The sequence below is a fragment of the Pelecanus crispus genome, chromosome 17 (assembly GCF_030463565.1).
Source record: "Pelecanus crispus isolate bPelCri1 chromosome 17, bPelCri1.pri, whole genome shotgun sequence".
NCBI lineage: Eukaryota > Metazoa > Chordata > Aves > Pelecaniformes > Pelecanidae > Pelecanus > Pelecanus crispus.
Window position 1 is genome coordinate 6,518,497 of NC_134659.1, and position 136,785 is coordinate 6,655,281.

At 53.0% G+C, this 136,785-nt stretch overlaps 8 protein-coding genes across 12 annotated transcripts; 3 read left to right on the forward strand and 5 right to left on the reverse strand.

The window, feature by feature from the left end:
• Nucleotides 1-2,199: 2,199 nt before the first annotated feature.
• Nucleotides 2,200-7,198, reverse strand: MED20 (mediator complex subunit 20). Of its 3 annotated transcripts, none has more exons than XM_075722283.1 (4): nucleotides 7,185-7,198; nucleotides 6,917-7,071; nucleotides 5,054-5,307; nucleotides 2,200-2,858 (listed from the first exon to the last, which is right to left on the reverse strand). In XM_075722283.1, the coding sequence occupies exons 1-4, from the start codon at nucleotides 7,196-7,198 to the stop codon at nucleotides 2,643-2,645; spliced, it is 639 nt and encodes a 212-aa protein (XP_075578398.1). In that variant the 3' UTR covers nucleotides 2,200-2,642. The 3 variants fall into 3 exon arrangements, with proteins under 3 accessions (XP_075578398.1, XP_075578397.1, XP_075578399.1); XM_075722282.1 differs by having other exon boundaries at nucleotides 2,200-2,885; XM_075722284.1 differs by lacking the exons at nucleotides 6,917-7,071; nucleotides 7,185-7,198 and adding an exon at nucleotides 6,104-6,151.
• Nucleotides 7,199-7,389: 191 nt separating this feature from the next.
• On the forward strand, nucleotides 7,390-9,981 carry BYSL (bystin like). The gene is made up of 7 exons (XM_075722427.1): nucleotides 7,390-7,663; nucleotides 7,761-7,932; nucleotides 8,029-8,167; nucleotides 8,537-8,670; nucleotides 8,805-8,965; nucleotides 9,301-9,403; nucleotides 9,608-9,981. Exons 1-7 carry the CDS (start codon nucleotides 7,390-7,392, stop codon nucleotides 9,954-9,956), a joined length of 1,332 nt encoding a protein of 443 aa, XP_075578542.1. The 3' UTR covers nucleotides 9,957-9,981.
• Nucleotides 9,982-13,479: 3,498 nt separating this feature from the next.
• Nucleotides 13,480-59,031, reverse strand: CCND3 (cyclin D3). 2 transcript variants are annotated; one of them, XM_075722374.1, is made up of 5 exons: nucleotides 59,010-59,031; nucleotides 25,720-25,935; nucleotides 17,451-17,610; nucleotides 16,684-16,826; nucleotides 13,480-13,668 (listed from the first exon to the last, which is right to left on the reverse strand). In XM_075722374.1, exons 2-5 carry the CDS (start codon nucleotides 25,888-25,890, stop codon nucleotides 13,507-13,509), a joined length of 636 nt encoding a protein of 211 aa, XP_075578489.1. In that variant the 5' UTR covers nucleotides 25,891-25,935; nucleotides 59,010-59,031; the 3' UTR covers nucleotides 13,480-13,506. The 2 variants fall into 2 exon arrangements, with proteins under 2 accessions (XP_075578489.1, XP_075578488.1); XM_075722373.1 differs by lacking the exon at nucleotides 59,010-59,031 and adding an exon at nucleotides 27,783-27,980.
• A 979-nt stretch (nucleotides 59,032-60,010) lies between these two features.
• Nucleotides 60,011-64,924, forward strand: TAF8 (TATA-box binding protein associated factor 8). Of its 2 annotated transcripts, XM_075722387.1 has the most exons (8): nucleotides 60,011-60,070; nucleotides 60,985-61,141; nucleotides 61,870-61,968; nucleotides 62,271-62,333; nucleotides 62,789-62,913; nucleotides 63,234-63,381; nucleotides 64,158-64,300; nucleotides 64,760-64,924. In XM_075722387.1, exons 1-8 carry the CDS (start codon nucleotides 60,011-60,013, stop codon nucleotides 64,901-64,903), a joined length of 939 nt encoding a protein of 312 aa, XP_075578502.1. In that variant the 3' UTR covers nucleotides 64,904-64,924. The 2 variants fall into 2 exon arrangements, with proteins under 2 accessions (XP_075578502.1, XP_075578503.1); XM_075722388.1 differs by lacking the exons at nucleotides 63,234-63,381; nucleotides 64,158-64,300 and having other exon boundaries at nucleotides 60,038-60,070.
• A 3,436-nt stretch (nucleotides 64,925-68,360) lies between these two features.
• On the reverse strand, nucleotides 68,361-70,906 carry CIMAP3 (ciliary microtubule associated protein 3). The gene is made up of 6 exons (XM_009493201.1): nucleotides 70,882-70,906; nucleotides 70,384-70,526; nucleotides 69,951-70,049; nucleotides 69,246-69,379; nucleotides 68,846-68,972; nucleotides 68,361-68,429 (listed from the first exon to the last, which is right to left on the reverse strand). The coding sequence occupies exons 1-6, from the start codon at nucleotides 70,904-70,906 to the stop codon at nucleotides 68,361-68,363; spliced, it is 597 nt and encodes a 198-aa protein (XP_009491476.1).
• Nucleotides 70,907-71,473: 567 nt separating this feature from the next.
• LOC104038737 (chitinase acidic) lies at nucleotides 71,474-76,158 on the reverse strand. The gene is made up of 11 exons (XM_075722557.1): nucleotides 76,134-76,158; nucleotides 75,529-75,558; nucleotides 74,520-74,721; nucleotides 74,007-74,063; nucleotides 73,736-73,901; nucleotides 73,502-73,626; nucleotides 72,915-73,038; nucleotides 72,604-72,789; nucleotides 72,333-72,452; nucleotides 72,092-72,233; nucleotides 71,474-71,733 (listed from the first exon to the last, which is right to left on the reverse strand). Exons 1-11 carry the CDS (start codon nucleotides 76,156-76,158, stop codon nucleotides 71,474-71,476), a joined length of 1,437 nt encoding a protein of 478 aa, XP_075578672.1.
• A 26,729-nt stretch (nucleotides 76,159-102,887) lies between these two features.
• BTG2 (BTG anti-proliferation factor 2) lies at nucleotides 102,888-107,327 on the forward strand. Its single transcript, XM_075722243.1, has 2 exons — nucleotides 102,888-103,050; nucleotides 104,078-107,327. The coding sequence occupies exons 1-2, from the start codon at nucleotides 102,888-102,890 to the stop codon at nucleotides 104,416-104,418; spliced, it is 504 nt and encodes a 167-aa protein (XP_075578358.1). The 3' UTR covers nucleotides 104,419-107,327.
• A 13,142-nt stretch (nucleotides 107,328-120,469) lies between these two features.
• On the reverse strand, nucleotides 120,470-123,732 carry FMOD (fibromodulin). Its single transcript, XM_075722477.1, has 2 exons — nucleotides 122,742-123,732; nucleotides 120,470-120,621 (listed from the first exon to the last, which is right to left on the reverse strand). The coding sequence occupies exons 1-2, from the start codon at nucleotides 123,730-123,732 to the stop codon at nucleotides 120,470-120,472; spliced, it is 1,143 nt and encodes a 380-aa protein (XP_075578592.1).
• Nucleotides 123,733-136,785: the final 13,053 nt, after the last annotated feature.

Below are 136,785 nucleotides of genomic sequence, written 5' to 3' on the forward strand. Positions count from 1 at the left end.
ACATCATTGCCAGTGATTTTTGTGAGGTGCAGAAGCAGAAAAAAGGATCCACAGTGGTACAGGACTGCAGCTTGGCAGCCTCTCCCTCTAGATCTTGCATTCTCTGAGAAAACACTGGGGAGCAACAGGAAAACCACCTTCCAGACCATGCCTTGACAGGCAAAATTAGGGTGGTTTTCAATTACACTGGCTCAATCCATTAATGTAACACAACTGAAAGCCCCCTGAAGACTTGTTAAGATGCAGACTAGCATGTTCGAAGCCAAGTTAACCTGCCATATTGATGCTGGGCGGGGGGGGCAGAACGAGGAGGATTACTGCAGCTAATGAGACTGAAAAACATTTTGTCCCTCAAGAAAGTAAAAAGCCTGAGAGTAAAAGCAGCCTCTCGTGTGAGGCAGCTGATCTCCTTATTCACAGAATGCAGTTACACCAACAGGCATTTTTGCTAAGACATAAAGGGCTAAATCCTCCCCATCCTTACACACGTGGAAACCTACTGACGTCAATGGCTGTAATGGTGTAATTGAAGGCAGAATGTAGCTCAAGGGGTCCCATTTTATTACTCTAGGAACAGTACAATGTATTAATAAGAGTACAGATGTCCCCAGACACATTTTATGTTTTTAAGACATGTGACCAGAGTTTTGACATCTCTGGTTACAGAACGCATCTTTCGGGAATTAATAAAGCATTAGCAAGTTTCAGCATGACTATCTGATCATTAAAAGGGTTTGTTTTTTTTTTTTTAACCTTAAGACTTAAAATGGGAAACAGGACAGAAATAACTATGCCTACAAAGACTACAGTTTGCTTTCGTAAGTTTTCCCAGCCACACTTAACTACGTGGAATGACAGTAGGTCAGATTCTCACTGAATTTTCATCACTGAAAACTAATAGTCCCACTGAAGTCAGCCCACATGTCATGAACTTGAGCTAAGAGTTGCAAAAATTCAGTATATTCAGCATGTTGGAATTTCTAACATACTTATGGTACATTATGCCATTTATTATGGCTCATTAACCAGATCTTTCTGGACCCAGTGCTGATTAAATGTATTAATGCCTACACTAAAAGCTCTAGGCACTCTAACAGTTAATTAGGCTTCCAGGTATAAGTGATAATCACAAAGAAGTCATATCTAAATACCTAGTTCTCCACCAGCCAGCAAAGCAAGTAATAAACCAGTTCCTTCCCCTTCCCCGCCCCCCCCGCCCCCTCCCCCCACTTCAGAAGGAAAAAATCTATTTAGGAAAAATCTATTTCTGTTTTACTTGCTCTTCAGACTCTTGAAGACCCACATACTAGCCAGGAACCAACAATATTTTCTGAGAGCAAGAGGCACACTGCATCTTCACGAGGAACCCACTGGCCTTGCAAATCTCCCTTCCTAAACCCATCCTTTAGACCTTCTCTACACCTGCCCTTTACGTCCAGGACATGGGCTGCAGAGGTGGAACCCTGCTACACACAGCCTTCCCAGGAACCATAAAGGAAGCTCAGCGCAAAGGTTGGTGGCTCAATGAGGCTGTTTCTGCTTATTCTAAGACCGAGCAGGGAGGAGAAGAAAAAAATGACAGCTACGAGCCAGACAGCTACTGAACATGTAAAACCAAGGGGACAGATAGCTCAAAAGGGATCTAATTTCTCTGGTTTACTTGCTGTAAAAATAAATCACCACAAAAAAAAAAGAGAAGTACTCAAGCGATATCATATAGTTAAGTCTTATAATAAATTTTTGGCTCTTATTCTCCGAATCCTTCCTTACTGCATTAAATCTACTGAAGTCACCAGGATTTCTCAAATGAGAAATGGTGTGCAGGGATAGGACGTTTATTACCTACCTCTCAAACAATGAGATAAAGTGGTTGGTATCCTCTTTCAATGCATGAGAGGGCTCCTACCAGGCTTATTTATTTATTTATCATGAGGCTTCATCGGTATCATCTGAGAGGTAGGAGATTTTAATACTCCCATCAGATAGAAAAGATGAAGGCAAGCTAAGAACATACCCATAATAGGAATGCAAAAATTCCTGTAGATTTTGCCACAGGGAAATTAGTTTGCTTCAGGGGTATAAAGCACTTGAACCAAATCAAAGATAAAACTCTGCTGAAGAATTGTCTCCATGCAACAGAAAATTTCAAAAGCTGTAAATAAACAATACAAAACAGCACAACACTTGCTGTGCAGAAAGACTGCATCTCCTCACAAAATACAGCTTTTTATTTCGATGAAAAATAACAAGACACTTTCACGTGGATGTCAAAAAAAAAAAAAAAAAGAAATCTCTCATGTAGCTGTTTGCAGTCAAGGAAACTCTGCCCTTGCACGCATTTGGCTGGAATTTCTCCTTTTCCCTCCTTCTGCTGACGAACAGTAATCCCCTGCACGAAGCACTGTACTAAGAATCATCAGAACCACAGGCCTGATCCCAGACACGCTCAAAAACATGAAGGAGGACAATAAGAAATACACACAACATTCAAGAACTTTGCTTTGAAACGGGGGGAAGAGATTGAGAAAAAAATAAAAAACCTTGGGCTGCCTCCAGTGCCGCTTTTTGGAGGGACTCCTGATCCAGATGGGGAGGCAGAAACAAGGACGCAGTCGCTCTAAATGGGGCTCCAGGGAGTCCTTTCATCTGATCCCCGCTACAGGCACCTGCTGCTGCTTGCGGATCTTGTTGAACAGCTCCATGTACTGAACCATCGTGTCCGCTGGGCTGTAGATGCTGTCGTGCTTGGTGCCAAACACGGACGGGATACCGGGAGTGTGGTTCCCCATGAAGCTCTGCATGAACTCCATGAGCAGGTTCCAGCAGTCGTTGGCTATCACGCAGGGGCAGTACTCCACCTGGCAACAGAAACCACAGCCCTGAAGCTCGTGGCAGGGGCAATAACCATGCAGGAGGCAACCCGCTTTCATAGAATCACAGAATCATTTAGGTTGAAAAAGACCTTTAAGATCATCCAGTCCAACCATTAACCTAACACTACCAAGTCCACCACTAAACCAATTAAGGGTAGAGTAGCAACCCCATGCCTCCTGGCTTGGTGGCTGGATCATTTATAATGAAAGTAAAAACTAGGAATCATTAAGGTTGGAAAGGACCTCTAAGATCATCAGTCCAACCATCAACCCAACCCCACCATGCCCACTAAACCATATCCCAAAGTGCCACGTCTGCCCGTTTTTTGAACGCTTCCAGGAATGGGGACTCCACCACCTCTCTGTGGATATTTTTCCTAATATCCAATCTAGACCTCCCCTGACGCAACTTGAGCCCATTTCCTCTCGTCCTATTGTTATCTACTTGGGAGAAGAGACCACCACCCACCTCGCTACAACCTCCTTTCAGGTAGTTGTAGAGAGTTTCCTCTCTCTGCCTCACTAGAGAGAGAATGCTTTTTATAAAAATGTCTGAGAATATTTAGCGTATAACGAGGATGGACAAATAGAAATCAACAGGACATGCTGGGAACATGCAAGCAATCCCTTCAAAAGGGAAGGGGAGGTAAAACGTACCCTGTAAGGGCATTGCTTTTAGTAAATCCCCAACAGTGGAGATCTTGGGACTTTGGTTCAAACGTCACATTGACTTTACCCCACCCAAAACCAAACTTCATTCCCACATGCTGGTAGGTCGATGACTCGTGTGGCCGAGATGTCTTTCATGAGCATACTGGAAAAAGCCTTGGGACTTAAGAACTTGAAGCGTTTTACTAAATATGAGTCTGGTCCCAAATCAGGAGTAGGTCCTAATGCAAACCCTAAAAAAAACCCCTACTAAACTAAAACAGAAGCAGCCAGACCACCTGGCAAATCTGGTCCTGAACTCAAGTTTAGGGTAAAACAAGCTTCTGTTTAACCCCAGGTCAGTAGCAACGCTGACGCTACAACACCTGTGTTTACTGCAGTGAAGAAACAAGCTGTTTCTCAATCCTCGGTCCCTGCTGGCTAGGAACACCTGCCCGAGTAGACGCAGCGTGACTATTAGTTGTGTATCAGATAATAGGATTTGTCTGTTTAGAAAAGCATAAACTTGGATTTTGAAGGACTTTTAAGCACCTAATTCTCAGCTATCTTGAAGACTGTTAGGCACCAATATATCTAGGTGTCTGGAGTCTGACCTACTCTGCTTTGCCCTTCCCATACCAGCGTAGCCCAGCTCTTTGTCTTTTTCCGAGATGTTTTTCAGCCCGGCTGAGGCTTGCCTGTGGCTTGTGAGCCTTTGACTCACGCTTGCACTCAGCCAACTGTCTCCCCAAATGCCTTCCTAGATCCTCCCATGCCCCTTCGTGTACGCTGAAGGATCTCCCTTTAGAGTTTGCTTCAGCCCAGCTTCCACCCTGTGAAATGCCCGTCGGCAGCTGGCAACCGATGCTCTTGAGCCTCATCAGCAGTCACGGCACCGAGCGGAGAGCGCGGAAGCAGTTTGATGGCAGGCTTCAAGCCCGCGGTGCACCCCACGGTGCGGCAATCCAGGTCGGCACGCCACGGGGTAGGACTGATGCCGGCCAAAAGCTCCCTGGTGAGGACAAGACCATCTCTACACCATGTGAGCAGAACGTGAGGCAGGAGGGCCCTGCTCTCCCTGGGCTGCCTCAGCCCTGACACTGTCTGCTTGAGATGGGGAAAGAAAGCAAAACCCAACTCAGCATCGAATTAGCAGCTGAAGAAGCTGTTCTGTCCCCCTTGGTATGCTTATTAACCTGAAGCGCGCTGCTAGTGTTGTGCGTCAGGACTTTAAGCAGCTTTTTAGTTTGATGGCATCCCTTCAGGGTTTTGTTTATTGACGCTTCAATGACAGGCTTTTCCATAGCTGCAGCTGAGCCCCAAAGTACCTGCCTGAATTAAACCTTGTTGTGAAAAGGGGATAAATACCCTGCCTGCTGCATACATGAACATATCTAGTACAAACTACCAAACTCCCAGCAACGAGCAATACAATCGAGACACAGAAGAGACGGGGGATTTCTCATCTAGCCTCCAACATGGGATTTCCCTCTCTGTAGTTGTATTTCACACCATTCAAAAACGATTCTTACCTCCACAGATATCCCACGTGCACTGGGCCCCATTGTAACCGTGCCCACCTTCACCAAGAAGTCACAGTACTGGTAGCGGGTGCCCCGGCTCTCTATCTTGTTCGCCTTGGCATTCTGGAAGAAGCCTTTCAACTTCACCATAAGGATATCAAAGTTGGCATCTGCTATGAGGCAGGGACCATTTTCAAAGAGAGCAAAGCAGCTGAGGGGATATTCGGAGTTGTGCATCACATACATCAGCTTGCCCGTCTGCCCTGAAATAAGAGCAATGGGATTTGGGCTGTAAACCCAACAGTCCTGCACTCGGATGTGCTTTAAAGCAGCACCTGGTTTTTCCTTTGTCCTCCTCGTTGCTTTAATTCCAGGGTCCTTGTACCACTCGCACACACTTGTTCTCTGGCTGCTCAGTGAATAGATTGTATTTCCTTCTCAAGATTTAAAGGGGAATAAAATTCTTCTGCAGCCCAAGGATAATAGGCCAGCACAACTCGGAGACCAGAGGCCAAGCTGGAGGCCAGATCCCTAGTGGACTGTGGGGGGTGGTCAGCAAAGAGCACCCACCTCCCATCCCCAAATGTGGGGCTGGGCATCCGCTGACTGCCCTCCGGCCCACAGTCACCAGAGGAAGGTCAGGCTTTGCCTCTCCCTCCCACGCACCCACTGGTCCTGCTGGGAGAGGACGTGCTGGGACACGCTCTGGAAAACAGCGTGTCCAGAGAGGACGCGCCTGGCTTGCGCCATGCTTTAAAAGCTGGAAAAAATTCTCATTTATCCACCTAGGTCAAAAAAGCTTTTCCACACATGGGGCCGTGCAAGTTCCAGCTGCGGAAAAAGCAGCAAAAAGCTGCTCTGGAAGCTTCAGATGGATCTGTCCGGGCACATCGGCTGAGCAGAGCCCTGAGGCTGCGTGGGCTCAGCGCTGACCTCTGCAGCCACAGGGCCACCACGGTGATGTTCACATCGGCATTTTTAAATGATGTGAAAATCCAGGCATTTTGGAGAAAGAAAGAGGCCGAAGCAGCCCCTCAAGGCGAGCAGGCCACGCCATACCTTTGAGCTACCGGTTTAGGCTGTGCCACATCAAGAGGGGATTTGGAGTCCTCCAAGCACATTCCCTGGCAACGGCTGGGTCGTCCCATGCCTCAGCCTCCCCAGAGCTGCTCCCACCGCCCTGGGAGCCGGCACTCCTCCGCTCCCACCTCCGGCTTGCAGGGTGGCTGCACCGCCTGCCCTCGGGCGCTCGCCCTCCCGGAGGCAGGGCAGGCAGCAGCCGGCAAGATGCTGCCAGGAGACTTGTACCCATCCTCTCCCCGAGCAAAACGCAGCCTCCAAATCGACTCGGACAGAACCAGCATTTTAAAAAGCTTCACGGAAAAAGTCACTCTGACAGCAAAGATACCTGACACGGCCGCTCAGGAATCCTCGAGGCATGGCTCGCCCCGCGACACGGACATCGGCAACCAGGAAAACCGTGCTGGCGAGCGGGCGGGAGAGCTCAGGCTGGCATTTGCTGGCGGGCAGCCCCAGCACGCAGCACCGTGCCCGACACCGACCTTCCCTGTCTCCCCCGGGAGCACGTAACGGGGACGCTCCTTCTCCCGGAGCGGAGCCAACGGGAAGGGCAGCGCGCACCTTCCGTGGCAGAGAAGGCGTTCGGCAGGCAGCGAGATGGCTGTTCGCTCCCCACGGTGACAAATAAACCCGCGGGGAAAGCCTCCGCTCTGCCGGGTCTGGACAAATCCCCCCGCGGCCTCACCCGCGGCAGACGCCGCTTCCACGGGCCACCGCGCTGCCACCCCGGGGGCCGGGGGAAGGGGCTGGGGGAGGCGGCGGCTCCGGGCCCGGGGTGGGCCCGGCGCTGACCTTGGCTGCCGATGGTGGAGGCGGCGGTGTGGTAGGTCTCGCAGTCCACGCAGAACGTCCCCTGCTTCTCGGCCCCCAGCAGCTCCAGCTTCCGCGTCAGGATCTCCACCGTCTGCTGCACGCTCTTCCCCTCCGCCACGGGCACCTGCGCCACGCTGCAACCGGCAACAGTCAGGGACCGGGCCGGGAGCAGGCAGAGACCCGGGCACCGGGCCCGGGCCCCGGCTCCCCGCGGCGGGAGCCCCGAGCCCCGAGCCCCGGCCCGTACCAGGTGACCCCCATGCCGCCCGCCACCACGGAACCGCCGCCGGAAGGGGCGTGGCCCCGCTGTGCCGCCGGAAGGGGCGTGGCCCCGCTGTGCCGCCGGAAGGGGCGTGGCCCCGCTGTGCCGCCGGAAGGGGCGTGGCGGAGGCGGAAGGGGCGGAGCCAGGGCGCACGCGCGGCCGGTGGCGGCTGCTGTCAGGCCCGTCGCCATGCCCAAGGCCCGGCGGGCGCGGGGCCCCGGCCCCTCGGTGCCGCTGGCCGAGCAGATCCTGCAGGACGCGGCCCCGCGGCCCACGGCGCGGGAGAAGCGGCGGGGCGGCCGGGCCGGGGAGGAGGAGGGCGGCGGCGGCGGCGGCGAGGGCTATGTGGACGCGCGGCTCTCCCGCCGCATCCTGGAGCAGGCGCGGCGGCAGCAGGAGGAGCTGGAGGCCGAGCACGGCCCCGGAGCGCCCGCCGACCCCAAGCAGCGCAGCACGGCGCTGGGTGAGCCCCCGGTTCCCCCCCTCGGTTCCCCCCCCGGCTCCCCCCCGGGCGTCGAAGGTGCGAGGCCCGGGGCTGAGCCAGCGCCGCTCCCCCGCAGGCCCGGCGGTGCGCGGCCCCGGCTCGGACTCGGAGGATGACGAGGAGTGGCCTTCGCTGGAGAAGGCGGCGGCGGCGGCGGGACGGAGCGGGGAGTTCTGCGGGGAGGTGGTGGTGGACCCCGAGGACGAGAAGGCCATCGAGATGTTTATGAACAAGAACCCGCCGCTGAGGTGAGGAGGAGGAGGCGGCGGCGGGAGAAGGGGCCGGGCCGGGGCAGCGGCCGACGCTTTGGCCCCTGACTCGAGCCCCTCCTGCGTCGGCCCCAGGCGCACGCTGGCCGACATCATCATGGAGAAGATCACGGAGAAGCAGACGGAGGTGGAGACGGCGTTGTCGGAGATATCGGGCTGCCCCATGCCCCAGCTCGATCCCCGCGTCCTGGAGGTCTACCGGGGCGTCAGAGAGGTAACGACAAAGCAGCTCTGCCCCGGGGCCCGGCGAGCGCCGCGCTGAGCCCCACGGCCTTCGCCTCGGCGCCCACTCCCCCTCAGTGACACTGGCTCCGTCCATACCCTGTGCAGGCAGTTCCGCCTGTCAACTGCGGTTTGCGTAGTGTTGGTCGCTGAAGTTGCTCGGAGAGTTTCTGAGTGACGATCTCCTGAGCACCGTGCTCGGGATGGTCCTGGGACGGCCCTTTCTTAAGACCAGGGATGGTCCTTTCTTACCAGAGGTGCTAAGGGAGGGGAAAACTTTCTCCTGGTCGTGAGACAAGTCCCGCAGCCCTGCTGTCAGCACCTATATGTCATGGCCTGGCCTGTGTCTGTGTCTTTTCAGGTGCTGTCCAAATACAGGAGCGGGAAACTCCCCAAGGCATTTAAGATCATTCCTGCCTTGTCCAACTGGGAGCAGATTCTCTACATCACAGAGCCAGAGACGTGGACAGCAGCTGCCATGTACCAAGCCACCAGGTAAGATCTCTGGGAGGTGCTGACGTGGGATTTTTTAGCTTTTTCTGTAACTGGAACCAGGTTTTCAGAACACAAGGCTGTCCCCTGCTCGGCCTCCTTTCTCCACACCTCGCTTTGCGCTTTGCTTTTCCCAGGATATTTTCATCCAACCTGAAAGAGAGGATGGCCCAGCGGTTCTACAACCTGGTGCTGCTGCCGCGGGTCAGGGATGACATCGCCGAGTACAAGCGCCTCAACTTTCACCTCTACATGGCTTTGAAGAAGGCTCTGTTCAAGCCGGCAGCCTGGTTCAAAGGTGGGGACTTGCTGCAGCACTGCTGTTCCTACCTGGGAGCCTCTCGCTATCCGGGAAGCTCAGCAGGAGCACATGTTTGGGTTCTTTTGGAGGTTTGATGGCAGGTTACGAGCTGTCTTGAGTCTCCTCTTGGTCTTGTCCGGCAACCTGAGGGTGTTCAGGGCTACTTGGGTGGCAGGGAGATGCTGCGACCCCTGTAACAGCAGCTGGTGGTGGAGCTGTTATTTCCTGGGGTCACATGCGTCCTGGGATAGGAGAAGGGGCTGAGCCCCGCGTCCCACGGCTCTGCCTGCTGCGATTGAGACAGGCGGCGCCTGACTCTTCTGCTTCCGCAGGGATCCTCATCCCCCTGTGCGAGTCGGGGACCTGCACGCTGCGGGAGGCCATCATCATCGGCAGCATCCTCACCAAGTGCTCCATCCCCGTCCTCCACTCCAGGTAACACGCTGGGAGGCCGGAGCGGGGAGAGGTTCTCCTTTAGGAACACGGGTGCAACGCCTGGGGCCTGTCCCTCAGCCTCTCCGGCATCTCGGAGGCAGGGGGGATTCGCTCGGCTCCCTTCAGGGTCGAGATTCAAGGCCTGCCTGCCCCGTGGCTCCTGCCTGCCCTGCCCTCACCTCGGTGCTCTCTCCGTCCCCGCAGCGCGGCCATGCTGAAGATTGCTGAGATGCAGTACAGCGGCGCCAACAGCATCTTCCTCCGGCTGCTCATCGACAAGAAATACGCCCTGCCCTTCCGTGTGGTGGATGCCCTCGTCTTCCACTTCCTGGCCTTCCGCACGGACCAGCGGGTCCTGCCCGTGCTGTGGCACCAGAGCTTCCTGGCTTTGGCCCAGCGCTACAAGGAGGACCTCTCCTCGGAGCAGAAGGAGGCTTTGCTCGAGCTGCTCAAATTCCACAGCCATCCGCAGATCTCGCCGGAGATCCGGCGGGAGCTGATGAACTCCAAGACGCGGGATGTGGAGGGGCAGCAGCCCGTGGCCATGGAATGAGCAGGGCGAGGCCGGGAAAAGCCGCAGCCCGCCCCGCTCCCGGGACACTGCTGGATGCAGCTGGGAGGCCGGCGCGGGAGCGAAGCTGTTGGGGAGCGTCTGTCTCAGGATCCTGCTGCTCTGAGCGGGCGCTGGGGGCTGGCTGTGCCCGTAGAGCTGGACCGCGCTCCCCGCACTGCTCGTCACGGGGCAGGACAGCCCCTGTCCCACCTGGGAACAACCCGGTGCCACCGGCGTCCCGGGAGGGTTTGCCCCGTTCCTGTATTGGAAAATAAAACGCGAGCCGTGTCCGTCAGCCAGGGCTGGTTCTGCCCCGCAGCTGCACCCCTCTGCGGCCGCATCCCCATGCCCTCCTGCCCCATCCCTCCCTGTCCTGTCCCCAGCAGGTGGCAGAGCAAAGCCACGGGCCCTGGGGCTCGCAGAGCCGCAGACTGCATCTGCGCTGCCGGCACTGGTCCCTCTGACCGCAAAGGGACCCCTGTGCACCCCCTCTTCCCACTCTGCAAAGGGACCCCTGTGCACCCCCTCTTCCCGCCCTGCGCTGTTGGGCAAAGGGAGGGCGGGCAGGGGGACAGCGCAGGGACCCCCACGCTGGTCCCAGAGCCCAAAACTGCTCGGGGGGGGGGGGGGGGGGTGGGGTGTGGTGCGGAATGCTCCTGTTGGTGCTTGAGGGTTTCCCCAAGGGCTCGGGTGTCACCAGGCAGGAGCGGGCTGCGGAGCTGCCGCATCACGGCTGCTGCTGGCCGCAGGGCCTGAGCCGGGACGCCGCAGGGAGCGCGTGTGTGGCCGTGGGCAGAGACGAGGGCAGCACCGGGAGCCTGGCACCATCCCCACCGCCCCGCTGCCAACCCCCTTCCCCAGGGATTTTCCTGAAACGCTGCTCGGTGAGGCTGGTGAAGGCCCAGGGCTGCTGTCCTCGGCTGGCCCTCGAGGCCACGTGCCTGGCCTGCCCATGGCAGCCTGCCCACACGCCACCTCTGCTGGAAAACCCACTGGGGCTTTTCCTGCCCTGTCCCGCGAGGCGCTGCGCTTACCCTGGGGAATCGCCGCCACTGCGATGCCGCAAGGTTTGCGCCTTGCAAGTACCCGGCCTCGCCCCTGAATCCAGCGCAAAGCCCCTGCGGCTTCCTACGGCAGCAGGCTGCGCCGGGGACAGCGCTCGAGAGCGGGCACCTTCTCCCGTGACAGTGGCGGCGGCGGGAGCAGAAGCCACGTGAAGCAAAGCAGCACGCCAAGCCCGGCCACCCAGGCTGGTTGCGCACCGCAGCGCCTTTTCCTTGGCTTCCTGATTTTTATCTCTTTTCTTTAAGCCAAAAGCTGATGAGTGCGAGAGATAGCCCGGGCTCGCACGGCGCATCAGCACGCTCTCACCACCCTGCAGCACCGCCCCAGCGCCCATCGGCGAGGGAGGCTTCAAAGCTGCCGGGGGCGTGAAGTCGCTGCCTCCTCTGCCACGGCCGCTCTGCAGGCAGGCTCCTTGCCCGCAGGGACGCGTTTCGGTTCCACGTTCATCCACTGCCGTCCACGAGCTGCCCCAGGGCCTCGGCGAGCACAACGCGCGGCCCTCGCCCGCCGCAGCATCTCCTCTCGGCGGGGTTGGAGCCACCTGCCTGCCCGCTTCCCTGCTTCATCCTGCTCTTGCGGCCCCGGGAAATGCAGGGCTAGAGCCTCTGGGACCTTCCAGCCGCTGGGGCCCCACCGCAGAACGATTCGGGGCCGAGGCAGGGGCTCTGCGAGGGAAGAGGAGGCCGAGGTCTTCCCCGAGCGGTCCAAGGCCCAGCGCGGAGCAGCTCGCAAAGGGAAACCCTTGAGGCGTTCATACTTCTTCAAAATACTTTATTGTAACATCATACGTTCCTCTGAGTCTCCCAGCAGCGTGACTCTTGCATATGAATACCAAACCAGTTTACTCTTAAATTAAAACTCATTTATATATATAAAAATTTTTTTTTCTTTGCATACAGACAGGCTCTGTGCACACCCCCCCCCCAGCCCTCCTGCTAGCAGGAGGCAGCGGCAGATGGCTCTTCTTGACAAGTCAGGCGAGTGGAAGAACAGCAGCCCCATCTTTTTTTTCAACCTGATAAGACTTTCGGTTCTAGTGGCATCCAAAAAGGAAGCTCTCAACCTCCTTTTCCACATCCCCTGCGGGAGGACAACAGCCACAGATCCACGTGTCCAGAGGTCAGCGAGCAGCAAGAGCCTGCCTCCCATCCCTGCAGAGTCTCTCTGGCTTCTGGTTAATACCATTCTACTGTTTAATACTCTTCTCCTAAGAAAGCAGCATTATTTTTTTTTTTTTAACACTTTTTATAGAAAAAAAACCTAACAGACAGGATCAACGATACAAAAATGCAATAATCGCTTTTCAACTCAAGTTCGCAGCAAATTTTTCCACCCGATGAGGATACAACTCGAACCCACGTGGATATGTACACAACACAGCCCCCTCCTGAACGCGACCCGAGATCCCTGCCTTGGAGGAGTGAAGATGCATTTCAGACTATAGCAGCACATTCAAATATATTTCTTAAAACCTAGTCTGATGTCTAATGTCTAAGCTACCTGAAAAAAAAAAAAAAAACAAAACCAAACAGCTTCCAAGTGAGAGTCTCCCATTGCCCAGGGAGCTAGGGAAGGGGACGAAGGGTGAAGGCACTCTTTGGGAAGGAGAGGAGACCAGCGTCCAGGCCCCACACCACGGAACTGCAAAGTCTTCCTCCCTCCCCATTTCCCAGCAGTTAACAATAAATTAAGCAGCCTCAGTGGGGCAGCGGAAAGCCAAGGGGATTGCGCCCAAACCTCACCCAGGAGGCTGCTCCCCGAGGCGAGGATTTCTCTGTCTGTGCAGACGGGGAGCACGTCCCCCAAGCAAGCCGAAAACCCGCGAATCCCAAATCTTAACGGCAACAAGAAACAAGCCACACATTTCCCCTCCAAGCAGAAGCAGCCACGCCAACCCCCCCAGGAGCCACAGCGATCTGGCATGAAGCAAATGAGACCGAGGGGCCCGCAAGGACCTGCTCCCCGCTCCCGGATGCTCGGTTCTCTCCGGTGAGCCGCGCGGGCCCGTAGCACCCCAGCCCAGGGAGGAAGGCTGGGGGCCTTACAAGGATTTTGGTCACGCAGGCCAGGGTAAGAGGCTCGCTGTCCACGATGGACGGCCCACGCGGGGCTGGAAGTCACCCCCGAGGAGATGGCGAACAGCGGCCAGGTGGGCTACGAGGAACACGAACCAAGAAACATTTTGCAACTTCATTTTGGGTCCTGCTCCCCTTCCTCCTCCCCAGCTATTGTTGTGCCCTGCCACCACGAAAATGGTCGCTTCACCCCGGCCACCTGCAGAAGCCGATGAGCAGCGTCGAGCTCCGCCAGCCCAGCCGCCCGCTCCGACAGACGAGCACGGATCCTGCTCTGCGCTCCCAGCTCCTCAGCGGGCGTCAGATGGAGGGGGCTGACGGATGGGGAGGTGGGATGCAGCGACCTTTCGGAGTCCAGGGCGAGGTCCTGCGGCGGCGGGGCCAGGCGGCTCTCGGGAAGGGGAGGCTGGTCACAGGTTGATGTCCGTGACGTCTGTGGGCGTGCTGGTGGGCTGGCTGGCCGGGTAAGCAGCAGTCTTGGCAGCGCTGTATTCCTGTTGGGTTTGGGACGCCTGTTTCAGGCTCTCGGTTAAGGCTGCCTCAATCTGCTCCTGACAGGCTTTCAGGCAGTCCTGCGGGAGAGGGAGCGAGACAAGAGGCCTCAGTTCTCTGCTGCTCAGAGGTGGGAGCCTTATAAATAGCTCCGAGCAGCTGCCGGGCTACGTCTCCGGCCCCTGGAGCATCTAAACACTCAAGACAAAGAAGCCTTTCTCCGACAAGGGGCATCTCCAGCTTGTCTGTGCTTTAGGCCCCTCCCCAGGAGAAGCCCCACGCTCTGGTTGTCTTCTCCCCACCTCCCTGCCTGACCACGTTCTCGAGGAACGGACATTGTGCCCGTCAGAGCTTCCCAAAGCCCTCAGGCTCGTGCCTGGACGTGGCGTGTGATTTCAGCATCACGGCAGTCAGCTGCCGCTAACGACCGAGAGGCCAAAGCAGAGCAACTCTGCGCCAGCTGGTATCGCCCTTTGCAACCACGACTTCCCGGATCCAGGAGCGATGGCCGGCGTGCGGCACCACAGGTGCACAGAGGGACCTTGGAGCCTCCCTGCCTCCTCCGGACCCTACATCCCAGGAGCTCGGCGTGGTCCTGCCTCTCCGCCGTCGCCCATCTGCTGCAGAGAAGCTGCGCACAGCTCTGCCTCCTCCCGTCCCTGCCCGCGTCCGAGCCAGGAGAAGGCGAATCCCAGCTGGCTGACGCACACCGCGTTGCGCTGGGGATCTCGAAGGCAGCCGGACCCAACCCCCCCAGACCCGACAGCCGCCCCAGCCACGTGTTGCCTACGCCACGCGCCACCGACACCGAGTCGTCACCAGAACGATGCTGCGGCCACGCAGCTTCTCACACGGCTTTTACCCTCCTGCTCTCCCCGCCCCGGGGAGCCCCGCGTGATTCACCCGCACCTCCCCGGGGCCCAGGGAACCCAGTGCTGGGGGACACACCAGCCCCACAAACGGGAAGGCGCAGGGGACTGCGAGCAGCACCGTATCACTTGTAATAAAGGCAAACCCCCGCCCCGCTCTGCTTTCTCCCCACACAAGCTGTAACCAGCGGAGGAAACTCCTCCACTTCGACACCAGAGCACCATGACGCACCGAGAGCTGCGGGAGGCATCGCCAACGGGCGAGCCCCAGCCCGGCTCCTACGCTGCGTCTCAGCTCTCACCGAGGGGTAAGAGGTGGCATTTTGCACCTCGCGGCCGGAGCCGAGCTGGACGCCGCGAGGCCACACGCGCTCGCTGGATATTGTCACACACCGAAATCTCTTACCAGGAATCCGCCGCTTGTTCTTAGAAACTGACAGAGGATGTGGCGAGCGAAAATAGCAACGCCCACCTCCCCTTCCCCACGCCGCTTCCCGTCAGCGCGGCCTCCAGCCCGCCCGCCCGCAGCCCCGGGGCGAGCTCGCTGCAGGCCTCGCGCCACGGCCAGCCCGTCCCCGGGCTCCCCATCAGCAATTTCGGCAGAGACGCTAAAAGCTGGCTCGGCCGCAGGCGGCCAGGCTCCTTCGCCGACTGGCAAAGCCTTGGGAGGTGCCAGAGAGGCAGCTCGGCTTGCCCCAGCCTCCGTGCCCCCTGCTCCGCAGAGCGGCCATGCCGCGGGGCTCTGGCTCAGACACGCGCTGGGGGCCAGTCCTGTGCCGCAAGGGACGAGTACTGATCCAGAGTGGCTCCGAGTTGCAGCTGAAGCGCTGGCACAGCCAGCGACGAGCCAGCCTCAGCGCAGCACTGCAGCTCCCGTCAGGCACGGAGCCGGCACAGCCCGGCACCATCGTCCCCCTCCAGCACTGCCCGGCTGAGCCTTGGCAGCTGCAGGAAGGGGATCGCTCCCCCTGAGCCAAAGGGGAAACTGAGTCACAGCCCAGGTTCAGGAAGAAGCACTAATGCCACAAACACGGGAGGCCGAGGCCGGACGCTTCCCCCCGGGAGCCCTGCAATGCTGCGGACACGGCCCCAGGGCTTCCTTCTGCTACAGGAGCTGCCGCGGTCCTGCCTGGGCAGGGGCTGTTTGTGCAGCACCTCGCACCCGGGCGGGCTGCGGGGCAGAGCAGATGCCCTCTCTGGGCTGGGGAGGAAGAGGAGCGGGCTGGGGGCAGCGGAGGTGTGCTGGGCTCCATTTCAGCTCCCCCCCTCGGCAGTGCCCTCCCTGCTTCCCACCTGTTCCCTCCACCAGCCCCGACCCAGAGCAGGTTTCAGCCCCTGCCCCATTCACCGCAGCAGCTTGAGAGCAGCTGGCTGCACTGATTCACTGTTTAAAAAGGCTCTGGCTAACAAAAAAAAAAAAAAAAAAAAAAAATTAAAGCTGCACAAATAGATCGGGACGCCCTCCTGCCCCATCCCCTCCCTGCCTGGACAAAGCCTGGTCGCAGCCTCCCGCCCGCTGCAGCACGGGCACCTCTTCCAAATCCCGGCGCTGCTGTCAGGGGACTGTAACTAACCCCGTGCCCGGCTGCCGGCATTAGCGCTCGGGCAGAAGAAAAGATCAAAAGGGGCCCCTGGCAGAAGAAAGGCTCCCGACTGCTTCACTGCAGTGGGAGCGACCTGGAAACAGGGAGCCCGACAAGGTCCCCCCTTCCCTGTTCAAAGGGCAGTGGAGGGGCAGGCAGATGCCTTCCACCATCCCGATGTCCCCAGCAAAGCCGCTGTGCCAGCATCCCGAAACGCTTTGTGCCCCCGACCCCCTTCCCACCCGAGTCCGGGCACCTGCAACCGGACACCGGCGGAGCTTAGCAGATGCTGAGCCCGGCTTCTCCCTCTGCCCCGTCCCACCTTGTCAACCCGATCCCACCAACACCTGCCCGCGCGCGGAACAGACGCTCCCCTTTGTGCTGCTTTTGAAAGGCTCCCGAGCTCACCCCGCGCTGCACGGGCAGCACTCGCAGCCAGGAGCCGACCGCAGCCACAGGACTGACCGAGGGGGCTGCGTTTAGAGATGCTCGCTCATCTCTAGGCACCCCTCAAACCAGGGTCAGCATCATCATGAACAGCCTAATTTCCTCTCCCTCGAAGAAGAACGAGCAGCAGAAAGAGGAAGGGTTTCCATCAGATCCAGCAGCAAAACCGCTTTGCTGTTCCCCCGGGAACACTCACCACCTCCGTGCCAGTGATGCTGGCCAGCAGCTCGGTGATCGCCTCGCCGGTGAAATCGTTCACGGAGACCGTCAGGCCGTGGATCGCCGCTCCGATACTGCCCGTCGCAATCATGGAGGGGGGGTACATGGCAAAAGTGTAGTCTAGAGCCAGGACAGGAGCGCAAGGGGCAAAAAGAAGAAGCCGTTAGCAAGGATGTGCACGGTTAAGTTCTTGGGACTGGGATTTCCCTGGAAGACTAGAGAGGGCCAGGCAGAGGGGTCTGTCCAGCTTAGTGGGGAGAAATGGGAGTGAAACGACGGGGAACAGGCTGAGCATCGCAGCAGCAAGCTTCACTAAGCTATTTCTCTGGGCCTGTCTCACCAAAAGAAGTTCTGAAGATGAGGTTGCTCTACTGACTTAGAGCGAGCCTGCTAAAAGCGCAGATTCAACCCTGCCTTACCCTGGCCGCCCTCCTGCAGTCGCAGCCTGCACAGCAAGAGGGGTGGCATGGTGGCTTTACTCTTTCCTGGCATCTTCCAGGCACCCACAAAGAGCCCCCGGGACCGTTATCCCACTTTGTCAGGGATGGAAAACATCTCATGGAGCAGCAAAACATTCCCATTTGAATGAAGGCAGGCATTCGGTCCCCCAGAAAGCCCGGGCGCTGGAGACCAGCCCCAGGTTACCCAGCAAGCGTGACTCGAGCCCAGGTTATCCCGCTTGCAGTGGCCAGCCCACCCTCCCCGGCATCCTGGCGGGTGGCTCCAGCAGGAGCAGGCACCCACCTGTGGCACACAGGGCAATAAAGGTCTGCGCATGTTTCTTCACCAGCTCCATCTTGTCCTTAGGCAGCGGGAGGTGATGGAGGATGTGAGCCAAGAAATCATTCGCTATCACCGAGACCAGGTCCCACTTTAGCTTCTCCAGGACTAGAACCTCCCAATCCTGCAGAGTCAGACAGACAGACAGACAGCACGTTATTCAGCGGGGCTAGGCCAGGCAGAAACATTCACGAGATTCAAGGGCAGATAAGGCCAGTGCCTGAGGAAGGGCCAGTAAAACAGTACGATCCATGAGACAGGGAAGAAAAGAGGGAACGTCCCTGCTCTGCGACTATGGCGCAGATCCAGCCTTGAGCTGTTACAAAGCCCGGAGTAAAGATCAGAAGAGGAAGCGATAAATCTGGTTTCTTCTTTCCAAGGTGCAGTCGGATTAGCCTTCGACACTCCTCTGCTTTGCAAGGTTGCTGCAGCAGCCCACATAGGAGAACCAGAGCAAGGAGCAGCAGGCACACCATTCCCATATTCCTTCTCCATTCCCGAAAGGAGAGGCTGATGTCCAGGCTCCCAGGAGCAATCCAGCTTGGGGCTAACACCGTTGCAGCAAAGGGAACACAGAAGCTCACCTCTGTGCGCCCGGGGAGCCGGCCAGCGCGCCGACTCCCTCTTGCAGCGGCTCCTTGGCCCGAGCCGCAGGAGGCAATTGCTGCTGTGCAGCCAGCCCCTTCGCACAACACGAGAGGCGAGGGAAGGTGGGGGGAACACAGCTGAGCTTTCAGGGCTGCATCCAGACAGCCCAAGCTCCTGTACGAGATCGTCAATCCCTACAGAGCTCAGGGGCCGTGACTCGGTGCTGAGGTCTTCAGCCCAACAAACGCTGGGCACGCTGCCCTAAGGAGGAGGCCCAGGCTGGGCAGTAGCACGTTGGCAGAACCTCCCCTACTCATCATGCCTCTTCTCTGCCAAGAGAGCCTCCAGCCATGCTCAACAGAGCATCCCCAGCAGCTTTTTGGGGGAAGAGGCACTGAACAGCTGTGCTAACGCCCACCTCTCCCACTGACCTACAAGCAACAGCTCACCGGTGCTTCCCAGGTACATGCCAGCTGGCTGCCGATGTCTGCGTCCCGTGTTGCGGTGCTCTCTAAGCATCTAACAGAGATTTCTGCAATATCTTCCACGAGCCAGTCTGAGTAATCCGCAAGCTGGGGAACAGATGGCAGGAAGGCCGGGTGCCCCCCGCGGATTTCAGCTGGAGCCTGGGCTGCTCCTCTCATCTGCTCAGCCTCTCGCAGGCTCTTCCAGCTCTGGGCGTCAGTCCTTACGCCGACAAGAAAACCAAAGTGCAGAGCAGCTACGGGCAAGCATTTAGCAGTGTCATCACCCAGCAAGTCCTGCAGAGGTTTGGTACCAAAGCACTCATCTAGCAAGGTCTAAGCAAGGAGAGCCCCACGATTAGAGCCTTAGCACAGAATTTGGGACCCCTGCATTCAGTTCCCCGCTCTGCCATCAATGTCAAGGTCTACGTGGCTTAGCTAGAGTAGCAGCTGAATCAAACTCAGAGGCCACACACGTACTGGTCTCACTGGGCTGGGCGGCTTTGATGTTATGTCTGGGTACGACGATGCCTCCGACAGAGCAGTCTCAGGAGAGGCGAGAGCGGAGTCTTCCTAGGATCGTTTCCCTTCCCATCCCAGCCGGAATGTGGCGGGCAGCCCACACCCGGCTGCCTGAACTTCTCTGCCGGTCCCAATTCCCCCACATCCCGAGCGATGATGATCTCTGGCCTCCAACTTCTCTCATCCTCTGGATCAGCAGCAAATCTGGTTTTGACAACAGGGTCCAGGTATGCCAGAAAGGCCACAGAAGATGCCCCCATGTCCCTCCTCCCTGCTAGTGGAGGGGGGTGACAGTGGCCCTGAAGATGTGCTGGGAAAGGAAAACACCCTGCACGGGCTGAAGCTGCAGGTTTGGAAGGACAGAGGTGAATTGGGATTTGTATCAGGTATCTCCATTTCAGGGCCCAGTCCTACCCAGCAGAATATCTATTCTTTTTTCAAGTAGTCTAGGATTACAAGGTCAATGCTGCCCACAGACGTGCCAAAGGGCTGCCAGAACAGATGGATTTGAAGAAGTGAGATTTTTCGTAAGGGTAGATCTTCATTTTCTCTTTTTTTTTTTTTTTTAAACCCACTCTTTCCCCTTACACAACAATACCAGTTTTGAATTGCTGAAATGAGCAGCATTGCTCAACCTGCTCCAAATCCCCCATGAGGCCAAACGCGCCGTTTGCCATTTCACAGCCTGCACTTTTCCAACCAGAAAGCGGTGCTTTGCTAGCGCACGCTCACCAGTCTCCCATATGGATGGCCAGCCTGCTAGTCTTTCTACATTTTTAAGCCAAATGCACAGCATAAAAGCAAGAAGAAACTTAGCAACGAGCTCCAGAGCCTGAGCATCGCAGCACAGGTCACTATGAGGGTGCCTGATTCAACAGGGGGGGATTGGAACAGAGCGGGGAGATCAGGGTAAAAGAAATAAAAACAGGTAGTGTTGGCCACTGGTTAAACTGAAGAAGCACAGCAAGGTGGCAGAAGGAAAGGGCTGCTGGAGATGGAGAGCCCTGTGCCTTGTCCCTACCCGTTTCTCAGCTGGAACCCACTGAGGGCAGCAGGCTGGGAAAGCCGGCTGCTTGCTCGTGCACGAGCCCACTTTCTTGGGAAGGGGCACAGGACACTGCTGACACCTTCGGCAGTCACTGCCCCGAGGGCGAGAGGCTGAGGCAGCTCCAGCTGGACTTCTCCTCGCGAGCTGGGCGCGTGGCCCTTTTGCGGACCCAGGGAGAAGGTCAAAAGGAGGACCTGGAGATGGCTGCTCGCAAAGCAAACGCGAAAGGGATCACTACACCTGAGAGGGGAGCTCCTGAGTGCAGAGGGGACACCAGCCCAGCATCATCTGGGCTCTTGCTCCTTGTCTGTCTTCCCAGAGCTACAAGCCAGCTACTGGGAGTCACCAGAGGCACACGATGTGCACACTGGCATGGCAGAGAGCCTGTCCCTCCTGGGACACATCTTGTCCCAAGAAGATCCAGGGTGCAAGTCAGCTCAGCTGTGAGACCTCACCTGGGACAAGCTGGCTCCTGCCACACCAGGACTGATCCGGGACAACAGCCTGTCCATTTGCAGTGCACAAAAGCAGCTCTTCTCCAGCTACTACAGAGGTTTGTCATCGTCTTAAAAACCTCCTTGTTACAAAAGGCCTGATCCCGAGACCCAGCCGGCACTCAAGATGCCAGCTGAAGGCGCCAGGCGCCAGGGACTGTCACCAGCTCACAAGATTTAGCTCAGGGAAGCCTCTCTCCTGCCAAACCACCCTGGTTCCTTGCTTCTCTCCTGCTAACCCTGGGGACTTCCCGCTCTCAGAGCGGCATGTCAGAATCTCTGAATCACTTTATCTGTGGAAGAAGCAGAACAAAAGGCTGCAAGAGATAGGCAAGCAGGTTTGTGACAAAAGCACCACTTTGTATAGCAAACATCCTTTTCCTGGCATTTTGTTTTGCACCTAATTGCATTCATCTCTGCCTGGCTAATGAAAGAGAGGAACTAAGTGGAAAATGTTCCTTTGTTTCTCCAGCCTGCGGAGCCCACCCTCCCCATGGAAGGGCTGCAAGCTGCCAGCACTGCCCACTGAGCATCCCACTGCTGGGAATGCATCAGGTCCCCTTCTGCAAGATCCCCCAGGCCAGAGCTCCCCATGCCTGCCCAGCGTCTCTAGGGGTGGAAAGTGCACAGCAGCTGAGCTTCCCCTCTGCAAGCTTGCTCCCTTGATCTCTCCTGGCTGCATCCCACAAGAAAGAAAAAAAAAAAAAAAGAAGGAAGGAAAGCAGCTACCGTCTCCCATTGCCTCCCCCACTCTGACAAGGTGATCTCAGAGCACAGTCCTGTCGCAGTGAAACAGCCTCAAGCCCCTGGCTGCTGCCTCTGCACCCTCTCACTAAGACAGACCCGAGTCACAAGCAGAGCCTGCATTTGCAGAGCTGTAAATTGAGTAAAACAGACTGGGATGTGACAGTCACAGCAGCTTCTCTCCTTTTCGTGCAGTGACAGTCACTCTGTACATCAAGCTCTACCCTCAGCAACACCCACACACCCGCTGTGCCTACAAGGAGTCTGTAAAACATATCTGGCGAGGCTGCACAGGGAGCAGAGAGCCCAGCTCCTCTCTGCAGCAGCCCTGTCTGCAGGAGAGAAGGAAGTTGCGCTCGATTTTGTCACTCAAGTTGATAAGGTACCATTTTACGTTATCACAGACTTGATGAGACACCAGCAAAGCCAGAGCAGGCTGCGCTCCGTTGTGCTTGCAAGCTGACTCAAAAAGAGGGTGGAAAGAGCTGCTGATGTTGCTGCTGGCCACCCACCCTACCCAGCAGCTGAGACACAGCTACAGAAATGAGCAGCCATGAAAGTCCATTTGCAAATAGGAAATCTGGGGCAAACGTTTGTTTCCATCCCCCGACCAGAGAGCAAGGCTGGATGTCAAGGGCAAAGGTGCCAACTTCAGATGCAGAAAGAGTCACATCTATCCGACCCATGCAACAAGCAGAAGGTAAAACAGTAAGACACAAGCATGTCTTCTGGGAAGTCAATGCTCTATCAGAAGCGAGCATCCCTTTCTACTCAGCTGTTATCTCTCTTCTTTTCACTTCTCATGGCCTGCTGCCACTGCTGCTCCCTTCCTTATCTACCTAGTGGCTTGATCCTGCTTATGGTCTTTGCTAGGAAATACCTGGCAGTTTGCAAAACTGACCTTAGGTCAAAGATTTCAGAGGCAAGCCAATGTATTAGGGGCAAACCAGGCAGATGAAGGTGATCTATAACTGCTCTCCCCAACCTTCAAGCAGCTGAACACCCTCTTGCACAGGCCAGAAAAACCTTTATTAAAAAAATAAAAAAAAAAAGAAAGAAAGGTAGGTTAGGTAACGCCCTTGACGGAAATCCAACTTCCTCCAAATGGACAAGTCCCTCGTTGCATCATTTCCTTCTCCCTAGAATAACTTCATCAAGATTTTGTTTCAGATGTGTCCTTTCTAAACCGCTGAGCTACTGCCAAGCATCCCGGCAAGAGAAGGCAGCAAACCTACTGGGAAAGTGAGCCAGCTTCCTCCGGCAGGCCGGGGAAGACACGCTGGAGGCCGAAATGGCACCGATCCACGAGAAGAGGCCAGGATGCACCATTGTCCAAACCTTGATGGAGAAGCTCCCCTTCCCCTCCCCACCCTCTTCCACTGCAAGATTGTGAAAGAGAAGTAACATTACCACGATTAGCACAGAGGAGGAGAACAGCAGCTCGCCCTGGTTTTGTAATCAGGGTATTAACTCTTGTCAGGTCCCAAAGCAAAGACAAATCCTTCACGTAGCTGCAGACATTACCTCCACTCCCTCTTTACGGTGGAGAGCAACGGGAGACTGGAGCAGCATCTGCTCCCAACAGGGTTAAACATCTACTGAAAGCAAGCCTCGTGGCGGGCGGGGAAAGATGACCACCAGATCACGGGCTACAGAGCATCTCCTGCCCAGACGTCTGCGAATGCCTCCGCACCTCTCCTGAAGGGCTGTGGCTGGTTTGCGATGCCTTCTGCTCAGCCCTTTGGCTAGCACCGACTACCAGGAATAAACCCCCACACTGCGGAGTGCTCACGGCCATCCCTTTGGGAAAGAGAAAAAGGATCCTATTTGCCTGAAAAAGTTATCTTTGGCTATCCCAGGAAGGGACTTTTGACCCCCAAAATGAAGCCATTCTTGTCCACCTCAACTGCGTATTGATTCCGGAGCACAATGATGAAAGAGATCCGTGCTAACCATCCGGCTGCGCCTCCTGTTGCACAGGGAGCAACCCAGGATCCTGGTGGGAAAAAAGTACAGGGAAGGAGAATTCCAGTACTGAGACCTGCACAATCAGAAGCGAGCAACAGGCGGCAGACAGCACTTTCCTCCATCTCCACCCCAATGCTGCCAGGAGGAGGGAGGAGGGAAGACGAACATTGTGGCACTGCTTAGCCACAGCTTCCTGCTGACAAACCTCTGGGGGGAAGAAATAAAAAAGACTCTGAGTGAGGAGGCATTAGCATTTGAGTGCAAGAGTGAAGGAAAGCCTCCGGGGATGTTGCACACGCTCTGCCCACTCCCCACCTGCACATCTCCTAACTGTTCTCCTTTGGAAGAAGCCTGCTGCAAACACAGCTCAAGATTCAACTGAAGAAAGCAAATCCTCACCAAGAATAAACCACCAAATAAATCAGAATGAAATACAACTGGGATCTGTGGGAGAGATGCACAAAGTGCCCACCAAGACCAATTCCTTGTAGCTGAAGGTCCATGCTGCAGGAATTGCTAGAATTTGCTGCGACAATCTCCCCTAGTCTGCAGGGATGATGCCAGGACTCTGTAAAGCCTGGATCAGAGAGGGAGATAGAGGTGAAGCATGGCAGTAAGTTCACCTTCCTGCAACCTATATTCCTGTTGGGCAGAGAGCTTATCCACCACTCTAAAGGGACAGAAATCTGACAGTTGCCCGCAACGTGCATTTTCACAGAATCATAGAATGGTTTGGGTTTTGATCAGCTTCATGCTCCTGAGGGCATGGAGAGCACTGTCCATGCTTCGAAACGCAGCCTGCTTGCCTACAAGAAGGCTGTCAGGCACTTTCTGCTCAGCTTGTTGCCTCTGCAACAAACAGAGACTTTTGCTGGCCCAGGAGAAAAGTGAATGCAAACCAACTCCCGTTCCCCCTGCCTTTTTTTTCCAGCTAAATGTTAACCCCCTCGTTATCACAGGGCCAACAGGAACCCTCCTGTTACAGGCTGGGATTAGCTTCATGTGATGGATCCTCATCCTGGGAAGATACCCACGCAGAATCCATCGCTGGATAAGGAGGTGCTCTCAAGGATGAAGCTTTACTGACAAAGCAGGAGAAAGCCTTCGCACACAGATTTTGGGTCAGCAGGATACCGCAGCACGACCGCAGCTCAGCATCCAGAGAAGGAGCAAGCACTTGTGTTTCCTCTGTGCATTCCCATCCCTCACCACTGCTCACGGTTACGATCCACATACTTTTTTCCATGAGTGCTACTTAAGGCAACAACCACCTACAAATGACTACCGGGAGAGAGGTAAGGAGGTGAGGGGATTTTCCCCAGTCTTCACTGGCACTTGGAAAAACCATGTTCATACTAGAGTTCCCCAGTTACCAGAACTGCCTTCCGATTCACACCTGAAAGTTTTGTGGGTTCACTCCCCACCCTGGGGATAAATCACACTCAGATCATCTCACCCACCCCAGCCCAAAAAAATAGGTATTTAATAAGGCGATGACTAACCCTGAGAAATTCTCGTAGGCAAACCGTCTCCAGGGATGTTTGTTACTCGAAGCGAGGTGACAGTTTCCTCCCGAGGGCTCTGATCTACCGGCACGGAAGGCCCCCAAGAAAAGGGGTTCTCCAATTTCCTCCCCCATTAGTGAAGCTGAACTCAGAGGTTTGGATCTTTGCTTTGAACTTTTATCAGACATGAAAATGCTTTGCCTTTCAAAGCCTACACAGCTTCTGCCTGAGCATATGATGGGAGAGGCAAAGTAGCCCTGCTTTAACTCAAGGGTGCGGAGCAGGACCTGGCCAGCAGCAAGGTTCCACTCATCTCCATCACCCTGGCAGCACTGTCAGCCTTGACAGTACAACCCAGCCAGCTGGATCCCAGGTCAGAAAAGCTCCCACCCGTTTTGCTTGTTCACTCTCCACTTAAAGCTTCATTTTCCCTCCTGGTGTGGAAATGCATCTCCCACGTCATGGCCCTCTGCAGCCGGGGCAAGTCAGAGCCACACGCCCCAGCGGCAGCCCCCGCCTCGTGCCCCGCCGGCTGCGCAGACAGGAGCCTTTGTTCTCCAGAGCTGTCACTCGAGAGCGAACCAGCGCCTGGGATCGAGCTCAGCGTGGCAGCTCCGCGCTGGCAACGAGCACTTAAGGCACAAGGAACTTCCTCTGTAACCTGGAGGTGACAATTCTGCTTCCCACAACAGGGAGGATGGAAAGGTCTCCACCAACAGACATCACACCCACCGGGGCAAGGAGGAGAGAAGGTTGGTTGGGGAATGCGGAGGAAGGTGAAGAAATGGGAGAAAGAGAACAGGAAGAGACACGGAGGCAGGTATGCTGCCAAGTAGCAGGATGCAGGAGATAAGAGAGCTGGGGAGGAGGTAGAGGGCTCTTTGAGATAGGGGTGGTTACCAGGAGCTGCTGAGGCGTGATGGAGTTGTCTGTGTAAATGCAGAGTTTCTCCACGGTCAGGGGCATGGTTTCTCGCAGCTTTGAAGCCAGGAGCATGCAGACCGCTCCCAGAAGCTGCAAGTGATTTTTCCGCATGGGGACTGACGACAGGTAGCGATCCACGTAATTCATGGCCAAGGGGAAGACCTCTTCTTCACACTTCTGCTCCTCGCACACCTGACAAAACCCAATTACAAAAATAAAAAAAAATAAAAGGAAGTTTTAATCAGCACAGGACTCCCCAGATCCTGCCTGCACCGCAGCTTCAAAGCTTCTGGTCGTGCTGGTGTTTCACACTTGTCTGCAGGGCTTTGAAGGCACCTCGGTGCTAAGGAGAAAGTTAGCTACAGGCGTCATGCCTCTGACTTCGGTGGGACTACAGCAGCAAGTCTGACCAATGCCTTAAGACTTCATCTTCCTACGGAAAGCTGCAGAACTTTTTTGTGCCCTCTTTCTAGCTACATATACGTTAAGACCAAAATTGCTTTATTTGGCCCCTTTTTTAATGTTCCCCATTAGGGATGTCTCCAGCCAGCTCTACAGCAAAGCTGCCATTTTCTGATCTGCGGGGACTGGGGACCTCTGGAAAAAATGAGCAGTTCCAGCATATCTGGACCTAATAGTGCAGGATCCACAGCCACTTCCGGCAATTCCACCTTAAGTGGTCCAGAGACACGAGAAGAATCAATGGCAGAGCCCAAATCAATGGTCAAGTCCGAAACCCTTCCTCCTCCCTCAGCCACACTCACACCACAGCCACAAACAGAATCCAGGAGCTCCGAATTTCACTCCTCTGCTCTTATCTCTCAACCAGTATCAAAACACTGGTCATATTTAACTTCCTTCTTTCAACGCAACCATAAAAATATTGAGGTTTCTCCTCATACAGCAGCAAACACCACTGCTCTCCTTCCAGCAGCGGCCGCCTCCCCCTGCACAGGCTGCCGTAGCGCCGGGGACACCGTAGCGCCGGGGACACCGGCACCAGGGCCACGACTGCCAATGCCACCCGCTTCTCGCCTGCCCGCGGGGCTTCGCAGGAACGGGCTCCAAAGCAGCACTTCTCTAACGACCCTTCTCAGAAAGGGAATTGCAGTAACAGGGCAATAATAGCGGGGGGCAAACCCAACCTTTGAAAAGCAAGATGTTGATTATTTTGACAGAAGCAGGCAGCTTCTTGCAACAGCGGCAGGAGTGGAGAGCAGGCAGGCTCCGTCCCAATGTCATTTGTCCTGTTCTTTCTTTCTCTATCGAGGCTGTTCACTCTGCTCATCTCATGAAGAGGCCCATGAGATTTTCCCCCACTGAACTGTATCCCGCAAAGAGCCGTATTCATTTTTAATTTAGGGAAGTAAACGGTAGTGATATTATTTTCCCCCTCTAACCAGGCATTTTCAGCCCCATTCAGGAAACGCAAGTCTCTAGCCTGCCGGGTGCACAGCTGAGCTCTCTGCCCAGAAGTTTTGGGGAGCAGGGTGCGAACGTGGGGGCCGACAGCAGCGTGGCAGCATGCCGCCGGGGTCGGGGGAGCACAGGCGGTGAGTTCGGGGGGGGGGGGGGGGGGGGGGATCTGCTCCCCAGCATGGGGCAATCGCATCTTCTAGCACAGCCAGCACTCACCGGGATGCTGCCCCGCTGCAGACTGCTTTCCTCGCCAGCCTCCGGACCCTCCACGCACAGCCCCCTTCCTCCCCAGCGGCATAAATAAGCTGTGATTCTATGATTCGACAGCCCCCCCATACCGGGGACCCGGCCTCCGGCGCACACCAAGCCCCGGGACCTCAGGGCTTTCCCGTCCCCTGACCCTTGCACCCCTGCACCAGGCGACCTCGCCGAACGCCCCCTCCCCAGCGACCACGGGCCGGGTGCTTGTGTCCTGCGCTTCCCCCCGCCGCCAGCTCCCTCCCGCCGGAGCGGGAGCGGCCACGCTTGCAAGCGCGGACGGCGGGCGAGAAAAAGCGCCGGTGGCCGGGCAGGGAGCCGGAGCTGCGGCGGGAGAGGCGGCAGCAGGGGGGGTCCCGTACCTCCAGCATCCAAAAGGCCAGCATCTTCCGCATGTAGGGCTTGATCTCCCGCTGCACGCACTGGAAGTAGGAGGCGCGGGGGCTGTACCGCTCCTCCTGGCTCAGCAGGTTTTGCAGCACCCGCCGGTCCCCCAGCAGCTGCGGGTCGCGCCCGGCGCGGGGGACGCGGGGGACGGCTTCCACGCACAGCAGCTCCATGGGCGCGGGCAGGAGGGCAGCAGGGCAGGCAGCAGGGCGGGCAGCAGGGCGGCAGGGCAGGCAGCAGGGCGGGCGGGCAGGAGGGCGGCAGGGCGGGCAGCAGGGCGGCAGGGCAGGCAGCAGGGCGGCAGGGCAGGCAGCAGGGCGGGCAGGAGGGCAGGAGGGCAGCAGGGCGGCAGGGCAGGCGGCAGGGCAGGCAGGAGGGCAGGAGGGCGGCAGGAGGGCAGCAGGGCGGGCAGCAGAGCGGGCGGGCAGCAGAGCGGGCGGGCAGGAGGGCAGCAGGGCGGGCAGACACCCCGCCGGCTCCGCTGCAGCCGCCGCGGGACGCCGGGAACTGGCGGCGCTCCCAGGGGGCGGGGCCGCCGCCCACCCCGGGCCGACCCGCGGAGCCCGGGCGGCCGAGGCGCGCCGAGGGGGCGGGGCCACCGCCGCTTCCCGCCAATCCGCGGGCAGACCGGCAGCGACGCGCCGAAACCGGGCGGTGACCACGCCCCCTCGCGGGGGGGGGCGGGGCGAGAGGCGCGCCGGCGGGCTGCTAGCACGTGTGGCGGCCGCCGGGCGCTGCTGCCATGTTGGGGGGGGGGGGGACGGACGGACAGACGGACGGACAGCGCGACCGGCCGCCCCCGGGTCTCGCCCCCGCCCTCCGCTGCGGCGCCAGCGGCCGCACGTTGCCTGCAGGGCCGGTGCCCAGCTCCGCAGGCCGGCCAGGCTGCAGAGGCGCAGCCGCGGCGCTGGCAGGGAGGCTTCTGCCAACCCAACCTTTACAGATTTCTAAGAGTAATTTATTCAGTATTTAGTCCTATACCTTTTTTTTTTTGGGTGCGTGTGTGACCAAAGTCCTCCAGGACTATGAAAATAATCAGCTGTGCACATACTTGGAGCCGGTCCGTACCGAGCCTGCTGTCTTCCAAAAGTTACCCCCATGTTACTACTGCTGCAGCTCCACGGGAGATAGCAACCTCAGTGTCTGCCCAGATAAGGCTTCGTCAGGCTCGGCTGTTTTTTCAGAATAATTAACAATTGTTTGGAAATGCCTTTGCAAATTTTACACCAAATGGCTATTTACTCTAGGAATTTTAAAGTCTTTTGAGTAAGTTTGCGCTGTGACTTCCACAGCACAGGATTTGCTCCGCATGGGTACCTGAGCCTGCTTCTGGTTCACCCAGCAATAATTGCTTTCTGGTATGGAAATTTGAAGACGACGGGCTGTAATTCTGGCCACGTTGCTCTGATGTTTGTTACTGGCTACAAAAACTGAGATGTCTTGACTTCGCTGGTGCCAATAGGAAGGGTCAGAAAACAGGATAAAATGTACCACAGATTCTCTAATTGGCAGGGGGAATGCCTTCAAGCTTGCAAATTAAAAGCTCCTCACCGAGCTGACAGAATTAGCTCAGGAGGTCCATTTTTTATGAAGGTTCCCAACACCAGTTGCGAAGGCAACACGCCCGAATGGGCTGACCTGCCTGCATAAGCCTCTTCACCGGCAGGCCAATGCCACAACGTGGCATTTGCAGCAGCTGTTGTGACCAAATGATTGTAATCACCAACCTGAGAGGTGGGAAATACATTCCAGGCTGCCAGCATCTCTCGCTCTGCTAGATCACGTCATTCCCTGCCAACTCTGACTGCCCTGCCCTCTGAAATGAAGCACCTCAGCAGTACGCACACCCGTAACGCTTCGTTGCGCAGGGCAGTATATCCCATTTTACAGCGCAGTATGGCTGGGCTGAGAGCACGGTACGGAGAATCGGACGGAGACAAGCCCAAGTTCAACTCAGCAATAATCCGCATCTGCAGTCCTGGAGAGGAAGCTGCTCGTGTTCAGAAGGGAACGGAGCAATGGAATTTGTAGCAATCAAGGACTTTTGGGATTCGGTGTCATATGAAAGGGACTCGGCTGGAACACCTCTGACCAGTTCTGCTGGAGGTTTGCTCAGTGCACACACTTGTATGTATTTTTCGGCTAAGGAACAAAGAACCAAAGGAGTTGGCAGTGGAGTGATTGGCCACAATAGCTACTCGCCCCACACAAGTCACTTCTATGGATGCCATTTTGACACATTTAGTACTTTTTTTTTTTTGTATTTTCAGTCATGTAAAAAGAGTCTTTTAATGAAGAACAAACATACGAAGTTAATAAGCGTAAGTAAAACAAGGCTGAAGTCTTTGTTCTCCCTGCTCAGGATTTTTTTTGTGTTGAAAATGAAAAACATCTTTTTGATCAGAGGTTTAGAGGTTCAAAACACTACTCATGACAGTGAACACAAAGGTCACATACATAACACATTGCACACACTGGAATCCCATTTCTACACTTGTACAGATGGCTTTCATTTTCTGCAAGGTATATGATACATTGCAAATTTTTAATGATGCCATCAGCGTTGATTTGTTGTGCTGAATGCCCTGAGAACACCGTATAGCACGGTGATGCGGAACTGGAGAAAAGAAAGGGGGAGAGAATTAGATCAATCCCATCCCTGCCTTAAAATGAAAAAGAGGAATTTTTGTAGGTGAGATGAGATTCCCAAATCCCTTTGCCAACTAACTTTCTTTCACCTTACAAATAAATCTTCCAGTGGTGTGGGCAAGAAATATTTGAAGAATCTATGGGAGAGATTTCTGTGGACCAGTCAGCTGGTTTTAATCCGGGATGACCCCCCCTGCTCCACTCCCCCACTCTTTCATTGTGAGTAGCATCCCCCGTTCGTGCAGGGGAAGAGAAGGGCCCCATGTCCCACATTTTTAGTAAAAATAGACAGCAGCTATTTTCTTTAGTCAGGCAAAGGGAAACCACAGCACTGGGTTCTTGGGCCTTCTGGTTTCTGGGCTGTGCCTTTTGAAATTGAAAGTTTCAGGCCCTTTCCCAGACTTCATGGTCTTTCTCCTGTTTCCCAGTGTCTGCACGGCGGTTCTGACACAGCCCGTTCAGCTGGAGCTGGGCTCGGTGGCAACCGTGGGCCATAGGACACGGAGGGGGAAAATGAAGCCTGTTGCATAAGAAAGTGTTCCTTCCAGATGATGACTTGGCAAAACTGATGCCTCTGCAAGCCACATTATCAGGCTAGAAAGGCAAATTACAGACTGCAGGCGTCCTAAAAAGCCTATTGTGTGGGTGTGCGGAGGGAAAAGAGAAAATTCCAGGAAAACCAAATTTTGGTCACTGTTGTCCATAGATAGTCAGCTTCCTGGCTTTGGCAAGAGAGAGCACAGCAATATTAAAAAAGGAAATTCCTTCAGAGTAAAAATTAAAAAACCTGCTGGCCTCCAGACTTCCAGGATCTCAAACCAGAAATGTTATTCTTTGCTGAATCATAAAGGGGGCTCATATTTTTGGTATGTTGATGATGAATTTAAAAGGGTGACCAGCAGCTGGAGCTTTTAAAGGGGTAATGCAGATGCAGGTCCGATTCTGATGGGCAGCTGGTGTCACCCGTGGGCTTGGATGGAAGCTAACGCCATGTATCGGGATGGCCATTCAATAGGGGCGCGTCCGTAAGCTCCTCGCCGCAGAAAGTTAGGTACGTCACTTTGCATCAGCAGTGGGCCTGGCTCTGAAGGCTTTTAACAAACGTGACCAGCACCTTTTCACGCTGGTTTCTATGACTTACATTTTACATCCACCTTCCGTCCAGTTTTGACCTACCAAGAGCTAAGCCATCTTCTTCCTTGGTCATAGTGCAACTATAGTGTCATCAGTGACATCAAACTGAAACCACTTAACATACATGAAGGGCTTGAAAACCAAATCCAATGAGAAAATAACTATATAATTTGCTGTAGGAAATCCCCAAAATAAAATGAAAAACAGGTACCATTTTGTGCATGTGTGAGAAGGAGTGCAGACAGTAGTTCACACTTTCTGGTTTGAGGATTTCAAAGCACTGCTATATTTCTCATCCAGTTTTCCCTAAAGCAGAGAGATATTGCAGCTATTCCCAGCAGGAAAGAACAAGGGCTCTGGCACAGAAGGGCTAGCAAAGACGCCGTGGCAGTTTGGTGTCACAGTCTGTGCTTGCCAGTCCCTGCTGCTTTAGAGGGAGCTGAGCCGTGTTCCCCGCTCGTTCCACCGTTCCCTGCTCCAGTGGGCAGGAGAGCTGAGGATTTCTTGGTCTCGGGTCCCATGCTTAAACACCAGACTGCCGTCTCCCCTCTGTAGCTGGCTCTCTCTCCTGTCTCATATCTTATTCATTCTTAGAACAAATGCTTTCACTGAATTGAAGGGAAGTTTGGTTGAGTACAAGTTTAACATTTGACCCAGGGGACGTGTTTCCTAATATCTTTCCCATTACTGGCAACCACGGCATTCCCTTTCCTCTGACTTGGTCAGACTTTTGAGTACAACTAATTAGTTTGGAGTGATATCATCTGAATACTGAATCTTAGATATATCCAGTAATGATATACATGAGAATTCTGAAGAAGAAAGCTTGCTGCTTCCAAGGTCAAAATACAGCTTTTTCATTGACTTAAATCCCCTTATTGGAGCAGGTTTTGGTACAGCTTGGACCAATGGTCTATTTAAACAAAAACAGAAGTGTGACTCTTGATAGTGTTTGGGTTTACACTATATCCATCACTTCTGTATCTGAACATGCCTGTTCCTGGGATATATATCAATTTAATAATGAGTTCCTTAACCAAGATTACTGAAGGAGAGAAACAGTTGGAAAGTAGGGGAGCCCTTCGCTTAGGCAGCTTCCAGAACAGAACAAAGAAGTGATTGGAAGGAGGTGTGAATGGATGAGAAGAGATACATTTGTAAACAGGCACTTAGCAAGCAATTCACTACATCTTTTGGCAACTCATTTAGGAGAAAATTTCCAGAAGTGGCTATGGCTTTGGAGTGTCTCCATTTCAGAGCAGCTGGGCCAGATCTGACTCCAGTGGGGCCAGCCCAGTTTGCCTCAGCTAACCATTTAGGCCAGCAGAGATTTAAGTGTAGTGTCACCTGACTTTTTATGAAAAGCATTAGAACAAGTTTGTCTTCATCTATCATTTTAGCAGCTGTTTTCTGCCTTAGTTCCCTTTTCCTAACGAAATCTAAAATTAAGTCACATTTTCATTGACTCAAACTCATACCATAGTGAGCCATCCCCAGGTGAATGTTCAGTTTTGCTCCCAAATCAGGCCTTTTAGAAACCAGCCAAATTCAGCTGGTAAAGATAGAAAGACCGACCATAGAAAAAAATGCAAAGCTGAAACCAATCAATTTCAGAAAGCAAACTGGGCTTGGAAAGCCCCCAGTTGCGATATATTTAGTTCATTTCAGGGGATTATCTGTGGTCGCCAATTATGCAAATTGTTAAAAAATACTGCCCTGAATTTTACATACAAAATACATCTTTTCTACAACACCCTTCCCTTGTCCATCCTTCCTGCCTTTTCCTGCCCTGCCCTGAATTGATCTTGCTGCCTACGTCTTATGCACCCCATTCGGTAGATTAGATGCGTTTGGGTTTTTCTAAGAATTTTTGGTTGCATGATATTTTTCATTTGATGTGGCAAGCCTGGTGCCTAGCGCCTGTTTGCCAACGCAAACTGCCAGTCAGCGAGTCAGAGCCAGCTCAAGGCTTCTCAGCAGCGCAGGCAGAAAGGGAATTTGCCATGGCTGTACTGGAGAAAGGATCCGTCCTGCCTGGTGAAGTGATGAGGAAGCAGGGACTGGCCCAGCTGGAGCAGGGAGAAAGGAAAATCCTTGAAAGCTAGGCTCAGTGCTCCTGCGGCAAGAAGTCGAGTCTGCTATGGGATGAGGTGCTTTGCAGCACCGCGAGCCTGCGTCCCAGCTGTTCACTGCACAGTAGCACCCAGCCACATTTTCCAGGACCCCACAAAGCAAAGCAGGCAGCAAAATCATGACAGTAGGGCTGGAGCCGGCCAGCACTCCTGAAGAAACAGGGTCTGATAGACTGAGCACTGGTCTTGCAGGCAGGATGGCTGGATTTTAATCTTGGCTTGGCCAGATATTAAATGGGGATGGAGGGGGGGGCAGGTCTCTGCCCAAGTCTGGACTAGGAGGATTGTTCCCTTTACAGGGGCAGAGGGGACCACGGCAGGACAGAACAGAGGGTGGGCTCGGAGCGGGTGTGCAGCCGCGCTGCCGGCATTGCAGTGGAAATACTGTGGGACCGAGCTCTTGCCAGCAATGGGCAGGCAGGAATCTCATCAGATCAGTCAAGTCTGTGCTAAGTTCGGTTCCTTGGAGGGAGGGAGGTCTATGCTGTGTGCATGTGAGTGCTTTGGGGGGTAAAAAGAAAACGATTGATATCCCACTTGACTTCCCCCACTTGTAGTGCACCTGGCTTGCTGTTACCTTCCAGCGCAGGCTGAGCATACCCTACGAGGGCTTTGAACTAGAGACAGACCTTACAGGCGAGAAGCCTTTGCCATGAGCTTGCTGGCTGCACTCGGTTCACCCTTGGTGTAACTGAAAGGAAACATCTTGTACCAGCCCCACATCAGCCAGAGGGTGCTGAGCTGAGCCGCTCTCACGTCCAGCACAGCAGCTGTGTCTGTGCGTGGCAGACCCTGCTCTGACACCCCAGGGACCATCCCAAAGCCCACTGTCTTTGCTGCCAACCTGGCTTTACCACATTAAGGCAACGCATGCGTAGCGTATGTGTCCTCCCCCACCTAGGCAGTGAAGAAGTACACTGATCCCTCCAGTTCAAACTGCAAAGCCAAAGGAGGAAAATTTTAAGGACCTACAAGCCACAGTGATTAAGTACAAGTGAAGAGGAATGTCACACCCCTGTGTTAATAAACGGAAATAAAATACAATCCACACAGCAACACAGCCATCGTTCAGATAACCCGCAGCTTTGAAGACAAGTCTCCTCTAAGTATTAGACTATGCTCCCAGAACACCTTTCCCTGAAGGCACAAATGTCACCGTATTTCTTGTGATTGTCACAGCCAGGTACCTCTGTATATCCCAACAGATATATAGAGATCAAATTCACCGAGATGCTAGTATCCATAATAAAATATGGATGCATTTCTCCCAGCAGTTCTGGCAGCTGTATATTATCTACGTATGCTTCTGCATTCATGTCATCAATAATTACTGACATTAACAACATGCTAATGACATACACTCTGTGAATGTATACACATCACTGGGCAAGCAGTATTCCCACTGTATTTAGGCAGATCTTTGCCGGAGCGGTTCCAGCAGTTGCGTGATACGTTATCCATTTCTTCCAACACTAACCTAGTGCTTTGCATTTGCTCTGAGTCTTACAGCATAGGAGTTGCTGCTCCTGCCTGTCCACTCTCTGCCCTCTCCTAGCATCACAGCAGCGAAGAAGATGCCTTCCGAGACATCATAAGCTGAAATCAGTAGTGGTTTATATGGCTGGCTGAGTTAGAAAAAATGGTATTGTGTCCTATTCAGCTGTTCCTACTAGAAAGCCAGGCTTCAGCCACCCCAACTAGACCTGCTGCCAAAACCAAGTCCGCAGCTCACGCTCCTGCCTGTACGTGAGCAGAAATACTGTCCGTCTCACTTGACTACAAGAGCCTGAGCAGGAGGGAATCGGATCTACTGCAGTGCCACACCAGCGCCAGCCTCCTACCAGAATATTGTCTGTAGCAATTAAAATATGAACTTCCTTCCCACTGCAAACTGACAAACAAAGAGGTTCCTGCAATCAGGCATGAGTGCTTCTGGGTTTATTTTTGTAGCTCCTCACATTATTTATAAGGTGAGCTGGCAGACCATATCCCCAAAACAAGCATTAACATCTGGACAGTGAAAAGCCTGCTGTGGGTGTTAGGGGCCGGGCCAGACCGATTTCAGGGGTGGAAGACCTGAAATCCAGCTGGATATGCTCTACTCTGGGTGGCTGCTGACACAGGGACGAATCCGTGGTATCTGGTCCACACTGAAGAACCCTCTGTTACTACCAGTGTTTTGAAACAGCACAACATAAGCCACTGGGGAAGGAGAAAAGATGAGGGGATGGCAACGCTTAGTAGACCTGCAAAGGAATGCAGGAGCATCCCCGCTTACCGATGAGGAAACTGGGGCACGGGGCACTGAAACATTTGCTTATCACGCAGATGAGTGCCAGGTCTAGACGGGGAGCTGGCAATTTCCAAGTCCCAGCATGGTGCTCTGTCTGCCCAAGCCAGGGCTTAGAGCTGGCCCCATCGCAATCAAAGAGGCTGCGTGCACAACATCGGCACCACGTCCCGCTCAGGTGTGCTCTGGTGTGCTTGGTGTTGGTGACGCAGCTCTCCCCCCCAGGCGCCAATCCGTATGGCACGCGCTTGCACATACTTTCCACTGCCCTGCGACGTAGGGCTGTAAAGATGCTGAGCAGTCACTCCTCCCTGGGTGATTTTCCACAGCCCAGCAAACAAGGGGACCTTGCAACTGTTGTTGGCTCCTCTTCACCTCTTCGGTGGGGGAGACTCCCTGCTGCGTGGCCACCTTGCCAGTCCCCGGCCAGGCTCAGAGCAGTGACAAGTGCAGAACTGCTGACCCCATCATGGGAGCCGCTGATTATCTGCACAGCCTGGGTCAGGCAGTAGGGAGTGCAGGGCTTTCCAGGCCTACTAGGAACTGTCATTACCATAAAAATATCCCGTCTTTCCTAATGTACTTGAGCCAAAGCTCATTACAAGCAGCTGAAGGATGCTGGCCCAGCAGCTTTAGAAGCAGCTGGAGATGCTGGAACTAGAGATGCTGTTTTAGACCCATAAGGTGTTACACAGCCAGATAAATGGCTGTCACGGGGGCACTGCAGGGGTTATCAAGCAGTGCCAGGGGATGTGACCTCTCCGGGAAGCCATGGTCTTTGCCTGCTGAAAGCCCATGAGGGAATCAGGAGCATGTGACAGACGAACACACGAGGAACATGGGGACAAGGACACATGGGTCGTCATGGCCTGGCGGGTGCAGCAGTGTTAGCTTTGCTGTTCCTTGACCTGGAATTCCCCTGCCTTTGTTCTGCAAGCGTGACTTTGGAACAGAGACCTCTGGAGCCTCTCCTTTGGATTTTCCTTCCAAGTTTTGGACCAGCCTGGTCCCCTGGCCAAGCTGAACTTGCTAATGTGTCCCTGGGGGGAGGAAAAGGAGAGATACACCTCTAGCACCCAGTGCACTGGGGCAAGTAGGGGAGAACTGAATGGGTGGAGAGCTGCAAACAGCAAGTGGAGGAAGCATGCAGAGAACTGGGCAAAGTGAGGAAGATGAACCACATTGCTCTGCTCATCCTGTGACGAATGTGTGAGGCTCAGCTGGCAAGGTGACAGGAGGAGACGACTGGTCAGATTCAGCCAAGGAACTTTCATTTCCCAGGCTGAGCTCTGAGCTGTGCACATGATGGAAAGTAGAATGACTCGTTTCTCCTCCCACCTGAGCTCCAGGGGCTTCTTGCATTCAGAAGAGGCAAACGTCAAATTGGCACGAGATTTTGACTTCTCAGCCCGGGCTGAGACAGAAACTGGGAAGATGCATGATGCATGCTTAGAGAGCCAGAAAGAGAAAGAAAAGGGAGGACAAGGAGAGAAAAATAAAAGCTAGATCAAGGGCTGAATTTTCAAAGGCACTCAGCAGCCAGCAAAACTTTTTGTTCTCAAGGCAGTGGTGGAAGAAGCAGTGTCTGAATTATTCTCAGCAAAAGCTGAGCTCTTTTAGAAACCTGCCCCCTCTCCTTCCATGCCTACGATGAAGATTTCAGAGATGAGATCTGTCTGATTTAAAGGTATAATCCTGTGGTCATGGATGTAGTGCACAGTTCTGGGTGTCCAAACAGAAGCTGCAAGAGACTCACTGCCCCCCTTAAAGCAGCCATTGGGGAACACAGGCCAGGCCCTGCATGCTCTGAGGTGACTTAGCCGTCTTGTGGAGGACCTGGCCTCTCAGTTATGGGCTGCACCGTATGAGCACCACTTTCTTGCCCCGTTTGGCAGCTGACAGACCTTGTAGTGCAAAATGTGGGTGTAAAGACATGGAAACTGGCAGAGCCAGCCTTTCAATAATGGTCTGAAAACTTGGGAGAGTCAAACGCACAGCACAGCAGCTAATTCCTGGGAAACAGTGACTGATGAGTTCGGCTCCTGTCTTGACCTCATCAAGGCTAGGGAGTACAGTCAGTTTGCAGCTGCCTCCGAGTTACCAAAAGACCCCAGGTCAGCTAGGATCTTGCCTTTTCCTTGCCAGAAAAGAACAAGCTCTTAATAGCTACAGAGGAGGAAAGAACAGGAGGCCCTGGAGAGATGTAAGCAAGTTGGAGGTGATGGGAGATGACAGTTGAACCTCACTGCTACTTAAATCTCTTGTATGCCCCGTAATTCAAGGGCCTTAGCCAAGGGAACTGGAGTTACCCCTGGTCCTGTGAGTCCCTCTAAGGAAACAGCTACTGAAAGAGGACTCTCCTCCCTGCCTGATGTTGGGAGCAGCCTCTTGGGAGATACTGGGGTTGCACCCTGAGGCATGAGAGAAGAGAAAGCAAGACCCCCCTTCAGTACTGGCTTGGGAAGGATGTTTCCTCCGCAGTGGCCGTGCCCACCAAATACACAAGCAATAAGGAGACCCTGGGAGTCTCCCGCAGCCCCTGCCAGCACCGCCCCGCTGAGGCCTGAGGTGCCCCCCGTGAAATCCGTTGGCTCGCCTGGAGCTGCTGAAGGGCATCAATGCATCGCTTGCTATTTTGGATGGAGCCCCTTTCCTGTGGTCACGCTCCAGGGCAGAAGAGCTGTATGCACATTTGCAGTTACCACTTGGCTGCCTGGTTCAAGATGCAGATGTTTGGTCACTCAGGGGACTCGGTCAGTCCCCTCCCATGCACGCAGCGTTAGCAGGAGCTCCCTCGTACCCAGGCAAAGGATCAGGCGATGTATTACTGCATAAAGCACAGCTGAATACGGAAGGGCTTAATTTTTGAACAAAAGCTGTGACCAGCTTCAGTGGAGCCAGGAGCAGATTCTACTTGGGGAAAAAAAACCAAACCCTTTCTGCTGGCAACTGTAGTGAAAGGAATGAGATCTGGGTCTTCTTAGCAAACTGCTGGGCCTGGGAGTGCTTGAAAGGTTTCCTAGAGACAACAGTGCAGTGCATGGAAATGTTTTCCATTTGCAACAGCACTCCTACCTCGTTCTTCTCAGTGCACCAACCTAAGCATGACCTTTTGGGGTTTGACAGCTAACAACCAGTCCTGGCTCTGCCACTTCCTTTTGAGCCTACAATGCCAACTTCTTGTGATTCCTAAGGAAGATTACAAGCCAGAAAGAGCTTGGATATTCTCTGGATATCAAGACTATCTTGTGTTCTAAAATGCATGAGAGGAGATGCTAAACCACATGCTTCAGAGTCAACACCAATAACGGTTCTTGCAAATTATCCCTAGTCTACTTGTGCAGGGTGGTTCTGCCTTCCTCTGAGTCAGCTAATACTGGCCTTTCGGATAGAGAGGAGACTGTTAAATGAGCCTTAGGTTTCATCAGCACAGCAATTTCTATTTTCTAGTATCTTAACAAGTTTCCCAGAGAGAACGAGGAGCATTATTCCCTTCACCCAGATAATATGATGTACAATAAAAAAATGTAATAAATGTTCACAGTGAAAAGAAAAAGTAGATATGGGAAAGCCAGGGAGTGTCAGGGCTTGGGGATTAATTTCCTAGCTCTTTTCTGCCTTGCTCGGTAGTCTGGGCAGACCACTTAGCTACTACATGCCTCAGTTTCCCTCCAGCCAAATGAGATAGTGGAGATACATAAGTCTCCATTGAATTCAGTGGAACTGCTGCCAGATACTCCAGAGTACACATGTGCAGGTGGAACTGCAGCAAATGCATTTATTCTGCACTCAGCTGGCAATAAGCCTACTCCATTCATATTTAGGTGATTCATCATTAATGATGTTTGTTTATTAATGGTGTTAAAGGCCTTTAAGATGGTAGAAAATTCCCAGGTGAAAGATGCTCCAAGATTATGTCTTTAACTTTATAAACAGGTAAGCAAAGGATTTCATTCTCCCTGAAAATGACATCGTGCAATGGAATGATTGGATCAGACCCTCAGAAAGGGACCTAGTAATTAACTTGGTGTAAATTAATCAACTTCAGTCAGGATTTAGAGACTTTAATAGCCGAGTGCTAGCTTTTATAGTGACAACTCCCAGAATGTACTTTGAAGTGGCCTGCCTGCTTGAAGCGGTACAAGTTCCAGGACTCAGAAACCAACAGCTATTATTTGCCTTAGGGGTATAAAAGCACCCCCCACCCCGAGATCTGGGCCTTTTGGGCCCCAATACACACAGGGAGAGACTGAGGAGGTGCCAGCCTCGCTAGATAAGGCGGACAAAGGAGCTGCATGAGAAAGCGACTGTGTAGGGAGGGCAAGGACAATCCGGGATCTGGTTTCCTGGGTGAAGCTGCTGAAGTCCAGGCTGCTGCCAAAGGGGCTGTCCCGCTCTCCCCCCTGCCTGATGCCAGTCCTCTTCCCTTCCTTGCACGGAGGCTGGTCTTTTTGCTGGCTGCCCTGTTCTGACTGGGTTAACTTCTGCCAGATCAGGGACAAGACCTGGCTGGCTGCAAAGCTGCGTTACCGAATGGGCAAGCGCGGACAGGAAAGCCGTGCCCGGGAGAGATTTAGGTCAGCTTTGTCTCAGAATCAGGTGGGCTTCTCCATTTGCTCCATCCAGATAAAAGCTTTACTATTTTCACCGTGCAAAGGATATTGTGGTGGCAAAACCATTTAACTATATTTAAATTAGTATATATGTAAAATAAACCATGTTAATGTAAAGTATGACCATATTTGTATAAAAGCATCTACTGCTCTAACTATGCTGGCAAATAAACCTCCCACAGCTCAGGAACAATTTACATTGGTGAAGCACGGACTAGACCTACATCTTCTGAGCCCCAGTGGTTACCAGGGCAGGCAGCCATTCTGGGGAGCAGACAGATACGCTGCAGAAGTGATAGCCGTAATAAAGAAAATGCTCATTACTACATGAATCACAGAAACCAAAACTACTGCAATTAATTAAAAAAGGAAATCAGAGCTGGGTCACTAGAGCCTAAACATAGAAGAGGGGGGGAAAAAAACAATCTGGGGAAAAAATAATAACAATATTCTCAAGGCCCAAGAGAGATAACTATCACAGGCTACACCCCAGCTGACCCCAAGTCACCCTGGTACATGGCTACTGAAAGTGCAACTCGTCAGCTGGCAGGGTGGGGCTGCCAGCATCTGTACCGGGGATCCATCCCTCCGCCCGCCACAGCGGCAGCTGGAAACGGCTCGAGAGGAAGAGAAGCCTCAGCAAAACAAGAAACTTTAGAGGATGTTTTTCTCCAGAGAGGCTGGGAAAGTGTTTGATTTTTCTACCTGAAAATAAATATATACATGTGTTATATTCTGCCCAGTTAACCTCTCTTCTTGTTTACCTCAAGGTCATGCTGTACTGCCTGTCCTTTGTGGAGTGGAAGAAGCAGGATTTGGCTGTGATACCATAAAGGGGAATTTTTACTGAGGCTGCTGGACATAAACACACCCTGTGGTCCTCTCTGTCTGTTCAGGCCCCATTGCTGCAGCCCAGGCTTACCGCAATGGGTCTCCCTGCGCTGCGGCACGGACTGGAGCTGGGCAGCAAACATTTTTCCCATCCCACAAAAATCTTCCTGTTCTGCATCAGGATGAACCCAAGACCTTTCAGCGCTTCTAGCCTTGTTTTCTAAAGAAACAAGCCATATGCAATCCTGCTGCGTGTGTCTGTCCTCCCTTTCCCATAAAGTCTTAATTCTTTGGCTAATTTCAACCAAGTTGGAATTGGTCAGTCAATCAAGTCAGTCGGACTGACTCGATCAGGTAAAGGTACCAATGGTGTTACATTCCCACAAGTCTCATACAAGCAGGCAGCTCAGGAAGAAAGAGACCCAAATCATGCTTCCACTGAGAAATAGATGCAGTCCTTCGCAAACACCCAGTAACACACACAGGAGCTTCAGTTTTGTTGGAAGGCAGCTGTGCCTGGTCTTGCTGCTCATGGCAATAGCGTCTGGAAAGCTCAGTGGCATGACCCGGGACGGGGGAGGACAAAGCTCAAGTCCAAGACTTGCTTCCTCCTGGCCACGATTCTCTGTGCCCAAAGGGGTGGCTATGGCCAGGGCAGCGGGGTCACCCTTTCTCTTGTCCTAATATACTTCCAAATGCATAAAGAAAAATCAGCATTTTCTTCCAAATGTTTGCACTGGGGAGTTTCAGCGAGCACCAGTACAGGTACGCGAGCAGAGGGGTGTACGTAGCTGGCGGAGCGAGGCTGGGTTTTGCACAGAGCCAGGCATCAGTCGGTGGCGGCTCTTCTCCAGCATCCACCACGTTACACTCTTCCTCAGCAAGAAGCTTGCAAAGGCTACAAACACTCCCTTGAAGCTTTCACAAAGCCCCTCCTGCTCCCCAGACCAGGCACTGCCCCACATCACACACATCCCTCCAGCCTGGCTTTTCACCACGCTTTGCGGAGGAGGCTTCCCTTATTTTTTTCTCTCTTCGCTGCCACCTCGCAGGTCTTTACCAGATCTTTGCAGATGGTGTCTCAATGCCTCAGTGCCTAATCGTGCATCCCAGCTTTTGCCTTATCTGGCACCCTGTGACACGCATCCACGCCAGAAAGGTCAGAGATAAGCAAAAGGTCCTTTTGTGCTCCTGTCTCCCTGCCTGGGTTTCTTAGAATCTAGCTGCCCTCAAAAAGAGAAAGATGACAAACAACTGCACGGGCACAGTGACGGATAGTGCGTCAGTAAGCTCCTGGCACTGTCTTTTAATGCCCAGACGAGAGGGAGAGGTTGCCCTAATGTATTGGCAGGCTCATATCCCTACCCACAGAACAGACCAAGGGCAGCAAGGTGGGAGAAAGAGCCGATGGTGCTTTTGGAGGTAGCTGTGCAATCAAAATTGCAGCCAAACAGGCGATCAGCTTGCATAGGAAGATATGTACAGACACAAGAGAATCCACTCGTGGCCTGTAAGAGGTAGAGATGCATTGCACTGAGTGCACTTCCACTGCTGCAAACTGTAGGCTGGTGGGAAAGTCTATGAACAAAAGGAACATTTAAAGAGGGCGAGATTCATGCAGGCGCTGAGAGCTAGCACAAAGCCTCAGATTTACCCCCACACCCCAAGCTGAGGCTGGCAATGGGTAAATGGGATGGGACACTGAGTTGGGTCTAGGCTAAGGCACAGGGAAAAATCCATTGCTGATTATCAGCTTTGCAGTTATCAGGGAGACAGCACTGGAGGGGTCTGTGAACTGATTGCTAACTGAGTGAAAATAACCTCTTGCTTTTGATCAGTGATATGTTAAAAGGTACTTTGATGATGGTGGATGGAGAAGTAAGATCATACGTACTGAATCACACCTTCCTAGGCCTGTATATTTAAAAGCATGCTTAACTTTATTTTCATCACAGCTGCTGCAAGTTTTGCTCCCAACTTAGGCCAATAATGACAGCTTTGGAAAATCCCATCACTGCAGTTTAACAATGATGAATTTGTTAATACCTGCAAAGTGCTTTGATGATGGAGATTTCTCAAGCAGGCAGTGCAAATACTGCTGCTGCTTCTGGATGAAGAAAACACATGGGATACATATTTAGGTTATAACTGGAACAAAACATGGAAGTCCCTGCCAGTTGCACTGCCTGACCCCTTCCCCTCTCACTAAGAGCGGAGGTCAGGAGCACAAACATCTAAGAACAGCTCTATCAGTTTGTGTTCATCCCTGTAGGGCTGAGGTTCTGCATTACCTTCAGCAAATGGATCCCATGCACCATGCCTCAGTTTCCCCTTACGTAGTACTTTGAAACTGATGGAAGGAGACATTCACAGAACTCAGCATTTTTTATAATTCTTGCATTTTGTGTCTTTTTTTAAAAAAAATCTTGACTGGGCATATAAATACCAGCTGCCCAAGGCTATAGTGCAGAAAGTCAAAGGCGTATGTCTTTGATTTATGAGGCCTGCATTCAGTTCAGTTTGCCTCCCCCTGTAGTTCCCATGGGAAAAGTTGCTCTTCGCTTCCTATCCAAAAATCTCTTGTATGGTATGGCTGGGAGCTGTTAGACAACCACCTCTTTCTGCCCTTCTACAATTTTCTCAGAAGAGTGAGCTGGACATGCTGCTTCTCCCTTCTGCCATGTGGAATTTGTTGAAGAAACAAAGGTACCAGGTTAACAGGAAATGCAGGCACTATGGTTTTGCTTAGTAAGGTGGCGACCAGGTTAAAAATCTTGGTTATCCAACCTAATACACAATGCAGAGGAGGAAATCAGCATGTGTAAACACTGGTGGAAAACAACCTACCTGCACAGAGCACCCCACCCACTGTATACAAGTGCTATACCACAACCTACCAAACCACCAAAATACCCAGTCCCCTTCTGCTCCCAGGAGAAAGGCTGGTGCCAAAGCCAAAGGCTGGGATAGGACTCAAGAGAGCTCATTCAAGCCCAAAAGCGTATGTGACAAGTCTCTGCCCCCAATCTTTTTGCTTTAAAATGGACACAATACCTGTTGCTTTGACTCCCTACACTCCCCCAGTAAATCCATTCTGCCTTATTGTCTGTATGCACAGTGCTTTGGAGAGCCATGCTACTGGGGCCTGGGGCTATTACAGCAAGTGATTTTCAACAACCTCCAGTACTAATATTTGCACTTTTTTTGTCTCCACAGGGAAAAGCCTTTTTTTTTTTTTGTAGAGACTCCTCAGTCTCCTGCCAGGGCAGCTCCCTTCTCCTACAGCCATGCTCTCCTCTGTATCACTGTCCCCTGCTACTGGGTTGTGATGCCAAGTGTCTGCACGAATTGTTTCAGGACAGAGATTATGATCTATCTGAAAGAGGGAAGACACATTCATCTAAGTGTCAGCTATTACTGTGAACACATCAGAGACATCAGAAATACTAACTACGTGCCCTGGAAATGTCTAGTTGGGTCAGTAGATATACTCAGCTCTGTATACCAATTTGATGTCCGTGGAAGCTGTAGACCTTTCATTTTCAGGCATACACTGCTTGAGATTACTGTTGATCCTATTAGCTAATGAACTGTAAACCAGGAACCACATATCTGTACTTCTGAGCCTGACAGGGCTCTCCTAGATGGGTTTAGGAGATGCTGTAAAGAGAGACCAGGCTCCTATCTTTTGCAGTTACAACCATCAAAATCCTGGATGATTCCTTCCCTGATGCAAGCAAGAGCATGCTCAGCCCCTGCACACCCAAGAGCGGGAAGGTTAGCCCATGACTGAGGGTGGCAGGGCTGCAGGGTACCACTCCCGTGTGCCAGCAGCTGAGACAGAGAGACAGAAGGCTTAAAGACAGGGCTGATGTTTGCCATCAGTTATACCCTTGAGACCCTATTGATTTCAGTGGGCTCCCATGTGCAACATGAAGCAGCTCTCAGCCCATTCAGCCCCACAATATATGCAAACTTATTTTTACCACCATTACCTGACAAATATGTTAAAAGTATGCATAAGTGTTTATTTACTTCCTGCACAGTAAAAGTTAAGAAGGAGAAAATAGATGCTCAGCAACGATCTCTGCTCACCTGCAGAGATTGATGGTTGGATGCACAGCTGAAAACTACAGTGGTGCCCTGAAGACACTAGTTTCTACTCCCCATCTCTTGTCACTTCTTGCACCTGTAGATCTGGCTCAGCCAAGCCCTTGTAGGCACAGCGAGGTGTCTAAGGAAGAAGTGTCTGGTTGCACACGTGGATGATGCTTTGAGCTAAGCCTGCAAACCACTGCTCTGGAACGGAGATAGCATTGAGAGTAGCAACTATGCTAGTGGTCCTCAGCCAAAGAGGTCTGCTGTATTTAGGCCCACTCTGCATCCTGTGTTTAACCCTTCAGCTTTGCAAGCTGACACTTTCAAAGAGCTTTAACAGTTGCATCGGAGCTGAAAAACAACTGCAAGCGAGGCAGAAAAATGTGGCACAAGACCTTTGAAGAGAGACAGTAGCATGAACGCTACACAGCGTATCTCAGCAATAGTTTCCCTGTACACACTGTCACAGCTATAAGCACATAAGATTTTTCCAGTTTGGGTGCTGTCACCGCTGCTCTCGTACTCCATTAGCTGTTTGCGTGTCAGCAGTACCGCGATGCCGGGCAGAGCCGAGACTTCCCTCTGCTGAACTCCGCGCTTGCTCTGACGGCGTTTGTGATTTGGGGCAAAACTGGGATTGCATCCTTCCCTGCATCGATCAAGCCATGCGACACAAGGCAAGTGACCTATATATCTGTACCCTACCAGGCTAGGGCTAGAGAGGTGGCCTGAACAGCCACCACAGGCTCTCTCCTGGGCAAGATAACAGAAAAATGCTGAGATAGTTTCTGGGTAAAGATGAGAAGTGTCATCTCCCCAGCTGAAGAATTTGGGGAAATCTCTGCAAAATCTGAGACTTTCTGGGGTATTTCCAGAATACGGAGAGGCTGACCTGGGCTCCAATTGTCAATGCAATTAAATACATCAGACAAAAAAAAAAAGGGGGGGGGGGCAGACCTCCCATATTTATTTATTTTCTGGCTCAGGCCAGAAATCTAAACAGGGCTGGTTTGAAAGGTACTTTCCATAAGCCTTGAGTCCATCTGTGCTTGCCTGGGCCCAGCTCCCCCATAAAACATATGCATATAGAAACCCAAGCTGTCCTGAACAGTGCAAGTCCCTGAATACTTGAGTTTAGGACAGACTGATTTCAAGTGAAAAGCCCTTGCAAGAGCAAGCCCCAGCCACACACGGAAAGGAACAACACGAATTGTGCAAATGACTCCTGGGTTAGAGCAAGCACATTTACATACATCTGCATGAAGCAGGGGACCTGCTCCACTCTGCCTGCCTTGTGCCAGCAAAATGCCTCCCGGAAACAGCGCTGCATGGCTGCAAACAGAAATGCAGGATGGAGCCATTTGCACAGGGGTATGTTGCTCCGCGCCTCTCCTGATGGCGATATAGGTGTGTTAGGCTACAAGCCCACAACAGAGCAGATTTGGCCTCATCCAATTTTGGAGTTCAGGCACCAGTGCAGGTCTCAGCACCTGGGCATTACAGGCAGAGGCACAAACAGTTATTTTGCCGCTTTGCACACACAAACTCCTAGTTTGACACAGGCCACTAGCCATGGAGAGCTGAACCCTGCACACAGGCGAGACAAGACCAGCGGCGCTGCAGGGAGCAACCAGGAGCAGGTTGCACATGCGGTGTGGCTGGCTTGTGGTCTGATGCAGAGAATAAAATGAGACGCTTTATCTCGCTGAACTCCAAGGCTGTTCCCTACCCTTAACCTCCCATTTGCCCAAGCTCTGGTTCTTGCATTGCCAGTGTGCTGGTTACCCTGCATAAGTGCAAGGGTACAGGGCAGGACACAAGGCAGCACTCCTGCACCAGCCTTCCTGCACCGGCTCCGACTTCTGCTCTCAAATAGGAAGTTGATAAAAACCTCACTTGGTTGCAGAAAGAAAAATCAGATTTCAAAACCACTGTCAAAAGGGCTCTGAAGTCTAGCAGGAGTCCTGGTATTAACCCTTTCCAGAAGGCAGGCCTCTTCCCAGCTGCACCTGGGGCCGAGGAGCGGCTGGGGCTGACACCAGATACCCTGGTCACGCCTTGCTCAACTCTTTGGGGGCTTTTTTTTTTTCCCCCCAAGCGGTTGCTTACATTCTCTTGTAACGTTGCTTTTTATCTTGGGACCTATCACATGTCAAATCTGCTTTCATCAATAACCAGATTGAGGGGTGGAGGGGAGGGAGGAAAGGGGAGTGGGGGTAAGAAAAACTGCTGTCTCAGTTAACATGCTCATCCACTGCAAAAAGATGAGCAGAGGGGGAAAAAGAAACCCAGTGCTAGGTTCGATGGCAAAACCCATCACCCTCTCAGCAAAACACTTGGATCCCGGTGGGAAGAACAGCTCTCGACGATTGCATGGCCTTTCCCAATTCTGGGTTCCAGTCCCAAAATCCTGATTCCAAATGACTCCTCCCAGAAGAGCCAAGTTTAACCTCTCTTTTGGGCCTTGCGTATTTTCCACCCAGCTGGGACATTTCTGCTTGCCAGCCTAACTAAGAATCACTTCTGCAGCTGGGAATAGATACAGTGACCTATATATCTGTACCCCACCAGCCTAGGGCTAGAGAGCACCTCAGAGTTCAGCAGGGGAACCCACTGATATATGCTCAAAAAAACAATTAACACAGGACGTCCCAGAGACCTGACACCTCCTGTTTGCTCAGAGGATCAATACTGCCATGGCTCTTTGTAGACCATACGAAAAACATTTGGCCTGGGAGCTTCAGTTTGGGAAGTCACAATTTTAGCATCCTTCCCACCAGGTATGGAAAATGCCACTAGAAGAGGGCAGTTTTCAACTTCCCCCCCCCTCCCCACACTCTTTTGCTGCCCTGGACTAGAAAGATGGTGCTCACCCTGACACAGGGGGGTAGAGCAAAAAGGACTGCAGCAGCCAGAACAGGAGGACCACCGGATCAGCTGGCTGTTCTCCGCACACGAGCCGCTCCTGCCGCTTAAGCGGGCAATCTTTAATATACAGCTGGAGAGCAACCTGCTCTCAGGGGGAACAGATTTCCTGTTTTATGGGAGGCAGATGAGACATTGGATTTGTCTCACCTCTCAACGCATGCATCACGCTGCTGCAAAAGCGCCTTTGGAAGCCTCCTGCTGTGCAATGAGTCTACACCGAGCCCTCCCTGCCAGCCCCGGCCCCTTTGCAATGTCCCCATCATGCTTCCACTCCACCCAGACGTAGGTTGCAGAAAACCTTTGCAACAGGTCCCAACCATCTGACTTTCCACCCAGGCAGGATCTGGGCAACTCGCTTCCCCCTGTGCCCTCACTACCGGCTGTGGATTTCCTGGCCCTCCCGCATGCGCAGCCTGACCCAGAACGGGGCACGCTGGCTGGGGGTAAGCAGGTGCTCGGTGTTTCTCACCTCTTTCCCCTCCTTTCTCTTTGCGTCCTATATCAGCCTGTGATTAAATCGAGCCTGTTTAACCGCCACAGCCAGATGTGGGGACCCCCTTCATTTGTTAAAGAAAAAAAGAAAAAAAAGAGAAAAGAAACAAAATTGCATGCGGTGACAGTTGTCTGCACGTGAATCGTGGCCTGTAGCCCTCCGTATACCCTGAAGCCTTTGCTTGGGCCGTGGGAACTGAATTTATCAGACCTTCAGAGACAGAGTCTTAAATATTTACCCAAAAATAGACCTGCTGTCGGTGAGGCTGAGGAAATGCATGCTCTACCAGACTCCACATGCCCTCCCATACAATCCTCCCACTGAAGTCAGTGCGGATCTCAGTCCTCCTTGCCCAAGGAGCCTTCTCCAGCACAGACCCGCTCTTCCCCATCTCCATGGGCCAATATAAGTATTGCTGCACTGCCTCAGAGATCCCCTTCCCTCCAGCCAAACTAGACAGTTTCACAGCCACAGAAAGTTTGTTCTGTGTCTGCCCCTGGAGCAGCTTCCCTCACTCCCAGCCCAAGCAACTTCTCTGCCACACGAGCGCATCACCCTGAGCTCCAGCAAACGCCCTCTCCATTACACTTCAGTAGGTGTCTGTTGCCACCATCCCTGGGAAGATCAGTTCTTGGGGTGACACCAGCATCCTCTTGTCCTGATGGAGGACCTCGCAGACAAACCCCAGTGACACACAGTCATGCTCTGAGGAAAACTTTGTCCAAGGAACATGGTCCAGGGTCAACAGTTTCTAGCCACAAACATTTTCTTCACTTTTTTTTGTCTCTTCAAAATTGCATTTCCTAGGACAGAGAATACTCTGGGATTTCCCAGCCCACCATTGCTAGGTGGGACCCTCAAGGGGACCAAGGCTACAAGTCCCTAGGGTGTTGCACAACAGAGGGTCAGCAAGCAGAGCCAAACCAGAAACTCTGCCAGGGCAAGTTAACAGAGGTTACGGAGAAAATTTCAGACTTCGAGAGGAAGAGCCAGAGACATGAGGGAGGAAGGGAGGGAGGAGGAAGGAAGGGAGATGATATCCGTCCCCATGCCCAGAGCAGGGAGGTGAACAGACAGAATAAGCAGCGAAGCCTATCATTGCCTCCCAGCTGGTGTGGATCCCCGGAGACAGGCTGTGGGTCACAGCCCACTGAGGATAGGTTTGTCTTCTATGTGAAGCTTTATCAGTGGCTGTTTCTTCTTTCTTTCTGTCTCGCTCCAAACTCTCGATTTCCAAAAAGGGTGGGAGATGTCACAGAATCAGCAACGCATCCTGAACAGCTGCTGCCACCCTCTATCTCTGCCTCACCCCTTGTGTCTCACTGCTGCTTCTGAAGGCCCCAGAGGAACAAACTGCTCTGCCAGGCTAATAGGGAGGGCCCGGGGAGCGACTACACCGCAAGTCCAGAGGACTGCGGATGTCCGGTGGGATTCAGTTTCATGTTCCCATTAGGTCTGCCCAACTCACAACTTCCATAGACTAATAGCCTTTGGGCCAGGCTGCTGTGGAAAGAGCCATTTGGAGAAAACAGAAGTTTTTCCCAGCTCAGGCTTATTCCATGACATGATCCAAATCCCCTCTTTCCTCTCAAGGAGGGGATAGCAGGTGGGAGAGGGTAGGGAGGTTTTTTTTCAAACACACAAGGCTTCTCATGGAGCAACTAGTGTGAAGATGGCCTGACTGCACCTCTTGCCCAGGCAATGGGATTCTTCCATGGCCACAGGTAGAAGAAGGAGGTGTGTACAGACATGGCTGGCCCGGTCTCTCCACCCATTTGCACAGAGATACTTAAGCGTCTAATTCCAGTTTGAAGATGCCTCTGTGCTAGCAAAGGAAGCACTTTTTGGAGGGTGCGTGATTTTTAGAGACACTAAGCAACACAGCTCCTTCTGAAATCAAAAAAGGCCATAAAAGAGCCAGCTTCTTTGGGGCAGGTGGGCAGAAAAAAAAGTCCTTGAAAGAAAAGTAATGCTATTCAAGTGATTTAACAAACCTCCCTCTCCTCACTCTCCCAAGCACCTATTTCAGGATTTCGTCCCAAGAAGCCTCCCTTTTCCCTGAAGATCCTTTTTTGAGTACAGATGAATAAACTTCAGGCTTTGCTCTTAGGAAGAATCTTTTATCAGCTTCTTGCCCCAATAGTGACAGTTTTAATTTCATCTGAAAATGGGGATGGGGAGCTGGATTTGATCAAACAAGAATCAGTTCAAACCCAAGCTCTAAACTCAGCTTGAGCTTGTTGAGAAGGTCCAGTAAGTTCACAGAAGTCCCTACATTTCATCCATTGCTACTGCTTCTGTATTTCCAGGATCCCACTGGCAAGAAAAAAGTGACTTTCATCAGACTCCAAGCTCAAATTTACAGATATAGGCATTTGCTCAAAGTGCTTTGCTAAGAAACACCAGTATTCTTGAAATGACAGATTTAATGAGCAAGTAAAGGTGACAGCAGTCCCTCTCAACCCCATTATTGTCACCCACTCTTGTAACAGTAAGCAGCTGCCTAACTTTGCAACTCTTCCAGTCAAGCCACTGATGATTCTTAAGCTATTTCACCCCACCCCATTTTAAAGATGGGGCAAAAAACAAGCACAGAAAGGGAAGCATCTTGCTGTAGACAAAGACCAACAGCAGAGCCAGAATCAGGCCCTCTAAGGCTGTGTTCCAGTCATTGCACCCCAGCAGCAGACAAAAGTTTGCACCGCATCACCCATCACTGTGGGAAGCATCTCCAAAAGCTAGTAAAACCCCTCAGTCCAACCTGGGAGAATTTTAAGCAAGCCATGTCCATGCATGAGACCCAGCTGAGGCATGTGGACTCTACAGAATCCATCCAAACAGCTTCCCCGTCCTTTGGAAATAGGAAAAGCTTAAAGAAGGACCTCAAGCCCAGGTGGGACAGGCAACATTGCACAACCACAGCTCAGAAGAATTTTCCAAACTTTCATGTTGTTCTACTCTGAAGCAGAGCCAGTTCAGCCCACTCACAGCACAGCCCATGATCTGCTGCAGGAATTACTCATGCTGGCCCTGGATGCTCCCTGCCAGGGGGGAACATGGGCAGCTTCATCCTGCTCTGACAGAGGAGCGACCCACAGCCCATCCTGGAGAGCAGAGGTATCCCACCACCCCAGCCCAATCCCTGGGCCTCTGCATGGGGGAGCAGGATTCCTTCCCCCACCCCTACCCTGAGAAGACAACACCCACCATGTGGTTTCCTGAAACGATAGCGATATTTGTCAAAGACAGCAGTAAGAAACCCAAATGTGGTAAGTGGCCTCTTCTGAGTTGAGAGCTGCTGGTGCTCGTGCCCCAGGGTAAGGCTGTCACCCTGTGGGGCCGGCAGCAACACCTTACTCTTTGCAAAGTATCAAAGGTACATGTGATGCAGCCCTGGCTCAGAGCAGAGATGGTTTCATCTGGCAAGCTGTTAGCCACAGAGGGAAGTGTGCAAAAAACATGCAGGAGGCAGACATTGTCCTGGCCTAGCTTTAATGCTGACATCTGCTTTACAAGAGAGACCATGCCCACCTTGCTGTGCAGTGCTTCCTCTGACAGCTTGAAGGCCTGATCCTCTGAAGATGACATTTAAAAGTCAGGCAGATACTTGAGGTGGGGAATGGGCTCATGGCCCAAGGTAAAATATACCAAATGTGGATACAGGGGTCAGCATACAGGGATGATTCTGGTTTTGCTGCAATTACGCATTGCATTTGCCACTTCTTGGTCAACGATGAATGAGAAGAGGAGGATTCAAGATTTGGGAAAGCTTCAGGTCAGATATATGGCTCTGACTGGGATCAATCCATGCCAGGGACAAGGCAGAAACAATATGTCTCTTCTCCCAGAGTCCTTCTAGCTGGTTTTAAGGGCCCCCGGTAGCCAGACCATCATCATCCCTTGACAAGGCAGGAGAGAGGCTGGGCCAGACGAGTACAGGCTCTCTGCTGAACATGCCATTGGCTCTCCCTGACACTGCTGGGTACTTTGATATGCTGCATCCCTGACGCCAAGGGACTGCAGAGGCTGTTACATCCAGCATCTGGTATGCCCGAAGCAGCTGCAAACAGTTTGCCCAAAGCAAGGATGGGAAGTCAGAATGACAGCTTTGCAGATAAGATTGGACAGAACACTTATCCTCTCCAGTGCAGGGGGGAAGGTGAGGACCATTTGCATTATCTGTAAGAATCTGCACTGGAAAGCATCCCCTAAACCTGGCAGTGTTCCTCTGCCTATACTCTCAGCAAACCCTAACATCTGGCATTCCTCTCAGAAAATAAAGTTCACATCTAACCAGTTGCACAAAAGCAGACTTAACCCATCTCCTCATCACCTTTGGACCCTACAGCTTCAGGCAAACAGAGGGAACAGAATGGAGAAGAACATCCACTGAGTCACTGATGAGGCAGGACGATCTGACCAGAGATCTGCAATAGTTCTCAGCAGCAGAGACTCTGGACAGCCTGGAGGTGTGGGTTTAGATGCTTGGTGGATTAGACATGGCACTGACTCAGAAACATAGCTATGAGCTGGTGAAATGGGAAGGAACAGTTTTTACATCAGCTGAATAGTGTTGAAATAAAAGACCCAGCAAACATCAATTACCCCAGGCCTGCTTTAAGCAGTAAAGATGCTCTGACATTCCAGTTTGGCCAAACAGAGCTCCCGAGGCCTCCTTGACATTGCAGGCTCATCCTTAAGGAGCAACACTTGCAAAAGGAGACACTGGGTGGCGGGAGCCTGCCTGAGTGGCAGGGGAGGAGAGCCAGGGACCCTTCGGGATCCAATTCCAGCATGGACACTGCCATATAGAATAACCTCAGAAGGGAATCTAGTCTGACTGCCTGCTTAGGAGCTGGCTATAAACACCTTATTTCTGCATCTAGCTCAGCAGCCCGCAGTTGAACTACAGCATTATCCTCTGGAAAGACAGTCAGTCTTGGTTTGGAGCCTGGACATGTTTGGGAGTGTACTGCACCCTTGAGGAGCCCAATTACATTCCCCTATGAAGAGATGCATCTTATTTCCTATTTTAACTGTGCTGACCTGCACTTCTAGCACCTGGATCTTGTTATGACTCTGTTAGATCAAAGAGCCCTCTACCACCAGACACCTTCTCCCCTTGTGGTTATTTATAGATTTGACTAAATGGCTTCAAGCTTCACTCTGAAAAACTCCACGGCTGGAACGCCTAACTCGCACGTTGAGATGCATTTTGCATTCTGGAAACTCTTCTCCACCCTCTGTGCATGTTTTATCTTTTTGAAAGGTGAATGTAAGTTCCAGACGTGACCCCTCAGCACTATCCAGAGAGCTCATCCGCATCCCCACACCTTGCTACGAGCCCAGGCAGGGCAGTCCTTTCTGCCAAGGCATCAGCCTCCTCTACCAAATAAAACCAGCAAGAAACCTGCAAGGGTTTTACTTCAAGAGGTTTTAATTAATACACATGTGTATTGCCAACAATACCACCACTGCTGTTTTAGAGAAGAGGATAGTAACACTAACAAACAAATATTTATCAAAATAGTAAATACAATAATAAAAAACAGTATCAGCAACATGGTTGTAAGCTCTCTGCATTTGAGTTTTCATCTCTGCAAGGCATAAGCCAATGTCAGAAAAAAAACACCAAACATTCTCAGATGTGCAGTTTATTCTCTCTTTGCCCAGCAGCAGCTTCCTCTGCGTATCAGGTGTTTGCCACTGTTAAACTGCACGGCAAAACCCCTCAGATCCGGCCAGTCAAGGAATTTGGGGGGTTCATAGGAGCTTTTCAGCAACAACTTGGTGCAGGGAGGATTTTGGTGATGTCCTGACAGCTAAGGGGTGTAAGGGTCTAAATTCATTAATTCACTGTTGGCTATTTTGGCTTCTGCATTAAGCGGCTCATGATAAGAGCACACTGGTCCTGCCATGCCCTCTGGTGGCAGCGGTGCTGGGGTGGCTTGGGGCAGAGCCAGGGGACAGCAGCACCGCGCCGGTGGCAGCTGCCTCCTTTCGGGGCAGGTGCTGCAAGGAAACCAACCTGCAGCAGCTCCATCCTTTGCTCTGGGCCTGTCCAAGGCACATCCCTCTGGCAAGCCAGAGGCACAGTGAAGTTTAAGAGCACGAAGGGACATTAGATCATTTGGTCTGGCTTCCTGTCTAACACGCGCCGCAGAATTTCACCCCTACATTGAGCTCAGTAATTTCCATCTGACTAACCACCTCTCACAAAGTTATGATTTGAAAACACCAAGGTCATACAGCCGGCCTTCAGCAGGCTCTTCTGCTACACTGATCACCTCCCAGGCTCAAAAAATTACAGAGCCTTGGGCTTTCCCTACCCAAAGAGTCCAGAGTCATCAGTTCGCATTATTCTTCTCAAATATGAATTTCAGCAAGCTTCACAGCTTCCCCTCTGGGATTGTACATATCAGAATAACTATTCGGCTGTATCTCAACAAGGTTAATATTCTTCTTGTCTGGGGTAACACAACTATTAAGTGTCAACAGACCTGGGAATCCTAACTCCTACCTCTTCTTTTAAATAATCTGCATGAAATTCAGAGTAAAAACACATGAACTTTTTTCCTTTCTCAGTTTGACACCAATGTGAAAGTGGTTTTTGTTGTTGCTAAAAATGGGAAACAAGAAGAAATGTTCCAATTTTTGGGAAAACACAACATGTTCAGGAAGGCACACAGACTATCGCCATCCTGCATTTTTTCATTTTGCTGCCAGATGACCAATTTCACAGCGCTCCAGAGGAAACTGGCACATTAAATTGGCAAAGTCTTCCAGTGGCAGTGTCATTTCCCACTTCACATGGGCTCCGAAATAAAGATGCTGCCCTCCACCTATGGACACAAACTGCCGGCATGGTTCTGCTTCCAAATTCTATCCCTTTCAAACTGGATCCCTGGCAACATCTTTTAGCATAGCACTGAAGCACTCCTTTTTCGCTAGTCCCTCTTGTCTCGGCTGGCTAGTCTCCTCTAGTGGCTACTAGCAGCTACTTCAGAGCAGCCATACTTCAGAGACGCACAAGAAACTCTTAAATCACCGAGTAACCGGACCTTTATGCAAGTTTTTTATTCCCACCCCACCAGTCAGAGGGGAGCTATGCATAAGGGAAGAATTATGTACCCACACCATAAAGAGAGATGTTGTTACCCATAGTTTTAGGACTGTCTGCAAACCTGTGGACTAGTGGATTTCTGCCAGGCTCTGGATACTGTGCTTGTGATGCATCCAGCACGGACTGCACTGCTCAGGGAAGAGCTTTCCAAGGGTACTGCACCACCAACAAGAATATTTTAATATCAGATGCTGCTTTTTATCAGCTCTGAAAGCATCTCACAAGAAATGCCAGTACTTAAAGATGGGAAAATGAAATGCAGAGGAGCAGAGACTTGCCTATGGTTACTCGGCAGGCTGGCTGCAGACCCAGGACTAGAGTCCAGAATAATACAATGCACTGCCCCACTGACCACAGCGCCCAGCCTCCCCTAGCACCCCTCTCTGCAGGGCTGCCCCTGCCACCTCCTTTCCAAACCAAAGCCCCTGGAGTGCTAAGAGCTAGAGACTTAAACAAGTTCATTTTCTGAAATTTGTCTATGAAGTTTGGGGAAGGAGTAAAAAAAGAGTATTCCCAAAAGAGTAAAAAACAGGCAGCACAGGGCTGTGAAGTACTCATTTACCCAATAGTTCCCACACATTGAATAAACCAGGTAATGCAGCACATACAAGGAAAGAATCAGCAAAAGGCATCAAATGCAGAGGGGCATGCAGAAACCAGGCCAAACAGCTCAGCCAGAGCAGGAAATAAATGCTTATGCTGGAATTTCAGCAGCCTCATTTGCAGCAACCCACCTCTGTAGAGGGAGCTCACAGCAGGAGACAGTGGGTGCCAGGGGAGCACTGAGGAGCTGTGGCCGCTGGTCTGGACAAGCGTACACCCAAGGAAGGAGGCACACATGCACACAAGAGCGACGGACCCTGCCTGGGTGCAGATGCTTGTGCAACACTGAGATGGAAGGCACTGCCCTGGCCTTGCCTCTGTCCTGGCAGGCAGATTCTTCAGCTGCAGAAGGAGCTTGTGCCTGGGGGAAACTCCTTGAAGCCTGCCTGAGCTGGGAGAGCATGTGCACTGCCCAGCTACCAGTGTCCCTTTGCTCTTGACTGCTGTGGGGACACATGATGCAAGCAGGCACAGGAAGGTTTACATTTGGTAGCCTCATGTGGCCTCCTGGCCAAGCCTGCTTCTAGCAGGAGGCTGGACTAGAGACCTGAGGTCCCTTCCAGCCTGAATTGTCCTGTTGGGCATCTGATCCCCGATAGGAATACAGGCTAGGTTAGGCAAGGCTCCCTCAGCAATGTGCGGGTGGGAGCTGGGCATTTCAGAAAGACTTGAAATAACTAGCTGGGAATTGCTGACAGATGAGGGGGGTCTGAAATCTTCCCTCTGCAGGGCTCCTCCTTTCCTACAAAAGCTGAAGCAGGAAAGACTGTGGCTGCGTTCTCATTAACTGCTCAGCCTCTCCACTTTCCGACTGCCAGGAAGATGCTCAACATCTGCTCGGGGAGACACTGGATGCCCTGCATGCATATGGACAGAAACAAGCAATGCACAGAAAAAAATCTGAGTCAGCTGGGACAGAGAGAAGCTGTGCGACTGTACAGATCAGCAGTTAATTCTCCAGAGAAGGGTGCTGGGTCTCCGTCTGTACTCTTCAGGATTGTGTTTGTTTTACATGAAGCAGTTACATACATAAACACTCCTGAAGGCAGGGAGTGCTGCCTGAAGGCAGGGAGTGCTGCAAATAACAGGATGAAAAGTGACATTACAAAGTACTGGAAACAAGAGACCAAGAAGAGACTGTCCTCATGCAATAAACCAACCAGGAGTTATGGATCAATTGCATGCTGTATTTATATTGCACCCCTCACAATCTAGGTAAGATAACTCAGCTAAATAATACCCTCATCCTCCTCACCACACAGATGAGGGAGTGAAGGAGAGCCTTAGTAGCAGAGATAAAAGCAGACTGAAGTCCTGACCTGCACGCATCTCAAACACGTGCATGCTACTCCCTCACTCTGCACTGGGCCCCTGCCCGATCTCTCTTCTGCCTGAAACATTTCAGGATCTAGCACCACACCACTAATCACCATTTATTTGTCTTTTTTTCCCCCTGCTGAGTGTGATGGCTGGCATATTATATTATGAGGAGGAAATGCTGCCTTACTTAGTACTCTGATGCACACAACATTCACGAGCAGAAGCACCTGTCTACACTTGCTTCCCCATTTACTCATCCCCTACATTTGCTACAAGAGCAGCTTGTAAATTGGTTGAATTAACATGATGGCAAGCTGAGACCAAGGGGCACAACGCTTCCCGTCGTACCATGCATAGTACCAACCAGTCTGAAACTCCCCCAGCACTCCCACAGACGTTTCTGGCTCAACTCAAGCCTGTCCGCAGCACCAGGAACTACACCGACATTTTCAGTCCAGACCTGCCAGCGTTCACTCCCCTTCCCATCCATGCAATCAGGGTCTGACACCTCTCAAGAGTCACCCATCAAATTGCAACCTCCCAACATTAAGCGCTCACATCTTCCCTCTTTTAGCTTCATCTGCTATGTCAGCGCAGTCTCACTAGCGTGCAGACCTCCAGAAGTTCCTCAGGTGGAAGCTACAAGGCTTCAGCATCTCTCCCTCTTCTTAACATGCTAGGGGGCTGAGAGCCTGCCCCACCTCCACTACAAGGCCCTGGCAGAGACAGACATCCCTGCTGAGGGATGGCAAAGTGGCTGCCTCAGGGTCTGGCAGAACACCGACACCCTGGGAACTCACATAGACAGACTGCAGCAAGATCCCCAGCCAGCACCGGCTCCTCACACACAGCCATTTCAAGGTACTTTTAATATCTTTGGCACAATCATACTCCACCAGCCAACAGTTTTGCTTGTCCCTGAGCACGTAAGGCATAAGATTGCCCTCTCTATCACATTTTCAGTCACTGAAACTATGTTGCCTCCTACCTTTGATGATCAAGAAATTTGCTTCTGCAGGCATGTTTGCTTTGAACAATCCAGCCTCCACCTTCCTCTGCCTCCTCGCTTTCCCTATCTGTTAACAGATTTTGCTGCTATTGTTGTTGAAAAGCAGGCAGCGTGTGGAAGCTGTGTTGCCATCCAAACCAAATGCGCTCAGGACCTTTAATTTTCAGCGTGGCAGCTGTTGTTTACATCACCTTTTTTTCCCCCTCTCACATGCAGTAATTGGTTCTTACAATGTTCTTGCTCTCCCACACATGTACTTAAACAGGAAGCAAGGGGTGGGAGTTGTAGTGTGGGGGTTTCCTGTTCTGTCTTTCTGAAGCACTTAACTGACACCAAAGCTTTGATCAAAAGATCTAAGCACACAAGCTGGTACACCGAGGTTCAGCTAAGAGTACATATTTCTTTCAACAGGAAAACCCTAAGTGCTCCCATGGTTACAGGGTTCCTGGCACAGTGCCGGTGCTTTTCAAGCTTTTTTTTTAAGTAAATAATTTCCTAATGGGAACGCGGGCTATTCTGAAGCAAGTGCTATGCCATTACACAAGGTTTTGCTTTCCTGGTTACCCTGGAGAGGCAGGGTGAGGGCTCCCCCCCGGCCCCCAGCCAAGAAGTGGAAAACCACAAAGCTCCAGCACGGCGAGATGAAAGAGACGTTCTGCCGAACCCCGGGACAGGGCAGGCTGAACTCTAGACCCTCGCCCCGCTGGCTCACGGCACCCGGCGGGGCCCCGGGCTGCGGCCGCCGCTCGGAGCCCACGGGCGAGACCAGCACCCGCCTCCCGCGGGCCCGCCCGGCAGCGGACACGCAGGTGTGCAGGGGAGCGCCCGAGGGACCCCCACCCTGCCGTGGGCACACTGCTGGGGGGAGCAGCGAACACCGGGGCCGGGCGGTGCAGGCAGCCTCCGCCCCCCCCCCCCACACTACAAATCCCACAATGCCCTGCGCGCGCCTCAACGCCCGCCACCGCCGCACCTGGCGCATGCGCACAGCCCGATACGGCTCCAAGATGGCCGACACATCGTCCAGTGGCTCCGGCACGGTAACGGCGGCTCCTCGCCGGGACGCGGGGCCGTTATGGAGGGCGTCTCCCGCGGTGCCCGGGCGGAACGGCAGCGGCCTGCTCCTCCCGTAGCGCTGAGGCGCCTGCGGCCTGCCCGTGGGGCTTTGAGGCGGAGGCTGAAGGGAGGGAGGCGCTGATTGGCTGAATGGCCGGAGGGAGGCGGGGCTCGGCAGCGGGGCTTGATTGGCTCGAGTTCATCCGCTCGGATTGGCCGACGAAAGGGGCAGCGGGGCGGGGGTGCTCGTGGGGCGGCTTTTTTAAAGGGGCCGCGCCCCAAGGGGCGTTCTGCCTTGGGCTCTGCCTGCAGCAGCGTGTCTATATATATATGTGTGTGTGTATGTATATACAGAATCATCGAATCGTTTAGGTTGGAAAAGACCTTTAAGATCATCCAGGCCAACCATTAACCTAACACTGCCAAGTCCACCACTAAACCAATTAAGGGCAGAGTCATAATTAATTTCATGTTTCCTGGCTTGGTGGCTGGATTATTTTTTAATGAAAGTAAAACTAGAATAGAATGGAATATGTGTGTATCTTTAGGTATATGTATGGGTGTGTGCATATGTATACATGCATGTATGTGTGTGTGCATATGTACATGTGTGTATACATGTGTGCATATGTGTGCATGCAGTAGGGGACAGGCAGGGCCAGCCCCCATCGTTTGAGCGCTGGCAGCAGCAGGCAGCCCTGCCTTCAGCCCTCCGGTGTGTCGCACCGGGGCAGCGCCCTGCAGCCTGGGGGTGCTGGGGGCAGGATCGGGGCCCTCGCCCTTCCCGGTTCCTGCTCCTGGGGCGAGCAGAGCCCTGGCCTCGCTGCTCCCCCAGGCTCTGGAGGCGGCTTCATTCCTCTGAGCTCTTGTTTCGGGCCGGGGGGGTCTGCGTCCGCAGAGGTCGGGCAGCAAGCACGCAACCACGCCGGCGGATAACTACTACCTGGCTCGGAGGAGGACGCTGCAAGTGGTGGTCAGCTCCTTGCTCACCGAAGCTGGCTTCGAGAGTGCTGAAAAGGCCGCGGTGGAGACGCTGACAGAGATGTTGCAAAGCTGTGAGTATCCGGCTTTGTGAGTGTCCGGCAAAGTCACAGTGGTATCCTGAAATTTCTTGTTTCTTTGTTTTCAAACTGGCCTTCACTCTTTCATTTTTTGTTGGGTTTTTTTTTTTTCCATTTTTATTATCTTGTGTTAACGATGTTTGCAAAAGCGGAAGGCTAGCCTGGTGGCTAGAGCACAGCCCTGGAGTCACAGGCTTCTGTGAGCATGAGCTGTTTGTCTGAACTCTGAAGTACTTAATTATCTTACTCAGTGAGTACTCATTAGATACTCATTAGGTATCCTAATAAGCTCCAAATACTGAGATGCTGCCAGAGTAAATAGAGAAGTACCAAAGTTCCAGACATTTGGTTAGTTAAGGCTGTAAAAGTTCCTGTGTTTGGCCGCTCTGCTCCTACTGTTCTGGGTGATGTGCCCAGCATCTCAGGTTACATATTTTTCTGGAATCAAGAGGTGATTATTTTGTATTTTTTCATGCCTGTGATGCAGAGTTGCCTTTTGCATTTGTGGAAAACATCTGGCTCTTTGATCTTTAGTGTCTCCATACATTGCACATGCTTTAATTTTAAATATGCACGCTGTAAGACACTGGATTCCAGGAGCTATTTTTCATTCCTTGCTGAATTTGCTAAAAATTCAGGTCTCTGAAGGCAGGCTTGGGCTGATACACGTGTGGTCACTCTCTGAATCGAATATGTGGTGGTGGGTTTTTTTTCCCCCCCAGATATTTCTGAAATTGGAAGGAGCGCAAAGTCCTACTGTGAACATACAGCCAGAACACAGCCTACGCTCTCTGATATAGTGGTTACTCTAGTGGAAATGGGTGAGTAGTTGACCGGTCCCACTAATTCCAGCTGCCTGCATTGCAGGAGATTTGGGTGTGCTGCGTTGGTAGGAAAATCTGTCCCCGATGTTCCTGGTGTTTGTGCAGTGCCCACTGTTCTGGGCCTCATCCAGGCGCTCAGATATCGCTGCTGCGGATGCAGTATGAGTATATACAGAATGCTTGATTTTCTTTCTCATGAAATTGGGAGCCCTTGGAAAAATTCTGGAGAAGCCTAAGAGAAGGGATTTTTGACAGGATAAACTCTTGGTGTGATTTCCATTTCCTCTTTTGTATTTCAGGGTTCAATGTTGAAACGCTTCCTGCATATGCCAAGCGGTCCCAGAGGATGGTCATCACTGCCCGTACGTGGGAAATGCTTTCTCTTCTTATGCAGGAAATTGGAAATAATTCGGCATTCCTCTCTGCTGGCATCCAGAGAGCTCCTGCTTTTCTGATGGATGATGCAGTCCAGTGCTCCTGGAAGTGCAGTTTGTGTTAAGGATTTCTGTAATGACTGTGTAATGGGTGAAGGAAGGTACCCTCTGCTGAATCAGTTGCCTTTGCTTCAGCATCCTCATTGCACATGAGAATCCTCAAGGTGCTTTTCTTCTCCTTGTGTAGGAGAGGGGTCAAGTAATCCTTGTTCCCTTTTGGGATGCCAAACACAATCTGAAATTATTGCTTGTGGGATGTGCTCTGTCCCTTTTATAGGACCTGGAGACACGGGTCACAGCTCAGTGTAAGCTAGCGCCTTATCCCTAACTCTTGGCAGAATGAAGCTGGCTGATTTGTGTGTGTGCGTTTTTTTTAACTGCAGCTCCTGTGACAAACCAGCCCGTGACTCCCAAAGCCCTGACAGCTGGACAGAACAAGCCACATCCATCCCACATTCCTGGCCATTTCCCTGAGTTTCCGGATCCTCACACTTACATCAAGACACCAGTGAGTGAAAAAAGATTTTTATGCTATTTGGGGCTGTTTGAAGTCAGTGACACCAGGAGTGGTGTACAAGTATTTTCACTGCAGCGATACCGTTTATCCAAAACATTGCTTCTCCTAGCTTAATATATGGCTGCTTGTTTGCGGGTTGGCCTTGCTGTAGATTTCTGGCTGACTGACATCTGTAGCTCCCTGAAAATCTCTGCATGTTGAAGGTCAATGCTTGCCTGTAGCCTCTGCATCCTAGCAGTGTTTTGAACTTTAGCTGTCTGCATTGCATTCACTACTGGTGTTCTTCCCCCGCCTCCCTCCCTGCTCCACAGACATACCGGGAGCCAGTATCTGATTATCAAGTCCTACGGGAAAAGGCAGCATCTCAACGGCGTGACGTAGAAAGAGCTCTCACACGTTTCATGGCTAAGACGGGAGAAACGCAGAGTCTCTTCAAAGATGATGTTAGCACATTCCCATGTAAGTTACCTAGGACACTTTGTGCTGTAAATGACAGCTATCTAACTGAGTATACACTCCATTAGAGTTCTTGCTACTGCAGGAGGTGAGCACTGAATGATCATATTGTGTTTGCCCTTCTGAGGCACTGGAAGGCTGGGAAATGAGGAATTTTCTGTTTAAAATGGGGATGAAAAACAGAATCAAAGCCAAATGGTAGGCTTCCACCCTCACCAAAGGCTCGCTCTCATCTGCTGGTGGAGAAGGCCTTGGCTGATAATGTGCTAAATTCAAAGCTCATCCCAGTCCTTTCTCTGCTCCTCTGTAACTTTTGAACAAGTAATTTCTTCTCTCTTACATTTTTGTAGTAGGCAGTGGAGGTTTTCCTGTTTCTCTTGTCTGCAAAGCAGTGATGAGAATTCCCACTTTCCCAAGGCTCGCTGGCAGCACAGATGTCAGTGTTATCTTAAGGGGGACTAAGTGATGCTTCAGCCTATGAGATAATCCAACTTTTATGGAGGTCAGGAAGGACTTTTTGTGTTAGTATATAATGCTGTGTCCTTGGCTGGAAACATAAAGGGGCCTCAGAAAATAGGAAATTAGAGACTGCCATCTTTTAGGGACAGCATATTTCATTCCTGATCCCTGTGAGCAGCAGGAAAAGAGTGTGCATGTTTAAAACCAGAACCAGTGAAAGTGTTTGGTCTCTAAGCAACTGTTTGGCTTTGTGCTTCATAATCTCTGAGCAGAGGAGTCTTTTCCCAGCTTGCTGACTGTGTCCTTTTCCCTAACCCTAGTGATTGCTGCCAGGCCTTTCACTGTACCCTACCTGACAGCTCTTCTCCCCTCTGAGCTGGAAATGCAGCAAATGGAAGAAACGGATTCATCTGAGCAAGACGACCAGACAGACACCGAGAACCTCCCCCTGCATATGAGCACGGTACGCCCAGCCTGAGAGATCAAGGTCTCTCGGGCTCGACTTCCTTAAACTTATGAAACCTGGCTCTTTGCCTGTCTTCCTTGCAGCTGGGCAGAGTGGGTGGAAAATGGCAGAGTGGGTTGCGTTTTACCAGGTGTAAATGACTAAACATTGTCATGGTTCTTTAACTTTCTGCAGGGTGCAATGCAAAATGAGGTTGGATCATGAGCTTTCAGTACAATTCATTTCAGTGTTAGGGGAGAGAGAATTGTCCTAGAATCCCACTGTTCCCGAAGGGGATCTTCTTGTGTTAGAAATCAGGAGTCCTCACCTTTAATGCAGCTCCTTGTGTGCTGCTGTTTATCTTGGCTGTGGATTATCTGTTTTGCCCATAGGTTATGTGGTTTGAACTTCTAAGCCTTGTTTAGCCTAACTTTGGTTCTTTATGCTTTTGGGTTTTTTTCTTTTTTAATGTGGCAGGATGATTCAGGACCTGAAAAGGAGAATGCTTCAGTGTTACAGCAGAACACCTCCCTGTCAGGCAGTCGGAATGGGGAGGAAAATGTGATAGATAATCCCTACCTCCGGCCAGTGAAGAAGCCCAAGATCCGCAGAAAGAAGTGAAGTGTAGCCAGCTGGCTGCTCAGAGGAAGAGAAACCCAGGGGGTTCACCTCCGCTGCTGTGGGTGAGAGGCATGGAGCAAGACAGGAGAGGCAGTCCAGCTGAGGGGCAGAAGCAGAAGAATGATCTCTCTCTGCCTAGTGAACTACACTCTCGTCCTGGTTTGCAATGCTCCCTCTTTCCCCTCTGCTCTCCTGCTGACTTGGAACGGTCAATGGTCAATTGCCTTAAAAGCGTTGAAGGCCACCGGGTTACAGATGGGAATTGTCTCATTTACTTTGGTTTGTTCGCACTGTCAGCAGGATTTACTCTCTGAAGAGATGGGGGACACAAAGGTTCTTGCTGCTCAGTGCTTCCCAGCAGGCTCTGCAGAATACAAAGGCATAATTTGTTCGTGGCTGTCTGGCAGGCTAGAAAAGAAACTTCTGCAATCAACCTTGCCTGGCCTTATAATCTAAGGAGCATGTATTAACAGAGACAGAAAAATCCCAGAGAGGTTTCTTTCTTTGGATTCTTGGCAGGTAAAAGCAAACAGACGTTTCTTTTATAAACTAAAGGAGTCTGATGTGTTGGTAAGAGAATGAAGTGTAAATATAGAGCTAAGATGGTATTTTATTCTCACTTTTCTGACTGCAGCTGCATTTCTAACTTAAAAGTGCTAAGTGTGGTGTTTATCCTATTCTGCTTTGAGATTATGTTTTTTAGCAGTATGAATGGCAAGATTTAACAGCTGCTTCAGGCTATTTTTCAGTTCTATTGTTAGTTTCAACACTGCACAACTCCTTTGAGAGTTCACGCCTTCACCAGCTGTTTTGGAAGATGCTGTGCTGAAAAACTTGGAATATGGAATAAAGCTGTATTGATTGCAGTCCGCAAGGCCATGCTATTGATCGCACTTTTTTATTTTGTCCATTCTCAAATGGCCTTTATCAAAAGAAGTTGCTCTTTTTTCCCCCCTTTGTTTCCCCAGAGCAGAAGACTTTATTTCAGCACTGAAAATGACTGGTGGTGGGAGTATTGTAATTGTTAGCTGGTTCTGGAGGGCTTTGCTTTAATTTTCATTCAGCCGTTACTTAGGCAAAATATGGGTTAAATTTCTTTGACAGAAGACTCCGGTATTTTGGTCCAGTCTCCCAAGCATCTCTTCTGGATGAAAATGTGGTGCTGGGAGAGGCAGCAAAGACTGCCTGCTGCAGACTGCCAGGCAGGTCATGGTTTCCTAGAGTAGTAGCTAAGTGCAAGAAGTCTGTTGTTGGGGAGATCAGAGTTACATGTGTAGATGTTTACCTCTGTTTAGTTAAAGCATGCTCCCAGGCCTCCCTCTTCCCCTGTCACCCAGGAAGGAGGAAGATAAAAAGGAGTAATTGTTTCAGTGAGAATGGAGGTGTTCCTGCCAAACAATTTGAAATGATGTCTCTAGCAAAAAAGTCCTGCATGTGCCATTGTCACTTCTGCTGGTGCCTCGGTTGTACAGAGTAACAAATGTACAGAGACACTGTGTATGTATGTATATATAAAAATTTATATCTTTTTTTACTTGGATTAAGCATTTTTTGTAATGAGAAAATCCCTCGCTGGGTAGGGGAAAAATGTAGAATGAAAACAGTAATTTTTATGTTCATAATAAAAGAAATTTTACGTCCTACAAGCAAAACTGACTGAGTCCTTAAAGTTTCAGGAGTGCAAAACCACCTGAGTGGAGCCTGAGTGTGTGTTCAGTGGGGTTTACAAGCTGTAGGAAGTCTTGTCTTTCCCTCTGCATCTCTTCCTTTCTCCACAGCAATACTTGGTAGATGAGAAGGTTGGGAATTTTCCAACAAAAACTTCGGTTCATTTGAAATATGTTCAGTGAGGACAAAGTGCCTTTTGGTATACCATCAGTTTTGCAAAAGCTTTAGTAGAAGGTTTCTCCAGTCACAGGTGGAACATGTGGTTGAGAAGGACTGCAGAATCAGAGGTACTGTTTACTTTCTTTTACCTCTTCTCTTACACATTAATTTTTCTCCTGATTAGAAAACCAGGACAGATGGAGTTGATGTATGCAGTATCAGCCATGAATACAAAGGTGAAGCCTTCAACAGCCATAAAACCCAGGTCTTAGGACAGTCCAATTTCCAAGGAGTCATACCCCCTCCTTCAAAAGATTGCACCAAAAGGAGCAACTGCTCATCAGCAAGTGCATCCCTTTTTGACAGCTGCAGCTACAAAGCAGTCTCTTGTGGTTGGAAGGGAAGGGGCCAACGTGCCTAGAAAAGACGGGTCGTGAGCAGCTGTTGTCGTGCGTATGTGAGAGCACTCAAAGACTGAAAGTGGGAAACTGGAAGAATGCATTTTGGTTTTATAGCTGAAATTGGGCTACAGGTGAAATTTGCTACAGAAACAGCTAAACAGACCCAGAAAATTTGAAAGCCTGCATTGCGACTGGTAGTTATACAGAGAATGAATGTTGCCTGCTCTTCATTTTCCCCTGAGATTGAATCAAGCTTGTGATCAGACAGATTAAGTCTGTGTGTGAAGGTTTGCAGACATTTATAGAATTCCCTAGGGTCTGAGTTGTACATTACAGAAACAACTGATGATGAATACCAGCACCTTTCTCTTTCATACTGAATTTATTTTCATGGCCGGATTCTTAATTAGCAGTATGTTCTTTGCTCCTTCCTTGAGAATATCTTCCTCATGTCAGTAGGCACAAAGCTAGTAACGCAAATGTACATCTTGCAGGCCATCTGCTCTAACCTGTCCCAGCGCAGCCTCTTTCCCTAGGGTGTTCACTGTGTTTGCTACTTCAGTATAGTTGCTGGCTGGGCACAAAGCCATTATACTCTCTCTGAACATACCTGAGGGCAGCGCAGTACCGGTGGCTGTGCCACGTATGCCCCCATGTTTTTCAGCTCTCCTCAGGCTGTGGGTGAACCCCCAGGCCCGGCCTGGAGCATCTGTTGGAGATGAGGAGATGGTGGTGAGGAGGCCGGGGAAGGCAGGTGGCAGCAGAGGAGAAAATGGTGGTGTTCGCTCCCAATGATGAGGAGACGGGGCACCAGCTGAGCCACCCTCTAGCTGCGTTAATTTGGCTCCTCTCCGGTGCCAGCAAGGGCTGGGTTTTGGGGGGAAAAGCCCCCTGCAGTGAGGGAAGCCATGTCGGGGAGGGCGGTGAGGTGTTTCCATGGTGACACAAAATGGCCGCCAGCCCTGCCTGGGCCAAGGGGCTGAGGGAAGCGGGGCTGAGGGGTGCTGTGCACGGGACCCGGTGGCACCCAAACACCCGCGGAGGCAGCAGGCACCTGGCATGATACCAGGTAAGCACAACTAGTGGCAAGAAATGTCTCTTTTTGAAACAGTTTTATTTGAAGAGGCTGGGTAGCGCAGGTGAGTGTCTTCGCGAGTGGGTGGGAAGCGGAGGCGAGGCCTGAGGTGCCCCTCTGGAAGGGGAGGACGTGTGGCGGCAGCCCTGGCTCCTCAGCTGTAGTATAAACTCAGGTAGGCCACTCGGTCCTGGTGTTTCCTTAATTCTCTGTCTATGGTCAGCTAAAAGACAACTACTATCTGTTAGATATTAGCAATGACAATTGCTTCAGAAAAGCACAGGAAGATGTGAGATGGTGTCGAGAACCTTAACCTATGTTTTAAATCAGAAAGGTTTTCTTTTCAGCAGAGCTACACAGGGAAGTCTGTGCTCTGGTTCTCTCACTTTGTGGATGGCAACTTCCACAGCAAATTTCTTAATAGAAGTTTTTTTTGAAGGACTAACTGTTTTTGCAAACCAGCATTTTCTGATAGAAAATCCCTTTGTATCTTGTGCCCCAGGCTAGTAGAGCCACATACTCAGCAGGCCAGTGAGCAAAGGATGACAAAACATAGTGCAAATGCCTTGAAGTAATCATATGCTTTCCTTTGTCAGAAGCATTGAGCCAGGAATAACATCCCCTTATCCCTGTCCTTACCTTCTGCACCTCCATTTTTAGCATCCTCTTTGCTGGCATCGGCACTAAAGACCAGTCTGGAGACCCAAACTTCATAGGCCAAGTGATTTTTTTGTGTAATTGCTTGTCTGCTTCATATATTCCAGGTCTAAAGAAAACAGGCACAAAATATCTCATTTCTGGAGCTGGTGTATGATGTTTTACCAGCCCTACTTACCAGCCCTACCTTGACCCATGGGAGAAATGCATGTTGTGGTATTCTAGTCATCATACTAAGTTAAAGACTAAAGCAAGGGAGCTTTTTGAAGATAAAAAAGCTTTACTGGGAACTCAGTTACCTATCTCCCATTTGTGTCTTACTATTTCTCTTTGCTAGTACCCCTGCTTATTATTAAAAGTGAAAGAAAATGAGTTACATTACCCAGGGAAAAATTCTTTGTCTGAAGGCTTATCTGGAAATCGTGGTGTCTTAATGGAAAATGGAGCATAGGCAGGCTGGCATTTTCTCTCTTTGTTCCAGAATGACTGGTACGTTGCTGGGCCAGGAGTCACAGTCTGCAAGAGATAAAATTTCTATATGGAAGATTTTGTTCTGCAAACCGTTCCTACATGCTCTGATCAGCAGCCAGCTGGGCATTACAGACCTGCTGTTCAGTGCATGCTTTGGCTACTCTGATTGATAGCATAAAAAAATGAGAACAAGTCAATTATGCACTCCCTACTCCTTACCCAGTGCGTCCTGTGATGTCTTTCCTAATATATTATTATTCTAGAGAATTTGGGCCAGAAAACAATAGCATGTTTGTTCAGGTAGTATAAGTACAGCTGGGCTTCCTTCCTGATTTTGCCTCAATATGTACATTTGCACATGTGTGTATGTGATATAAAGGAATGTATATATACAAATGCATGTGTCGATGTTGCCAGAGCTCATATGATCACTCATCGGCCTCTAGGCTCAACGCCTCCCACTAGACTATATGCATAAGGAGATCTGTAGCTAATGTATATATTAAGTTGGAGGCAGCCCCAGCAAATGTGATTGAAACTGATAGTCTATGTTGAGAACAGCCTACAAATTCTTGCAAAGTTGCAGCTCTGCTGCTTTGAAGTGCACTTTTCTTACCTGTGGCTCTGGTATGAAACGCTGGGCTGTTCTTGCTCCTATCACATAGCCTTTCTTGCTCAGTGGTTTGTTTTCCAAAGAGTATCTGAGGCTGCTTCTCTGCAATTCAAAAGCAGAAGTGTCTTACTGACATTTTTAAGACAACATTTGCATCAGGGGAGGGGCAGAAGTACATGAGCAGCAGATGTTATGCCTGTTAATTCCTCTAATTTCTCACTGATGTAGAGTGCTAGGGCAGCTGCAGCTTTGAGGACTGGTACGTTTGGAAGGGGAGGGGAATTTCTTTTTTCTTGGTATATGTGGAGACTTTGTACAATGAGTTTGCAGGGCAGGTGTGAGGCACTCCGTGTCCAGCTGGCCATGGTCCCATTGCTCCTGTACTGTGAGTCTTCTGTGAAGGAAAAGCTCTGAGCACGAAAACTGAACAACTTACCTCCTGACTCAGGTGACAGCCTGGCCCAAGCGAAGGGTCTCCCTTGATGGCTGTCATCTGGATTCCTAGCCTGTCTGGGGCGTGGTGGAGAGGGAACATTTTCCGCTCTTGACATGACCCAAATGAGATCTGTTTCTGCACATCTGTGAGACCAGGAGAGGGAAACGCCACCAGTGTGATAAACCCATGCAGAGGTGACCACTTGCTGCTTTTTTTCCTTCTTAAGTGTCTGCTGCTCTCTGCCTGAGGCCAACCATTCCCTTATCTCCCAGATGGGAACGTCCCCTGACCCTGGATATTTGTGAGGGGTCTGCCCTTTGGATGCCTGTTCCCTCCTGCCACAAAGGCTTGTTTTTCCCCAGCCTGAGCAAAGAGTAACCTAGCAGCCTGGTTGTGGGGAAGGTTGCTGGGGAAGCCCAATGCCACCGGGGAGTTTCATGAAAAGGAAAGCCCTTGTGCCCACAGCCCCCTCGGGTGCACGCACCTCGCAGGGCTCACCTCTCGGCTCCCACTCCGCTGCCATTGCAGCCCTGCCAGACGCCAGGATGTGTGTGTACGCCAGTTGCTATAGACACAGAGCAGGGGGTGCTGGAAGGAATGCTGGCAGTGGCAGCGCCTGAAGTGTGCAGGGAAAAGAGGAGGATTAATAACATCCCTGTGGATTGTGCTATGCTGGCTCCTACTCTGAGGAGCTGTGGTTTTCACGCTGTAAGTCGGTAGGGGAGAGGTCTCGGGGGAAGCAGCCTATAGGTTGTGCTGTCAGGACCCTTCTCTGTGATCTCTCTTGTGGCGCAGTCTGATCTGACCTGTTGTGTGCTCTCTGTCTTTTTCCCTGTGTCTGGCTGCCATGGTAGGGCAGCAAGAAACCCCTGGAAAATACCATGCTGGAATTAAGTCCTGCTTGTGGATTCAGGCCCTTCCCTGAGCACAAGTGTGAGTATCATGAGAGAATCAGAGAGCATTAAAATATTAAGAGCAAGATGAATTGAAAGAGTGAGGATTGTTGCTTTTGCAGAACACTTTATTTAATCATTCTTATTCCATGCAATTAGATCAGAGGGGTCTGTTTGCTGTAATAGCATTGGTATCTTCATTGCCAGTTGCAGCAGGAGCAGCTGGTGTCAAAGATCAAGCCGTGCGGGCAGCTCTGCACGAAGGTTTTACCATTAGTGCAGTTGTAGAACTTCTTCTGGTTGGCTGGATCTGCATAGATACCGTTGGCCTTGCCAGCACAGAAATGGCTCCCACCAGAGCCACCAGTATTGCTACCTGAGCCCCTGCTCCCAGTTCCACTTCCTTGGTTAGGAGCTTCAGTGATTGGAGGATTGGGCTGAGTCGGAGGCACAGAGTCTAAAACAAAAGCAGGAAAGGGTTTATTTTTGTGTCGACAGTCTCTCAGCCCTTCCCTCCCTCCATACGCCCTTTGGTGGTGGGGTCAGCTATTAAAGGGTGCTCCCCCAGAGGCTGGCCTGGCTCACACCAGGCCTCTGAAACATCTGGACCCAGGTCCAAGATACAATCTCCCTCTTTTGTCTCAGAGGATGTAGACTGAAGGGACCTTTCCAGGGCAATCTCTAGTTGTGGCTTCCACAGAAAGTCTTTATCCACCAAGGCTCCAGAGATAAAGGTTCACAGGTCTCTGAAGCCTTGCATCAGGAGCAAGCTAGGGAGTCACCTTCAAGAAGCACACACCACTCAGGTTACTCACCGCCATTTTGCAGACCAAGACCATTCTTCAGAGTAGTGATCAGGGGATATTTGCCTTCCTTGCAGAAAGTGCCAGTGAAGTCATCCAGAGCAAGGTCCCAAACCATAGCACCTCCAAAATTGTTCTTCTTCAGCCAGTCAACCTGTTCAATGCCAGGAGAGAAATCCCAATTAGTCTGGGGACCTGCTACTGCAGAAGGCCTCCTGCCTTATTATTAGCACAGCCACACATCTCGCCATACCTTGATGTTGAAGCTCTTGACGTTGTCATAGCCAACCCATTCGTTGCCGCTGTAGGCATAGGGCACATCCTGGTGGGCATCCCAAGCCTGGGTGGCTCCAGAGTCCAGGAACGTGCAGATCTAGGAAAAAAGGGGAGAGGGAGAAGTCAGCAAGTGTCCTACAAAAAAGGGCACATGGCATATTCCATGGGTCCATGCGTTAAAAATTCCTTGCTGGGTTTTGAAGAGTGTTTGTGTTCTTGGCAGCCCGGGTGTGTAGGAGCACACATACCTCGTAATAAGCCAAGAATCCAGCCTGCCTTGTGTAAGGTCCAGCTGGCCCAGGTCCTGATGTTGGTGCCCCAACAGCAGTGTCAGATGAGCTTTGGAGGTTGAAGTTATGTCCATAGGTTGGGAATCCAACAAGGAGCTTCTCAGCTGGGGCACCATTGCTCTTCCAGTAGTTCATAGCATAATCCTGTAAAAAAAACACTACAGTTAAAGTCTGTGCCAGGACCTGTAGGCAGGAAGATGACTCCTTAAACTTCTGATCACTGGTATCATGATAATCATCTGCGACACAGGCTCGGAAAATATACTTACGACATTGAAGTAGATGAGGTCACCAGTGTCAGCTGGCCCTTTGTACAGAGGGCTGTTCTCCCCAGTGTGTCCATCCCAGGGGCCGTGGAAGTCGTAAGTCATCACATGGAAGTAGTCCAAGTATCTGTGGGGAACATTGCTTGCATCTATCTCCTGGCCTGCTTGGTCACCCAGACCTGATTGTTCCTTTATGCTGGCTGTTTACCCCACCACATCCCTGGCCATGTCCCCACTTTCTGCAAATCTGGGTTCTTCAGGACTTGTTTTGAGCTGGCCTTGTAAGTGCTGGAGCCACTTCTCCAGAGGAGGGAGGCAGAGGTCAAGGCAGAGTGGGAATTGCACTGGTATTCTGGGAACCAAGAGATGTTCCCTGATGACTTTGAGCAGCCTTTTGTTACACTTTGCTTTCTGAGGTGTCTGTTTTCCCACCAAACAAGCACCACTCTCGTAGCATTCTTGCCTTATGCAAGAGTAGGGACTTCACATGCAATGAGGTTGGTTTCTGCCGAATAATGGCAGAGTTTCCCTTAACCACTTGAAGGAACCACTTAAGTCACAGAAACAATAGCTGAGGGTTTGCTACTCACTTTCCAAGCTCAGGAATCTGGTAGCCAGCCTGAATGGTGGGAAGTCCTGCAGCAACAGCCGCAGTGAGCATGAGACGGGACTTGTTGACCTGTTTGGCTTCCTCCTCAAAAGCTGCCAGTGTTTCCTGAGGGATGCCAAGAAACAGCTCTCACCATGGACTCTCTGGGCTGAAGCTTCACAGCCACAGCTGTGCAGAGCAGAGGGCTTGACCAAAGCCTTTTGTTTCAGCCTACCTTAACCAGGACGGTAAAGAGAGTCTTGTCCTGGGGTGGGCTGCCCCTGGACCCAGGGTATTCCCAGTCAATGTCCAGCCCATCAAATTGATATTGGCGCAGGAATTTGATGACAGACTTGATGAAAGTCTGGCGGTTCTCAGGCGTGGAAACCATTGCGGAGAACCTAGGGAAGCAGAGCAGGACAGAGTTAGAGTTTGGTTGGTGCCTTTCCCCCCCTCTCCCTCCCTTTCCAGGGTGCCGTTACGGGAAGGAGATGGTTTTGATTTACTTGGCTGTCCCAAAATTCCATCCTCCAATCGCCAGGAGGGTCTTCAGTTTTCCATTCCTGCAAAGGGGAGAACAGGAACATATTTCACTCCAAGGAATGGTTTAGTCTTACCAATTTCTAACATTACACAACAGACCAACACAAAGCACAGTGCTCTTGCTTTTCTTGAAAGTGTCTGGTATAGCTGCCTTTGCAGGCCGTGATCTCCTGGTGTGAAACCCAAAGAGCAAGTCCAGAGTGCACCGAGTTGCTGTCACCATCCTCAAAGGACCAGTGCTGGCAGCCTGCCTTGCCCTCCCCTCCCCTCCCCTCCCCTCCCCTCCCCTCCCCTCCCCTCCCCTCCCCTCCCCTCCCCTCCCCTCCCCTCCTTTTCCCTCCCTGTCACTATCTGCCTCTTCTCTTTGGCATCCCTCGACCGCAGATTGTGCTGCCGTTGTGCAGAGAACAGATGCTGAATAACAGGGCAGGACCTGAGAGGGAGAACAAGTGATGCCCTTTGCTCTCGGTACGTACTTGTTCTTCAAGCTGTTGAAGGATTTGTAAAGGGTCTCGTCGTTCCATTCGTAAGTTGTGATCGCATTGTTGGACATCCCAGCAAAGGCGTAAATTAGATGGTCACACAGGTATGGGTCGATGTTGTCTGGCATGAATTTTCCTGGGCCAGGCCTATATTGGGCCCAGTTGGTGAAGTAACATGACAGCACATAGGCAGTGCCTGCAGAGAAATAGAGGAGATGTGGTCAGGAGAGAGAAGGGCAGAGAGGACATGTCTCTGAAATGCAGGAGGACCAGGCACCTAGCTGCATGAGGCCATGTTACTTCCTATAACCATCCTTCAAGTCACACAGGAAAGGGAACAGCGCTCTGGGCTGCACTTAGGAGTAAGTAACTCGATAAAGCGGATCTAATTAGAAATGATTGGGCAATGTTTCTTTGCAGGGTAAGGAGTTCAGAGGAAGTGAAGTAGGGTTGGTTATCCCTCTGGAAACTGGCTCTTCAAGGATAATAATAGGTTTCTTTTCTTCCTACTTTGTTTCAGTAGATGAGTCAGTCTAGGTTCCTCTTGCACCCTTAAACTCATGATTCAGGGTGGTTCTGAGTGCTGGGTCTCTTCCCCAAACTAAATCTTTCTCCTTTGCTGCCACGTAAGGAAGAACAGAGGCAGAAGGGATCTCTGGTGAAGTGCCTGGGATGTGGAAGGCTCTTTGTGTGTGCCTGTTTGACCTGCCTGTGAAAGCTTCTGGAAGGACCAAGCTAGTGGTGTGCTCATGCTTCATTCAAGCTGAGCAGGAAGGGGCTGCTATGAGGAAGCTCGCATGAAAGGAAGCAACATATTTACACCTTAGACTGAGCATGCCATGCTTCATCAAGCTTTTGTCTTCAGAGACACCATTGCTGTGTGCCTGCCTGCCTCTCCTTCCTCCCCCATGGCTAGTAAAAGAATTAGTAAGTCTGTTCCAGTTGCCTGTACGTGCCAAAACTGAGAAGGTTTTGGTAGAGTTGTTTTTGGGAAAGCACATACCTATCTGGGCGTTCAGCAGGAGGGCCAGACCTTTAAAGATAAAAGTGTGGGATTAGTCTTTGAGCCAAGCAATACAAAGCTCTCATTCAGGACTGGACTGAACACAATATAGCCTGTACCCCAGGTCACCGTTCATTCTGAGGGAAGTGGAGACTAAGACGAAGAAGTTGTGTTTCGTCAAAAGCTGAATCTGAACTTGTTTGAGAGTGTTGTATTTTCTTAAAAAACCACCCAGTCTGGTTTCTCAAGCATAGGTCAGTTGAGTGTTCATATGGAAGTAGGTACAATTTGTGGAATGATTTCATGTAGAAACAGAAAAGAAATTGAATTCACAATGCACTATTCTGATTTTTTGGTGGGTTTTGTGTTCACAAAGCACTTTTTCAATTTCAATTCTACCAATTTTTAAAGCGTAAAATATCCACATGAGTAGTACTGACAAATATAGTTATGCCTCCTGAAAATAACTGCTGTATCTTTTCTTTTGACAGGAGAGTGAAACATCTTTAACTCCAAAAAACCTGTTGTATAACCACCCGATATAGCGAAACATCCACAAATACTCATCATAAAGGCGGAGGATGAAGTTATGAAGCTGGACTTACTGGTAAGCAAAATGAACTTGGCCATCTTTGCACTGGAGGAATTGCACGCAGCCTGTTTCTTGCTTATATACGCTTCTCTCGCTTCATGCAAGTCTTCTTTTAACAAAAATGCACAAACATTATGAAACTTGGTAAAGATCAGTATCACTGTCATGGTTTAACCCCAGCTGGCAACTAAGCACCACACAGCCGCTTGCTCACCCTACCCTCCCGGTGGGGTGGGGGAGAGAATTGGAAGGGCAAAAGTAAGAAAACTCATGAGTTGAATCAAGAACAGTTTAATAATTGGAATATAATAATAATAATATTGTAATGAAAACAACAAAAAGAGGAACAAAACCCAGGAAAAACAAGTGCTGTAACTACTCACCATGCGCTGACTGATGATCAGCCTGTTCCCGAGCAGCAATCCCTGCACCCCAGCCAACTCCCCCAGTTTATATACTGCCCATGACGCCAGATGTTATGGACTATCCCTTTAGGCAGTTTGGGTCAGCTGTCCGGGCTCTGCCCCCTCCCAGCTTCTTGTGCGCCTGGCAGAGCATGGGAAGCTGAAATGTCCTTGACTAGTGTAAGCACTACTTAGCAACAACTCAAACATCAGTGTGTTATCAACGTTATTCTCATACTAAATCCAAAACAGCTACTAGAAAGAAAATTAACAAAAAATGATAGCAGTACAATGGGCCTTAACACTCCAGCTGGAGACATCACTATTTTCAGGCTGTGCCATGTGGTGGTGCTGCAAGAACTGCAGAAGAACAAAATTAGATGGCTTTTCTTTTTTTTTACCATCCCTGGAAGTGTTCAAAAAATGGGTAGATGTGGCACTTCAGGACATGGTTCAGTCTAGTCTACCCTTCACTGGTTTAGTGTGGACTTGGTAGTGTAGGTTAATGGTTGGACTGGATGATCTTAAAGGTCTTTTCCAACCTAAACGATTCTATGATTCTTCTCAGAAATTTTGTTTACAGTAACAGGCTTTGTGTCAACACTGGTGATTACACAGTGATAGACGGCTGAAGTGTTCACCTTGTGCTGTCATTGTGTCTGCCTGGAGGCGGTGGGCACTGCCAAACCAAAGGAGGTTTATAAGGTTTTTGTCTCCTTGGCTGGGGCAGTCAGCGAGGCAGGACTGAGTAGGGCTTAGGCTCACAGTAGTGAGCTTTTCGGAGAACGCAGGAACTGGGCTCACTCACCGTAGGCAAACTTTTTGTCAGGATCCAGGGGCTTTGTGATCTGAGCTGTCTCTTGCCCACACTATCTGAACTTGTCACTTCAGGGAAGTGCAGAGAGTTTCCTGGTGTCCCATCAGTAAAGGAAAAACAACTCAGCTTCTGCCAAGTCATTCTCCCACTTGCAAAGATTGTTTTCTTCAGGGAGAAGAATTATTTCTTGGAGGTCACGTTCTATGAGAGAGAGCCCAGGGACAGACCATCATGCAGGTTGCATTTCCTCCCACACTTATTCCCTCCTCTTTTTGATCAGCTGTTTCCCAAACTGAGAGACCTTTGTGTTGCCAAGCATCTATGTCTTGCCCTAGCTTTCTGTGACGCTCCATAAGGAGAAATTACCCAAATCTCTTTTATTCTATATGAGCTTGTCTCATTTTGCTGTTTTCAGGATGCAATATCTTTCTTCTAAGCGTATCTGAATGGAATTTTTTAAAAGGCAGTTAGAGGTGCTGAAAATGTTGTTTTTAACTCAGGGCTACTGCAAATAGTGAAGTAAGACACAGTGTGCTCATGACCAGTTGTTCTGCACTGAGTTGTTCTTTAATTCCTGTTAAGGAGATATGAAGGTAAATTTCCAGTAGGTCACCCAGACTTGGTTGAATGGGAGCCTGGAAAATGCCCTCAAAATTGCCCGTATCACATGCTGGCACTGAAGCCACTGACCTGCCATTAAAGTTCATTAGACTTCTAGATTTTGTGTATGGAGTGGATGAAATACAGTGAATGATGAAAGAGGTTTGTCACTCAGGCACAGTGCTTGCACAGCCTTGCACCCATCTCCTGTGAGATGTGCCTGACAACTGACTTTCAGCAAACTCTCTAAAAACTGCTGTTTTCCCCAAAGACCTTAGTCATCTTGGCCTTGCTAACCTAGGTGTACATGAGCCATTGCTTTAGAGAGGTTATTTTTTTCTCCCTGCCCTTGTTATGGAGGTTAGGCAGGTCACCGTGGAAGACTAAACTGAGGAGAAATGTCAAGGTTAACGCAATGGTGCTGTGTGTTTTGGAGAGCCCTATCCTAACCCTTACCTGGATGCAGAGGAACGGGTATTGGTCTCCTGGTACAGGGAGATTGGAGCTGATGGCTGATACAGGTTTGTGCTGACAGCAGCGTAATGACAGCCAAAGGTCGCATTAGCAATGCAGAGGCATATCTGAGGTAGATGGGCCCTTGGCTGGGTGTATGTATATGAAAGATCCGGCTTTGGATTTCCATGTGAAGCGAGGCTGCTTCCTATCACATTGGCAATGCAAAAATGCTGTTGAGCTAGTATAAATGCATTCTGGATTTATTTTTTGGATGTGAGAAGCTAAGTGATTTTGCCTGTAAAAACCCGGGGAGAGCTAGGCCTGTTTTGGGCTGCTGATCCTCCCTACAGGCAGACAACTTACTACCGCCACGGAGACAATCTCTTGCCAGTATGTTTTTTCTTAGTGTGGAGTAGTGTCCTTGGAAATTCCTTGGGAATTTTCCTATGGGATTATACCCCAGATATGTCTGCATATACGTATATACATATAGCCTATGTTGGAAGCAGCAGGGAGCAGGGAGAAGCAATGTTTCTTGGAGTAATACAGATTACCATAGGAGCAAGTATGGGTACTGCTATCTTCTATATTGTCAGACTTTTTTCTCTTTAATGGTGGTTACATTTCCAGCTCTGGAGCCTTTTTCTCTCATCTCTTTTCACGAATTGTTAATATTAACAATAAGAAGCTATTCAGAATTGGGAAAGTCCGTTGAAACTAGTTTGCTGAAAGTTTCTGAGGAGGAAAAGGGTAATGTTTGGAAAGAAGACATAGAGGTAAGCTCTTTCTGCCAGCTTGCTAAATTTTTCCTTCGCCTCTTGGGAGAGTCATTTCATTCTATGCTTAAATTCTCTTTAATGAGCTGGAAAAGAACAGCTGTGCATGAAGGAAATCACGATGATTAACCTTTTAGTGTGAAACACTTTAAGGCTGTTAAGTATGAGCTGGCACTATGGTAAAACATGATAAACTCTTTCAAACCCATGCTCTACACTTGGCTGGGTAGTGCTTTCTGATATGCTCCAAGAGGTCTGTATGGGAACCTCATTTCCTTATGAGCTAGAAGGGTTGAATCAGCATGCTCTCTCGCTTAGCGTACAGTACAGCCTTGTCTGGTACTAGCAGCATTAGTTTTCAGCTCTTTCATTTTTGTCAGCTAGCCTCATAAAAAACTCAATCCCAAAGAATCATCTAATTCCATGAATTAAACGAAGGAAGAAATTGAGTTAAAAAGGAAAAAGTTTCCCTCCACATGCAGCATCTCGATTTGCAATTAAGTGCACCTTGAAAGCACTGCAGGAGGCAAAATGAAAGCAAAATAAAAGTATTAGCATGTAATTTTAACTAAGAAGAGCATCTTCCTCCTGCTTTACAAAAATCTTGTAGTCAGCGTTGTGTACTATCAGCAATTAAAATATCCAACAGTAGGTGTCAATGTTGCTTGCTCTTCCCAACCGTGTAGATTGAGTGCTTTTCTAGCAGTCTTCTAATAACATTTCAAGAAGAAATGTGGTTGCAGGCCAGAAAGCTTAGTTGCTACTCCTCTTTGCTTAATTACAAATACAGATCTGAGACTAACAGGACATTTTTTGCACTTTCAAATAGAAGTTGAGTGCTTCATTCTTGCTGTAGAAAAATAACCAGGATAAAGGCTAAACTTTGTTCAGTTCATTTCTCCAGAGCTTTATGACCTACATAAGAGATGACTATCTTGGAGTGAAAGAGGAGCTATTAAACACACCTGTCCAAAAACTAGCCTAACCTTGCAACATGTCAGGATGCCTATTGAGACGTTAGTCATTTTGTTGATATGCCCAGGAATTGCATCCCCTATAGAAGAGCATCCTAGTGCCTTGGCAGGGTACTGATAAATCTAGGCTTTTTTGCTCCCTCAAATGTTTAAGTCATCTGCTTATATTGCTAATAAAGAATTTAGGCTCAATTTCTGTCTCTTCCGCCTTTCCTTACCATCATAGTAAGTATATATTGCAGGGAAAATGGGCTTGAGTAGTCAGTTTAAAGATAGAAACTTAATTTCCCTAGGTCCATGTTATGTGCGCGCAGTCTTTGTAATACGCCTAGTTTTATTCAAGTGGTTTTGGGTGAAGCAGGCCTAAATTGTGCATGGCCTTGGATACGTCCCTTATTAATCTGCTAGGAAAAGGAGGTTTCGAACCATCTCTAATGTGTTTATGGTTCCCAAACCTTTCCTTTCTATCGGGCACTTTTTTGCTGTGGAGCAAACCCTGCTTTTCACATTGGCAAAACATGAGACAAAGGAGTCACACAAGATTATTCACTCCAACGATAAATGTTACATCCTGACAGCAGTTTGGCAGGTTCTCCTAACAACTGCCTGATTTTGCTCAGAGCTCTACATACTTGATAAGCATTTTATCATGAAGATCAGAGCAATCTTATCTACTCCTTCCTGGCAAACTACATCTAAATGTAGCCATCTCCTTCCTGGACATAGTAAGCAGCTTCAGACTCCTACCCAATGCTTGAGCCTTTGGAGTTCAGCTCATGCTCCAGGGCCTGTAAAAGAGAATGTACTTCTGATGCCAGCACATGTCAATGGCCTATAGCATGGCCCTGCCTAAACTGTGCTGTATCAAATATCAAACCTTTGGGAGCAGCAAAAAGCAAGCAGAACAAAATCAACAACCCCTTTGTACATAAATGCCTGCAGCAAGAAGTAACCCTTTATTTCCACTTTGCTAGAAGTGAGAGAGCTTTTGTGCCATGATCAGGACAGCTTGACTCAATGGTGGGTTTATTTCTTAGCTTTTCCCTTGCCATCTTGGCAAAAGTTTCCCTGCTTGACTTGGCTTAAAATCTAAGGGAGGAATATCAACAAATCACTGACTACTACTTTGAGTTGTGTTGCTTCCAGTGCCCAGTCTGGGAGGTGTTAGGAGATAATCTGTTCTCCTCTTCCTTTGGTTTCTACTTTAGAGAGAGGAATGGTGGAGTGTCTTACTTTCAAAAGCGGGGTGAAACGTATCAGGAGTCTGGTCATCCTGGACCTACAGGAATGACTGGGAACATCTTTACCTCAGCTTTAATGTTCTGCATATCCTGAGGTTGAGGTTGAGCTGGAGGCAGGGGAAGGAATAGACTCTGCAAGCTGAAACTTGATTAGAGATGCATGGAGCATGTTTAAAGAGACCTATCTGGGTCTCCTATCAAGAGCTTTGGTGATATTGCTGGCCTCTCAATGGCTTACCAGCTTTTACTAGCTGAGCTCTATTTGGGGGCTGCTGACCTTCTTGGAAAACTGTCCCACTCTCTTCAGGAGTCCTACAGAGAATTAAGAAAATATGGCCACAGTGTCAGTGGCCAAACGTGTGAAAATCTGGCTCCACATCCAGTTGGGTATGTATACACTTGCTTAAGTTACTGCCACTATAATCCGATGCCTGTAAATGGAGACCTGGAAAAGGATCTCTCCTACCTCCAAGTCACATAACCCTTGGACGTGTCCTTTGCTGTGCAGAACACAGAGCCGATGGTGGCTGGCCTAACAGTATCTGTGCAAAGAGGAGATAGCTGGAATGTCTGTGGGTCTGGCATCTGCTCAGCTGCCTGACTGAGAGCTTTGAGAGTGATTTGGGAGCTGCCCTGGTCCAAATCCCTTCCTGTTCTTCTAAACAGATCATTTGGTATAGCTGAAAGACTCATGTTGCTGCTGCCATGAGAACCATCCTGTGGGAAGCCCAGGCTGAAGAGCCAGCACCACCACCTGCAGTGTAACATGGTCTGTCCAGGAGCACACGATGTGCAGGAAATGTCTGGCATCTGTTCTTGTTCAGATTCATGGCAAGAAATTAGGAGCTTTAAAGCTCCTCAGATTCCCCCCTGCACAAGAGAATCACACCACGTTGGTCTTGGGCGGGGACTTTGCGCAGACAGGCATTCAGGGCACTTTGCCTATATAGGACAGCCAGGAGAGACTCTTATCTTTCTGATTCTTACAACACCAGTTCATTTGTTTAAAGGTCTCTATTTTTAAGCCTGCTTTCCCCAGTACAAACTCCTTGTTACAAAAGCTGGATCTGGTCTGCTTCACGCTATCCTCCTGTGGCATTTGATTTCCCTTCTCTCCACAGCTCATCGAGTGGAACTAAAGAACTGCTGATTTTCAGATACCAACCATTCCCTGCCTCCCGGGGGAAATTCTTGCCTTGTGCATGTATGTTCCCAGAAATATCATCTCTGACTCACTCTGATTACGAAATGCTGCAGCCATTTCCCCAGCTACTTCTACACAGTGTCATCGTTTATTCACCTTTTGTCCTCAGGTGTATTTTATACAGACTTAGAAGAGTTCTTTTCATGAGGAATTTGATTCAGTACTGCAATCGCCCATTGCGTATTCTTCCCTTACAGCATATCTTTCATCTTTCCTTATTCTCTGTTGGCACTAAACTGCTATAATTAGGCACTGTAAACAAATCTCAAGCTTCTCTGATGTTGTGAAACACTCAAACTTGATTTCTGACTATCCTGTTCCTCAAATAAACCTTGACTCTGCACTGCAGGCATCTTGCTAACATTCCCTGGTGATCGGGACTGAGGCAATGCGTTCACCAGCTCTCTGTGGCGGTGAACCCCAGTGAACAGAGCGCTCTCTGTGCTTAGATGGCCTGTAGATCCTTCCACCTATCCTTGTATCCAAGTGTTAGTCCCAAGAATTATTTCCTGGTCTGTCAGCAAGTGAGAACTGGCCTTCGAAAGGGGGCATGTGTGCGTAGGATACAGGTTCACAAATGGCTCGCTTGCCCGTAAATATCTGTGCCCAAACGCAGGTGTGTGCAGGTGGGCAAAACGCACTGCAAAAAGGTTATATATGCGTGAATGAACATGCACATGGGTGTTATTTTAGCTAAGGAAATATCACATGAAGAATGCTTTGTTTCAGCTGCTCTGGATTTTTCTTTTCTTCCTCTATTTTTATGCACCTTATGTCACATGCAAATTTTTTATAGTCTGATCTTTTAAAAATTGGATTTATTAAAGCATATAATCTTCAAAAATCCACTTAAGATTGATAATGCATATTAGAGCCTAAACTATTATAATCTATTATTTAGAAAAATATCAGCACCGAGCATGCACATCTTTAACTTCTTACAGTCAGGATTCAAAGTGGCGGGTTCAGTCAGGCTGCTGCACGCCACATGACCTATTTTTCCCCACCCATCTCACCCCAACAATCCTCATTATCTGTGAGGAAAGAACCAGATGCCCTGGATTGCGAGCTGAAACTAGCTGAGAGTATTGGGTGCTAATCCATCACTGAACGCTGCAGCCGTCACCGAGCCGGGCACTGACGTAGGGCCATCGTCTTGCAGTTGCATCCAGTGTTCCGGAGGTCTAGTTATTACCAGTAACTAGAGCAGGGCTACAGGAACATCCTTTCGGGCTTGTCCTTTTTCCTCTGAGCCCTTCAGGGGAGGCTCTGCCCCCACAACAGCATCCCGGCTCGCCTAATTACTTACTAAGCTCTTTTTCTGGTTAGCCGACATCTGCCCATTTCCAATTAATCCTTGTTCACAAGCTCAATAACCTGAGCCATCTGTATAGGTAAGAGAGATAAGCTTCCCATTAAACATTTACAGGACATAACAAGAGAGTATTGAAGCAACTGTTGCTGAGACAACGCAGGCGGGTGTCTGCGTGCAGGGGGGTAGCTGACCCTGCGCCTCTAACTGCCACGCTGTGATCAGACGAGAAAGAGATACGGGTCTAAAAATGGACGTGGACCGTCAACGCACCCCCAAAAGGGTACGTGCTCCTCTTGCTTACGTCCAGTGAACGTTCTTGCTACATTAGCATGATAAAGGCTTTTAAAATAATTCAATAGCATTTTGGGCCCTAGAAGTTCTGGCAACCAAATAGCCTTTAAATAAAACATTCACTACTTAAGCAGCAGCTCCAGGTGCCCTTTAACCTCAAATGCTTAAAATAGCTCTGAAGTCAGCCTGACCCCCGCGTTCAGCTTTCCTGAGCAGAGTGAAACATGTCCTTAATTCTAGGCAGAGACATTACCTTTGTCCCCACACTTCATCAGTTATCGACCTTGTTTTGAAAGAACGGTTTTGTTTCAAAATCTTCCTAGCATGGGGTTTTATCTTGCAGAGCCCCTCCGTCCTTCTTCCCATTCCAGGCTTCCACCCCTGGGGCAGCACAGAGAGCGAGACCCTTTGCCAATATATCCCATTCCCTCAATAGCGATTAGTGCCAACAGAGGGGTGAAGGCTCGCCTAAAAACCTTTATGAAATCTAAGGACTCTCAGGAATGAAGCGAGGGCACAGACAGCTTCTGAAGCCTATCTCAAGATCCAGGATGCGGGTGGGCAGATAATCGCTTTTAAGGGCGTAAAGAGTTTAAGGGGCCACAAAAAGGGAGGCGGTGACTCCACTGCTGCCTCAGCGCCAAGGCGGAGCACAGACAACCGGGGCAGAGAGCTTGGGAGCGGTGAGTGAGCTTCTCCGGGGCTCGGGGGACCGGGGGGGCTCGGGGCACCAGCGCAGTGCTGGCCCCTTCCCGGTAATTCCGGCGCGGAGCCACGGGGGGGCGCCCTCGGCCCCGCCGCGCCCCGGCCCCCCAGGCCCCGCCCCGGCCCCGCCCCCCGGCCCCCGGCCCCGCCCCCCGGCCGCCCCCGCCGTGCGGCCCCGCCGGACCGGCCATCGGATCCGCGCTCTGCAAGCTGAGCCGTGCTGCCAGCTGGCCTGGCGCGCAGTGGAGGGCAGGCACGGCCAGGGCATGAACATCGGGGGGTGCACACATCGAGGGGGTGCACACTGAGGGGGTGCACACTGAGGGGGTGCACATCGAGGGGGTGCACACATCGAGGGGGTGCACACATCGAGGGGTGCACACATCGAGGGTGTACACACATCGAGGGGGTGCACATCGAGGGGGTGCACACATCGAGGGGGTGCACACATCGAGGGGGTGCACACTGAGGGGGTGCACATCGAGGGGGTGCACACATCGAGGGGGTGCACACATCGAGGGGTGCGCACATCGAGGGTGTACACACATCGAGGGGGTGCACATCGAGGGGGTGCACACATCGAGGGGGTGCACACATCGAGGGGGTGCACACTGAGGGGGTGCACATCGAGGGGGTGCACACATCGAGGGGGTGCACACATCGAGGGGTGCGCACATCGAGGGTGTACACACATCGAGGGGGTGCACATCGAGGGGGTGCACACATCGAGGGGGTGCACATCGAGGGGGTGCACTTCGAGGGTGTACACACATCGAGGGGGTGCACATCGAGGGGGTGTACATCGAGGGGGTGCACATCGAGGGTGTACACACATCGAGGGGGTGCACATCGAGGGGGTGCACACATCGAGGGGGTGTACATCGAGGGGGTGCACTTCAAGGGTGTACACACATCGAGGGGGTGCACATCGAGGGGGTGCACACATCGAGGGGGTGTACATCGAGGGGGTGCACATCGAAGGTGTACACACATCGAGGGGGTGCACACCGAGGGGGTGCACACATCGAGGGGGTGTACATCGAGGGGGTGCACATCGAGGGGGTGCACACATCGAGGGGGTGCACATCGAGGGGGTGCACACATCGAGGGGGTGTACATCGAGGGGGTGCACTTCGAGGGTGTACACACATCGAGGGGGTGCACATCAAGGGGGTGCACACATCGAGGGGGTGTACATCGAGGGGGTGCACATCGAGGGTGTACACACATCGAGGGGGTGCACATCGAGGGGGTGCACATCGAGGGGGTGCACACATCGAGGGGGTGTACATCGAGGGGGTGCACATTGAGGGGGTGCACACATCGAGGGGGTGTACATCGAGGGGGTGCACATTGAGGGTGTACACACATCGAGGGGGTGCACATCGAGGGGGTGCACACATCGAGGGCGTGTACATCAAGGGGGTGCACACATCGAGGGTGTACACATCGAGGGGGTGCACATCGAGGGGGTGTACATCGAGGGGGTCCACATCGAGGGGGTGCACAGCGAGGGTGTACGCATCGAGGGGGTGCACATGGAGGGGGTGCACATCAAGGGTGTACACACGTCGAGGGTGTACACATTGAGGGTGTACATCAAGGGTGTACACGGAGGGGGTGCACACATTGAGGGTGTACACATCAAGGGTGTGTACATCGAGGGGGTGCACATCAAGGGTGTACACACATCGAGGGTGTGCAGGCATCGAGGGTGTACAGATCAACGGCATGCACATTGTAGTCTTAAGCCTGGGTCCGAACCGGCAGCACGGGTACCTGCAAGCTGGCTGGCAAGTTGCTGCTTGTATAAAGTTAGTTTGGAGCAAGCTTGGGAGGGAGATGCTGGTGCAGTAAACACAAAGGCCTACACCAGCACCTGTGAAAAAGCACCTATTTCTGTTAGCTAATGGCTACAGCAGGCTCCGGTCCCCAGTGCAGACCAGTCAAGATCTCTCCAATCATACATTTGCATTAGGAACTTTTTCCCTCTGATGGTGTAGGCTGTCAGCCTGATTATCTCACTGCTCAGAGCTTGAGCTTCAGTTGCAAGGGGATGTGGCTGAGTGCTAGCTTTGCTGGGCGAAGCTGCCTACTTTGTGCAGCTGCTCTGCTGTTTGGAGTGTGGTGCTGAGAAGCAGAGATCTGGTGTGGTTTGTAGTGTTGCTGTCAGCAGGTCATGGGAGGATCCGTGTGTCCTGGATGCTTCGTCAGGGTACGTTGCTTCCAGCTTGGTATGCTCTCGATTTTTGCTTACAATGGAGGAGTTGTACTTCAGTCCAGGAACTGAAACACCTAGTGCAGCCTGCTATCTGCCTGGTCATATCTAAAGACAGACTGAATTTCACAAGCTCCAGTCTCTGCTGGCTGGTGTCACTCAGAGCAGATTCAGCAAAATAATTCTGAATATTGCAGACATGAGAGAAAACCCAGGTAGACTGAGGACTGTGGCTAACTTGAAAGCAGTAAAAGTGAAATCCATCAAAGAAAGTACCAATTACTTGCTTCACTCAGGGACACGCTGCAGGGAAGGAAGCGCTAGGTTTCTAGCGTGTGAATACATTTCTGCTCAGCGCTTGCATGCTGGCTAGCCTGTTCAGTGGGGCGTGGGAGTGGGGAAGTTGGAGTAAGGGCATGGTGCTGAATTTAATCTTGTATTCATATCTTTCAGTATGGGGACTATCCTGGGGCTGATCTAGGGCAGAGAGAGCCTTGAAAGGCTGCCAGGGTTGTTTGGGGGGGTAGAGGAGGAAGTGGAAATAGAAGCGTCTGTATCAACTATTGTCTCTTGAAACAGCAATCATTTCTCCTCATTGATCAGACACAGTGAGGGGAGTGTGAAGGGGCTTCCCTTCAATTTGCTGATCCTTTCTTTTACCCGCAGGGAAACGAACACACCCTTGTCCCATCTGTAACTGGGACGTAGCTACCTCTCTGCCCACACCTGAGATGCTCTCTGTGCCTCTGGAACTTACAGGCTGGATGCGGTTACCCTTTCAAGCATCCAGGCACCCTAAATGTGCTTCTCACCGGGAGCCCTTTGTTGTTGTGCCAATCTCTATAAATTACAAACTTTAAAATCTGCTGGTGCCCACCACAATACCACAACCCCTGGCACTCCTGGCAGCGACGCAGCAGGCTCCGGAGGCTGTTACTCTGCTTTTGTTACCAAGGGAAGCAGCGTGTGGGCTTTCCTTCTTTGGAAGCGTGGCTCTGCTCCACATCCCCACTCGGCTCTGCCCTCCGTGCGGAGGGTTTAACCGTGCTGTGTGTGCCTGTCTCCTACGTCACATGTTTTTAAGAAGCTCTTGCCAGCTGCCTGCTGAGGAGCTGATCCTGCTGACGTCTGCAGAGCAGGCCACGTCAGGCACGGCCGGGAAGGGAAACGCAGTCCTTTTTTGGGTGCAGACTAAAGCAAAGTCTATTGGCCTGAGCAGAGAGGAGAGCTGAGATTCAGGAACAGCTGGGCTCTGTCAGTAATTTAGCACTAAGAGCTTAAACAATACCCAGGATAAACACACTCCAGGACTGGCAGACCTCCCTCTTTTTCTCAGTTCAGCACAATATTTTCCTTTCTCTTTTAAAAATTTCACTGCTGATAATTAATTAGAGTGGAATGCTTTTCCAGAGTTATATTTAGATTTTCTTCTCCGACAGCACTCCCCCATTCCAACTTCTCTAATGCAGCTGTATCGCTGTGCTTTTTGAAATGGAAATGATCATTTGCCTTCCAGAAAGCTTAGCAGTTTCATGTCCAGAGGCAGCACCTGAACTGGGGCACTTCTGGGGGTTCAAAAAGGCTGTGTTTGTGGAGAAAGAGAACTACAGTAGCAAAGCAGAACCACTCCGTACCTCCAGCTTCAGTCTGGGGGCTTTCAAGTGCCTGGAAAAGAGGGGACAAAACAGGCGTGGACCAGAGCACGCTTAAAGTGGTGTGTTATTCAGAGCAGGTTATATATATGTGCACATATTTGGAAATTTGGACAGTTTACAACACGTCTTTTAAGACAGGCTTAAGTCAAATCCCCACCTGACTGCTCCTCAGCTTCTGGGAAAACCCCAAGCTAGACACAAAAGCCATAGGAAGGCACCGTCCCCCAGCACACACATCCTACCTGCCTGGCAAGGCTTTGCTTTCTCTGCCTTCCCTGCAGCTCTGACATGGCTGTATGCTGCAAAGTTCCTCCTTTCATGTGGGTGGTTGTGAGATAAGACAGCTCTGTTTTGCGCCTACGCTGTGTAGTTTAAAAAAAAAAAACCAACACAAAACCAGGCTACCAAGGTTACAGAGCTGTGAGGAGGAGATAGTTAATCTGAGAACAGCTTTCTACCCTTGCATAAACACTCCAAAATTAAGGACAATTACAGTGCTGCCATTGTGGGATACGCTGCTCAGCTGGAAAGTCCCTTTACCCCCCCAAGCCCAGCCTGACCCCGGGGCCTCCCAGCACTCCCGCCTGGTTTAAGGAGTGTGTTGCCATAAGTGAGGGTCACACCCAGGGCTCTAATCTTATCGGAGCAGCGGTGGAAACCTGTTCGGCAGGGTCATAGAGCGAGACTCCCAGTGGGTCCATCAGGAATAATTCTGTTTTTCTCATGTTGGTCAAGACGTGGTCAGAATCTTTTCTATCCCATGTGTGATGTCTTTCTTTGCATAGTTAAAGCTGCATAAAGTGTAATTAGGCAGCCCCATATAATTAAGACAATTATGTAAGGTAAGCACCCCACAGAGTAATTGTGGCCAATTTTTAGCATACCCAGGGGCACTTACAGGGCCCAAGGTGGCCCTTCAAATGATTTACCTGCTCACATGTCTCTAAAGCACTCATCTTAGGTGTGTCTTAAGTGACATCTTTGAAGTGGACGTTATTGTTCTGCTCCTGCTGAGAAACAGCTGGCTGGAGAAGTACTCTTTTTTTTCTTCCTTCTTGAAAAAAAAGGAGTTTCGTATCTTGTTTCTGTTCTGAAGCACACTGAAACTGTGAGTCTGGATGTGAGTGACCCAGATTCAGATGTCACCTGCCAGAAGAAGGGTTTGACTTCGAGAGCTGTGACTCCACAGGGGGAGCGTGGGTTGCTCTAGGCAGAGGCCTGCTTGCTTGCTGTCTTCCTCTCTTGCTTTTTGATGAGAAATTCCAGCCTGGTTCTGAGAAATCTTCCCAACAAAATGGTGCTGATGTGAAAAAAAAGCCTTGAAGTGTTTTGTTTGTAGTGGAAGGACATGTCAGTTCTCCTGCAAATACCATGAGGTTCCTCCTTTAGATCCTGTTCTTTTCAGGCAAAAGGCAACTCTCTGCTTTCTTCTACCCTTTTACTGGTTCCTAAAAGCCATCTTGTTCCCTGCCTGAAGATTGACCTCTGCTCGAGCAGAAAAATGCCTGAGGCAGGCCAGGTCCTAATCTGCATCTCAACTCTAAATCTGGAGTCAGTCCATCCTCATCCAGAGAAATATGGGCCAGTATCTGGCTATGATAACTGAACATCAGCACCAATCCTGATACAGAAGGCACAGAGTCACCTGAGCACTAGGAAGGACAGTGTTAAGATCCAGAGGCTGTAGGAAGTAGTAGGTTGGAAAAAACTGCGTCATTGCCCACCCCCACAAGCCAGGAAGGGCCCGTCTTGCTGTGTGCTGTGTGTGCTTGGAGGAGGGGGTGTCATGAGCACAAAGGATCTTAAGGATCTTGCCTTGGAGTCTGCTCCTTGGGTGGACCAGATCCTCCTCTAGCTTGCCAGCAGCAGTACGTGTACATCTGGGATGTTTTCTAATGCATATGTTCCAGTCTGCACAGAGCTCAGGCCTTCCCTTTCTGAAAATAAAGCTGAGAGAGCTCTGTCAACCCTCTCTGGGATGCAGCAGGGTGTGAGGAAAGGCTGAATATCAACCTGTGGTGCTACAACACCCCGCTCCCTCTGGCTCACCAGGCCTAGTGTTCTGCTGTGCTGGTGTCCTTCCAAGGGAGCTCCAGGAAAGTCAGTATTTAATGATTTTGGTAGCTTCTAAGACGTTTAAAATCACAGTGGGTCTTCTACCTTCTCCCCGCCCCAAAACACCTGTCAACATCCAAAACTGAAATTTGATTTTATTTTTTATTCTTTTTCTCTCCTTCTTTTAGCTGACTCCTGTGTTTCAGACCTTAACATGGATTTGAAGAGCCAGTTCATGTTTTCAGTTTTCTTCTTAGCGGTAACCTTTTTTTAATTAAAAGCTCACCCCTTGCAGGAGGGAAAGAAAAGCTTCAAACATGAGACGACTTGCGATGAGATCTCAAGCATTGGCAACTTTGAGCTAGAATTTCTAATGGCGGAACATTTTAAGCACAATGTGGCCTTGCTAGAAAGAGGGAAAACAGCCATTTATGGCAGACAGATGTGTACAGTTGCCAAGCAAGGGCCCTCCTGGGCTCTGGAGCAGGCAGGGTGAAGGGTGCATGAGTTATTATTAGCTGCTTTGTATAGTAAAGAGGGCCTTCAGTTGCCTGGTCTCTGCAAAAGCTGCTTGACTCAGGAGTGCTCTTGAGAATGAGGGAGTGGAAGGCAGGAATTTGAGACCCTTTTAAGGTCTGTTTACTCTTCCAGCCTCCGCAGATTTCAAGGGTATGTATATGAGGCAAATCTGAAATGGTTATCATGGTGAGAGCTGCAGGCACAGGAGGGAGTGGAGATCCCTGGAGCCCTGTCAACCAGGACTAATGGGTCACATGGGAATGTTTTTGGCCTCCACTGGGCCATTTCCGTACCAGGCATCCGTGATCCGGGTTGAGAACAGCCCCTCTGTGGGGACCATAAGAAAACAGTCCTGGGCCTTGTGTTTTTGTATGGCTTGTTGCTACAGGGGAGCTGGAAGGCGATTTTCCCCTCCCTTCCCCTCTTGCGCAGTGTTTTCTGTGGGCAGACCTTCATGGCATTCATTCTCTTTCTCGCAGGGGGTTGCCTCACAGCTACATTCCCAGCTCCTTCCACTCACTAGAGATGCACCTTTCCATGTTTGTAAGTCTCCAGGTGCTTTTATAATGGGAAGTGAGCCTCCATGCGCATCAGGAAACTGAGGCACATACTGAGAAAAAGTGAGTTGCTTTTGCAAATACAGAGCAGGCAGGTGCCAGCAGCAGGATCAACCCTATCGTGTTTGTTCAGCTGCTTTTCAGGCCACCTGGAACGCGATCCTAAGCAGACACAGCAGAGTTGGATAGTAAGGGATTTCAACCTGACTTCATGCCTTGAGATGGGTAGCAGGGATGTAGTTAGCTTTTGGACTCTGGGAGCCTCCAACAGGTTGCATCAGAGCGGAAAACCTTGATAGATGTCTACAGAGTCCCATACTGGAGGTCACAGAAGCATGTGAGCTATAACTTTTGTTTTCTGCTGCCATAACATCTCCAATGCTGAGATCCAAATTTCCCAAATGCTGGTCATCTCAGACATTGTTTTGGACAGCTCTTAAACCATGAATATTAACTTTAAAATCTCGGGTTACCCAACAAGATTTTGCAACCAGACCTGAGTCTGGTCAGGGTGAGGAGACAGCTAGAACCGAAGGCAGATCTTAGCTGCAGAGCTGCTGTGCCTCTGCGCGGCTCTGACACAGCAGACTGGGCTCATCTGGTACCAGAGCTGCTGGGGCTGCTGCGAACAAAAGATGGATGACCTGGTGGTTAGGAATCTGAGTTTTGGGGGACATCTCAGTTCAATTCCTGGCTCCATCACAAACTGCTGGCCTGCCCCAGGCATGGCATTCTGCTTTCCTGTGACTCAGTTTACCTTCTGGGAAAAAGGGGAGAAGGGAAGAAATAGCACCCTGCTTTGTTGGCTAACTTTGGGGGAGAGCTATATTAAAGACACATCAGTCTGGCAGGCCTTGGGACACCCTGTGCAGGTGGGGATGAGTTGCTAAGTTGAGGGGCCCACGGTGCCCAGGCGGGATGGTGCTGGCTGTGAAGGGAAGCAGCAGGATGCGTCCTGCTCTTAACAGAGGGGTTCCGATCCCTGCCCGGAACCTCTGTCCCCTTCCCCGGCCTGTGCTGATGTCTCGGCTGCTGGCAGACCCGGTTGCGCTTTCCCAGCTGTGAGGAAGGTTTCCTGACAGAGCCCCATGTATAATTCACTTGCATGGCCTCAGCCAAGGCTCAGTACAGGAAGGGGAAAGTGGGTTATTGTTGTTATTGTTTGTCCAGACCTCCTTTTGTTTTCTAAGGAATGTGGCTGCTAAGCCCTGCTGCCAAAGCCTCTCTTGAGAGTCCTGCTCTGATGGCAGGTCTTCCTTGGGGCTGCTGTGCCCAACCTGGGAATTATGCCAGCAAGTGAGCTGCATGTTGTTTCTTTTACAATCGAGTAGCTATTCCCCTTCTGACACAGCTCACCCCACTCTCCATCCTCCCACGCACTGTGGCTGTCGCAGATCTTCAGTGTCTCCTTTGCACGGCCTTTTCCTCTGTCACCTTGTGGGGAACAGTGTCTGTGTGCTGGATTGTTCTTGGCATGTCTTAGCCACTGTGTTTTTTGGTGCCTGCTCAAATTCCAGAGGTGCTGAGAGGTCCCAGCCAGCTTCACTGACCTCCCTGTGGGAGACAGTGACATAGCTGTCTGGGGTGGGAGTGGGACCATCCCTGCCATTACTGCTGGGTGGGGTGGGGTAGGGCTGGGGTATAACTGGGCTCCCAAAAGCATTAATTATAGTGTGAGTTGGTGATGAACATGTGGAGGACAATCACTCCAAGGAGCTCTGGGGAACACTGGTCAGCAGGGGTGGACTGAAGCAGCCTGGCCAGGATGGCTGGTCTCTCAGGACCATCTGTGCTGCTGTCTGAGCTCTGGCAGAGTCCTTGGGGCCAGGTCTTTGACCATCACATCCCTGACATACCTCAGGGCAGCCTCCTGGAGACTATTTCCAGGATATTGAAGTTATGTTTAGCTTAAGCGGGTTTCAATGTGCCTGTTTCATTCCAAACCCAGCTTCTACATGAGCCTCCTGGATTTTCATGAAGCGAGACCAAAGTTCTGAGCAGAAATTGAGCAATAGATCAAGGCCTTGGACAGGCACGAGGTCTGACCTGAAAATGGCTCGGGAATCCAACCCCACCTCCTCTCCTCAAATGTACACAGATAAAATCATGACTCTCTTAATTCCTCTAAATATGAGTGGAAAGATGCCTCCAGAGACCCTGCTAAAGCCTTGGTTGTTGCTGAAATGCAGAAATATGAACAGAGAGCTTATGTGCTGCTTCAGTGAGTAATATATGTGGCTCTAACCTGAAATTTGGGATCCAAACCCAGATGAACTCTGTGTGCAATCCCAAGCCATGCCTAAACCCAGATTTTTGAGTAAATGACCCCTACTTTAATAACTAACCAACTCCCTCTCTCCCTTTGTCCCTCCCTCCCTGGTTGCACACACCCTGGCAGCGCAAGGTGAGTTCCAGCTCTGAAGCCAGGTACCTGTTCGGCTCTGGCCTCCCTGACTTTCCTCAGTACCAAAACTTTCTGTGGGACTTCTGCAACAGGCGGAGTGAAGAAAACCACATCTGCTTCCTCTGCTGGAGTCTGCAAGACAGCAAGCAAACGTGTGGATGCTGATACTAAGCCTGTCTTTGCTCTGATGCTCAGCTGGCCTTTGGTGTTAGCTACAAAGCGGCTGCGTTCTGGTTAGGGAGAGCATGCTGGTCGCATGTGAAATTGTGGATGGTGAGGAGGTTTGCGCAGTACTGGAGGGTGGATGTGCGTGGTACACCCTGCGCCTGCCTCCCCCTGCCCAGGTGCAGCACCCCACCAAAAATCAATTAGTGGCTTTGCCAGGGAGGGCGAGGAATCCTTGGGAACAGCCCAGAGCAGCCCTGCAGAGTCCACCTGCTACCCAGGAGGTATCTCTCCAAGCAGGGATCAGCCTGCTTCTTGGGAAAGGGCACCACCCAGATCTAAGCTCTTGTAGGGTGTTGCCCTGCTTTATCTGGGCCGTCTTGGTGCACTAATTGATGTTTGCAGGGGTTGGGAGGTTTGCTGGGCTCTGGGAAGCACTGGGTTCTTTCATATTTGTGGGTGTAGCCTGAGAAGAACCCCAAGGACCTTCTCCCAGTGTCCCTTCTCTCCCACGCTTCAGCCTGGACCATCCGCACGCTGCAGCTCTCACTGGCTGTAAGCGGAAAGTCCCCCCGTGGATTTGCAGTCTGGGCATATAGGGGCCACAGGGAGAGGGATGGATTGGGCAGAGCTTTGTCAGTAGAGCAATTATAGATTATGCCCGACATAATCCGTGCTGTGGAGTTGAGCTGGGGACCAAGAGGGCTGGCAGGGAGGGAGAGAAGGGGAAGCCGGATCCATGTGGCCAGATCCGTAGCCTATGATGGTAATGAGATTCTGGAGTTAGTCTTAACCAGGTCAGCTTGCCGTAAACCAGACTGATTGTGGTGTAACCATCCTGGAGGAGGCCAAAATCTGGAAGTCCTCGAGCTACTTGTCTTCTCTTGAAGTCTGTATGGGACTGGCTTGATCTCTTCAGCCTTGTGGGAAAACACAGAACTTCCCAGAAAGATCCCATGTTCTGTTTGACACTGTATGTCCTAGAAAACCCTCAAGCAAAGGACGCTGTGGTGGTAGCTCAGGTCTCTGATGCTGTAATAGAAATCGCTTTCATCTGTAACCATCTCCTCTTCTCTTCCAACGTGTGGGTAAATCAGCTGCTCTTCACAGGCTTTCAAAAAACACATTCAAGCCCAGCGGAGATCCCCACTCAGTGCCGAGATGCCAGGCGGCTCTGAACAGGGTCAGCAAATTCACTTACCGGCTGCTACAGCAGCAGTGCCTGTGGTGCTCTGGCCCTTATTTTTTTGCCGATGATTGGGGTTGCTATGGCGCTGCAACACACGTTACCCTGCATTAATGCTTTATAAGCAATAAACGCAGATTTTGGCAATGTGCTGCTTTGGCAGCTAGCTCGTCACAGCGTTGCTCCCTGGCTGAGCTGGAGTTTGGCAGACGAGTCACATTCTCACCACCTAAAAAATCCTTGTGGTTTCAGCCAGAGGTGGGTTTTTTTTAACTTCTCATTTCTAAGAAAAGAAAAATCCCTTTTTCGTAGCATGGCTGCATGTCAGTGAAGTGTGAAATCCCTATATATAACCCTCCAGCCTCCCTTAGAAGGAAAGGTGTGAGATAGACCCAAGGAGGGAGGTTTGCCTGAAAAGCGCTGGCTGGGGGGAGGAATGCTGGCCCCTTACCCTGCCAGGCTGCAGCACCCGGGCAGCGCAGCTCATGGGAAGGGCCCCGTATCTCGCCTCTGCTTCGTGGCTTGGAACAAGACACGGCATCTCTTAGGCCTCCGTTTCCTGCTGTGCTGGTTGCCTGTCTCTCCCACGTTAGTAACTTCTCAGCTCATGTGGTCGTTCGTCTGTGTCTTTGCGGCACCGAGGAGGATTTGGCTCCCGTGTCCTGTGTTATTGGTGGGTTTGTCACCAGAGTGAGTGGTGGGTTTACCTGTTCCCAGTTGTGGGGAAGGAAATTATGTTTTGACTGGAGCCAGTATCTATTTGGGGACTTGATAGAGGGGAAAAGAGCAGAGCCTGGGTAGGCAGGTACACCCCAGGGTGCTGCAGTAAGGGAGAATAACCAAGGGGCAATTTGCCTCTGCGCACATCTGTGTCTCACACGTGCTGTTTACCTTGTGCTGGAGGCAAGGACTGGGGGAAGATGCCATCGCCAAGGGCTGGTGAAGGGCAGAAGGGGTGGAGCCGGACAAGGGGCTGGCCAGGGGCACGTCTTACTGCAGTGCCTTTACTCCCAGAGTCCTACTGCTCCTTGCTCCATTTCTGAGATAGAGACGGGGCTCCGGACTCTTTTTATCTATAAACTAACAAGCCTGTTCCAGGCTTTACAGCTGACAACTTTCTCTGGACCTGACTGTGCAAACACCTCCATCCCCACACTGCTCTGGGTCTGTCACCTTGGTGAGCAATCCGCTGGACCTTTTCTATTGTACCCTTTCTACCCTCTCAAGCTTTGTTTGACAGGAACAGAGGCAGGCAGAGGCAGTGGCATCCTGCAAAGGGGATGTGGAAAAAAACAATAACCAAATGCAAAGAACAGGAAACCATCTCTGAAATCAGCATGAGGTCATCTACACACCTTCCCCAACGAGGCAGCTTCATGAGGAACTGTAGGCTGAGGCTTCATCTCTGGCCAGTAATATTGAGCTTTGAACAAATGTCTTCTTACACAAGATGCTGCTCAGCATGGGTTCAGCAAGAAGCTAGTAAGGCCAAGGAGAAAACCCCAGAGTGCACTGAAGGCAGCTGGAGCCAGCGAGTGCTCAGCACCATTGGAAAACTAGGTCCAAAGTCCTAAGGAGTTTGAAGAAAAAGCAATTCTTTCTGCTTGTGGCTCCCTGGAGTACAGCAATGTTTGCTTCCTAAAATACTTCTGAACAGATGTGACATTCGCAGTGGGTCAGATAGGTTGTTTTCCATGAGGAAACATGGCATGCAGTAAGGAAAAGTGGATCAGAGGGAGGTTGTTCTGCGAAAGACAGCTCCTAGGAACTATGTGGGCCCTCGCTGAAACCCTGGGCTTGGGCTACAAAAGCTACCGTGTTCAAATGCCGTGGGGAAAAGCATGCAGCTCTCAGTCCACACACAAATCCGCTCAGAAATAGAGGGGAATATTTAAAGGTTCCTGAGAGCCTACAAATGAAACTGCCCGGACATGCCCAAAATGTATCCTGACATGTCCCGTCCACAAATCCCAAGGCACCCGGAGCTGGCGTGGGGAGTCACGTTACAGGCAACGCAGACCGAACAAAGGACGGAGCTGACAAAAGACCTTCAGACACCAAAATAGGTGGCGAGGTGCTTAGCAAAGCCCAGCACCGTGGAGTCATGGCGGGATGATAAACTCCTAGGAGCTTGGCCCGCCTAGGAGATGGTACGTGCTTGTTCTGACAGTGGTGTAGACTGCCGGGAATCGATGCGTGCTGTAAAACATGGTCTGATTTAGCAGCTAACAGGTTAAAAAGGCTTTGTTTTCTGTCCATGACCTCCCTCTCCCCCCCAGTTGCATTTCACACGGTTCACAGTCTTATTTCACAACTGTGTGTTTTGAAAGGACTTATTAGCTCTAAGTGTAAGCTGGGCTTAAAACTCTTGCTTTATTGTTTACCCTGCCTGCTAGGCCTGTTTCTGGGGTCAGACCCAGGTTACCAATTACATCTGTGATTAAACATACTAGTCCAGCTTACCCCTGGGCTTTTTTCCCCTTAAATTCCCAGTGATTGTGCTCAACTGGTGTTAGCAACCAGGTGGCTGCTGGCACTGCCGTCACAATTGTCTGTGCCTTCTTCGGCAGAGCCAGATAATGAGATTTGAACTGGGCCAAACATCTATTATTTTTACAGTTCAGAACTGTTCCCAGAGATTTTTTTTTTTTTTCTTAATATACAGAAAGCCAGCCCTTGATTTCCCAAATCTACACAGATAACCTGAAAATCCTTCTCAAATACTAGGGTAATTGGGAGAGACCCACCTGGGAGAAGTGACAGCTAATTTTGCAATCTGTGGGACATGTCTAATAAGGAGGATTTGAATGTTAATTCTGTGTAACCATTTCACTGCTGATAACAGGGGGGGTGAATTCACACTGTGGCTGTTTGACTGGCAGCTGACTCTAATGGTTTTCGAGGACAGCTTGAAATTGTTTTCTGTGTCTCATGCCTTATGAACTTCAGCCCAGCAGACTAAAAAAGGTGGCGTCACCCCCCCCAAACCATAACAAGTCAAAGTATAGCGTGGGAAGAGTTGCCTTTTAGGTGTGCATAAAACACCATGAGTTGCTGATTCTTGAAAAGCGTAACTGCGTGAGCAGCTTGGTCTGTCCATGCTGAGTTTTAACCCTTGATTGAAAGCCAAGTGTGCCTCTTTTATTGAAAAATTTCCAGCTCAACTGGTTTTGAACCTCATTTGGATAAACAGGGCCAGAGTGTTTGAAAGCCTATCTGAACTTCTAATGCCTGTCAAACCAGTTACAAATCTAGTCTGGCCGATTGCGATGGAGAGGTTTATTGGGTTTTGGTTTTTTTTATAATTGAAATCTAAATGCTCTCAGCCATTTCCAGCTAAACACAGGGCGGAAACTAATCTAGCCAGAACAGCATTAAAACCAGCTCTAACTTCTCTTTTTAAAATTAATTTTATTTTCTAATTGTTTGTTTACTCTGTAACTCCTCAAAGCAATTTGAAAGCATGTATTAAGTCTTATGCCCTGTCTTTAAGACTGCAGTCTTCTTGTAACAGGGCCAGAAATTATGGGCACATAACCCGCTTAGAGGTCCTTGAGCTCCACAGGAAATCTCTTATTGGAAGGGCTTAACGAAGACAATCTGATTTTGGCGACCAGGGCCTGTGTCAGACCATATGAACACACACAAGACAAAGGCCCTAAGCTGTGCGAAGGGAGCCTTTAGAATCGGGATGATTAAGAATAAATGGAGGATCTGAATTTGGAGAATGGTGCCACCACTTACTTCATCCACTTATGGAGCAGGGGGGACCAGGGGAACCTGCTTGCCAAGGTTGGATCATCAGCAGCACTTAACGAACACTGTTAGCCCTAATGGCGAATAAACCCGCACTGGCTATTAGTGCTATTCTTGGCAGGCTGGAGGACAGAAGACCTCTTTCTACAATTATTGTCCGGTGACTCAGGACTGGATGATACCATCCAAGTACTTTTTAATGTGATCCTTCTGTTGGATGGGCGAAACAAGCCCTTCTCCCTGCTCTCAGCTTGTCTGGTTAGATTGCAAGCTCTCCTCGGGCCTCCTGCGCTTTACTACAGTGGAAAAGTTGAGGGTTTATTTTTGCTCTGGCTTTTACTCTCATATATATATATAAAAATAAAAATACATATAGAAGTATCTTCTACCAGGGTGGTTTTGCTTGCTTCCTAATTTTCTGCTGATTATGACTGTACCCACGCGCTGTGAGCGTGTCTGCTGGCTGACAATCCAGGTGTGTTTAAAGTAATGAAGCTGTGCGTGGACAGGCTCGTGCTGTGTGTTTATGCGGCCTCTTCCAGGGGCCTCTGGCTGCTGCTGCAGCATAAATAACCTCCCCCTGCATTGTGCTGTGCTCTGGTTCACATGCACCCATGTGCTCTTTCATGTGTGTTGCTAACTTAAAAAAAAAGAAGTCCTTAGACTTTAATCCTTGGGTTTATTTCAAAGCTTACAAAGGCAGATCTGGTTTATAGCAAGAGATTTGCTTGATTCCTTGTGCTCTGCGGATGAATGGAGTGGCAGATGGAGCGGGGAGGGGAGGACTCGGGGACCCCTTGGCTCTATCTTCTTGCTAGCTTGACCCTACTTCTGTGCCTGCTGCCCAGAGGGCTTTCTTTTAAGCTGTGCAGAACACGAAATGGCGACAGTACAGACCTCTGCTTGGGCAGTATCTGTTATATCCACCTCTTCTGTGATTTCACAAGCTATTTTCTTACTCTTTGCTCTGGCTTGTTGGTTACGCATTGCTACATAGCCATCGTCTCGTGCTTCAGAAGATGTGAAATCCCATGTATAGTGGGAGTGACAGAGGTGCAAATAAAATGAGCTGCAGACTCTGGAAGCAAGAGGCCTCAAAAAATCCTATTACACCCTTGGGTCATGGGAAATAATTGGAGTTTTGAGACCTGCTGTATAAAGAGGTGCTGGAAAGCCTCCCCCCAGCCTGCCGCACAAAATCCCCTCTTGTGAGGGGGACAGGCAGGGTGCTGCTCTCCTACCCCTTGCCAAGAGCAGTTCCCAAGGGGGACAGGACCCCGAGCGGTTCGATAAGAGCCACGATAAGGTGGAGCCGCGCTGGCAGGCTGCGTGCCGGCAGGCGCACGCTCCTCCTTATCAGGGAGCGCCGCGGCGAAAGCACTGTGCCAGCGACGGGAGCGGCACTGTGGGAACCGGCGATGGTTCAGCCTCCACGGGGCTGCTCCTGGGCAGAGGCAAACCCAGATGATCTAATTCCCTGCCTTGGTTTTCTCCAGCTGCACCCACTGCTTGTGGAGATGCCAAATGAGGCCCCGGCCACAGCAGGAGAACACGTTTTCGCTGGGGAACTCATCAGAGCTGTGGCTTCAGATCCTCCCCCCGGTGCACGCCAAGGGAGGCATCTGGGGCTGCGAGACAATGGCTCGAAACAATCCCAGTTCTCTGCCAGGGAATATGCATTCAGAAATCCCATCCTGTTTTGATACTAACTCTCTCATGGTTGATCAAAGCAAAGGCAAGAAAAGAGCTTGGCCTCCTACTGTTGCTTTAGCTTCGGGCCAGTTTCAGCAGAAGCTGGGCAAGTGCCTTTATCCTGGGCAGCGTGGCTGGCAGCTGGGCCAGCCGGTGCAGCTCCCCGTTCTGTGGTGGCTTTAAGGAGCTGCTTGCATCTTACAAAGCATCAGGGCCGTGCACCGCTTGCACCGGTTCTCCTCTCCCCTCCTGCTGGGCTGGACGGAGGCAACCGAGGACGCTTGGTTCTGCTCCATGCTTGCCTTGGCTTGCTCTCCCTGCTCCATGATCGAACACGTCCTCTTGCGCTGCCGCCACCTCCTCCTGGATCCTGCTCTTCCTCCAGCCAAAAGCTAGGATTGACTGGGTGCCAAGTCTGCCCTTGCTCCTCACCTCAAACGCTCCTCAGAAAGCGGTTATTGTCGTGTTCCCCCTCATCTCCCTCACCTGTCTGGGACGGTGCAGATGATGGCAAATTCTCCCTGCACGCTTCAGGGATCTCTGGAAAGGATTTGGCCTTGTCCAGGGAACAAGGATCTGTGGTATGTCTGGGGGAAGGAAATGTGGTGATGGAAACCTGCTGGGGAGAGGAGACCCTCTGTGCAGGGGGCCAGGCCGCATCCCATACTGAAGCCAGGAGGGGAGGAAGGGCCAGGGATGGGTCACTGTCGCTGACTGCCCTGGGTGACTGATCCGTGTCATTCCAGGTCGGCAGAAATGCTGCTCCACCGACGCCGAGAACGCCCCGACGCCGACCCGGCACCCAGTGCCCATGCTGGGCCGATGCCCCGGCAGAAGCGCGCAGGACCCCTGGGCCACCGGCTGTCGGGGACACCCTTCCCCTCGCGCCAGCTCCCTCACTGCGCCGTTCCTTCAGTCCCTTGCGGTTTCGGTAAGTGACTCGCCAGTGGCTTGGCGGGGACGAGCCTTTGCTTCGCCCTCCCGAGGCGTCGTGTTCGTCAGTGGAAGCGGCCCGTGAACTCACCCGCTGCCGGGGAGGGCTGGAAGCCTGACGCTGGCGGTACCGGTGCTCCGGGGCTCGCTGCAGCGGGCCGGGCAGGCTGGGGCTGCGGGGAGCAGCGGGACCGGGCCGGCTTCCCGCAGGCCACCAGCACCCCGGAGACCCGCTCCGGGACCCCGGGAGCAGCCGGGGGGCCCCGACATCGGCTTCCCCGGGGCGGCAAAGGGCACCTGGGCCGAGCCGGGATTTGGGGCGGGTTTCCACCGCTCAGGACGGCCCGGGGAGCCCTTGCCCTGCCCTCTAGCCCCCGCCCGCGGGCCCCCGCCGTCTCCCGCGGGTGACTTCGAGCACCGGCAGCTGCCAGGGACCCCCGGTCGCCCCCGACAGCCGGGTGCCGCAGCCGCGGGGCTGAGCGGGGCCCTGCCCTGGAGCAGGGGGGTGCGGAGAGCTGGGGTGGGCCGGGCCCCCGCCCCCGGCCCCGCCGCCCCCGGCCCCGCCGCCCCCGCCTCCTCCTCCGCGCTCAGCCCCAAAAATAGCCCTCCGGTAACTGCCCCCCGCCGCTGCTGTCATCGCGGCGGCAACGTCACTCCTTCCACCGCGCTGAGGTCAGGCTGCATTAGCATACCGCGCCGCCTCGGCCAATGGGCGCCGCCGCGCCGGTGACGCCTCCCCGGGCTGCCCTATTTAAAGGCGGCGCGGAGCGGGCGACGCAGACGGAGCCGAAGCGATCGCGGGGCCGCAGCCAGCGCCGTTCCCCCGCCGCTGCCCGGAGCCAGCATGAGCCAGCGCCAGAGCCAGCGCCGCGGCGGCCCGCGGGCCGACATGGTCCCCGAGATCGCCGCCGCCGTGGGCTTCGTCTCCAGCCTGTTGCGGACGCGGGGCTGCGTCAGCGAGCAGCAGCTGCAGGTCTTCAGCGGGGCGCTGCGGGAAGCGCTCGCAGGTGAGGCGCGGTCCCGCGGGCCGGGAAAGAGATCAGCTTCGTGGGGAGGAAGGTCCGGAGTGAAAGCCCACTCACGTCCATCTTCTTCCTCTCCCCCTTGGGGCCGGGCGCCCACTGGTGTCCTTCCCCGGTACCCCCCGTGTTACTCCTGGGACCTGGTGTCCCTCCTTGGGTGCCCACCTGTGTCCTCTTGGGTCAGGCACCCAGCTGTGTCCTCCTTGATGCCACATACGTGTTTGTGCCCTTGCCTGGGTGCCCCCCTGTATCCCTCTGGGGACTGGCAGGCATCTGTGTGCCTCCCTGGGCACCCACCTGTGTCCCTGTGGGGTCCTGGGCAGACAGCTGCCTCAGCCCTGAAAGGGAGCACATCCCCTGCCTAGTCTCTGCTCAGAGTTTTGTGTGGCCCATCTGCTTGAATCCTCCCTTGCTGGGGCTTAAGATAGATGATCCAAAGCTAGTCTGTGTGCCCCGTCCCCTGGCAAAAGGTGCTCAGCTCTGTGTCGGTGGGGTTTGGCACCCCCCTCCTGGCAAGTGTGGCACTAACTGGGTGGTTCAGGAGTCTCCTCCCAGCCCCACATAGCCTTGTGTTATCAGCCCTAAGAAGGGATGGTTTGTTTGCCGCTGTGCTGAGATAAGGGGTCGCGACATGCCCCTGAACTTAAGAGAATGACCTGGGGATGTTACTCCCCGACCGTGGTGTTTTGTTGTTGGTGATACGGTATCTACCCTGGCCACCCCAGCAGTCAGGGTGAGAAGGTGTTGGGGTGCTGTCACTGTGGCCCCTGTGGCACTGTCCTGCCTGGGGTTTCTAGGACCTGAAGAGCTGCGCTCTTGCGCCTTGGAGCAAGCGGTGGCTGAATACCGCTTGGCTCTGGAGCCTCCGTCTGAGGGAGGCAGCCGAAGGAGGATTCTGTTTCCTCCGCCTGCAGTGAGGTGTGGGACCCCCTCGGGACTGCAGCAGGATGCAGACCTCCTCACAGCTGCTGCGTGCCTGCTCACCACCCTTCCCTTCTCGCTTCCCTTGCAGAGCACTACAAACATCACTGGTTTCCTGAGAAACCGTTCAAAGGCTCTGGGTATCGCTGCATCCGGATCAATCACAAAATGGACCCCATTATCAGCAAGGCAGCTAGCCAGATCGGACTCAGCCTACCGCAGCTCTACCAGCTCCTGCCCAGCGAGCTCACGCTCTGGGTGGACCCCTATGAGGTCTCGTACCGAATCGGTGAGGATGGCTCCATCTGTGTCTTATATGAAGCTACTGCAACGAAACCTGTGAGCTCCTATGGGATGCTTACCTGTAAGAACCAGATGATGTTAGGTCGCACCAGTCCTTCCAAAAACTACATCATGACTGTCTCCAGCTAAATACTCCTCTTGTCCTTACACTGCCAAGACACAGGCTACTGTATACCTCACCTGAGGATCTATTTTTAAGATGAAGAGCTATTTATATTTTTTAAAAAAATCCAAGAAAATCCAAAATTAAAATATTGGGCGCCGCTTTGAACAGAAGCGGTGTTCTAGGTGCCTTTTTTAAAGCTGTTGCAAGCTTATGAGTTTTTATTATGAAGCTGATATCTACCTAATTAGTGTTGGATGGCAATTTTGGGCTGGCTTGCTCACTTGGGCAGCTTGGAATGTAGGAAGAGGCGGGAAAAGCCAGGCTGGGAAGTGTGGCTTGGTGGTGGGAGATGTCTGTGTCACCTTCTTCACCATCCTGGTACCCAACAGTATTGTTGTATTGCCAAGTATTGCAATACTGTTGGAGAAGGGACAAAGGAGTTGCTGTCTCCATGAATTTCTTCACTCCCCAGCTGGTCTGATCTCTCTGGGGCCTGGATATAGTGTTTGGGGGAACCTTGCATCAGGGCTGGGTGATGCTGGGGACCCTGGGATCGCTCACCTTTGCTCTCACACATCTTCTCTGGACCCATTTACTCCATGAGTGGTGCAGCTCTGCTCTGCCCTGCTCTCGGCACAAAGCGAGGGGGAGCATGGCCTTTCTCCAACACCTCCCCCTCTGCTGCTTGCTGCAGAAGGGGCCATGTAGGCATTGGTGCCCTGTGAAACGGAGCAAGGCAGGGATGTGCTGGGGGTCAGGCTGTGCAGAGAAGGTCCCCAAGATGAATATTGCAGCTACTGTGGTGGCACTGGAGTGCTGTTCCTGGTGCTCCCCAGTACCTGGCTATCGCCCATGGCTTGCTGTACACTGAGAAGGGTGCTCTGGACCCTGAAACCAGCACTCAACAGCTGTGAATTACAAAGCCTTTCTGTTATGTGTGGCTTAGCAGCCCATGATCTGCTCTTGTGTGGCCTCTCCGTGCTCCAAGAGTGGAGTCTGGCCTCTTGTTGCGCAAGTTGCCTAATCCAGTGCTGACGACTTGCTGTGTCACTTTTCCGGAAGAGCTGAAGCAACTCGCCTTGTGCTGTGGAGGTTGGTGTGTGAGAACTTTGCCCTGTCTCTTAAAATCAGAAGTACTGGGGGTCTCTTCCCCCTGTGTGTGGGATGCTCAGATGCTTTAGTGGCATAACTTTGCTTTTAAAGTCACAGCACTTCTTCCCTCTCTTCCTCCTCTGGGTGATCAGCATGTGGCTGTCCCTGGGAGCTGTCTCCACTGATACCTTGGTAAGGGGCGTTGTTAGGTTCAGATCTCTTGGTACATAACTATTTTGCACAATTAATGCCTGGTCCTGTGATCTGTCTATTGAAGCAAAACTCCTCGTGGTGTCCCAGTGGTACTTGTATTCAGGGAGACTTTGCCCAAGTGTTGTTCAGGATTTGGCCCTTAAACTGCTCTGGCTAACTACAAATGGGGTGGGAGCTGAAATTGCTGCCCCAAGAACTTTACCTACCTGCTGGGAATGAGCCTTTACTAGGATGTTGTATGTCCATTGCCTTTTTACTAACCAGCTGGTGCTCCTCTGGTGATCCTGGGAGAAGCGATTGAAAAAGCAGTGTATTGACATGGTTGTTTTTAATGAAATTTTTCCCAGATTTGTCTCTCAGCACACTTTTTTTTTTTTACCTTCCTCTTTTCTGACCTGGCAGCTGACTGGCATAACCAGAGTTGTTCTTGCCCAGCCTTTGATGAATCAAGTTCTCAGTCATTTGTGCAATATATTTCCAAATCTTGGGTCCTCTGGGAGAGGAAGGAAGCCTCCCATCTGCCACAGTTCTTAGCTTGGCTTTTTTAATATATTAAAAATTCAGCACAGCTCCCCAACTCTCAATGCTAATGTGGGAAAAAGTAAGTTGAATTTTTGTAAGCTTCAAATAATGAATTCCAGAACTGGAAAACCAGCCTCAATTCTTAGATCCTTTTAAAATGTCAAGTGGTGAGTTGTTTGTCCTTGAACAGTAATAGCAGACTGTGTCTCTGAAGTTGCATCACTTGAATTTCTCATGTTAGCAAAGCAGAAGCTGAAGTGAAGCACTGGGGCTTTTCCCTTGGTGAACTTGTGCAATAGGTGACCTCACCAAGAGGGGAGTACTTGGGAACTTCCAAAAAGCAAATTCCCTTTTCAAGGAAAAGGGATCTCGGTGCTTTTTGGAGTCCTCACTTGACCTGCTTATGTGGAAAGCCCATGATGAGAACTGCATCCAGGATGAGCAGTGTTAGATTTGCTGGACTCCTTGGCTGGATGTGGAGTTTCCTGAAGGCTGGTACTTCCTTGGGTTGTAATTTGTCATGATCAAAGCAGTCTTAAGATTTAACCCCCCCTCTTTATTCTGTTCCCTCCCTCTTACCAGAAAAGTTTTTCAGGAACAGCAGCCCACACCAAAGGAATACACTATAATTGCTCTTAACATGCCCCCACTTCCAGAACCAAAATAGCTGAGTCTCATTCTTTTTGTCCCTGGTGTGGAGGAGTCTGATGTTAAAGGTGTCTGGTTTTTAGCTTCAAAACCAACCAAACTTGGGTATAATCCATTTCTCTCTTGTAGCTGGTTACATGTAAAAGCTGTGAATTAGTGTGCTCTGTTGCCTTCTGCCTACAAGCCTGATACTCAACTGCAGAGCTGAATGGTGTGTATTTTAAGACAGTGTATTTGAGGGGTTTCTTGTAATTTTGGGGTTTTTTAACAAGCTGGACTGTTGAACGGGACCTGCTTTTTGTATTTGGTGGAAATGGTAGAAAGTTTGTAAGCTACACTTGGAGGAGGGAGTGGATGGTTACTAATTGTATAGTAGTGTTTTTATATACAGAATGTACAGATCCTTTGACAGACATATGCTTTTGTTACTTTAATAAAAATGTAGCAGTATAAATGAGCCTTGTTTTCTTGCTGGGAACTGTTGTATGCTTGCAAAGAGGGTGAGGGTTGGGATTGCAGCCTAAATCCCACACTGTGAATGCTGTGGGCTTGGTTAAAGTGCGGATGACTCTTCATATCCAGCTGTGTCAAGGAGGAGGTTTAGAAAAAAGCTGCTTAGTCAACATGCTGACTCTAAACCTGACCCTCTAAACCTGACAAATTAAGGCTGGGAATTGGTCTGATGACTAATGTGGGGCTGTGGGTGTCCTGCCCTCTCCTTCCCCATGCTGACTGTTGGGTTCTGGCTTGGGCAGTAGGGGATTTACTGTGTGGGATTGTAGAAATCCCGTGTCCTGCTGGGGTGTGAAGGTGTTATGTAGTCGGCTGCCAGATCTCTTACCTAAGCCCAGGAATGGCATTAACAAAGCCTGAGAAAGAAGCGATGGGTGATCTGAGCCAGGCACAGGGGCAGTTCCGCTGTCCTTCCAGGGGTGACTGAGCTGGCAGAGGAGGAAGGGTGAGAGATCACAGGACCGAAATGTTCAGGTATGCGGAGGATGCTCTGGGCCTGTCATGATAAAGGCAGCCAGGGTTGATTCACTGGAGATCCTGTTTTGGCTCTGTCAAGAGACTGGTGACTGCAGCAGGGAGCTGTAACCCTGCTCCCTGGGATGGGGATGTCCAGCTCATGTGTTTAACCCCCACCTGTGCTCATCTTCCAGCTGACCTGATTTAAGGACCTTAGCTAAATCAGCAGGTGCTAGTTTTCAGTCCCAAACTCCATCTGTATGGAGTTAGGAGGGTTTGAGCTGCAGCCTGCCGGGGTCCTTGTGACCCAGCCCAACCCTCCCTTCCTGGAGTGGCGATGCCAAGGGGGGGCACAGGCCTGGTCCTACTGCTCTCCCCTCCTGCTTTTATCATAACACGCCACCTCCGAGAGGAAAACAATCTGTGGGCCAATTTTGATGCTCTGTCAAAGCCGCTCCTTTTTGAACTCATCCCTTCATTAGTTTCTATAAACACACCCAAATTGCTGCTGCTTGTGAAACAGGGCTGTTGGGGAGGAATGGGTGTCCTGTTCAGTTGCTGATTAGCTCAGGAGTCATCCAGGTTCAAAGGCTTGGTGAAGTCAGATGATGGCAGCCTTCTTCCCTCCGGCTCGTCCGGATCAGCGTGGTCCGTCTAGACCTGCATGCTGTGGCCTGTGGCCCATTTTTCAGGCTGGCATAGCCCATGCCACGGCCAGCCTGGCCTGCTCCTGTGTGCTGTGGCCCATGGCTGGCGTTTGGGCCAGCAGGCAGAGCCAAGATCATCTCAAATTTGAGTTGCTCGTAGCCAAGATAAAAATACAGCTCTTATGCCATGGAAGCGTTTTGTGAGGAGTCAATGCTACCCGCGCCACGACCAGATCCCCCTGCCAGCCTTTTAATAGGTGACTCATCTACTATTTTTATTTTGCTTGTCAGTTTTCTTCTGGTGGGTTCATGATACCTGGTGTACAAGCTGGATTAGCTTAGGCATGCATCTTTATCTGCTGCCCAAAGCCCTTTCTAGGCTTTTTGATGCTGAATGGCAGCTCTCTGCGCATTCTTTCATTGCGAGATCCCCGAGTGCATCAATCAGCTCAGGGGCACAGGAGGAGGGGAGCGCGGAGGCACAGCCGGAGCGTGCACCAGGGACCCAGCTGCTCCCCAGCGTGCCTGGAGCAGCTCTGAAAAAGACTGAAAGTAACTAAAGCCGCACCGCTGCCCACCTTCTGCCTGTTGAAATCTGGGCTCGTTTTCTGCCAAGCCTTTTGCTGGGCTGCTGTTGGGATTTTTTTTGTTCAGGCTGAGCAGGGAAGTGTCCGATTCAAGGAGCCTGGGTCAAATGTTGTCCTCTGTAATCAGAGATCGGTGGTGTTGCATAAACAAGCATTTGCCTTTGACATGTCCTCGGTGAGAGCTCAGCCCTTTGCCCGGCAAACCTGCCTGCTCCCCGGCGCTCCGCAGGAGGGGTGAGCTCTGCCGGCACAGCGGGGTCCAGGACTTAAACCCAGAGAGTGTCCCGATGTGTGTGATACCCACCTAGAAAAAAGTTATTCCCCACAAAAACCCTGCTGCAGGGAGGAAGGGCAGCATGGGTGATGCTGGCTCTCAGGGGAAAGCGCTCTCCTCCCATCCCAGCAGCCTGGAAGGGCGTTTAATGCCTCTTTAGAGTAAAAAGGCGGGTGGGCTTTAATGTCCTATCCCCTGCACTGATGCATTGTCCCCCTGCTATCCGTGCAAGGCTTCCTGGCCGTGTGCGTGCTGTAGCAGTGCTGTCAGTCCTTCCTCGCAGGAGCTGGGCCAGCTTTGGGGGCTGGTCTGTTGGGGAAACGCAGATTGTGCAAAGCCCAAATCAGCCGTGAGGAGCGTCCTGACCTGGCAGCAACAACCACCCCAGGACAGGGTCCCCATGGGTCCGTGAGGATATTTTCGTTGACTCACGGCAAAATGTTTGTTTGATTTTTTTTTTTGTGTGTGTTTGCATGCTCCTCTTTCCTCTAGCAGAAATTGGGCGTTTTCTCAGTTCTAACTTATCAGAAAAGCAACATCAGCATTTAGGATATGAAACTGCTTGTTGGGGTTATTTCTGCCCTTCCCAGAGAAGCCAGACCTCATCCCCTGCCAGCCCCGCTGTTACCGTCCCTGCCTCGAAGCGCTTTTACCCCTGCCCGCCCCGAAGCTGGGAAGAGAGCCGGAACGTGGCAAATGGGTCGGGTTTGCTCAGAAGGGAAAAAGGTGAGTGGGGACAGGGCTGGCACCGGCACGGCCACCGAGGCTCTGGGCTTTCCCTTGTTTGCCTCTGCAGCTGGAGGAAGGACAGAAGCGAAACCGGGCGCCGCCGAGCCTCCTCCCCGCACCAGCACATTTGCGCAGGGCTCGGCCTCCGCCAGGTGCTTCCTGCCCTCTTTATTTGCCATCGGGGCGATGGGAAGCGACCGGCTATTTCGGCTCGGCCGAGGCCAATCAGGCACTTGCGTGGGTGCAGCCTCGTACGCCTGTATCTGGGGAGACGCAGCCGGCAGCGCCCAGCCCCGGCCCTGGGAAAAGGGGGAGGCGTGGGCCCCGGGGCACTCCGTCGCCTGCGGTTCTCCAGAGCCCGGATGATCTTCCCAGGATCTGCCGGAGCTGGAGAAACTCTGCAATCACGTGGCCCAGCAACGGGAAGATGGTTTGCGGGGTTTGGAGGGGTTGGTGCTGCGCCAAGCCCAAGGTGCCTTGGGCTGCAGCCTTCTGGCAGATGCTGGCGTTGCTGCTGCTCGCACCGGCGATCTCTGGCATCGCCAGTGTTGGCACCAGCACACTCCGGCATTGCCAGTGTTTGCTGCTGTGCTGGAGCCCCCTCACAAGCTCTGCCTCCAGCTCCGCACCCTGCAGGGCTGAGTCAAGCCCTTCCCCGAGCCCCCCCGGGACGTGGGCAGGCATCGGGTCCGGGGTCTGGGTTGGCCCGTGGGCTCTTGTTGGTTTCTGTCCCTTGGCCAGGAAGGCAGAGTGATTCCTGGCTGGGGACCGCGCTCCCTGCCTGCCCTTCCTCCTGACAGACCTTCCTCTCCCTCCTCTTCCCTCATCCAGCTCTCTGGCCTCCCTCTGCATCTGCACAGCGGCCACAGCCAGATCTTGAGCTCTCCCTGGCCAAACCTTGAGCCCTCCGCAGCCATGACCCATCTCGGCTCAGCTTGTACACCCCCGAGCACCCCAACAGCCTTGCACACAGCCGGGGCCCCCGAACCGGCGTGAAGGGGAACGCGCTGCTCTGCCTTTCCAATCCTTGCTAAAAACTGAACCACCCGGTGGAAAAAAAAAAAAACCCAAAACCTTCCTTCCACCGAAAAGGTCATGGGCAGATGCGAGCGCGTGTGCCGCAGCCGCCGCACGCCCACTCGCCTCCCCCCCACGCGGTGCAGTAACCGTCTCGGCGCTCGCAGCTCGCTGTGCTTGGAGGGACTCCAGCAGCAGATGGGGCAGGCTGCGGCGCTGCTTAATGCTAACTTGAAATGAAAAAAATTTCCCCCTCCCTCTACCAACTGCAAAACCTGCCGGCAGGCTCAGCCCCGTCTCCGCTCCCTGCCTGCTCGCTTCCTCCCGTGCCAGCTTTCGGGCAGGAGCGTGCGCAGAGTGGGTCCTGCGCAGACCTCTGGTTTATTAAAAATGGCAGTGGGGAGGGAGAGGGGAAGGGGCTCCCCAAAGGGGAGCGGGGGTCTGCCCTGAGAGCAGGCACGTCCCATGGCCCTGGGAGGGGTCATCCCCCATCGAGGTGAGCAGCCTGAGTGGGATAAAAGCGGGGTCCTGGAGAGGGACAGCCCACCCTGGCCCTGCCGTGGGTCCCCATGCTCCCCGCTCCTGGGGCATCACCGAGGGGCTTGGGGGTCCTGGGGGCCCACTCACCCCAGCCACCCCCCTGCTGCAAGCGCCTGGGCGAGGGGCTACGACACCAGGACAGATGGGCAGGGGGAGAGGAGCTGCTTTCAGCTGCTTTTTTGTTTTCCACCAAGCATCCCAAGGCGAGAGCCGTCCCCATTGCCGTCCCCATCCCGGCCCCCTCCGCAGCGGCTGCTCCCCGGCGCGGGGGCCAGCTCTGACGCTCTCATTTACGACCTGTTGGGGGATAAAAGGGGCTTGTTGGCGGCGGCGAGCAACTGGTGTGCGGGGACAACTGTTGCCATCTGTCTGGTGGGGTGGGGGGGGGGGGCCGCGGCGGGGCCAGGGCCAAGCCAGGGCCGGGGTTTTGTTTCTCCTTTCATGCACCACTAAACTTTGCACCTTTTGTTTCCCAGAGAAGGGCTGAGAGCCGGGGAGAAAAGAGGCCTCTGCGCCGCACGGGTTGGGGCAGAGCTCGCTCAGCTTGCCAGGGGGTTTGCATACGATTCTTATTAAATATTATAATAGCAATTATCGTTATTTGAGGAGTCTGTCGGTGTTGGGCAAGCCCCCGCCGTGCCACCCCCACGCTGCACCCTGGGAGCTTGCTGGGCAGAGTGGGGTGCCCCGACATGTTCCGTGCTGCGGCAGGCAGAAGCCACGGCTGCTGATTCCGTGCATCCCTCAAGGAGCCGAGGCTGCGTCACCACGGAGCGACAGCGTGCCCTGCCACCCCTGAGGGATGCTGTGCCCCTGTCCCCAAGGGATGCTGTGTCCCTGTCACTAAGGGATGCTGTGCCCCTGTCCCTGAGGGACGCTGTGTCCCTGTCACTAAGGGATGCTGTGCCCCTGTCCCTGAGGGACACTGTGTTCCCATCTTCAAGGGATGCTGTCCCCCCATCTCCAAGGGATGCTGTGCCCCTGTCCCTGAGGGACGCTGTGTTCCTGTCCCCAAGGGATGCTGTGCCCCTGTCCCTGAGGGACACTGTGTTCCCATCTCCAAGGGATGCTGTGCCCCTGTCCCTGAGGGATGCTGTGTTCCCATCTTCAAGGGATGCTGTGCCCCTGTCCCTGAGGGACACTGTGTTCCCATCTCCAAGGGATGCTGTGCCCCTGTCCCTGAGGGACACTGTGCCCCATCTCCAAGGGATGCTGTGCCCCTGTCCCTGAGGGACGCAGTGTTCCTGTCCCCGAGGGATGCTGTGCCCCTGTCCCTGAGGGACACTGTGTTCCCATCTCCAAGGGATGCTGTGCCCCTGTCCCTGAGGGACGCTGTGTTCCCATCTTCAAGGGATGCTGTGCCCCTGTCCCTGAGGGACACTGTGTTCCCATCTCCAAGGGTTGCTGTGCCCCATCTCCAAGGGATGCTGTGCCCCTGTCCCTGAGGGACGCAGTGTTCCTGTCCCCGAGGGATGCTGTGCCCCTGTCCCTGAGGGACACTGTGTTCCCATCTCCAAGGGATGCTGTGCCCCTGTCCCTGAGGGACGCTGTGTTCCCATCTTCAAGGGATGCTGTGCCCCTGTCCCTGAGGGACACTGTGTTCCCATCTCCAAGGGTTGCTGTGCCCCATCTCCAAGGGATGCTGTGCCCCTGTCCCTGAGGGACGCAGTGTTCGTGTCCCCGAGGGATGCTGTGCCCCTGTCCCTGAGGGACACTGTGTTCCCATCTCCAAGGGATGCTGTGCTCCTGTCCCTGAGGGACACTGTGTTCCCATCTTCAAGGGATGCTGTGCCCCTGTCCCTGAGGGACACTGTGTTCCCATCTCCAAGGGTTGCTGTGCCCCATCTCCAAGGGATGCTGTGCCCCTGTCCCTGAGGGACGCAGTGTTCCTGTCCCCGAGGGATGCTGTGCCCCTGTCCCTGAGGGACACTGTGTTCCCATCTTCAAGGGATGCTGTCCCCCCATCTCCAAGGGATGCTGTGCTCCTGTCCCTGAGGGACACTGTGTTCCCATCTTCAAGGGATGCTGTGCCCCTGTCCCTGAGGGACACTGTGTTCCCATCTTCAAGGGATGCTGTGCTCCTGTCCCTGAGGGACACTGTGTTCCCATCTTCAAGGGATGCTGTGCCCCTGTCCCTGAGGGACACTGTGTTCCCATCTCCAAGGGATGCTGTCCCCCCATCTCCAAGGGATGCTGTGCTCCTGTCCCTGAGGGACGCTGTGTTCCCATCTTCAAGGGATGCTGTGCCCCATCTCCAAGGGATGCTGTACTCCTGTCCCCGAGGGATGCTGTACCCCTGTCACTATGGGATGCTAGGCCCCTGTCCCCAAAGGACACTGCATCCCTGTCACTAAGGAATGCTGTGCCCCATCTCCAAGAGATGCTGTGCCCCTGTCCCCAAGGGACACTGTGTCCCTGTCACTAAGGGATGCCGTGCCGCCGTCCCTGAGGGACAACCATGCCCCTTGTCCCCAAGTGATGCCGTACCCCCGTCCCCGAGGGATGCCGTGCCCTGGCAGTGGCAGCAAGGAGAGGGCAGGGCACAGGCAGCCGGGACGATGGGAGCAGCCAGAGGCTGCGTTCGCTGCCCCCGGGGCAGTTCGTGCTTCCTGGAGGAGCAGTGTCTGCGTCTGGGACGGGAGCACAGCACGCAGGGCCGGTTCCAGCCGGGCGTGTGAGTCTCACCAGCTGCCTGGGTTTTGTTCAGGGCTTTGAGCCACTTGCATTGCTTGTCATCTGCTTTCTGCTAAGCCACGTCTCCAGCCCCAGCTTGGAGCTGGTGGCTGGGATGAGCCCTGCGTGTCTGGGGGAGCGCGTTTCCCAGCTCCGGGGAGTGCCAGAGGAGGGCTCACGGGGCTCCCCAATCCGCCACATCTCCACACCAGTGGCGTTGACCCAGCAGCGTCTCGCAGGCCATGTCCGAGCTTTGCCTGTGGCTACTACTGCTACGGAGCCGTCCCTGCCAGCCTCATGTCCCAGCCGGCAGGAACAAGGCAGAAGGCGAAGGATGTAAGGATGATGCTGGGGTCTGCGTCCCAGGACCCGCCAGCTCGCGTCGGGATGCGTTAGGGCATCCCTCGCCGGGTTGGTACCTGCCCCTGGCCCCTCTGCGAAGGCCACGCGTCCCTGTGGGCGTCCAGGCACAGCAGCGCCCGGCCCCGCGGGGAAGGGGCAGCTCAGGGTGTCACCGCTGCGGGGATGCAACAACACCCGCGTGAACGCAACACCCGCTCCTTTGGGGAACTGCCGGGAAATGTGTTACTGGGAACCAGCTGCAGGCAACAATATCCCTAAGCCCTGCGCGTCCCTGGCGTTCCCAGCTGCCAGACGAAGGGCGAGGCCCATTTTCCCTCTGACAATGCCCTTTTACCAGGGAGTTTATTTCTATTATAGCACCGGATAAAACAGAAAAGGGGAAGGACGGGGCTGGAGCCGAGCAGCTGCCCTTGCCGATTCGTTCGCTGCTTTGTTGTGAGTTAAAAGTCTGGATCGGGGCTGAGAGACCGGCCGTGGTGATCCCTCAAAGCGCACGGGCTCGTCACCCCCCTCCCGGCCCCCGCGGGGGGACTCTGCAGAGGGACTGGTTGGGATCTGCCCCAGCACTTTCCCCTCCGGGCCGTCAGCACAGACCATGGCACCGTTTTGGGGAGCAGCCATGCTTAGCCCAGGGACGCAGAGCCCCCCAGCGTGCAGGGGGCTGAGCTTTCCTTTTTTTTTCCCTTTCCCCTTTGCAGTGACTTTGGTGACTTCAGCTCCAGCCCCAAGCCCGTGCTCCTGGATCCTACGGATGGTTGCGGTGTCAGAGCAACTCACCCCCCCTTAGCGCTGACCCCAAAACCTGCCGGGGCAGGAGAGCAACGCTGAGCCCGTCCCCCCCAAACGCAGACCCCCCGACAGCGAGCTGGCTGGCACAGAAAGCCCCCGTGGCCGTGCCAGCCCCCGGCAGCTTCAAGGCTGGCAGCAGCCGCTGCTGGGGGCCGCGGCGGGGCTGGGGCGCGGGGTCCACGCTGCCTTTTGAAGTGGAGACAAAGCCCGTCTTGATATTTATGGCACGTGCAGCGGGAGCGTGGGGCGTGCGGGGCTGCGGGACAGATGGCGAGTGAAACAAAAGGGGAGGCAAGAATGGGAGCTGAACAGATTGGGAATTTCCTGCCCGTCCCTCTCCCCCATGCCCAAACACCGCTGGGGGCGTGTGGGGAGCAGGACCGCCTTTCCCCAGTGGTCCCCCCAAAGTGTTCGGTCCCTTGGGGGGGATGACTGACCCCCACAAGCTGCTCTAGCCCCCAAACCAGGTGGAGAGACCCAAAATCCCGAGGCCCCAAATCCCAAGCACCGAAATCCCATCTCCATTTTACTCCTGATGCGGAGCTGCGAGAGCAGGACCCCTTGGCTCCTCCGAGCCTCAGCCTGCTCCTCTGAGAAATGGGACCCCGGCTCATCGCCGAGCCATGCCGGGGAGGCGAGGGGTCCCGGCGATCTCTGCCAGCCACGCGCCAGGCCCCTCCCCGGCGTCTTTTCCTGCTGCCTCCGCAGTTTTCTTATCTCTTCCCAGCAACGTCGCAGCTGCCGCGGGACGGACCCAAACAGCTTATTAATAATCAACTTTTATTGCTTGTCACATGGCGAACACATCTGCAGATGGTCAGGCGCAGCGGTGGCAGCCGTGACCTCGCCACCGATCCTTTTGTCCTCGCAACTCCTCCGCGCAATAAAGGTTTTAGGTGAAGCCCGAGAAGAACTGCGCAAAGGGAAGCGCCGAAGGATGTGACGCCGGGTTCCGCGTCCCTGGGCCGTGACTCACGCCGGCTCTGCAAACGCTTGCGTGCCGAATTTGAAGCGCAGGGACGATGCCGTGGCCGGAGCTCACGTCCCTTGACTGGGGGGTGGCTCTGCCCACCCCAGACTCCTCCAGCCACGTTAGGGTCAAACCCAGCGCCCGCTGCCTCGCTGCTTTCTTGCGTACTTCTCCAAAGGAAAATACTTTTTTTTTTTTGAGGGGTTGTTTTTAAACACAAATCCTGTGCTTCCTCAGGAAACATCCTCCTAAAGGGATGTTTGCAAACAGCCTGGGAAGCGTTTGAGCTGATGGATGCTGCAAAGAGGGGAAAAAAAAAAGTGAGGAGGGGAAGAGAATCTGGGTGAAGAGGCTAGAAAGAAGTGGAGATGAAATTTGGGGGTTTTCGGGGGAGCTCTGGAGAAATCCTGCCTGTCCGCATGGGTCCCCCCATGGGAGCTGCTGGTTTTTAGGGTCTCGCGCAGGGCCAGCCCCAAGGCGGGCGCCCGGGTCCAATGCCCGTGGCCTGAGCCCCTCTGCGGACACGGGGTGATGGTGGGGGGCGGCGTGTCTGGCAGTGCAGTGGGGTGTCCTTCAAATCCCACCCAAGGAGGGTCCTCGGGAGGAGCCCACAGTCCAAAGGTGACTTCAGGGGGGGGGGCTGCAGCTGCTGGGACCTCCTGCAGCAGCCCCACAAAGTGCCCAGGGCACACCTCCAAGGGGGCTGGGGAGCTATTTTTTGGTTGGTTTGGGGTTTCCCCCTCCTTCAGACTTCTCTGTGGATCTGGACAAAGCCCTGCACTCCCCCTCCTCCTCCTCCTCGGTGGGATACAGGCTGCTGGGGCCCCCTGGCCAGCACCTCCTCCTAGCAACAGGAGGAGGAGGAGGAGGAGGAGGAGGAGGAAGGGGATGAGGAGGGGGGCCAAGCCCCCATCCCTGCTATCCCCACCGCAACAACAAGGCGGTGATTGGGTGCCTGTGGGCTCGCCCAGGACCAATGGGGTCTCCCCCATTTTTTGGGGAGGGGGAAGAAGCGCGGTGGGTTGCCCTGACCCCCTGCCCCCTCACCTCCGCCCCTGCGGGATGCAGGGCCAGTGCCCCAGCTGGGGCACATCAGCCATCCCCATGGCCCTGCGTGGGTGAAGCAGCTGCTGGAGGCGGTGCTGGGGGGGCTGCTTCTCCTGGGCTTTGCCCTGCTGCCCCCAGACCCTGGTTCCCTGAGGTGCTGGGCTGGGGCCTCCCTACAAATACCTGCTGGACCCCCAACCCCTTCAGCTCCTGCAGTCTGGTGTTGATTTGGGAAGGGATGCGGATGCTCTGAGGCAAAAACCTGCCCCGGGACCAAGGAGTGGGGTGTGCTGGTGCTTGGGCAGCTGCTGGGCGCAGGGAGGAGCGTGGTGCTCGGCTGGTTTGTAGGTGGATCCTGCAAACATCCTCCCCCGCGTCTTTGGAAGAGCGTGGAGACGTGGCGTGGGCTCGGGCGCTCGTAGCCCTGGCCCCGGCCCCTTCCCGCCTGGCCTGCTGGATGCTGCCGCAGGGAAGGAGGAGGAGGATGGGCTGTGGCACCTCTCCTGGGGCTGATGGCAGAGAGATCAGAGCTGGTCCCAGATGCCATCAGGCGTCGGAGCCAACCGGCTGCGCGTCCGCAGGGGTTTGGGGCATTCCCCCTCTCCGCAGAGCCCGCTGCCAGCCTTGGAGGGAGCCCAGCGCGAGCGTCGCTTGCCCCTCGCTGTCTCAGAAGCAGGGTCAGGTTTGCCTCCCTCTCAGCCCTTTTTAACCTGGGTGGAGCTGGGTTTCACCCTGCGTCTCAGCCCAGCCTTTGCCCAAGCAAGTGCCGGCTGTGGCGGGCACCCCTGGGTGCAGGGCAGCTCCCAAACCTGGGTGCAGGGCAGCTCCCGAACCTGGGTGCTGCTCTCTGGGGACGTGGCCTTGGGGAGGGAAAGCCAGGGCCACCCTTCCAGCCTGGACAGGACCAACATGTGACGGGCAACGCCGACATCTAGTGACAGCCCTGCTCCCCAGCCAGCTGGGCTTGCAGCGGGGTGCCCTTGGTGCGGGGTGCCCTTGGTGCGGGGTGCCCTTGGTGGGGGGTCCCCGGTCTTGGTGCCTCCGGGAGGATTTGCATCCCTGCCAGGAGCGAGGTTTGGCTGTGGGAGGTCACGGTGAGGATGTGCCCGTCCCTTTGCTGCTCTGGGATGTCGGAGAGGATGGGGAAGGGCGAGGAGCGGGGTCTTCTTGCTGCTCCTCCTGCCCGGCTTCTGCAAGGGCTTTGGCTGGGGTTGGGGGGCTGGAGTTGGGGGGCTGCCCTTGGCCAGGGCTGGGGCCCAGGGCTGTTTTGGGGAATCCCTCCTCCTGCCCCCCATGGAGCACCCGCAGGCTCTGCCCCCCGGCCGGCACCAACCCGGAGCCCAGCGAGCCCCCGGTGCGCTGAGGAGAAGCCCGCAGGCTGGGAAATGGCACTGTCTCTGCAACTCCTGCTCTGCAAAAATCCTGCCCATGTGAAACTTTTTTTTTTAAAGCATCCTCCAGCTTAGCTGTTAAAAATAAGCAGGGGCTGAAGACAGGAGAACATGAAAGCATCTGGAAAATAACGACCAGACGTACTGTGCTAGTGGCACTGCCATCCCTTCCCTCTCTCAACTGTCACTTTTCCATGTGTAATTTTTCCTTCTATAAAAGTCCTCGCACGGACCCCATCTGGGATATGCCGGAGCGGCAGCTCCTCGGTGTGGGGAAGGCTGCGTACGCACATGTCGTGTGTGGTACAGCCGCTAGACGGCAAATCCAGCCCGGGTTACGTCTGCAGAAAGGTCTGGTCTGCAAGAGGGGAGGTTACGGTGCTCGGAGCAGCCCAGACGCTCGGACCCTGCTCTCCACGCTTGGGATTCCTCAGACACGTTTCGTGCAGTTTCAGAAAGGGCTTTATTCGTCGGTATGATATCTACAGTTCATGCGTCGGTGATAGTACAGGTTTTTTTGGGTTTTTGTTTCTATAGTGTTAGCATGCAGTTTAAATGCGGAGGGTCTGGATGACCTCTTCAGCTTTGCAGGTCATCTCCGAAGCTCAGCTGCCCCTTTGGTTCTCAAACTAAACTGTCCAAGGAACCAAGTTGGGTGCTTGTGGCGAATTCAAAGGTGCTGCGGATGCACATGTCACTGCGAAATTTTTTTTTTTTTTTTTTTTAAAAAATGGGAGACCCGGCTGCCTGGGCAGAGAGGGAGCTCAGAGCCAAGCCGGTGGGCGGGATGGAGCTGGGCGTGCGGGGGGTCCCCGGGCAGCCGGGGGTGACGGCACCGGGAACTGCCCCATCCCTTGCCCCCAGTCCTGCCTGACCCAGTGGTCTGGGAGGAGGATGTGGAACCCCCCTCGGCCGCGGCCCGTGAAGAGGCCGTTTCCCAGCGCGTTTCTCTCTAACCCAAGCAGCTGACAGCCGCTCGGCAGTGGCAGGAAAGGTTTCTCTCTATCTCTGGAGCAGGAAGCTGGTGGAAGGGGGGAAAAAGTGGAGGGGGAAGAGTGGGTCTGCTCTTCCCCATCCTTGACCGAAGGATGCTGGCAGCCAGGAAATCTGTAACCCTTTACTCGCGTAGCTCCCAACCTCCCAGATGCTCCTCCCAGTGACCGCTGGCACCCGGCCCAGGGTGAATCGTTTTAAATCTGCTGGTTCTGCAGGACCCACGCCTGAAACCCTCCCCGCTGGGGTCAGATGCTCAGTGCCGTGCTTCGGAGGTGGGATGAACTCTCCCCCATCCCTGCTGCATCCCACCCAAAACCAGGGGAGAAGGCGAATGGGGGCGCAGCGCTTTGGGGGGGTGGCTGTGGTGGGGTCAGAGGGGGAACCGCGCTGGGACCTGTCCCACCCTGTGTGGCCGGAGAGCCGGGAAGAGGGAGCGTTTGGGGATGAATGGATCCTGCCCACCCGCGTGGGCTGATGCTGGTGTACCCTTATTGCACTATTGCGGAAGCCAAGTCAAACTGTCAAGCTGCATTAAAATGGGAGTGAGTGTCTCCCCAGGAACGGGGGAGCCAAGTCCTGAGGCTGGGGAGGGGGCCGGGGGGCCAGGCTAGATCTCGATGATGGTGGCACGCCGCAGGCACAGCGGGGCGTCGGGGGGCACCGCATTTCGCTTGATCTCGTTCCCGTCGAGCCGCAGGACCTGGAGCCTGGAGTAGTTCATGACGTCCACCACGGTGCAGAAGCTGCTGATGGAGAACTCTGCGGGGGGAGAGGAGACAGAACTGAGCACCCACTTTGGCCCCGGCTCTGTCTCACTTTTGTGACCGCGGCCGATCTTTGGGGAGCAACGTGGGAAATGTCAACGGGGGCTGCTCTGGCCATGGGTCTGCAGGTACCAACCTCTGAGAGCTGGTTTATGTTAAGATGGGCAGGAAAAAAAAGAAAACACCCCCAAATCACCAATTATTCCTGCAAATTTGGACTCGACACCCTCCACTCTTAAGCTGAAAGAGTAGCTGATGCAGTCAGAAGGAGCCTGTGAGTTTGTGCCTCTTCCAGGGTTTGGAAGCGGTGGCAGCGCCCGCCCTTGGCTGCGTTTGCCTGGCCTGGCTGGAGCGATCGTAGGGAGAAAACTGGGTGGAGTCAGACGAAACATTGCTTTTTATCAGGAATTGCCTTTGCAGCCTCTTTTGTGAGGCTTCACACGCTGCACCCTCCAGCCCCTGACTTCCCCGGCCGCTGCGGGACGACCCAGGCAGCGTGGCTGGGAGAGAGGGAGGGAGGACATCCCTGTCCCTGTCCCTGTCCCCATCCCATGCCCGCAGGCATCCCCTGCCTGTTCATCTGCCACCCGCTGCTGCCAGCACCAGGCAGGGAAACTCCGCGCCAGCCTGAGCTGGGTTTAGAGGGAGGAGATGGAACAAACTCCAAAAATTTTGTGCAGAATTTGGGGGAGAAGCCACCGACTAGAGGGCAGCAAAGCTCCAGGCCGGGATGCTGCTGGGGAAGGCAGCGGGGTGCCGGGGGACCCCTGCACCCACAGGCCGGGGGCTCGGGGGGCTGCAAGCCCTGCGGCGAGCGGGGAGGCAAGCGGGGACCTCCCGGTGTGGCTGGAGGGGCACGACCCCAGCCCTGATGCCCCATGGGTGGGATGTGCCCCCCCCAAAAAAGGTTGGTGCTGCACGCCTGGACCCGCGGCCCCTCGCTCTGGGGATGCTTTAAAGGTCAGCGGCAAAACCTGCAGCTGGAGGAAAAACTGCCGTAAAGCCTGAACGGCTCCGCGGTGGTTTCGTGGCATTTGTGGGCAGACGTTAACAGCTACAAATTTTGAAAGCAAACATTTGGGAATCTGTTCTTGTTTTTGTGTTTCTGTTGGTTCCCCGGTGCGGGGTTGTGTGTTTCCTCTGCCACAGCTGATGGCTGCAGTGACACATCCCCGTCCCCATCCCGGGCTTGCTCAGGGGCTCAGCACCGCTCCAGGAGGGTCCTGCCCTCGGGGCCTGGCAGGTGAGAGGAGCAAACCTGGATTTTTCCAGGAGATTGCTTGGGTTTGGTTTGGTTTTTTTTTTCCCCCTAGCTTATTTTTATAAATAGCAGCCAGAACAATCTGTTCCTTTTATTTATTTGTGTATTAAATGGGGTGAATTTTAGTCCTGGCAGAAGATGCTGCATTGATGGCTTTAATAACTCAGAGCTCCCGTCTGTCCCAGCCCCAGCAAAGATGTGCCCCTCGGCTGCAGACCACGACCCTTGGGGGGCTTTGGGGCCATGGGCTGTGCCCGGGCTGTGCCGGTGCCCTGCGAGGCGGGGAGGGAGGTGGGCAGAAGGGGCTGGAGAAGGGGGCTGCGCTGGCCCTGAGCGCTGCGGACTGCCGGGCACCGCAGGATATGTCCCTGTCCCCTGCGTTAGTGCTGGCCAGGGTGATGCGTGCTCCTACACGCGTGGCTATGGGGACCCCCCACCTCTGTCCGCTCTGTCGGTGACCCCTCGGCCTGTGTGCAATGCCCGACTAAAGCCGTAGTCCCCTCTCCAGGTTGTGCATCAGCTTCTACCGACAGCTGGTTTCTGGCATCTCTAACCAGAAGATGCTCAGGCTTCTGATGAATGCTCAGTAAAACCAGTGCATTGGCTCTGTGGATCACATGGGACTGTCCAGAGCTGGGAGCCTCTCGGCTCCAGGCGTGTTGGGACACAACGGGCCCCGTTCCTGGCTTGCTGAGGGCCACCTGGAAGTCTCTCCAGTTCCAGCTTCCTGCTCAAACCATTACCCCAGGTAGTCTCCCATGGGGAGGCACAGGTTCTGCATCCCCCTCTCCCACCCCTCTCTCGCACCACCGTCCCCCACACCACTGTGCTCTGGTTGACGCGTTTGTGCTCACCGTTGATTTGGTTCCCTTGAAGGTAGAGGTTCTCGAGGTTGGTGCTGACCCGGGGGATCTTCTGGAGCCTGTTGTAAGAGAGGTCCAGCTCGAGGATGCTGCTGCTGTTGAAAGTGTTGGTAGAGAGCCCTTGGTTTGTCAGGCTGTTGTGGGACATCCGGACATAGAGCAGCTTGGGAGAGACCTTGAAATAGTCATCAGGGATCGTGTTGATGTAGTTGTACTCTAGGTAAAGCTGTTCCAAAGCCATTGGGAGCCCATCAGGGACTTTCCTGAGGTGGTTGTAGCTCAGATCAGCAAGGATCAAGGACTTGAGCCCTTTGAGGGATGCTCCCATCTCAAAAATGTAGTTGTGGCTGAGGTACAGGGCTGTGAGGTTCTCCAGACCCTCCAGAGCATTGGAGGGGACCTTGGAGATCTGATTGTAAGACAAGTGGAGCTCTCTCAGGGACCGGGGCAAGGGACTGGGCATCTTGGTTAGGTTGTTGTTGTTCATGTACAACCTCTCCAGGCTTTTGAGCTTGGCAAAGACCCTCTTGCCCATCTTCTCACTGGTGATCTGGTTGTTGTGCAGTGCGAGCCATTCCAGATCCGTGGCATTGTCAAAAGCCCCCTCTTGGATGGCGGTGATCTGGTTGTTCTGGAAGTAGACGTATTTCATCCGGGAGGGCACGAAGGGCAGGTACCTCAGGTTCCGGGTGTCACAGTACATGGCTGATGAGAAGTTAGGGGGGCAATCACATTCTTGGGGACATTGCCAAGAAGGGGCTTGCTGAGGTTCAGGGCCAGGCTCTGCCTCCATGTCTGGAGCTGGGAGGTAAGAGTACACGTAAGGTGTGTTCTCATCCTCGTAGTAGGGCATGTAGTTATAGGAAGACATACGGGACTGCCGCATGTAGTACTGTAACCAAGCCATGTCTTCTTCTTCATTGTACTGGCCCAGGGAGGCTCCGCAGAGCCCAGCGATGATCAGGACAGTGGCCCAACTCATGGTGCTGATGCTGGAGGGACATGAGGAGGGGGAGAGATGGGGGGAAAAACCATCAGCAGTGTCAGGTAAGGGCTAGAGGCAGGTGAGCCGTACCCCGTGGCCTGGGAATCCAGCGGGGTCGGATGTGGTTGGAGCCCTGCCTGGGGTTGGCGGCACTTGGCAGCAGAGCTGGAGAACCGGGCGACCTGAATGAATCCTACTCCAAAAAAATGCAGCTGCAGACATGTCCCCTGTTTGCAGTTACCTGATCTTACCCCTTTTCACCTCAGGCCTGCTAGAAACCTCCATCCCAGTGGATATTTGCTCGGAAAATCTTTACTTATGGGTATTTCTGTTACAACCGAGTAGAGGATGGAGATATGGGCACATGGTCCGAATTTGTGTAAGGTCACGCAGCTCTGCCCTGAGGTGCCTGGGGTTTGCCCGCGCTGGCTCTGCACGGGAGGGAGGAGAAAGGACTCGGCCGCTCTCCGGCCAAGTGGAGGACAGCGGTGGCTGTGAGAACAGGTTGATGGAGCTGAAGGCACGTATCGGTGGAGCTATATTTAAGCTACGTTCACGGGCGACATGAGTCGCTGTGGGTTTCATCCAGCTCTCCCTTCCCCCACAGAAACGCAGGATGCTCAGGCTGCTCGGGAGTGATGTAAATCCTGGTAAACAAGTTCTGGCTTATTTCTGAAATGAAACCACTTCCAAGCTTACATTTCCTGAGCTCAGCCCCGACACAAAAAGGGGCAGCATCCGCCGGCCCCTCGAGGCCAGCGTGACCAGGGAGAGAAGGAGCCATCCCCAGAGCTACTGCTTGGCCCCTGCTTGTGAAATTCAGCCTGCCGAGGGCTGACACCCAGAAGAGAGCAGGGCAGAGGGCTCAGAGCAAGGCAAACCTGTCCCGAGCCCCGTGGCTTGGTGTGGGCTGGGCAGCCACCCCGTGCCGTGCCCGGGGCGGTGTGCCGGCACGCTATGGCGCTGGTGGCGGGAGGACTCCAGCTGCGGCCGCTCATCCTGACTCCTCGTCTTGCTGCTACAGGAGCACGCAGAGCGGCCTGGAGCGAGGCAGCTTGAAATGCCTCCAGGAAATACGCGGGGCCATGCTGTTCGGAGGGGGAGAAGAGTCGCTCCCGCCTGCTGGCTCCTATGTACGTGGCTGGGAGCGCGGAGCTGCGGGGCTGCCGGTGCCAGCTCTGCTCCGGCAGCCGCGGCGTGGGCAATGCACGACAGGGGCCAGCGTCCCTCCTCGCCCTGCCAGGGGTGTTCATGGGGTCGCCCGACGAAACCTCGCCGCGTCCCCACCCTGCAGCGAGGAGGGGACGTCTCGCCCGGCAGACAAAGAGGGCACAGTTTGCTCCAAGGCAGAGGCTGCCCTGCCACCGAGGCACCCTGGCAGGCTGCTCACGCTGGAAAAAAAGAGGGATTGAGACAGTAGCAGGCAGGCATAGCTCCCTCGCTTTCTCCTTCCCCCTCCGTGTGCTCATGCAGCCGAGGGGCAGAGGAGACGTGGTCCTCCGGGCTGCTGTGTGCAGCGGGGGAGCCTGGCAGTCGCAGAGGAGTTTCTTCTCCTCCTCCTCCCTCCTGCTCCAGGGCACTCTGCCTGCTGAAATACCAGAGCTGCGCAGGGGCTTCTCCAGCCTCGCGGAGCTGCTTGGCAGCCCCTTCCCAGAGGGCCCCTCTCCGCGGGGCAGGACTGAGCCCTGGGGTGCCTCCACCTTCTCCGTGCCCCCCTTCGACGCAGCGGTGACCCCAGAGCCTGTCAGCAGACACCGCTGCCCGCCGCTCCATTTGAAGGTTGCTTCTCCCCTCCCCAGTGGGCTTCAGCCCTGGTTTTGGGGTGGGATCTGAGCCGAGTGTGCCGGCCATGAGGTCCGTGCCATCTCCGGGTGCCCATGCTCCCGCTCCAGAGGCTGCTGGGTTAATGGGGTCAGCTCCTCACCCCGAGAGGGAGCAGGTTTTGGAGCTTCACGGTCAGCGGCCATCCATGGACTCGGCCCCTCGCTGCTGTGCCAGGCGGGAAACCAGCTCCCCCTTCCCCTGCCCCCCGGCAGACGGGACGGGCAGGGCTGCGCTGGGCAGCGAGCAGGCACTGCCCGCACCTGGGTGTCGACGGCTGTAGGTGTCCAGCTCCCGGCCAAGTGGGCAAGGAGCTGTCAGAGGGGCAAGAGACGTGGCTAGCAGGAGAGGGCTTCCCCGCCGCAGCGGCTCGGGAGCGCTGGCTTTCAAGCTGTGCCACCCGTGTCGCTGGCATGTGCTTCGCGTGGCAGCCGCCCGCCCGCCCGCCGAGGCAAGGGTAGGGAAATCAGACTTCAAAAAAAAAAAAAAAAAAAAAAAATCATAATAAATATAGAGATGGACTTACCAAGCTAAGAGCCTCCTTTCCAAAGCCTCGCTGCTCCTCTCCGGGATCTCCCGTGTGTCAAGCAGCATGTGAGTGTGTCTCCCAGTTTGCAAAGGCTGGTGCCCGCCCTAGATCCCAGATCAAATATTGTGCTTGCAGGTCACGGGCTCGGCAGGTTTTTTTGGGGAGTGACCTCCCGGCAGCAGCCAGTTTGCAGGAGAGACTGAAGAGACCCTAATGCTGCCTGGCGTTATAAATAACCTGTTTTTTCTTTCCTCCCTCTCTCTCTCTCCTCTCTCTCTCCCGTCTTTTCTCATAGGAGTGTTGGCACTTTTCAGGCTCTCTCTGTTTAACGAGTTAGTGGAATCGGGGATGTTGTTTTTAAAAGGGCTGTTGTTAGGTCTCCTGCGTTTCTCATCAGGAAGCGATGAGGAGGCCTCTGGCCAGATTAAAAAATACCTGATTTTTAAGGCACTGAGGATGTGATTCTTAGGGAGAAGCGAGAAAGTATCTGTAACTTTTGCAGTACCAGGGGAAGAAACATTAGTGCCTGCTCCGACTGCAGCCTGGGCTTCTTCCCCAGGAAGCCTCAGTTTATGCAGTCCTGCTATTAAATATTTGGGATAAACATTTCCATGAACGATAAGGCTGCAGCATCCAAACTAAATAAATTGCCGACCAAAGGGCCACTGTGACAGCAGGAGTTTGTCTTCAGCTTGGCAGGAGAGAGATGCCAAGCTGGCATTTCTGCAGGCTGTGTCCGTCCACCCAGGATGGGGGTGTCCCCCCGCCCCGAGGCTGACCCAGGGGTGGGTGCAGGGGGACGGGGCAGGGGAGCGTGTGCCGAGGGTGACCCGCGGTTCGGCAGAGACACGAGAGCTCGCAGCTCTCCCTGCCGCGAGGCTCGTGGCCTCCCCGTGCCAGCCTTGCCGTGGGGGGGGTCCTGCAAAGCGGGGGACCAGCCGGCGCTGTCACAGGCCCCCAGTCCCCATCCTGGCTCTCTGTGCACTTCAGCTTTGGAGACAGCTCTTCCAGGGCCCTCAAAGCATGTCCTCCAGCGAGGAAAGGAAAGGAGGAGCCCTGACCGCCCATCGCCATCCCATGCCCGGCCCCAGCAGCACGCCCAGGTCTTCCCAGGAGCCTGGAATTACTTAGTGAAGCTCAGCAGGTGCCAGACTCCTTCCAGGCTTGCTTTTTCCTTGCTTTCCATCGAAATTTCCCAGCCAAAACATCCTATTCCCCTGGGGAGCCTTGCAAAGATCCTTATCACTCTGAAGTCCTTGTTGTAAGGAGGAGGAATGTGCAGGGTGGTTGGCGGCCGGGGTTGCAAGGGACACGCTGTACAGTAGAGCCTTTGCCAGAAAGCCGGTCTATTTGGGAAGGAGAAGTGTGCCTGGAAAGCACAGCTCGCTGCACCGCAGCATGGGGCTGGGATTTGCAAGGAAAGAGAGGATTCAGAGAAAGCCTTGCCTTTGAGTGGGAAAAGAGGACAGGGCGTTAGTGCTGCCTAAAAAGAGGTAAAACCCTAGTAAAGCGGGGTGGAGGCTTTCATTTGGCTGGTAGCATCTCTTCCTCCCCATCGAGCATTGCCGTGGCAGCCTGCAGCGGCGCAGGGCAGCTGGAGAAGGGCTCTCGCCGCGGGCAGGGTGGTGGTTCGAGGCTCTGGGCTGATGCGGAGAATGACCCGGCTTGGAGGGATTTGTTCCCCCTGCCAGGGAGCTCTGTTCCAGGGAAAATGGTGGGGAGGATAGTGGCAGCCAGTAACATCTGCTGCTCAGCGCTCGGCTGGTGTCAACCAACATCACATCTCTGGCAGCTCGAGGTGTCCCAGTGGCCAACAGCTCGGAGGCTTTCACAGGGCTTGGATGTTTTTCTGGAAAAGCAGATTGTCCCCAGCTAGGTTAGATAAGGAGAGTGGTCCCTCTGCCTTCTGGAAGTTAAAAAATATTCATGACCCAGGAGATGCACCCTTTGGGGTCAGGCACCCGCTGTGGGTGCCAGGGGCTGGTGGTCCCCCAGGGGATGCTGAGGAGCGCTCCCCGCATGAGCTGGCTCTGAATGGTGCCATTCCCCATGGCCACATCCCCCTTTCGCAGCCTAAACCAGAAAATAACGACACGTTTAAACTCAGTTTCTGTGTTCCCCACAGCCACCAGGACTTTCTGTCGAATCTCATCCTGACCAGTTTAGGACTATCTTCAGGGAAGTGAAAATTTACCGTCTAAAGAAGCACATATGTCTTTTTCTCCATCCAACCTTGAAATCTCATGCTCCAGGTGCCCAGCATCTCTCAAGCCGCTCGCAGGGCTCTCTTGCTCGGTCTGTTTGCCCGGCGTGAGGTGGGCGTTGATGAGACCTTGGTGCTACTGCTCATTTCAGGCCAGCGCAAAACAGCTCCTCTTGGTTCCCAAGTGACTTCCGTGAACCTTTTTCAACATCTCCTCCTATAAACAGCTCTTCCCTGTTGCTGGTGGTTCAAAGAAAGCCCTGAACTGGTGACAGGAGTTGGGAACACGCTGTCCTGCTTGCTGGAAGCCAACGGTCCCTATCGCTGCATCATCTCATCTGGAGCAGTTACTCCAGTGGTCGCAGTCTGCAGCTCATCAGGGCCAGACAGATAGCTGTATTGGTTTGCTTTGGTTTTCTAAACCAAACTGATGTGAACAGTGTCTATTTTGGTTGGGTTTGTTCCAGCTGTTTTGATCAAATGCTCTTGAGCTTTGTATTTGAAACCACCGAATCTGGCCCCGAGTTTGCCTTTAATTTGCAAAACCTGCACTCGGAGCCAGCAGCTCTCTCTTCTCTGTGGATGGACGCAGGGTTGTCAGGATGCTTTTGGCAGGGGGACCGAATGCTTCAGAGCATAACAGAGAAACAAAACTCTCTGATGATCCTGCTAAGGCTAAAGCTCGTTCTGTGTGGATGAAAGGGGAACTTTTAAACGTACTGCGGGCATCCAAAACCAGCAACTGTCAGAAGCACGGCTACTTCTGAGCTGCTTCCCTTTTTACTCATGGAAATGTTATTTCTGCCTCTTCCACATTTCCAAGAACTTTCAGCTCTGCTGGAGCTGTTGGCTGCTCTGTCCTCCCACTCATGCTATTTTCTTTAATTTCCATGGCCCTCCTCGTCCTGGGAGGGGGTGACCAGTCCCACTGGGCTCAGGGTGCTTGAAGACAGGGCTGCTTGTGTAGCATCTCACCATGCCCTGCCCTGGCTGCCTGGCAGGTCCCCCAGGTCCCTTCCTTGACCTTGTCTTTGAAGGCAGATCCCTGAAGGGTGAAGGTCCCAGCTGCTCTTTTAAGGGGCCCCAGTGACAAGAGTCCAAGTAGGAGCCAAGGAGACCTCATCCCTTGGCATCTCCAACCTTGCTCAGGCAGGGTGGGTGGAAACGCGTGAGGCATCCCCTGCAGAGCCTGCGTGGTGGAGGGACCCACGAAGCCACGATCCAGAGCCCCTGCTTTGCATCAAGCCTCCTGACAAGGCTTGTGCTACAAACGCCGGAGTAGAAAGGCTCTGGAGCCAGTCCTCGGAGGTCCGTGGCTCCCAGGCTTGCATGGTCTGTCTGGATATTTGCAACCAGACCTCCTCTTCCTCGCTAGTCCTGGCTCTTTCCAGCCTCTACAAAACACAGAGAGACTTCTCGTGCGGGCACTGGCAGCGAGTGCCCTTCTCCAGGTATCTCTGCATCGCTCCATCACTCCGTGCCATGCAGGGAATCCTCTCCTTCCTCTAACCGTACCCTGGAGCGAGAGCACTGGTGTCTGCGTGGCCACTTGGGCTCCCCTGTGCCTGGGGGAGCAGCCCGGTGGCTTTCAGAGCCGTTATCATCTCCGATGGCCCCCCCAGGGCTCTGCTGCTCCTTTTCAAAGGGCTCTGCTGAAACCAAACTCACCTGGAAGCCCCAACCCGATTTCCGAGAATGGCCACGGTATGAGCAGGCGGTGGAAAGGCAGGCAGGGAAGTGGAGTAACCGCGGTGCGGGGAGGTCCTCAGGGTGTGCAGGCAGTGGGTGCTGGGGAGCGGTGGGTCCCTTTGGGCTCAGCCTTGCCCAAGCCGGGTGGAGGGAAGAGGCTCAACATCTGGCAAATGTCTGCACCGGGCAGCTGCAGCCTCCTCTGCACAAAGGTCAGCGTGGAAGGGCAGGGCGAACCCTCCCTCGACCTCCCTTCTCACCCCGGCCTCCCTTTTTCCTTTTTCCCTTTTCAGCGATACATTCTTCAGCCCAAACAACATTCTTGAATCAAGATTTGAGGCAATCTGGAGGGAGTTGGTCACTCAGAGACAGCGCGGCTGCCGAGCGAGCCCCAGGGCTCTGCTGGAAACTCTGACTCGTGCGCGGGCTGTCGGGGCAATGCCCTCGCCGCGGCTCCCGTGTGTCATTCCTCATGCGTCCGATGCTCGCGGGGCTCCCAGGGTCACCCTGTTTCCATGGGAGGTGCTTCAAAGCTTCCCTTGTGTGCAGCGAGCTGCAAGGGCTCAGCCCAGGCTTTCCCTGGCTAGAAATGGGATGACAGGCAGCCCTCGGCTGGGAATCCTCACCCACTGTCTGCTCCCCTCCTCTCCCTCCTGCGGGACACCCAGGGTTGTGAAATCAGTGGCCGGGTGCCGCCCCACTCGATCACTCGCATCCCACACCCTGGCCCCAACTGCTCTGTGCCACGGGGCTCAAAAAAGAGCCTGCAACTGGTGAGGTGCCACCAAAAATAAGGGGGGTACCAGCTCCTGGCCCCCACGGATGTCCCCTTGCCGCCGCTCTGTCCCATGCCCTGCACACGCACTGTGCGGAGCAGCCCCGCAGCCCCCGTCCCCCTGTCCTCGCTCGTCCATCCCGTCGTGGCCCGGCAGCGAGCAGGGCTGGGCTGCGCAGGAGCCACAGGCAGCTCCTATTTGCCTCCGGATCTCTTCGGGGGAGTACGGGGGAGGGAGAGCAAACCCCAAATTGCCCCTTACCCTCCCCAGCTGCTGACTTGGCATGGCCGCCAGCGCTGGGAAATGCTAGTTTGGCTGGGGAAAGCTTTGCCCCGTCCCACCGTAATTATAGGCTGCCTTTGGGGCTCTGGAGCCTCATGTAATAACTCCCTGGTCTCTTGGGGTCTGCGGGTTATTATGGGGTGGACTCAACCCTCGCAGCACCCGGACCCAGAAATGTCCCTGCAGCCCGTCCCACAGCTCCCAGCCGCACAGACGTGGCTCTGGGTACCCGATGGTCTCAGGGTGTGTGCTCTCATCCCCCTCCCTGCAAACCCAAGACGCCGGATTTCTTAAATCTCCGTCTACGGGCTTCAGAGCCTCTCCCCTTGCAGCGTGGCTGGTACCCTGGGCTGTGCTGGGAGAGGATGTCTCAGCACAAAGAGGGTCAGAGCTTATGACAACCACTGTAAAATGTGTTTGAAAAAGTTAAGTGCTTAATTTGGAACAGATCTGGAAACTATGAAGCGTTTCCTCATCCAGTTGCTCCCTCGCCTGTCCCTGGACATATGCTTTACACTGCTAACATCTCCATGGCTAATGGAGGCTGGTTATGAGCAGGCAGTGAAATACCTTTGAGAGCCACTGAGTTTTGCAGAGGAGCCAGGAGAGCAGTTTGCACAAGATTAGCCAAGTGCAAATCCACTCGGGAGGACAGCGAAGAAGCTGCCAGCTGCAAAGATCACAGAGTCCCATCAGGTGTCACAGGCTCTGCTGCTGCCGTGATTTATTGCTTGTGCCCAGGCTTGTGATGCAGATGTTTGCCCACAGCTGCGTGGGTATCGCTCGGTTCTGCCCACGGGTATCACGTGGTGTCAGGACCAGACCTGGCAGGATGCTGACACCTTCCCAGCCCTGTCTGTGGGGCTGCTGTACCCCGATCTGCAGCAGCCTGGCACAGGACCTGCCCCTGCTCCCCAGGGTGACGGGTGTCCAAACCCAGAGCCCCTGCGCTCAGCCATCATAGGGCAGAGCAGCTCCGCCGGGATGTGGCAGCAGCTCCCAGCCCCTTCCCAGACCTTAGGAGGGGACAGGGGCACGGGAAGCCCCAGGACATTTGCCAGTGGTGATTGCTCTGTGCTTTGAGGCTGAGCAAGGTGTCCCGCCGGGACCCGGCTGCCTCTCCCCTTCTCTCCCCACCGTAGCATCAAGGTAGCTCTGAAGGCTGCCAGGCGCTGGCTGCAGCTGTCCAAGGAGCAGAAGGAAAAAATGCAGTGTTTCCTTGCTCAGAGCCTTCAATTCATGTTTTCAAAGGCCCTTTGAAGGCTTGGCTCCTCTCCGAAGCCTCCCAGCTCTCCTGAACAAACAGCAGGAGGGAACAGGTTCATTCCAGCCCATTGACTGAGGCTCCTGGATGGGGAAAATCTCACGTCATGTTTCCTACAAGCAGGGAGCCTTGGAGCCCTCTTGCAAAGTGCTGAACCCAAGGGCCCCATCTCTGCCTGTCCCCAAACCTGTCCCCCAGCCCTGGGACTCTCCTCTCGGGCTTTGAGGGCTCGGTGCAGAGCTCCTCCTCCTCGGAGAGCTTGGTACCCAAACCTCTCTGCAAACAGGGTTGCAGATGCGCTGGGAGCCAAATATAAACCCATGTAGAGATTAATAAATTATAGCCCGCAGTCTGAGCTGCATCAGGCAGCAAACAAGGAGAGGGTCCCGGTGCACAGAGCCTTGCTGCTGGGGTCCCTCCTGGCTCAGCAGGGACCGTCGGAGAGGAGCAGGGCGAACATCCCCTGTCCCGGGGTGCCTTTAAAAGCACACATCTGTCATTGCTGTCAAACGATGCTAACACTCTTAAAATGCACAGCCTCCCAAATCTGCTCCCCTGTTAGCGAGCTGCAGCCAGCTCTGGGGTGGGGGCTGCAGTGCTGGTGGGCATGGGGGGGAGGCAGGGCCTGATCCTGTCCCCCCGTGCCCGCTGCAGCCGGGCGCGTCCCCGCAGCCCCCGTGATGGGAGCCCGAGCCCGGCTGTCCCGTGCTGTGCTCAGCCCTTCCCCGGGGTCTCGTGGTGCCCCCCAGCTTCGCATATCTCCCCGGCTCTGGGAAGGTCACGGTACCAAACTCCCCTCCCAAATGGCGCGTGGGCTGTTTTTCTCTCTAAAGCATCTGAAATATGACAAAAAAAAAAAAAAAAAAAAAGGAAAAGCGAAACATCAGCTGCCTGGGAAACCCATTAGCGTTCCTGCCCGCTCCTGCCACCTGGCCTCCCGTGCTAGCAAACAAATCCAAGCGTCCCGCTGCCCGGAGCCTCCTCGCCCTGGCATCGTTTCGGCCGAAGCAGAGCTAAGCCCTGCCAGGGGCCACTGCAGCGAGCCTCTGCCCTCCTCTGCCCTGGCTCCCGGCGCCGCGCTCGGGCCTTCTTCCGAGCTGCAAACATTCCTCCAGATTAAAGGCAGGCATGGTTTTCTTTTTCTTTAAAAGAGAGAGGGGAAAAAAAAAAAGCTTTGGAGATAAACAGGAGCAAGAAGCAGGGCGTGGGCGTTCTCTGCTTTCGCTGCTGTTCAGCTGAATTGAGTTGTTTGGGGGAAACTTGGGGTCCTGGCAGCGCCTTCGCAATTTAGGGAGATAAAAAGAGCATCTAGAAGGAGGCGATGTTGGAGGGACAGGACCGTCCCCTCGAGTTCAGGGTGGCAATGCCCCTATCTGCCATGCTGCGGGCTCTGGGGTGCATCCCTTGTGCCCCGTCCGCCTTTCCCCCTGGGAAGGGTGGGCGCTGGGATGTGAATGATCCCCCGGACGCGACGCTGCAGCCCCCCGGAGCGGGCACAGGCAGGGGCTGCCGGGGGTCTGCGGGCGGACGCAGCAGAGCTGGGGGTGGGCTGGGTGCTGCAGACCTCACGCGGGTGCTGTCATCCCGTGAGCAATAATTAGCGATGATCAAAGCGGCTTCTTCCCGACAGCCCTGAATACGGATGCCTGGAAATCTCGTTGAGCGTTCCGGCTGCCGGCAGAGAGAAAACAACACCCGCTCCTGCCTGCGGGCATGTGCCTTGCACAGGCAGATGTCTGCTGGGGTTGAGCTGCTCCAAGGACCCCCAGTGGGGTGATTTTTGGGGGGCTGGGGGTGAGTGTCCCCGTGGGCAGAGCTGTGTGTGGGTCGCTGGTGTGCAGGGCAGGGGGGGGTTCTGCTCCCAGCCTGGCAGCGCCTGGCTCCCCGTCGCTGCATCTTTACCAGTCAAGAAGAGAGAGTTAAGGCGAATAAGGAGGAGAGTCTGGCAGCTCCTCGGGGACCGGAGCAAGCTGAGAAATGCAACGGTGCATCCGCCGAGCCACCCCAGCCTGCGGTTCGGCCCCTCCTGCACCAAGCCAGGGCTGTTCCCACAGCCGGGGCACCCGCGGCCCGGACGCAGGCTCTCTCCCGGGTTATCCCAGCGGAGCGCGTCGCTGCCCGGAGCTGGCGCTAACCCCCTGCACTCCAGTCAGAGGCTGGCAGGCCCCTGCTCCCGTGCCCCTGCCTGCATTTCCCTCCTCGGAGGCGCCCGCAGCGGGAGGGCTGGATGAGCCGTGCCCCGGCCGTGCTCTGCGTTGCCTGATAAAATTTTTGCTTTGTTTTCGTTCGATTTCCACTGGCCCTCTCCGAGGACAGTGTGTGCAGGCTGATCGGAGCGGGGACAGCTGCCAGCTGCCTCCACTCCGTCGTCCCCAGCGGAGGCACCCGTGGCTTCTCCTGGCCGTGCTGGGAGAAGCTCTTCACAGCCCCCAGCTCCTCTCCCCCGCTGCCGCTGGCTGCAGCGGCTCCATGGATGTGCGAGATGCTCTGCTCCGCAGGAACAAGCAGGAATCCATGGCAAACCCCTGCCCAGTGCTCCTGGCCTCCTCCCAGCCTCATCCCGATGAGAGGAGCATCCGGAAAAGCCCCGTTCTCCCCCAAACCGGTCCCAGCAATTTCCCCACTCGCCCCCAACCCCCTCTGCTTGCTCAGGGCTTGCACCCCAGCTGCATCCCCACTTGCATGGCCCCCCCAGCCCCCGGGGCGTTTTTCTCCCCCTTTCTCCTCTCCGCCCGTCCCTTTGGAATTGTGCAATGGAGCACATTGTGTCTGCAGAGCCCCGGCACCTCTCCCTGGCTCCTGGGCTCAGTTTTGTCTCTGCCTTCAAAGAGAGAAGGAAACCGCTGCTGCGCTGAGCCGGCCGGCCCCAGCTGCTGCGGGACCCTGCAGTGGGAGCGGGGAAAAAAGGGATTTTTGGAGCCCCCAGCGTGGAGGGGAAGGGCGGAACCTGAGCCACGGGTCTGGTTTTGGGGGTGCTCTCTGTGCTCCCACCACGTGCTCCCTTTGCTGTCTGCAGGCAACCGTCCTCTTGGCCGTCACACGCGAGCACGCAGTGCGAGCACCGCACCGCGGCAGGGACGCAGGGCAGCCCCGGGGGTGCGAAAACACCAGAGGGGTTCCCTGTATTTCCCCGGGAAGGGCCGGGCTGGTTGCGGCTCAGCCCCAAGCGCGGCATTTGCTGCCCACCTCGAGAAAGGCGAGGAGAGGAAAGGGGGTGTCTGAAGCGGGGCCAAGCTAAATACGGGGCTGAGAGGTAGGTGGGCTATTAGCGCCCAAGAGTAACCTCAGGGAAAACAGCTCCTGCTATAAGGATTTCCTTCCTTTATTTTTTTTTTTTTTTTTTTTTTTGGAGATTGCTCCAGCTCCTGCTCTCCCTTGCCGAGAGCCAGCTCCCTCCCGGCCGGCACCGCGCTGGAGGGAGGGGTTGGCTGCCTGTGGCTTTCTCCCTTTTCCCTGCAAGACGGAGATGCTGATGTGTAAGCTCTGGGTCTCTTTGGCTCCCCAGGTCCTGCATGGCTGAAGCAGCGGCTGCGGGGAGGAGGCAGCCAGGAAGCCGCCCCTATAGACGCCGCTATACTCCTCCAGGCTCCTGCATATACATTTCCACTGCTGTCTGCCCGTGCTGGAGCGGGAACGTGCGTGTCCGAAGTGGCGCGGGGATTAATGGGCTGTAAGGAACAGGGTAGCTCTCGCCGTGCCGTCCCTGTCCCGGCCGGCAGCGGGTGCAGCCCGGCATGGCCGAGCCCCAAGCCAGCTCCATTCCAGCAGCTCCTCCGAAATATCCCAGGCTCAAAGCAATTTTACAAGAAGCCTTCGCTTTCAGGGAGTCTGACCTTTTCATTAATAAATCAGCTGTGTTATTGAACGTATGAATAATACATGATCACACCCAGCCCTGCGCTAAGCTCTGTGTGTAAAATTTAATTAATCCTCTCACGTAACCCCCCCGAGGGCCGGTGATGAATGGTTACGCGCAGCTCGGGCTGCCAGCCGTACCCAGTGACGGCTCCGGGGCATCCTGGCCCCAGCAGCCACATCCCGGTCACCCCGGGGGGGTTTCCCTGCAGCAATTTATTTGGCTGCTTCGTTTCTCTGTGTGTTTTAAAGGGGAAAATTCCCTTTTGCTATGGAGCTGCTGGAGGAAACCCCGGCAGCGTCCTCTCACCGTGCATTTCCTCTGGGAAATAACATCAGCTATTTCTTTCCCCGACCTTTTCCTGCTGTGGCTGTTAATAATGTGAAATCCTGAGTAAATGTCTCCATTCAGGTGTGTTTAACGGCAAACCATGAGCAAACACCGTCACCGCCGCTGCAATCTCCAGGAGACCCCCAGGTATTTAAATGGGAATCAGCCCCAGAGATGGCCTGGATCCCAGCAGGGTCCTTCCCTCCCGCTGCGACGTGGGAGGGGTGGGAACGCGTTTGCTTGTTTTGAAACTCGACAAAAGCTTTGACCCCCGTGGACGGTGCCAAGGAGAGCGTTAGT

What these genes read in the sequence shown, in the direction of transcription:
- TAF8 (XM_075722387.1), top strand. Translation starts at nt 60,011, where the DNA reads ATGCGCACAGCCCGATACGGCTCCAAGATGGCCGACACATCGTCCAGT. An exon ending in CGTCCAGTGGCTCCGGCACG is followed by an intron (nt 60,071 to 60,984) that starts GTAACGGCGGCT and finishes CTGCGTCCGCAG; the next exon opens with AGGTCGGGCAGCAAGCACGC. An exon ending in GGTTACTCTAGTGGAAATGG is followed by an intron (nt 61,969 to 62,270) that starts GTGAGTAGTTGA and finishes TTTGTATTTCAG; the next exon opens with GGTTCAATGTTGAAACGCTT.
- BTG2 (XM_075722243.1), top strand. Translation starts at nt 102,888, where the DNA reads ATGAGCCAGCGCCAGAGCCAGCGCCGCGGCGGCCCGCGGGCCGACATG. An exon ending in GCTGCGGGAAGCGCTCGCAG is followed by an intron (nt 103,051 to 104,077) that starts GTGAGGCGCGGT and finishes CTTCCCTTGCAG; the next exon opens with AGCACTACAAACATCACTGG.
- CIMAP3 (XM_009493201.1), bottom strand. Translation starts at nt 70,906, where the DNA reads ATGGCAGCGGAGTGGGAGCCGAGAG. An exon ending in AGCGGAGTGGGAGCCGAGAG is followed by an intron (nt 70,527 to 70,881) that starts GTGAGCCCTGCG and finishes CTGGTCTCACAG; the next exon opens with ATGTGCAGAAACAGATCTCA. An exon ending in TAAAAATGGAGGTGCAGAAG is followed by an intron (nt 68,430 to 68,845) that starts GTAAGGACAGGG and finishes GTTGTCTTTTAG; the next exon opens with CTGACCATAGACAGAGAATT.
- FMOD (XM_075722477.1), bottom strand. Translation starts at nt 123,732, where the DNA reads ATGAGTTGGGCCACTGTCCTGATCATCGCTGGGCTCTGCGGAGCCTCC. An exon ending in TCAAGGGAACCAAATCAACG is followed by an intron (nt 120,622 to 122,741) that starts GTGAGCACAAAC and finishes CTCCCCCCGCAG; the next exon opens with AGTTCTCCATCAGCAGCTTC.
- CCND3 (XM_075722373.1), bottom strand. Translation starts at nt 27,980, where the DNA reads ATGGAGCTGCTGTGCGTGGAAGCCGTCCCCCGCGTCCCCCGCGCCGGG. An exon ending in TGGCCTTTTGGATGCTGGAG is followed by an intron (nt 25,936 to 27,782) that starts GTACGGGACCCC and finishes GGGTTTTGTCAG; the next exon opens with GTGTGCGAGGAGCAGAAGTG. An exon ending in TCACGCCTCAGCAGCTCCTG is followed by an intron (nt 17,611 to 25,719) that starts GTAACCACCCCT and finishes CTGACTCTGCAG; the next exon opens with GATTGGGAGGTTCTAGTCCT.
- MED20 (XM_075722282.1), bottom strand. An exon ending in CTCCACCATCGGCAGCCAAG is followed by an intron (nt 5,308 to 6,916) that starts GTCAGCGCCGGG and finishes CTCTTATTTCAG; the next exon opens with GGCAGACGGGCAAGCTGATG. An exon ending in CACGTGGGATATCTGTGGAG is followed by an intron (nt 2,886 to 5,053) that starts GTAAGAATCGTT and finishes CCCTGCCACGAG; the next exon opens with CTTCAGGGCTGTGGTTTCTG.
- BYSL (XM_075722427.1), top strand. Translation starts at nt 7,390, where the DNA reads ATGCCCAAGGCCCGGCGGGCGCGGGGCCCCGGCCCCTCGGTGCCGCTG. An exon ending in AACAAGAACCCGCCGCTGAG is followed by an intron (nt 7,933 to 8,028) that starts GTGAGGAGGAGG and finishes CGTCGGCCCCAG; the next exon opens with GCGCACGCTGGCCGACATCA. An exon ending in GCCATGTACCAAGCCACCAG is followed by an intron (nt 8,671 to 8,804) that starts GTAAGATCTCTG and finishes TGCTTTTCCCAG; the next exon opens with GATATTTTCATCCAACCTGA.
- LOC104038737 (XM_075722557.1), bottom strand. Translation starts at nt 76,158, where the DNA reads ATGGCCAAGTTCATTTTGCTTACCA. An exon ending in TCTTTACCGTCCTGGTTAAG is followed by an intron (nt 73,627 to 73,735) that starts GTAGGCTGAAAC and finishes GGCATCCCTCAG; the next exon opens with GAAACACTGGCAGCTTTTGA. An exon ending in ACCTCATCTACTTCAATGTC is followed by an intron (nt 72,790 to 72,914) that starts GTAAGTATATTT and finishes TTTTTTTTACAG; the next exon opens with GATTATGCTATGAACTACTG.